Source organism: Nerophis lumbriciformis, linkage group LG25, assembly GCF_033978685.3.
Source record: "Nerophis lumbriciformis linkage group LG25, RoL_Nlum_v2.1, whole genome shotgun sequence".
In the NCBI taxonomy this organism is placed as follows: Eukaryota; Metazoa; Chordata; class Actinopteri; order Syngnathiformes; family Syngnathidae; genus Nerophis; species Nerophis lumbriciformis.
This window is the reverse complement of record NC_084572.2, coordinates 23,554,303-23,674,302: the sequence shown is the minus strand read 5'-3', so window position 1 is coordinate 23,674,302 and position 120,000 is coordinate 23,554,303. Positions and strand designations below refer to the sequence as shown.

The 120,000-nt window shown below is 39.2% G+C and overlaps 4 protein-coding genes and 1 non-coding gene across 7 annotated transcripts in view; 1 reads left to right on the top strand and 4 right to left on the bottom strand.

The window, feature by feature from the left end:
* Window positions 1-5,032: 5,032 nt before the first annotated feature.
* ubn2a (ubinuclein 2a) lies at window positions 5,033-42,399 on the bottom strand. The gene is made up of 17 exons (XM_061983970.1): window positions 40,762-42,399; window positions 39,874-39,984; window positions 34,518-34,616; window positions 32,546-32,656; window positions 32,377-32,456; window positions 29,506-30,070; window positions 28,241-28,311; window positions 27,887-28,073; window positions 24,977-25,083; window positions 24,771-24,881; window positions 22,408-22,551; window positions 20,317-20,367; window positions 20,200-20,242; window positions 16,977-18,377; window positions 14,384-14,582; window positions 6,836-6,904; window positions 5,033-6,767 (listed from the first exon to the last, which is right to left on the bottom strand). Exons 1-17 carry the CDS (start codon window positions 41,074-41,076, stop codon window positions 6,724-6,726), a joined length of 3,708 nt encoding a protein of 1,235 aa, XP_061839954.1. The 5' UTR covers window positions 41,077-42,399; the 3' UTR covers window positions 5,033-6,723.
* Window positions 42,400-44,076: 1,677 nt separating this feature from the next.
* ift56 (intraflagellar transport 56) lies at window positions 44,077-74,967 on the bottom strand. 2 transcript variants are annotated; one of them, XM_061983968.1, is made up of 19 exons: window positions 74,806-74,967; window positions 74,407-74,454; window positions 74,184-74,324; window positions 74,004-74,096; window positions 73,800-73,914; window positions 69,612-69,661; window positions 68,509-68,654; window positions 65,535-65,706; window positions 63,190-63,264; window positions 63,009-63,111; window positions 59,273-59,328; window positions 57,417-57,470; window positions 57,278-57,341; window positions 57,099-57,187; window positions 54,520-54,603; window positions 54,373-54,442; window positions 50,115-50,221; window positions 46,830-46,963; window positions 44,077-45,174 (listed from the first exon to the last, which is right to left on the bottom strand). In XM_061983968.1, exons 2-19 carry the CDS (start codon window positions 74,407-74,409, stop codon window positions 45,060-45,062), a joined length of 1,671 nt encoding a protein of 556 aa, XP_061839952.1. In that variant the 5' UTR covers window positions 74,410-74,454; window positions 74,806-74,967; the 3' UTR covers window positions 44,077-45,059. The 2 variants fall into 2 exon arrangements, with proteins under 2 accessions (XP_061839952.1, XP_061839953.1); XM_061983969.1 differs by having other exon boundaries at window positions 74,407-74,433; window positions 74,806-74,960.
* A 322-nt stretch (window positions 74,968-75,289) lies between these two features.
* On the top strand, window positions 75,290-75,362 carry trnar-ccu (transfer RNA arginine (anticodon CCU)). The gene has a single exon. It is a non-coding gene; the product is annotated as a tRNA-Arg (tRNA).
* A 1,515-nt stretch (window positions 75,363-76,877) lies between these two features.
* LOC133621696 (mitochondrial glycine transporter B-like) lies at window positions 76,878-98,551 on the bottom strand. 2 transcript variants are annotated; one of them, XM_061983967.1, is made up of 8 exons: window positions 98,325-98,551; window positions 97,955-98,044; window positions 89,684-89,808; window positions 89,389-89,473; window positions 84,903-85,082; window positions 83,501-83,669; window positions 83,260-83,423; window positions 76,878-77,103 (listed from the first exon to the last, which is right to left on the bottom strand). In XM_061983967.1, exons 2-8 carry the CDS (start codon window positions 97,970-97,972, stop codon window positions 76,981-76,983), a joined length of 864 nt encoding a protein of 287 aa, XP_061839951.1. In that variant the 5' UTR covers window positions 97,973-98,044; window positions 98,325-98,551; the 3' UTR covers window positions 76,878-76,980. The 2 variants fall into 2 exon arrangements, with proteins under 2 accessions (XP_061839951.1, XP_061839950.1); XM_061983966.2 differs by lacking the exons at window positions 97,955-98,044; window positions 98,325-98,551 and adding an exon at window positions 90,181-90,604.
* Window positions 98,552-107,952: 9,401 nt separating this feature from the next.
* Window positions 107,953-120,000, bottom strand: part of LOC133622015 (uncharacterized) — a 13,075-nt gene continuing 1,027 nt past the window's right edge. Inside the window, exons 3-6 of the mRNA XM_061984533.1 lie at window positions 117,987-118,048; window positions 117,760-117,873; window positions 112,416-112,514; window positions 107,953-108,167 (exon numbers count right to left, since the gene is read on the bottom strand). Of these exons, the coding sequence (XP_061840517.1) occupies window positions 108,088-108,167; window positions 112,416-112,514; window positions 117,760-117,873; window positions 117,987-118,048 (355 nt within the window). The 3' untranslated portion in view covers window positions 107,953-108,087. The remainder of the gene's footprint in view (window positions 108,168-112,415; window positions 112,515-117,759; window positions 117,874-117,986; window positions 118,049-120,000) is intronic.

Here is a 120,000-nt window from a genome sequence, read left to right as displayed (position 1 = left end):
ACATACACATATATTCATACATATATATATATATACATACATATATATATATATATATATATATATACACATACATATATTTATATATATATACATACATATATAAATATACATGCATATACTGTCCACAGCCTCAAACAGTCAGACTCCAAACTCCACTATGGCAAGACCAAAGAGCTGTCGAAGGACACCAGGAAAAGAATTGTAGACCTGCACCAGACTGTGAAGAGTGAATCTACAATAGGCTTAGTGTAATAGCTTGGTGTGAAAAAATCAACTGTGGGAGCAATTATCAGAAAATGGAAGACATACAAGACCACTGATAATCTCCCTCGATCTGGGGCTCCACGCAAGATCTCATCCCGTGGGGTCACAGTGTTTCCCACAGGACAGGCATCTATTTGTGGTGGTGTGGTCGGGGGGCGGGGGGGTGGCGTCAGCGGCGATGACCAAGAAGAACGCGGAGTTGGAATATAATTACAACATTTTATGTACATATTTATATACAGATTTGAACAATTAGTGATTCGCTGAAATATATTTATTAATTGTGGTTCTTACAAAAAATATATCTTATAAAATATAAAAGCTAAAATGTCTCTTAAAGCTCTGCTCCTTTAATTAGTGAATACTAAATAATTTAACTTTAGCCTACTACTACAACCATATTAGTTACCAGCAACATGAAGTGAAACAGAGGCAGAGGTGTCCTGCCACAGTCAGTCAACCTCCTCCTCCTCCTCCTCCTGCTGCTGAACAGGTCGCACCTGTGGTCCGTCCGGAATGTAGGCCTATCTCCTCTCCAAGTCGAGCCCTTTTCGGCCGTTGAAAATATTTTTCTATACTCATCTGTGTTACGGAGTGAACATCCAACATTAGAATTTATAACTAACGAGCAGAACCGCTCTATGTACAGTGCCGTCTAACCTTAAGCGGCAGCAGCTCAACACATGCAGGGTTCAACGTTAAGGTTTTTTCTACTTGCCCGACTTCTCAAATGTACTTGCCCCAATATTTTTACTTGTCCTGCCTAGGTTTTTTTCTGGCTGTGTAGTGCTCATGGCTTATATCTTACTAAAATCATTCCCGTTTACTATTTACAACACTACACAGTATTTATTATTATTATTATCTATAATTACATTTAAATGGCATTGCAGTGGTTAGAGTGTCCGTCCTGAGATCGGTAGGTTGGGAGTTCAAATCCCGGCCGAGTCATACCAAAGACTATAAAAATGGGACCCATTACCTCCCTGCTTGGCACTCAGCATCAAGGGTTGGAATTGGGGGTTAAATCACCAAAATGATTCCCGGGCGCAGCCACCACTGCTGCCCACTGCTCCCCTCACCTCCCAGGGGGTGATCAAGGGTGATGGGTCAAATGCAGAGAATAATTTCGCCACACCTAGTGTGTGTGTGACAATCATTGGTACTTTAACTTTAACTTTAACAGGTCAGCCACCTGTTTAAAGCCCGATCACAGTTGAAATCTTGAAATGAAGGGCCTTTAATGGCCAAAACATTAACCCGGACAACATTTTAACAGCTGGTTGGCTCAGATTGTATTCTTTTCATTGCATTCACATGCTGCAGTGGACAGTGGACAATTTAGCTTCAGTCCATGTGTGTTTATTGACAACAGGGTTATAACCTGGACACGTTAGCTCGTCGGTATTGTAACACGTGACTGTTACTACGAGCGTCTGCCCCGGGCCACGAGTCAAACAGCGGCGGTGTTAATGAAGCAGCGTCAGGCTGCTCACCGTCAGTGAAACGCTCGGTGAAATCACGGATTAACGTTAAATATATAACCTATCTACTAGTGATGGGTTGATGTAGCGTCATGAAGCGTTTCGACACATTGCAAAACTGTATTGATACTGTGTCGATACTGTGTCACTAAATACTGACATCTGCTGGACATTAAAAATCCCTACAGGCAACCTATGGACCGACTCAACTGACACTGATTTTATGACCTAGTACAGTGGTTCTCAAATGGGGGTACGCGAACCCCTGGGGGTACTTGAAGGTATGCCAAGGAGTACGTGAGATTTTTTTTAAATATTCTAAAAATAGCAACAATTCAAAAATCCTTTATAAATATATTTATTGAATAATACTTCAACAAAATATGAATGTAAGTTCATAAACTCAGTGAAGCACAAGCTCAGGTTTGTCACTAAAATGTCTGTCAAAAAGAACTGTGAAAAGAAATGTAACAATGCAATATTCAGTGTTCACAGCTAGATTTTTTGTGGACATGTTCCATAAATATTGATGTTAAAGATTTTTTTTTTTTGTGAAGAAATGTTTAGAATTAAGTTCATGAATCCAGATGGATCTCTAATACAATCCCCAAAGAGGGCACTTTAAGTTGATGATTACTTCTATGTGTAGAAATCTTTATTTATAATTGAATCACTTGTTTATTTTTCAACAAGTTTTTAGTTATTTTTATATCTTTTTTTCCAAGTAGTTCAAGAAAGACCACTACAAATGAGCAATATTTTGCACTGTTATACAATTTAATAAATCAGAAACTGATGACATAGTGCTATATTTTACTTCATCTTTTTTTTTTTCAACCAAAAATGCTTTGCTCTGATTAGGGGGTACTTGAATTTAAAAAAAACTCACAGGGGGTACATTGCTGAAAAAAGGTTGAGAACCACTGACCTAGTATATACAATAATATAAACCAAGTCACTGTATTTCATTTAGGATTATTTCATAACTTCATTTAAATAAAAATATATTTTTTGTCTTTTTAAGATACAGTCAATAAATAATGTGAACATGTATCATAACATGGAAATCTAAGAGAACGTGTTGTGAATGAGGATGCTTGTGGACCTGGAAATTATTATTTATTTATTTTTACTAAAAAAAAAACAGTTTTTCCAACTTATTCAATTTTAGACGCTTTCTCTTCTTAGTTATTATTTCTCCGACTGTAGAAAAGAGCCGCTCACAGGGCACAGAGGAGGCGTCAGTGCGACAGTTCGCGTATTAGTCACGTGACCAAAACAGCTCATGATCGGTCACGTGACTTTCTAAAAGCGGTACGCGCACCGACACAGGGTTTCGCTTTTTGAGCTCGACGCATGCATCGGTGTTGCCGGACCCATCACTACTATCTACCTATAACACCTGTAAAAATGAAGCAATGCTACCACTCTAGCAAGCGTTAGCTAGCCGGCTATGAGCCACCAAGCTGCTAACTGTCGCCAAAAGGCACCATTTAAGTTTTTTTCCCCATGGCATCCTGGATCAAGGCTTTCAGCAGCTTTTGGACGTTTGAGGTAGAAACGTAGGAAGCGCCATCATTATGAAAAGTAGCCGGCGAGTATTTTGATTCCGTCCGTCCGTCCGTCCCTCTTCTTCTTCTTCTTCTGGCCCACCAGGTGAATTAAGCGCTATTGGCGGAGTTACAATGCATAGTAGGCTACCGCCACCTACTGCACCGGAGGTGTAACTACAAGCAACATTCACAGACAGTCCCATTGCTTTTATGAGCGGTCGAGCGAGTCAAAAGCCGAAAAATCCATTTGTGGCGGACGTAATTCTTTCGTGGCGGGCCGCCACAAATAAATGAATGTGTGGGAAACACTGGGTCAAAATGATCATGAGAACGGTGAGCAAAAATCCCAGAACCACACGGGGGGACCTGGTGAATGACCTGCAGAGAGCTGGGACCAAAGTAACAAAGGTTACCATCAGTAACACACTACGCCGACAGGGAATCAAATCCTGCAGTGCCAGACGTGTCCCCCTGCTTAAGCCAGTGCATGTCCAGGCCCGTCTGAAGTTTGCCAGAGAGCACATGGATGATACAGCAGAGGATTGGGAGAATGTCATGTGGTCAGATGAAACCAAAATAGAACTTTTTGGTATAAACTCAACTCGTCGCGTTTGGAGGAAGAAGAATACTGAGTTGCATCCCAAGAACACCATACATACTATGAAGCATGGGGGTGGAAACATCATGCTTTGGGGCTGTTTTTCTGCTAAGGGGACAGGCCGATTGATCCGTGTTAAGGAAAGAATGAATGGGGCCATGTATCGTGACATTTTGAGCCAAAACCTCCTTCCATCAGTGAGAGCTTTGAAGATGAAACGTGGCTGGGTCTTCCAGCATGACAATGATCCCAAACACACCGCCCGGGTAACGAAGGAGTGGCTCCGTAAGAAGCATTTGAAAGTCCTGGAGTGGCCTAGCCAGTCTCCAGACCTCAACCCCATAGAAAATCTGTGGAGGGAGTTGAAAGTCTGTGTTGCTCGGCGACAGCCCCAAAACATCACTGCTCTCGAGAAGATCTGCATGGAGGAATGGGCCAAAATACCAGCTACTGTGTGTGCAAACCTGGTAAAGACCTATAGTAATCGTTTGACCTCTGTAATATAACCTTTGTTGGCAATAACAAAGTATTGAGTTGAATTTTTGTTATTGACCAAATACTTATTTTCCACAATAATTTACAAATAAATTCTTTAAAAATCCTACAATGTGAATTTCTGGATTTTTTTTCACATTCTGTCTCTCACAGTTGAAGTGTACCTATGATGAAAATTACAGACCTCTGTCATCATTTTAAGTGGGAGAACTTTCACAATTGGTGGCTATATATATATGTATATATACATATATATGTATGTATATAAATACATACATATATATATATACAGTATATATATGTATGTATGTAAACATATACATACATACATACATGTATATATATATATATATATGTATGTATGTATATATATATGTATATATATATGCATATGTGTATATATATATATATGTATATATATATATATATGTGTATATATATATATATGTATATGTATATATATATATATATGTATACATATATATATATATGTATACATATATATATATATGTGTATATATATATATATATACGGTATGTGTATATATATAATGTATATATACACGTGTATAGCAAGAAAGCACTATATAGCCTCTATTAGACAGATCGTACTTCATAAGAAGAGACATCACAGGAACCATCTGCTTAGTTTTAATTCCATTTTTGACACAACCAAAAAAAATAAATAACATGAAGCCAAGGGCTGTGGTCGCAAACCTATGTTTTAAAAAAGAAAGAAAATATTTCCATAAAAATGTAAAACAAAAAAAAAGTTGCGATTTTGTCACAGGTTTGACCTTAAATCTACCATGAACTTCTACACCTCAAGTCGACAGACCGCAATCAGCCTTACGAGTTGTCATGGGAACCATCTGTTTTTTCTTTAATTCCATATTAGACACACAGGAGGAGAAAGAAAGCCACCAGTTCACATCCTAATGTCTTATTATTTATACTCTCCGTTCCCCCTCACACATCCAGTCACATGATTTCACACACACAATCAGGAGAGCTACAAAACAATCTTTGGCGTCATTCTCGGTCAGTCTTGCAAACACTAAGAGGAAGGCGGAGAAGGAGTTACTGAGACGGTAAATTATGTTCTAACGGAGGTAATCGTTAAGTAGAGCAGCAGGGTGCCCAAGCCTTTGCCACCGGGGGGGGGGGAGGGCAGCGTACACAAAAGTTGAAGAATGCGACAAGACCACTGAGCTAAGCTAATACATACAGTGGTCGCTCTACTTAGGCTAAATAGTGACCTATAGTACAATAGTCATTTGTGTATTTGAGCTGACAAGCAAATACTTGTGTACTAGTGTCTTTTTGTTCACTTTCAACTGTTTCACCACAGAAATGAATGGTTGTTGATAAGTTTTTACGCCCTTTTTCACACAACCCTGTATTCTTTAAGGACGATGTCACAAGTTTATAAGATATCGTGCTGCAAACGGCCCCCGGCCTGCACGTTGGTCACCCCTGCAGCAGAGGGAGGGAAAGGAGGAATTTTTTTTTTTTTTAAAGCGACAACTTACCCTTTTTCTTCCTGCATAGATCTTTTTTTTCCCCCGCTTTTTTTTGCGCTCACACACAAACTAAGGCGTCATGTTACGTCATGTCGGTACAAAAACAATTCAAGTAGGCTACAAACTTTTCTCACAAATGTTTTTTTTCTTTTTCCATCTCCCCCTGCCTGCCCCGTCTCAATAAAAAGGTCCAGTGTGATGAAAGAGCACCAAAAAATACAAATAATAAAAGCTTGTGCAACATTTACTCCTCCTTGTGGGGAGAATGTGGAAAGTTTTTTTAACAGTATATTGTTTTGCTTTTATTCTACACGCACGCACAAACACACACGCATCTTTTTGTCCCTGTGTAAATGACAAATAACTTATCAATATTCCTTTAAGCTACTACTTAACAGTCATTAGTGGGAGCAGGAAAGAATAGGTGACCGTAAAAAGTCTAAAAAGCACATGACAGAAAAATAACTTATTTCTCTTGTCGTACACAGAGAACTGGGCTCCGGCTTAAATAGAAATTATTATTATTATCACTATCATATATACGCACTCTCTCACTCATTCCACAGTGATCAAGGTCGGTTTTATGTAAACATGTCGACAAAGAAAGCAAAAGAAAAATGAAAAGACTTCTTTCTCTTCACTCGCCGCGCCTTGTTCTGTATTCATTAAAAAATATACAACACCTGTGTGTCGCTGCAGGTCCGTTTAAAAAAAACAAAGGGGGGAGGCGGTCAAGCCCCGCCCACTCATGCCCCTTGTCAGTCAATCAAATGTATAAGAAGTCCAAGGAGGTGGTCAGCGGGTCAGTGCGGCTTCCTCTTGTCTCCGCTCTGGCTTTGGTTGGTGTCTTGACAGGAGAGGACAAGCACACTTGAACACCTGCCGTAACGCTGTTGCATCATCGCGGGCGCTTACCTGAGAACGCGAGCTGCAAGTGAGGAGGTAGAACGGCCTGCGACCCGGACTGGAGACTCTTGTACAGCTCTGAGGAGGACAATTGCCCATCAGCGGCTTGTTAGTGCACAGATTAGTGAGGAGACTGACGGCTGCTAAATTGCCCTTCAAAATTAACCTTTTAGATAAAACTGTTTGCATGTTTGGAGCAAATAAATTACATTTAAGTAAAACATTTTAAAACTGTTACTACCGTATTTTTCGGAGTATAAGTCGCACCGGCCGAAAATGCATAATAAAGAAGGAAAAAAACATATATAAGTCTCATTTTTTGGGGAAATTTATTTGATAAAACCCAACACCAAGAATAGACATTTGAAAGGCAATTTTAAATAAATAAAGAATAGTGAACAACAGGCTGAATAAGTGTACGTTATATGAGGCATAAATAACCAACTGAGAACGTGCCTGGTATGTTAACGTAACATATTATGGTAAGAGTCATTCAAATAACTATAACATATAGAACATGCTATACGTTTACCAAACAATCTGTCACTCCTAATCGCTAAATCCCATGAATGAGATAAATACCGTATATTACCAAATAAACGCCCTTGTGCAAATAACCGCCCATGTCCTAATAGCCGCCCGGGGTCTGACCCCATTTTGTGAATTAACCACCTCTTCTTAATAACCGCCCATGTCCAAATAGCCGCCCGTGGGCTGTTTTTTGCATAATTTAGATTAAAGGCCTACTGAAACCCACTCCTACCGACCACGCAGTCTGATAGTTTATATATCAATGATGAAATCTTAACATTGCAATTACTAAAGTGCAGTTTTAAATTTTACGCAAAATATCCTGCTGAAAACGTCTCGGTATGATGACGTCAGCGCGTGACGTCACGGATTATAGAGGACATTTTGGGACAGTATGGTGGCCAGCTATTAAGTCGTCTGTTTTCATCGCAAAATTCCACAGTATTCTGGACATCTGTGTTGGTGAATCTTTTGCAGTTTGTTCAATGAACAATGGAGACAGCAAAGAAGAAAGCTGTAGGTGGGAAACGGTGTATTGTGGCAGGTGTTGTGCCGGATAACGCACCCCCGCCGTAGAATGCACCTTCTGATTGTTGTGCCGGATAACACAGCCGGTGTTTCATTGTTTACATTCCCGAAAGATGACAGTCAAGCTTTACCATTGGCCTGTGGAGAACTGGGACAACAGAGACTCTTACCAGGAGGACTTTGAGTTGGATACGCAGACGCGGTACCGTGAGTACGCATGCAGCTGCGGCTTCCAAACATTTGATCGAATGCCGGTACGTGCGTGCCGCTATGTGCATGTCACGTACGTAACTTTGGGGAAATATATGTACTTTATTTAACTTTGGGGTGGTGAACGGTACTTTGGGCTGTGGGATTGAGTGTGTTGTGCAGGTGTTTGAGTTGTATTGACGGGTTATATGGACGGGAGGGGGGAGGTGTTTATTATGCGGGATTCATTTGTGGCATATTAATAAATACAAGCCTGGTTGTGTTGTGGCTAATAGAGTATATATATGTCTTGTGTTTATTTACTGTTTTAGTCATTCCCAGCTGAATATCAGGTCCCACCCGCCTCTCACAGCATCTTCCCTATCTGAATCGCTTCCACTGCCCTCTAGTCCTTCACTCTCACTTTCCTCATCCACAAATCTTTCATCCTCGCTCAAATTAATGGGGAAATCGTCGCTTTCTCGGTCCGAATCGCTCTCGCTGCTGGTGGCCATGATTGTAAACAATGTGCGGATGTGAGGAGCTCCACAACCTGTGACGTCACGCTACTCGTCTGCTACTTCCGGTACAGGCAAGGCTTTTTTATCAGCGACCAAAAGTTGCAAACTTTATCGTCGATGTTCTCTACTAAATCCTTTCAGCAAAAATATGGCAATATCGCGAAATGATCAAGTATGACACATAGAATGGACCTGCTATCCCCGTTTAAATAAGAAAATCGCATTTCAGTAGGCCTTTAAAATCAAATTGATTTCATTAAGCCCAATTTATAAGCTAAAAGGAAAAGCAAAGGTGCAGTAATTCTGGTAATTACGGTAACAGCAGACGGACGTTACATGGGGATTCTGGGTAATCAACATATTGCAATGGGTCACCGCATATAGCGTAACACACACTCAACGACAACAACAAACCCACGAGTAAAAGTTTCAGCATGGCAAGCAACAGTAGCAGTGAGTTGAATGAACAGGATACCGGTACACCACAACTGATGGACGGCAATACTTTAAGGGGGAAGAAGAACAGAAAGTTTGACTTAAAGTTCAAGCTAGCGGTTGTGAAGTATGCGGAGCAGAACTCTGGTTTGGCAGCGGCCAGGCAGTTTAACGTTGACCCAAAACGTGTACGAGAATGGATACAAAAAAAGGGAGAACTACTATCTCAAGTCAGCAATCCATGGAAAACAGGCTCGCTTATCTGGTGGAGGTAGGAAGAAAGTGAGCGACAAGCTTGATGCTAATTTGTGTCAGTGGGTACATCACGTATGCTGCTTTATTTAAAACTCGGAGTACTGTAGCCTTTATTTTATTTAAGTGACAGTATTATTGTTCTGTTTTGATGGTGGGTTTTATACTTGAGCACTTGGTACCATAATTGTATTTTTCCCGGTAGGCTGCTTTATTTAAAAAGTTTATTTATTTTTAGTATTGGTATTCTATTTGACAATTGTTGCACTACTGCCATGTTGAGGCCTTGTTGATCTCTTGTCTTTTGATAGCCTACCTCATGTTGATCTCTTGTTTTTTTGTTTGTATGTTTACAATAGCTTTTACATTTAAAGTTTTTTGTACGAAAAAAAAATACTGGACAGTAACCATTGGAACCAAATAATGGTCTGGTGCAGGCTGGTGCAAAAATAAATAAAAGCCTTGTGCAAATAACCGGCCATGTTCTAATAGCGGCCCGGGGTCGAAACCCTTTTTGTGAAATAAACGCCCGGGCTACTATTTGGTAATATACGGTAATATTATTTGATATTTTACGGTAATGTGTTAATAATTTCACACATAAGTCGCTCCTGAGTATAAGTCGCACCCCCGGCCAAACTATGAAAAAAACTGCGACTTATAGTCGGAAAAATACGGTATATGACATTCTGACAAATTGCATTTGCTCTAAATTATTGGTCTTGTTTTCATTATTTAAATTATGCAAGCATGTTTTTTACTGTGCGTAGTCAAAATATTCCTTTTAAAAATGAATAGTTTGACAGTAGTTCAGTGGAACCTCTATTTACAAACCCCTGATTGTTTACCAACTTTTCAATTGAAAAATATGCTTCGGTGTACAAACCTTGTGTTGCTGTACAAATGTTTTATCCACCCATTGTGGGCCTGGCAGCACATCCATTGTTGGAGGACTCATTGACCTGCAGTGCGGCTATTCGCTGCTGTGCTACTTTGAAGTGTTTTAGGGCCCGAGTGAAGTGAAGTGAGTTATATTTATATATTCTCAAGTGACTCAAAGCGCTTTACATTGTGAAACCCAATATCTAAGTTACATTTTTAAACCAGTGTGGGTGACACTGGGAGCAGGTGGGTAAAGTGTCTTGCCCAAGGACACAATGGCAGTGACTAGGATGGCGGAAGCGGGGCTCGAACCTGCAACCCTGAAGTTGCTGGCACGGCTGCTCTACCAACTGAGCTATACCGCCCAAGCGACCCACTGTGTTTTTTTTCTTCTGTACGTTTAGACGCATTTTTTAGGCCCCTAACATGCACAAAAAGTCCCCATATTTTGCAGGCGCGTCAGATATGGCGAAAAATGTTGTATTCTGGTCCTGAAAATGTCATTTTAAAATGTGCTCCCTCGCACCACCTTTAAAAATAAAAATAAATTAAAATAGCCCCTCCTACCAGTTTCACGCATATATTATATATACATATATTTACGTTTACACGAAAATTCCAGAAGACATCTATCCTGACGGGAGGCACATTTATGTCTCAGAAACCCATACCCTAAAACAGGCCTGGGCAATTATTTTGACTCAGGGGGCCACATTTAGAGAAAAACATGTGTCTGAGGGCCGGTATATCTATTTTTAGGAGCACTAATACAAACCTCACGATAATGTCTGATTGAATGCTAAAAACGTTATGATAGACCGCCTTAAAAAACATAATGGAATTTTACATTTTTTTTATGAACAATAAAACACTGAATATTGACAAAATATGAATGTCACACCACCTTTCGATCGACATATTTTACAATCAAGTGAAACGCAACAAAAATGCAACAAACAGTGAAATATGAACGCGAAGGGTACAAAATAAACCCACCTACAATCTGATACATCTGATATATCACTAAGTTTTAGAACTTTGTTGTGAAAATCTCCTTCCGCGTCTGTGGAAACGCTTCCCGCCCACACTGCTTGGTGCCTCGTCTGAGCTGCTGTGACGTAGATGACCATAGTAACTAATTAGATGACCATAGTAACTGGTATATCAGCCATAAGCGCAGATTCCAACCATTGAAATACTTTGTATAGTTGAAGACTTACGGTCATTATAAAACATGACTGCACATCATAATGGCAGCTACACTTTACATCTTAAAGATCTAAAAAAATTATTTGGGAATGTCCGGCGGGCCAGATTGAAAAGCTTAACGGGCCGCACGTGGCCCCCGGGCCTTAATTTGCCTAGGTCTGCCCTAAAAAAACACTTTAACAAACTCTTCCTAGGGACTTTGACCAAATGAGTCACGGTTGGAATGACAGATACTTCACATATAAGGGATGGTAAATTGCAAAGATGCCAAACTTTGCACCAATGATTCGCCACGCAACAATAAGTCGGCTCCACAAATTCAGATCTTGATCCTATTTAGTAGAAATGATGATGACAACCCGAAGTACCCGATGGGTAGGAATGATGTTCGTTAAGAAATTATCGATGTCGATGCCATTATCGAATCCAGATAGGTTGTTGTGTGTGCACTGAGTTCGAAAAGCCGTAGATGTTATGTGACTGGGCCGGCACGCTGTTTATATGAAGGAAAAGCGGACGTGACTGAGGACAGCATGCGGGTGAAGGTTTCAGGTGAGAGAGGACGCTAAAAGCACGCCCCCAGTGAGCATATAGGGCTGCTATGTGCGTTGTAAATTTTAAAAAAAAGCAGACAAACACATCACCAACATGGACGAGGTACCGCTCACTTTCGAGATCTCGGTGAAGCACACTGTGGAGAAGAAGGGGACCGATCCATACGCACAACGGGGCAAGACAAGTCCGATTTTACTTTTTCCGAGGAGCCCCACGACAACGAGACTGACTTCGAAAATGAGGAGAGAGAATCTGGCGTGTTTGATGGAGAATTGCCCAGCTGTTCATTTCAGACACAGAAGATGAGGAATTTGCTGGATTTGTGGATGAGGATTGATCAAAAAATAATGTGAGTACATTGATAAATACTTCAATAAAGTACAACCCAACTCAGCTTTGCTCCTGCTGCCTTTTTAAAACAGCGTCCATGCATGCTAGCGTATGTTTTAAGCTAGTGTATGTGTTTAACCATGCCTGCGCCCAAAAATACGCTGTGCCTTATTTATGCGTTAAATACAGAAATAGCACCCGTAACTGACACGGCGCCTTTTACGGTAATATGCTGCGCCCTATGGTCGCGAAAATACAGTATAGTGGCTTTGATAACGGGAACCGGTTCTCAAGAAGGGATTCGAATCCATGGAATCGGTTCTTTTCTTATCAAAGCATCGGGAGAACCGGTTTTCGAACATTATCCCTACCTGTTCCCTCTAATTTTTCATGTGTGTGAGCAAACGCACAAACACCCTGAGCATTCAGTGGAATACAGACGTGCAAACTGTGGTCATACCAGCAGCACATTTGTCTCAAACCTGACATAACAATTTAAATGTCTTATTATTATAATCAAGTGACTAGTCAATTTCAAGAGATTATTTTCTAATATATGTGATTTGGCCCACTTAGATATTGATTTTTTTTTAATCACCTATGCACTATAGTATTTTATGGCTGGGTGCGGGTCCTGCTTTGGAAAGATTGTGTACCCCTTTCAGAGATCACATTTAGTTCCCCTTAAAACATTCACGTTGCATGAGATGAAGTGTTTTTTAACTTTCTGGCCGTAAAATAAATATTTTTATTAGCAATTATGTAGTCCTGTAACATCATTTCATGATTAATATCCAAAAAATAACATTCTTAACAAATGACAGTAGAATAAACACACTGATTGAGGAGTCATAGTAAAACCACCTGAAATTTACACTTTACGTGTAGTGTTGGAGTTGTCCAACTTTTTGTGTGGCCATAAACGCACCAGTGGCTAACTGCCATAGTGTATGTGTTGGTGCAGTTGAGAGAGAGAGCAAGCGGCTGCTGTTGATATAACAGATGACAAAGAGTTGCTTTTGGCTTGGTTTGTACGGTAGACAATGACCAGTTTTGCTAGATAAAAGTGTTTTACACTTTGTTTTGGTGTGGTTATGGCCGACAAACAATTTCGGTAAATAAAGGGACCGATGGAATTCCTGTCCTCCTTTAAGTGTCTCCACAGACGTTACAATAATTTAAGTGTTGACAAACATTGTTTTATCTGTTGTGGCCGCCTTCCGTCACCTGTTACTCACAGTTGCATTGCAAAATCATACAAAACGATTTGTTTATTTTGTTTAGAGTGGGATTTGATTTTGTGCGCGGCATAGATTTGCTGTGCGCAGAGGACGCGTGAGCAGTGCGCAATTGCGCAGGTGCGCACCTTAGAGGGAACGTTGGTCACTACCTGTTCCCACCTACTCGTAGTGGGTGAAACCTAGCGGCGAAAACTGCCCTACGTCGTCACCAATCTTATTGTAAAAAAATATGTTGCAAATGACAGGATGTGGGCGTGGCATGGTGCCAAACTTTGATCTGATGGGTCGTCACAAAGCACAAAAACGTTAACTCGGTTTCACAAGTTTAGATCTTGATCCTAATTGCTACAAATGATGACAGTCTGAAGTGGCTTTATTTCTTCTTGTATTTTATTTTTTTAGTAAATGAGGGCCCAAGCAGCAAAGTAAGTCCTGGAGGGACGATGCAGAGCACCACAAGGGCCCTTTTGAAATTGCTGTGTTTTTTTCTTCTATGCGTTTAGACCAGTGGTTCTTAACATGGTTGGAGGTATCGAACCCCGCCAGTTTCATATGCGCATTCACCAAACCCTTCTTTAGTGAAAAAAAAAAAATACAAATTTACAGTGAATGCGAAATGTGCTTTAATATACAAGCTATTATATTCACAAGAACTGTTGAAGAACCAATGAAGTTGGCCTCCACCCACAGAGACAAAGGTTGTGGATGACTAACAAGAGCACTCTCAGGTGCTGCACAGGCCCACGCCAAAGCATACGTTACCATAAGCGCGATACAAAATCTAATCCATTATTATTATTATTATTATTATTATTATTATTATTAGTGGTTAGAAAGGAAAGATTAGTTTTATTTCTGACAATAAAAAAGTGATTGGCACTCACCCAACAGGTCGCTCTGTGCGAGGGAGTATCCTGAGTTGGAGCTTGGGGCCGAGCCCATGCCAGAGGCTCCGGGAGGACTAAAATTGAGCAGCGGGGGGAACTGGAAGGGCAGCGAGACAGGCACCAGGCCCCCCAGCATGCCGAAGCCCAGGGGCAGCGTGGAAGGGCTGCCTAGGAGGGAGCCGCCCGTGGCCGATACCTGTAGAATGAAAAACACCATTATATATTTATAGATCAGGTCTTCAACCTTTTCCAAGCCGAGGACCCCCTACTTTTATATACTGTAGAAAATGTTGCATTAAACTGGTCTAAATGTAACTTGTTACTATGAAACACTAAAATATTTAAACAATACAGTATAAAGCTGCTATTATTTATATATACACACACACACACACACACATACCCTGTATATATACATACATGCAAATATTTATCTATACATATATATCTATATATATATATCTATATATATATATATATATATATATACAGTATATATACACACTTGCATATATATATATATATATGTATATATACATGCCTATAAATCTACATTTATACATATATTCACATATACAGTATATACACACATGCATATATATATATATATATATATATATATATATATATATATATACATGCCTATAAATATACATGTATACATATATACATATATATATATATATGTATATATATACACACACACACATGTATATGCGTATATACATGTATATATGCATATAAAGATATATACACACACACACACACATGTATATGCGTATATACATGTATATATGCTATATAAATGCAAATATATATGCATGGTGGGGGGGATTTTTCTGGCTGGTAGAAATATTGTATAAATTGTTTTATAACATGTTCTGGTCGAGTCCCCAATTGCAGAATTATTACATTTTATTAATTAATAGAATGTTAAAACATTGTCATGCAGCAATATGAAGACCATTAACTTGTATAACATGTCATGCACAGAATATCAGAAGCTTTTATTCAGGTAGAAATATCACAGATTACAGCTGGGATAGGCTACAGACCCCCGCAACCCCAAAAGGGACAAGTGGTAGAAAATGGATGGATGGGTATTACCAAACATCTTTGACAATCAAAAAATTATCATAACAATTCACATGTTGTTATTAATGTGTGAAACTGTTATTTAAACATGGAAGTGTATCTCCACCTCTGAATCCAAGTGCTCAGTGGCCTAGTGGTTAGAGTGTCCGCCCTGAGATCGGTAGGTTGTGAGTTCAAACCCCGGCCGAGTCATACCAAAGACTATAAAAATGGGACCCATTACTTCCCTGCTTGGCACTCAGCATCAAGGGTTGGAATTGGGGGTTAAATCACCAAAATGATTCCCGGGCGCGGCCACCGCTGCTGCCCACTGCTCCCCTCACCTCCCAGGGGGTGATCAAGGGTGATGGGTCAAATGAAGAGAATAATCTCGCCACACCTAGTGTGTGTGTGACAATCATTGGTACTTTAACTTAACTTTTAACTCTTAAAGCAGGAATACAAATTCTGTATTTCTACAAAATACAAAATCTGGCAAGACACCAACACACTGCAATAATTTTATATATATATATATATATATATATATATATATATATATATATATATATATATATATATATATATATATATATATATATATATAAATATATGTATGTGCGTGTGTATGTATGAATATATGTATGTATATGTACATATGTATACATATACATATACGTATGCATATATATGTATGTATATATGTATATAAACATATATATATATATATACACACATATATATATTTATCTATCCATCCATCCATCAAAATATGGATGGATGGATAAATATATATTTATATATATGTATATATATATAAATGTATTGGATGTTAAATATATATTTATATATATGTATACACACATATATACAGTATATATATATATATATATACATACATACATACATACATACATACATACATACATACATATATATATATATATATATATATATATATATATATATATATATATATATATATAAATACATACATACATACCCGGTACATATATATTTATTGTCTTTAAATGGTGTTTTTCCTTTTCGTGATGAACTGTTTAAAAAAGCATAAGGGTTAAAACACATTTCATTAAAGCAAATTAATTGTCCGTTCATTGGTGTAAACTTGAAAATTATCTGTCTTTGGTATACTTATTAATGATGAAAAATTATATCTATCTGGTATTATCGCGATTAATTTCGAATTAATTAATTCGATGCGATTAAAAAATGTAATCATTTGACAGCCCTAATATAAATATATGCATATATATATATATATATATATATATATATATATATATATATATATATATATATATATATATATATATATATAGAGAGAGACAGTATATGCATGTATATATGTGTATCTACGCATATATATACATATATACACATGTATATTTGTACTGTATGTGTGTGACTTCAACCAACCAACCAATTTAGGGGAAACCCTCATAGCAGCAGTAGTAGTAGTACTATTAGTAGTAGTGAGTGAGGATTAACTAACCTGTGAGAGGTGTGATGTTGTGGAAGGTGTCATGGTCAAACTTCCTGACCCCGCCCAGCCGTTTCCTGCCTTGGAGTTTTGGCCGGCCACACCCAGCCTTTGCCTCTGGCTGTGATTGGCCGAGGATGACTGCGTTTTCTCTGTGACGCTGACAGCCGAGGTGCCCTTATTGTTAGAGTTGTGGGTGCCACCGGCGCCGGTGGTGGGCAGCACTTTGGTAGCGCCCGTGAAGGCAACCTGCGTCTGCTTCGCCTGCCCGGCTTGCCCACTGCCACTTGCCATGCTGAAGGGCGGTCGAAACGTTTTGGGTGTTTTTGGGGAGTACTGGTGTTGCTGGGTGGGGATGCCCTGATGAGCGTGTGAAGGCGATGAAGAAGGCGAGGGGGAGGATGAGGAGGAGGGGGGCGGGGTGGGCACAGGCGGCCGTGGGGTCAGTTTGATGATGGGGGAGGAGTTACTGCTGTGGGATGACTTGGTGAGTGTGGCCTGCATAGGTGTGATGAAGTTGGCTTGGGGCGGGGCTTTACCTTGATGGGAGGGGGTGGTCTTGCAGGTGGCAAACGGCGTGGACACGGCTGGGGACGGGAGGCAGAAGGACTGCAGGGTATGGTGGTGCGTGGAATTGGGGCGGCACTGGGGGGAGGGGGAGGACGACGGCGTGATGCTGCCGTTGCTGCTGATGACGCTAGATTTGGCTCCACCCTTGACTGCGCCCAAAGCTGCCATAATTCCTGCAGGACTGGCAAAGCCCTTCTGATGGGGAGGCATCAAAGGGGACGCAGTGGGTGGGGGCCGTTGCTTTGGGGGCGAAGGGGCGGGGTGCGGGTGCATTTTGCTGCTCATTATAGCACTTGGCCTGTTGTTGGCTGTTGCCATGGTAACGTGTCTCTGGTTGTGGGTGCCCGGTCCTTTAATCAAGGTGAAGGTGGGTTCGGGGAGCTTAGAGGTCACGGCTGGGCCGGACGTCTGCATGCGGACCAAGGCGGCGGAGGAGGAGGTAGAGGTCGGTAGTGCGGCCGACGTGGTCACTTTCCACGCGGTGGTCACCTTCCCTGCGGTGGTCACCCCCTTGGAGAGGGCCGTGCACGTGACCTGCGAGGCTGACGGGTACTGCAAGGTGACAGGGGGAGGGGAGGAGGTGGGGATCTGCAGCGGTGGGGGCGACAGCGGGCTGTCGGAGGAGCCCAGGCCCTTGGCAGCGTTGCTGAGGAGGGCGAGCGCGTGCGAAATGGAGTCCAGCGAGGGGGCGCTCAGGTCCTCATCCAGAGAGTCTGACAGACAGATGGGCTCAGAGTGAGACGACAAGAGGGAGGGCAGGCGGCTCGATGTCGAGGAGGATGTGGCGGGGAGAGACGGAGTGGGGGTCATGGCGAGGGGCGGTTTGCGGACCCACACGCCCTCCTGAAGAAGACACAAACATGTTGAAATGTTTGACATAAACACAGTGGAACTTCGACTTACAAACTTAATTGGTTCTTGAACAAGATCTTAAATAAAAAATGTTTGTAAAGCGAAGAAACTTTCTCCATAAGAAACAATGTAAATATAAATAACGGCTTCCAGCCTTGACAAAAGTCCATATTTACAATATAAATGCTATACAGTATATCAAACAAACATAACAAGGGGTGATGAAGCAACTACCTACTTATTAACAAGCCAAAACAACAAGCTCAACTGTCCTGTGTCCTCTGCCAGTACGCACACATACACATTAGTCCCTTAAGTGCCCTCAAAAACGATCAGAAATAACAAAAATCCTTCCCTTAAGCAACCATATTGCTACACTAATAAAAATGAAAAAAAGTAAAATCCTCTTTAAATGTCATCGGCAAATGAGCAGTTAACGAGAGGAGAGAGAAAGGCGTGTGTGTCCTTTTCCTCCAGCTTTGACATACAGCAAGTCAGCTTTGGCACCTTTTTCCAGAAAAGTCTGGCCTCAACACAGTTAAAAATGTGCTGTGGTAGGAAGCCGGCTTCCTCAACCTCTTCAATCGGTTGTAGAGTATTTGGACACGCAACTTTTGAATGGAAGTGAACAAAGGGGTGGGCCACCAAACCAACATGACTACTGTGCAGCAAACAAGAGTGTAAACTATATGAGTATGCAAGGAGCCTGAATCTTACCACTAAAAGCAGATACGAGCAAAAAATGCAAACTATGCAATAGAATCTATCCCTATACTTTTAAAAATAATATTTGTCGAGTAATCTCTCAAGAATTATCCGTCGGCTACGTTCCCAGACACGTAGACCTATCTGGTGCTCCAGACGCCATTCTACTTGACTAAACAGATGAAAACTTGGAAAAGCATGGAATTCTACAACTTCTTAATGTGTGGCTGAGTCAAGGAAATTGGTCTCAAGATTCGTACATCATTTTTGCTCGGGTAAGGTTGCATTTAATGATTTAACTTCACGTCTACAGCCATGTTTGTTGCTTTGTTTTTGTTATATGCACTGCTTAAATATAACACTCAATCCCAACGTAGTGTGTGCTGAAAACTTTATTTATGATTGCTACCTTTTGAAAAATCTTAACTCCTTTAGGTTTTGCACACATTTGATTTATACTTGCCGAGTTGGTGCTTTACAAAACACTCATAGCAAGAATGTGTTTTAAGAAATACAAATAATATCAAGATAATACTTCAATGGGAAATACTAAACGTTAAAAGTATAGCAAACAAACAAAGTGATCATTGTAAACTTGTGCGGTTTTTGACTCTGCCTTCTTCGACTGGAGTGTGTGTGCCTCTTTTCTCGTCTTTTTTTGGTTACCTCTTGAGAAACTTATCCTTTTCGCGATTTGAATGGTCCCAACAGCCTAAAACCACGGAGAAAGGCAAAATGCCGCCCAGGCTGCTATGACAACAGACGCTCGCTGGCCCACCATTTCGAGCCCCACATAATCAACGAGCCGGACTTGACGTCAAGTGAATACAACCTATACGCGCAAGCACAAAATGGCTGCCAGCAGCACACAAAATGAACTGTTCGTTCACAAAGACATTTATCGCACACAGAAACCTACTTGGCTCGATCTAATAGTTTGTAAATCTAAAAGTTTGTAAATCAATGTCATGTGAGCCAATACCACAAGCCTATTAAAATTATCTTTACAAAGATAATGGTGGTCAATTTGCATTCACTATAATTCATGATTATAATTTTAATTGGATTGTGTATGCTGACCAAAATTGTGTGCAAAGTTGTCACAGACCTTAGTTTTAGCCTTGGGCCCAGGCACTACTCTCCTCTTGGCTCTGCATGAAAGAATAATAACGTAAATATTCATTAGATATCATTACTATGTGCACTGTTTGACAGGAATACTCACAGGCTTCCAGTGAGGTGACAGTGAACCGCTAGACTCTCCTTGAACAGGATTCTGAACAGACAAAACGTATAAATAAATAAAAAACAAGTTCATGTTGCAGTAAACACACCAGAGTTAAAAATCAAGTAAGGAGAATTGATGAGCTATCTATTAATTTATTGGTTAATTCACGTCACCATCATCATCAACAACCAATAGATATTGGTTGCAATATTTACCCGGTACATATATATGTATATATATGTGTGTGTGTGTATATGTGTATATACCGGTATATATATATATATATATATATATATATATATATATATATATATATATACACATACATAAATATATAAACATATGAATATATATACACATATGAATATACTGTATATACTTATACATATAAGTGTACAAACAGTCATGGGCAAAAATATTGGCACCCCTGCATTTCTGTCAGATAATGTACCACTTCTCCCGGAAAATTGTTGAAATTACAAATGCGGAACAACCTCCAAAAAAATCTGATATTATTTTACACAGAACTCCGAAAATGGACTGAACAAAATTATTGGCACCCTCAACTTAATATTTGGTAGTACACCCTTTGAAAAAAAAAACTGAAATCAATCACTTCCTGTGACCATCAATGAGTTTCTTACACCTTGCTACTGGAATTTTGGAAAGCTCTTCTTTTGCAAACTGCTTCAGGTCTGCGGTAATGGCAGATAGTTTCGATGTTGAAGGTCTGAAAACATTTTTTGTAAACGTCCGGCGGGCCGGATTGAAAACCCTAACCCTAACCCATAATTTCGCCAAAGTATCACTTGATTAAATATTATAATGACGTTTATCAGCCTTCAATGGAAGTCGTTACAATCAGACTCCTGAAGGCAGTAGTTGACACCAAAATAATCAATTAAGACACAAGCAGAATTGTCTTACTTTGTCATATCTGTCACTCAACACACTCATGGGAACTGAATGTTCCTCACATTCTTCGCTTATGTCTGTCTTTTCCCAGCCTCACAGCCAATCAACATGCAGAACACATGTAAACAAAGACAAACATTAACAGATAAATCTGCAAGTAACAATGAGAAAAAAATATTTTGATATTTATTTTAGTACAATGATTATTTAACACTTATGTGCAATTAATTGTATTTGATTCATTATTTAAGTATAATGTCTTATTTTCCTCTATTCAAATACAGTGTTACTGTTCATCCATCCATCCATCCATTTCTACCGCTTGTCCCATTTGGGGTCGCGGGGGGGCTGGAGCCTATCTCAGCGGCATTCGGGCGGAAGGCGGGGTACACCCTGGACAAGTCGCCACATCATCGCAGGGCCTGTTACTGTTCAAACTGTGTAAAATGTTACTGTGGCCAAAAATATTAAATATACTTTGAAAAAAACCTGTGTCTTATTTTCAATTAATACTTAGGCCTATTACGCAACTATATTTTAATGTTGGTCATTATGGTGGTACTGGGAGAGACCAGTTTTTTCTGGGGTGGTGCTTTGTAAATAATAGTCTGAGAACCATTGGATGATGTATTTTGGAACAAAATAAAGTGTATTCTGCACAATAACTAAACAGAAGCAAAAACTGCTATTGGCTGCCATTTAAATCATTTTTGGGGTTTGCTCTGCAAGCCTTTGTACCTGACTTTATAAACAATAACAAAAACCACCCAAATATTATTATGTAATAATAGGAGCAATACAATGATAAATATTGATCTAATCACTTTAGTTTGTTTAGTGATACCCCACTAGGTAGCATGCAAAATGTCTTCCAACAAAACAGTGAAGAGGTCCCACACGACAAGATCAACGCCATCTGTGTTTACATTGAGCTCAAGGGAAGTTTGAGGTTTGAGAAAAGGGTTGCTTGATTTGCTCACCCTAACCCACCTACAGCACAGTACTCTTGCCTCATTGGAACACTTTTTAATTGTCGATATTTTGTAATGTTATCTGTATGACTTCACAATTCCTCATATAAGCCCAATAATTATATGTGCAATATTTATCAAGCATCCCTAATAAAAATGTGGACATATTCTAATGAAAAAAGATAAAAGAGAAAGCACACACCTGGCCTGCATCCAGCCTTTGGGCCACAGTGGTTTGACTTCATTCTCCAGAAAGGCCTTGAGGTAGTCCTCCGCAGACAGGGAACATTGGTTCTCTACGTTCAGGCAGCTCAGTTTCACTCGCACCAACGTACACAGCAGGCTTCTACATACACATTGCATAGCAAATATTAGTAGTCGTTTTACACAAATCCATGTCAAATATTACTAGTAGTCATACACACATCCATGTCAAATATTACTAGTAGTTATACACACATCCATGTCAAATATTACTAGTCGTTTTACACAAATCCATGTCAAATATTACTAGTAGTCAATGTCATACACACATCCATGTCAAATATTACTAGTAGTTATACACACATCCGTGTCAAATATTACTTGCAGTTATACACACATGCATGTCAAATATTACTTGCAGTTATACACACATGCATGTCAAATATTACTAGTAGTTAGAGACATCCATGTCAAATAGTCAAATATTACTGTTAGTTATAGACATCCATGTCAAATAGGTAAATATTACTGGTAGTTAGAGACATCCATGTCAAATATTACTAGCAGTTAAAGAAACATCCATATCAAATAGTCAAATATTATAAGTAGTTAGAGACATCTATGTCAAATAGTCAAATATTATAAGTAGTTAGAGACATCTATGTCAAATAGTCAAATATTACTGTTGTTATAGACATCCATGTCAAATAGGTAAATATTACTAGTAGTTACAGACATCCATGTCAAATATTACAAGTAGTGACATCCATGTCAAATAGTCAGATATTACAAGTATTTAGACATTAGGTACTAATCCTCGCCTCCATGGCGACAAATAAAATGAGTTTCTTACAAGTATCATCCCTGCAGGACGAGGAATAGCTTAACATACTTCGCTACACACCGTAGCTTACCGGCATTAAAAAGTGTAAATAAACACCATTGGTGGATCTACACCTAACATCCACTGTAATGATATCAAGTAGAGGCACGTATCTAGTCGATACTACTATGATTACGTCGATATTTTTAGGCATCACAACATACTAAAATGTATATTATGTTTATATACTCAGGAAGTATGTCCCTGGACACATGAGGACTTTGAATATGACCAATGTATGATCCTGTAACTACTTGGTATCGGATTGATACCCAAATTTGTGGTATCATCCAAAACTAATGCAAAGTATCAAACAACAGAAGAATAAGTGATTATTATATTTTAACAGAAGCGTAGACAGAAAATGTTAAAAGAGAAAGTAAGCAGATATTAACAGTAGTGAAGTGAAGTGAATTATATTTATATAGCACTTTTCTCTAGTGACTCAAAGTGCTTTTACATAGTGAAACCCTATATCTAAGTTACATTTAAACCAGTGTGGGTGGCACTGGGAGCAGGTGGGTAAAGTGTCTTGCCAAAGGACAAAACGGCAGTAACTAGAATGGCGGAAGCGGGGATCGAACCTGGAACCCTCAAGTTGCTGGCACGACCACTCTACCAACCGAGCTATACCGCCCCCACACAGTAAATGAACAAGTAGATTAATAATTAATTTTCTACCACTTGTCCTTAATAATGTTGACAAAATAATAGAATGATAAATGATACAATATCTTACTGCATACGTCAGCAACTAAATTAGGAGCCTGTGTTTGTTTACTTACCGTACTACGAAAAGACAAGTTGTCTAGTATGTTTTATTTAAGGACTTAACTGCAATAAGAAACATATGTTTAATGTACCCTAACATTTTTTGTTAAAATAAAGCCAATAATGCAATTTTTTTGTGGTCCCCTATATTTAGAAAAGTACCGAAAAGTATCGAAATAATTTTAGTACAGGTACCAAAATATTGGTATTGTTACAACACTAGTAAATATTTATTTCAAATAGTCAGATATTACTAGTAATTTTAGACATCTGTGTCAAATAGTCAAGTATTACTAGAAGTTATAGAGATATATGGGACGGTGTGGCGCAACCTGAGGTTTCCTGGTTTGATCCCCAACTTCTACCAACCTCGTCACGTCCGTTGTGTCCTTGAGCAAGACACTTCAACTCAGCTCCTGATGGGTCGTAGTTAGCGCCTTGCATGGCAGCTCCCGCCATCAGTGTGTGAATGTGTGTGTGAATGTGGAAATAGTGTCAAAGCGCTTTGAGTACTTTGAAGGTAGAAAAGCGCTATACAAGTATAACCCATTAACCATTTACATATATGTCAAATAGTCAAATATTACCAGTATTCATATAGACATATATGTCAAATAATACTAGTAGTTAAAGGCATCCATTTCAAATAGCAAAGTCTATACCTGAGTTTGTCATCCCACACCCATTTCAAATAGCAAAGTCTATACCTGAGTTTGTCATCCCACACAAACTTCTTCCGCGGACCCATCACTCTTTTCCCAGGTTTCTCCTCATCCTCCTCCTCTGAACCGTTCTTCTCCCCCTCTTCTGACTGTTGCCTGCACATGCACATAGTGATGTGTGATTGATGCACAACAACATAAATAACAGATAAAAACAGCTAGTAGTAGTGAAAAAAGCACTCTCCACTTACTTTGCAACCTTGGCCATACAGTCCATGTTGTATTTGGCGATCTGCTCCGGCATCACGCTGCATACAGCCAGCTTTAGCTCCAACAGCGGCGTCCTCAGCCTGTCGTCCTGTGGGAGGAGAAGGACAAGATGGCCGCAGAGCGAGAGAGAAGGGGAGGAAGGCAAAGGGTTATAGTTAGAAAGTGTGGACGGGAATAGCAATATGTTTGTTTTGGCTTCAAAGCTTGACAGGTGGCGGGCTTAATTGAATACAGACATTCACGCTGAGGACAGATGGAATTGAAATATTTCTGACAAGGCAGAAATAATATTAGGAAACCAAATACAATCTTCAAATACAGTGACCATCAAAGGTGTCAAAACATGACAGCCGCGAACTTGTCTGAAATAAATGCAAAAGTACCGAGTGGGACTAGTAAGGACCCATAGTCAAAACTTAAAGAAAAATATACTTAATAAAGAACTAAAATATATGTGAACATCAATGAAAAACCACATCAAATTTTAGCTGCTAAAGAAAAAAATACACCAGCATGTGAAAAGACAGATTAGTTGTACAATATATTTTGTTTTACTTTTACTTTATATGATATTGAAGCCTTGGGTATTGGCTGATACGGATGTTATTTCCATTTGATATTAGCAAGAATCATACATACTTTTATTATTTTGTAGTGTGGAATGTTAGAAAACCCTTGATTAAGAGAAATGGAACAACGGCAGGGATGGAAAAAACATTACACTTATGACGGACTTAAACTGACCTTAAATTTGGAAGTGGAGTGGTAATTTGTTTTTGCCGACAGCGAGTGGTCACAATAATTTATTAAAAATAATCCTATGACGCAGTAAGTTGAATGATGCGAACATGTTTGTTACTGGATACTTGCTAAAACAAGACCTTGTGTGTGTAAGTAATCTGGAACAATAATTATTCAAAACATGTTTATATTGATAAATGTCATGTTTTAGACTAAAATACACACTTAAAACCAATGCCTAGCATTTGTGCTTAGCTGTTGTGTAGCTGCTGGCTCCAGGTAGCTCACGGTCTACCATGTTTACTTTTTGTAAATGACTTGATTAAAATACAAGAAAAGATTGACATTTTGTACTTATTGGAGGACATTTAGGTGTTAACTGAATGTCCAATTTTGCACAAGTAAAACAACTGCAGGACTGTTTGTATTGGAGCTTTTAAATGCAGGCCAATATCATTCGATACGTTTTTTTTTTTGCTGGCATCGGACTGGGATACCCCTAATATATACATATATAGTATATCTACAACGTGAACACACCAAAATACCAACTGTTTATGTAAGATTACAGTAAAAATCGATCAAATAAACAATAATGTGACCCACTAACCTCTATAATTTAATTGAAATGGGTCCGAGGGCACAATATTGAAATAAATGCAATGTAAAAGATTTTTTAAGTTATGCTGACATTGTTTGTGCAAAGCCCCCACACTGATCTTTTTCAATTATCACATTTTAATACATTTTCATGAAATGTTCCGTATTTTCCGCACTATAAGGCGCACCTAAAAACCACAAATTTTCTCAAAAGCTGACAGTGCGCCTTATAATCCGGTGCGCCTTATATATGGGTTAATATTAATATTAATTTTCATAAAGTTTCGGTCTCGCAACTACGGTAAACAGCCGCCATCTTTTTTCCCCGTAGAAGAAGAAGAAGCGCGCGGTGCATGCTGGGATATGTAACGTTTCATTTCCATTTGTGTGTTTATGTAAAGACCCCAAAATGGCTCCTATTAAGTGTGTTGTCTGTCTAATTATAAATAATGCAGACGAGGCGTGTTAACTGAGTTCTCAACGTTTACTCACAGCGTGCTCATAACCACATTCTAACTGCCAGCATACAACAACGCTTCTCAGGGCTACCGCGCATGCTCGTCACTATCGTTGCATGCTGGGTAGTGTAGTTGTTATATTTGCTAGCTCATAACATCACATTAAGAGACACGCTTACGCGCTTAATTCAATACTCGCCGTCATTCCGGGTGGATTGACAAAAGACCTCCAGCCGCTAGATATTGGTGTCAACAGGGCATTCGAAGCTAGACTGCTAACTGCGTGGGAACAGTGGATGACAGAAGGCGAACACACGTGACGTTCACCAAGACAGGGAGACAGCGCCAGACGACATACGCCACTATCTGCCAGTGGATCGTAAATGCCTGGGCTGATTCAGTCTCATCTGTGGTCCGAGCTTTCAGGAAGGCAGGAATTGTCACTGAACTAATAAACGGCAACGACACTGACTCCATTAATGACGACTTCGACGAGACGGAGCCGGCCATTTTGGATCCCATATTCGCCCAACTTTTCAATTCGGACACCGAAGGAGAAGAATTCGAGGGATTTATGAATGAAGAATAACTTCAGAAAGTGAGCGTTATGTTTATTTTGTGTGTTGTGACATTAACATTCGAGCAACATTATGTTGCTATTGCTCTGCACTATTTTGAATTTTACTATGTTTGTGATTGCACATTTGCGTACATTTTGGGAGTGAACAGAGTTGTTAGAACGCTGGTTTTTAATATATTATTAAAGTTTGACTGACCTATCTGACTGTTTTTTTGACATTCCTTTAGCGCAGTTACCGGTAGATGCGGCTTACAACACGGGGCGGCTTATAGGTGGACAAACTTTTGAAATATGCCGTTCATTGAAGGCGCGGCTTATAACCCAGGGCGCTTTATGGTGCGGAAAATACGGTAATGTTTTTACTATTACGGTACAAAAAAGCTGATACATATTTAAGATTGATGTTTTGACTTTCTTTATCAGATCATTATAGATATTTGACACACAAAAGCCAACTAAAACACCTGCAAGGCAAGAAGGTGGGAATAAAACATTGTGCGTGTCGTGTGCACCTTGGTGTTGAGAGGCGGAGGGGGCTGCAGTCCGTTGTCACACTGAGCCGCCCTCACCTGGATGTTGAGGCGGAGCTTCCTGAGCCGCTTGAGGAGCGTCTCCTTGTTGCACGGCACAAAGGCCTCTATGTGCGAGTAGATGCCCGATCGCACATCGGGAGGCTGCTCCAGGACTTGCAGCTCAATGCTGATGGAGGACAGACGACAAAGTCAGCCTTGAGGCACACATGACAGCTTTAAAGAGAGGTGGATGAAGGGACTGTTCCGGTAATGAGGGGCAGAGAGACGGCAGGGAGGGTGACACCAAACAAAAGTGATGCAGCTCAGCAGAGGAGCTGAGCTTGTCATACTCACTCCAGCAGAATGTTATTCATGTCCAAGGTGAAAAACTTCTTCCTGCCCTCCTGATCAAACTGCCGTGAAGCCTGCAGGGGGAAAAACAGCTGAGTCAGCGAACAGCATCTAAGAGCATGCAGAAATCCAAAATGATGTGCCACGCCCTCTTGAATGTAACTATATGGATATTTTTGCTGAAATGACGGCTTATCTTTGATATCGATCAATATAAAAAACATTTTGTGATATAGTTTTTGGCCATATCGCCCAACCCTAACACAACACAGCCCCAAATCTGAGGACGATTGACACAGGCCATTGACAAAGGAAACTGAACGAAAATCCACCACCATTAATGGGCCTCGAAAGGTCAAACGGAGGAGAAAGATGAAGACCAAATGACTTCTCAGGTAGGCTATTTTATGCCTGCCAGATGGAGATGACTTGGCTGAGCTTGGAAAGATCCCCCTATGACTATGTTGGCTTCCCGATGGACTGGACTCCCACATTATCTATTAATTTAACACAATTGAAAAATGGTACCAACTCAACATCCATTGAAGCTGATCACCCTGGATAGGGGGTCCCTTCATCTGCAGTCCCTTCACAAGGTTTCTGCTTTATCCCCATTTGGGGACTTTTGAGTTTGAGGATGTGGGTTTAGATCAGGCGATGTCATTATGAGTTTGTGAAGCTCTTTGAGGACCTTGTGATTAACGGCTATATAAATCAATTTTGATTGACTTGATGCCGTGTTACAGGCACTATCTTTTGTTTGATTTGTGAATGAACACCATCGCCTGTGTAAATAATTCATGTTTCAATGTGTTCACCCGCGGCTTATAAACCTGTGCGGCCAGTATGTGTACAATATTTAATATGTAAAAAAATTAGGTGGGTGGGAATTATGAAAAGCCTACATATTTCGATATTTGGACCAAACTACTTGAGAACATGTTTAGGTCCAACTAAAGACTGTAAAAGAAACTGACTAAGGAAGTAAAGGTAAGATTTTCTGTAGTACATGCAATATTTTATCAATACTTGAAACTGCAAGGGTAATAACATTAAAGCTGATGCATAAAAGGGTACACATTGCAGGTGACGAAGATAAACAACATTTCTGCTAATATGCTTTAGCAATGCTTGACTGTACTTCCACTAACGCACGGAGCACCAAACAGCTTTTAGAAAAAGGCAGTAAACATCAGTATGGTTCATTACTTTGTGTGACTAACCCTTCCTGGTCAGCTTCAGCAGCCCTTATGTTGCATGTGACTCACCGCTCGCAGGTCCTCGATGCGTTTTATGAGAGGAGGTGGCAACCCGCTAGGCAGCGGCGCAGGGGAATATAGTCCACTGGAAGACCCCAGGCTTCGCCCTTGGCTGCCCCCACCCGCTCCTACTTTTTGGCCTGGAGCGCCGACACCCAGAATGCCGTTCTCCCTGGCCGACGTCACGGCGTGCTGTTGGTCCGTTTCCAACAAGCCAAAGTCTAGGTCGCCTAGGAGGTCCTGAAGTTCCTTCTCGTTCGCTGAGCCCAGCAGTGACATCACGGCAGGGTCGGAAGTCAGGTCTGCCAGCGAGAGGTCGTTGTTTGTGGCAGAGGCGGTATTGCCCTGCAAGTGGGTGGAGTCAGAGGCCAGCAGGTGCTTCGCTGCGTCAGCAGCACACGGCTTGTTGGCCACGCCTACGGCCAGGCCAACAGGAGTCATGCTGGGGTTGTTTTTCCTACTCTGCTCCTTTTCCATGTTGAAGCGGCGGAGCATGGCCGCCAAATACAGCGAATCCTTCATCAGCTTCTTCCTCTTCTTCTTCTCGGGTCGATGGAGGTTGAGAGCTGCCACTCTGTCGGGACATCCGGAAAAAATGGGAAAAATTCAAACACCACTAATGCTCACTCTGCCTGACATGGTTTGTTATTGTTCACTTGTCAGTAGCATCTGACAAGAAAGCTGCCTTTCTTGCATCCAACATTTTGGCAGTATTGTAATTTTTTTCTTTACAGTACGTGTGTGAACGACTCATTTTATTCCAAAAAAACAAAACACCACAAGGACACCAACAAACCTCCACTAAATCTTTAACAGACACTTTAAATAAACACTGGATACAAGACACCAAAATGTCATGTGGGGAGATTTGACCAACAAGCACTAGGTGATTTTTAGGGTAAATATTTGTTTTCCTTTTCAGAGTTTTTTATAACCTATTTTGAACAATAGTTGTGAGTATCAAAGGTAACTGACAAATATATATGACATGAGACATTATGAAATATATACCGTAAATATGGGACAGTAAACCGCTGCTTTTTTCCTTACGCTTTTGAAACCTGCTGCTTGTAAAGCGAGGCAGCTAATTTATGGATATTTCTTCGTTAACGGCCATATTGCAAAACATTTTCATAAAACACAAGCAAATACACTGATCTTGTGTGTAATTGTTTGTGTTATGGCGCCATCTTTTGTACGAGTTCGCTCACTGCAGGTGCTGCAGCGGGAACGTCTACAGTATTTCCTTCTGTTTAATGCTTTGAACCGGAAATACAAATGCCGTTCCGTCTTCGAGTCAATCATAGCGTTTTTGCTCGTATGGATTCTTCAGTTACCACTCCAAGCAATCTTTGTAAGTTTTCCAATATCACTAAAACTATTCATACTTACTAAACCGTCCTATGTGTGATGTCTATAGGAGTGTTGTCATGCATATTTGTACGTGCTATCGTAATGTAATCAAGTGACCATTGTTAGCATTAGTTAATATACTAACACATTTACAAGTGTCTGTGTTAGTATTAATAACTTCCAATGGCATTCTTGTCGTATTGTTTCAGTTTCACAAATTCCTCAGTACATTCACCAAAACATCACCATGGAGTTATTGAGTCTGTTTAGCTGATTGGAGAGAAAGCTTACGCAGCTAGTTGGTCCATGCAGATGACTTCTGTTTTGTTTGATCAGCCATTTTACTGCCGTGTTACAGGCATTGTTTGGAAACAATTAAGGTATTTAAATAAACATTTACAAAATGTTTGTGTAAATACCTAATTTCACTGCATATATATCTGCGGCTTATATACACTTATATACGGTGCAGTTAATATATGGAAAATATATTTTTCTTAAAATTTAGAAGATGCGACTTATATGCCGAAGCGCTCATGTGTCTGGAAAATGTGATTAACCACAAAAATTGTTTGCATTAATCATGTATCAACACAGATCATTTTATTTTGACCCGACATGCTGCTTTACTTTAACTGCGAATAGTTACCTGAAAGGCAGCTTGTGTTGGTCAGTGCATACGCCTGTGCGCATACACCCTCATGGGACTTTAGATAATACTGTTACCAGGTTTTGAACAAATAAATCACATTTATTTAGTAAAACATAAAAAAAAGGTTGTGTATGACATTCTGACTATAAAATTGCATTTGTGTCAAAACACTGCTGTGTTTTTTAAGTTAATTGAAATTTTGCAAGTAATTTACTGAAAACTGCTTTAAAAATGTATATTTGACAGTCCAAATTTCTACGACAAAATTTTTTAGCAAATTATTTCCTAATACTCTGATAAGTGTTCTTTAGACGCAAACTAGGTCTAACTGAATAAAGAGTACCTCCTGTGGTTTCAATCAGGTACTGCACTCAGTTTTGCAAATGCTCCAAAACAATCAAATACAATCAAAAATCTATTTCACACAACCAACGGAATTCTTCCCGAGTCAAGTGACATTTTGCCTCCTCTACCCACCGAAAAACATGGTGTGTGTGGATGGATTAACCTGTTCTGAACGAGCTGTCACAAACATCCCGCATCCTCCGCTTTGAAGACACAATGGCAGGAGCTGCTGCTATTTTTAGCCCTAGTTTTCATGTTTGACTATCTAGCCTATGTGAGCTTGGATAACGGAGTGCTTTTATTCCGAGGCGGTTGCATGCAAAGAGCGAGTCAGCATCCCTGCTGCCATCAAGAAGATGCATGAGATGGCGTTTTACTAGCATGCTGAAAGAGCCGACAGACGTTTGGTGACATTTGGTTCGAATATTCAAAAGGGTGTGATTCATTTTCAAAGGATTGTTATCAAATGAGACGTTAAGAAGAATTCCACTCACCAAAATCCTCTAAATATTTATCCTTCAAGTACTTACCCTGGTTTAGGTTCTCTGCTTTTCTCATCTTCTTCTTCGTTCCTTTTCCTCTTCACCTGTTCAATGTCATTGTTTGCTTTCTGAAATAACAGCGCACACACAACTTGACTTTGTAAATCGTGCAAGGACCCCAGGGTGCTTAAGATGTCCAAATGGGCACAAAGCTCACCTTGTCCTCCTCTCCTTCGGAGTCGGAGGCCGCTCTGAACTGCAGCGTGCCAGTGTTGATGTAAAAGCCCCCGAGCTTTGTAGTCAAAGACGCAGGCACCAGCTCATCATACTGCCAGACAAACAGTATGAAGGAACACAATGAACCAAAAAACAACATTAGAATGACACTCCCAACGGTCCAAATATTTAAAAAAAAAAATCCCCAATGTACCAGGCAATGCGAGTCCTCTCCTAAGGGCCCAGTAGTGATTGGGTGCCAAATACAGATAGGCATATTAATCAATCAGTCCATTACTGATCAAAAATGTTTCTGTACATGGTGTCTACTATTATTTGTAGCCTGCAGCCATACTAAAGTAGTTTAATTATTTAGTTTGTGCATAAACATCCTAACAAACTACCTGATCAAAACAACTTCTTGAATTGACAAAACAACTAGCTTTTAATTAGGGCTGTGTCGATTGAGCGAATACCGATCATTATCGTACGATTTTCTTGAAAAAGTATGTGATCGCATTGCTGATTAATGCCTTTCAAAGCTGATCCATTTGGCTGATACTGTATTTATTTTAGTCCCCCAGCTGAGAAGCTAGCAGCTAATTAATTGTATACATCCATACAGAGTGTGGAGCCACTCGACTAAGTTAATATTAATCACCTCCATTACGGTAAATAAACTGCATTTCTTACTATCTTTCACTGGTGGACGAAGCTAAACATGTTACACAAAGAGAGCAAGCAGGCTAATAGTTAAGCAAGCTAAAAACAACACAAATACATAAGTGCTTAGTAAAGTTTAAGAAGTATAGATGGAAGCGTGTTACAGCAGAAAGTAAGCAGATATTACCAGGAAATTAACAAGTAGTTTATTAAGAGTCTAGCGAACAGCTGTTGGTGTCAGCATTGTCACAGTCAATGCACAACATGTAAGAGGAGGACAAATTGATCAATAAAGTGGTGGTGTCAATACCAAGGGTCATATCAAAACATGATAAATACTATAGTGATTATGTCAATATTTATTTTTTTCTCAAAATGTTTTTGTTTTGTTTAGAAATTCAGAGAATAATTACCTGGACATAGAAGGACTTTGACAGTCAAATGGCTGTAATTTAAGTTTTTGCATTTGTTTAGTAATTTTGTAAAATTTACTTTGTTTGCTCTAACAATTGTATGTAATAAAAGACAATTAGAAACTAATTTAAATATTGTACTGATACTGTTAAATTGTCAATAGCACTCACAATAAATATATTGAAAAATTTACAATTAATACATGTGATTGATATCGGCCGTTTTCACTAATGGATGGTCAATATCGAAATCGACAACATAATTCACCGATTCAAACACTCCTACTTTTTACCAAAACTCTCTTAAAATACTTAGAAAAAATAAATTACTATGGTCAGATTACATTTTTGTTAATGAGTCATTTTGTTTAATTTGGAAAGTCTGGTTGTTTGCAAGGAGGCGCATATTCACTAACATAGGGGGTCTAAAATGCTATGTTATGTAAATCACCAGGAATAATATGTTAAAAAAGGTAAGTTTCAATAAAAAAGTATTCAGTACCTTAAGTAATGTATGTGTGTATGGTTGAAGGTAGGGATGCAACTAACAACTAATTTGATAATCGATTAATCTGTCGATTATTACTTTGATTAATCGATTAATAATCGGATAAAAGAGACACACTACATTTCTATCCTTTCCAGTATTTTATTGAAAAAAAACAGCATACTGGCACCATACTTATTTTGATTATTGTTTCTCAGCTGTTTGTAAATGTTGCAGTTTATAAATAAAAGTTTTTTAAAAAATAATAAAAAAATGTAAATTAAAAAAAAGTAGCCTCTGCGCATGCGCATAGCATAGATCCAACGAATTGATGACTAAATTAATCACAAACTATTTTTATTATCCATTTAATCGATTAGTTGTTGCAGCCCTAGTTGAAGGGTACTCACGGCCTCAGAGTTGTCTATGAAGGGGTCCGTCTCATCGTAGCCAAAGCCAATATCAATCAAATCCTGCATTCTGTCCTTCCTTTTCTTTGTCGTGTTGCCCTATGACACAAAATGCACAAACCACTCATTAATGTTGACCTTTAGATGTGGAGTTTTCTCTGTAAAGCACATGCACATAAATGTTCAGCGTACAAACAATAAATGTTGTTAAATGACCCTGATCATTGTATAACGCTCAATTAAATAAATAGATTTAGAACTAAAGACATGCATCTGGGGATAGGTTGATTGGCAACACTAAATTGGCCCTAGTGTGTGAATGTGAATGTTGTCTATTTGTGTTGGCCCTGTGATTTGATTTTTATTAAGGATCCCCATTAGCTGGTTGCCTCAACAACCCACTAGTCTTCCTGGGGTCCACAATTCAATACAATTACAAGTAAAAGCATATAATTATAACTACACAATACAGAAAAAAATAAAAGCATCAATAAGAAAACAAGCAAACAATTTACAGTCACAGAATAATAATTACCATATAAATATAACTACACAATATAAAACCAAACAAATCATCAACGAGCAAACTAATTTAAAGACTCAGATAAAATATTACTCTCTATTTAAAAACCTGTTTACTTTCAATGCCGGTGAGAATTTGAGGCAGGTTATTCCAGAGCGATAAAGATCTATAAATAAAAGATTTCCGCAAAGAAGTGATGAGGTGGCGACTTGTCGAGGGTGTACCCCGCCTTCCGCCCGATTGCAGCTGAGATTGGCTCCAGCACCACCCGCGACCCGAAAGGGATAAGCGGTAGAAAATAGATGGATGGATTTAGAACTGTGTTGTTAAAACACGCAACTCACAAAAAGTTAGGGCTTTTTTTTCAGGAACTGTACTTTCTCCAAAGTTAAAGTACCAATAGGATGGAAAAAACAAGTTCACTTTATATGATTAATTGTGTTTCACTGAGTCCATTAAATCATATTCAATTGTATTTACAATCCGCAAAGTATGAGAAAATACTGTCTGATCATCAAAAAATGCCCCAATTTCAGACGGCCATAATGAATATTCCGCTCCGAATGTCTCCGACAATTTCCGTAGATTCGGAGTGGGACGACGTCACGATGGGAAGGAACCCTTCTGCGCTCTAGACCAGGGGCGCCGCTAGGGATTTTGGGCCCCATGAAAAGAATCTTTCCAGGGCCCCCAACACAGTGTCATTATTTTTTCTGTATTATAATTTCATCATCATTAGGGGCCTCTCTGGGCCCCCCTCCATCATGGGCCCCTAGAATCCGTCTCCTTTACCCCCCCTTTTCGGCGCCCCTGCTCTAGACCATAGTATCAGATCAGTCATACTGGAAATACGCAAAAATTAGAAAGAGAAGTGCTGTCTATCATTCACAATCCTTATACAAGACATGAACACATATGTTTATATTGTTATTATAAGCGCTAACGCAGTCGCAGACAAACCATTTTTAGCGCAGCATAACAGAGAGGTAACTCGCTTATGCTGCAGCCTACCACTGCTGCTGCCTCGCGTCTTGGCTCATCAAAGTTATTCTGGATTATAAATCATGCCTCTCATCTAGATAATAGGAGGATTTAGCCATGAATCTAGACTGTGACATTCAATTTATACCCAGAGATGGACACAAAGACACTGCAACCAAAGAGTGTCTGCAGGCAGCAACTTTTTCCTTTAACCTTTCGTGTGGATTATGATTAATTCTTCATCTAAAAAGAAAGATATGAACATCCTATCAGTCGTCATTACAGTGAGAGCAGATATTGTACAGTAAAAGAGTTGCATTATGTTCATAGTTTGTGTTTTTTGTTTAGCACTTAGCAATACTGCTACATGATGCTGTAGTGTTTTACTAAAGCTGGATATGTTTAGCACACAGCCTCTAAAACTTTTAGAGCACATCTTCCTTATATTCAGGCTCAAAAATATAAAGTTCTGCACCATTATATTTCCCAAAGTAATCGTTGTTGGCTCTCACAAAGTCAGCATGATTAGCATTGTTGTTCATGGGGAAAGGATCTGTGGTTCCTAACTCTACATCGCATCATGTGACTGGCTAGCTCATTATCTCTCATAATGGCTCGGAAATCTATGTGAGATTGATACTATTTTGATCACATCTATTTTTTTGCATACTTTGTCTTTTGGTGTTATAAATCAGATATATATGATAATAGCTTCAATTATATAGCTTCTGTTTTTCCATTCTACAACCCCCAAAACCAGTGAAGTTGGCACGTTGTGTGAATCATAAATAAAAACAGAATACAATGATTTGCAAATCCTTTTCAACCTATATTCAATTGAATAGACTGCAAAGACTTAACGTTTGAACTGGAAAACTTTTGTTATTTTTTGCACATATTAGCTCATTTGGAATTTGATACCTGCAACATGTTTCAAAAAAGCTGGCACAAGTGGTAAAAAAGACTGAGAAAGTTGAGGAATGCTCATCAAACACTTATTTGGAAAATCCCACAGGTGAACAGGCTAATTGGGAACAGGGGGTATAAAAGCAGCTTCCATGAAATGCACAGTCATTCACAAATAAGGATGGGCGAGGGTCACCACTTTGTGAACAAATGTGTGAGCAAATTGTCAAACAGTTTAAGAACAACATTTCTCAATGAGCTATTGCAAGGAATTCAGGGATTTCACCATCTATGGTTCACAATATCATCAAAAGGTTCAGAGAATCTGGAGAAATCACTGCACGTAACATTGAATGCCCGTGACCTTGGATCCCTCAGGCGGTACTGCATCAACAAGCGACATCAGTGTGTAAAAGATATCACCACATGGGCTCAGGAACACTTCAGAAAACCACTGTCAGTAACTACAGTTTGTCGCTTCATCTGTAAGTGCAAGTTAAAACTCTACTATGCAAAGCGAAAGCCAATTATCAACAACACCTAGAAACGCCGCCGGCTTTACTAGGCCCGAGCTCATCTAAGACGGACTGATGCAAAGTGAAAAAGTGTTCTGTGGTCTGATGAGTCCACATTTCAAATTGTTTTTGGAAACTGTGGACGTCGTGTCCTCCGGAACAAAGAGGAAAAGAACCACCCGGATTGTTACAGGCGCAAATTTCAAAAGCCAGCATCTGTGATGATATGGGGGTGTATTAGTGCCTAAGGCACGGGTAACTGACGCATCTGTGAAGGCACCACTAATGCTGAAAGATACATACAGGTTTTGGAGAAACATATGTTGCCATCCAAGCAACGTTATCATGGACGCCCCTGCTTATTTCAGCAAGACAATGCCAAGCCACGTGTTACAACAGCGTGACTTCATAGTGAAAGAGTGCGAGTACTAGACTGGCCTGCCTGTAGTCCAGACCTGTCTCCCATTGAAAATGTGTGGCGCATTATGAAGCGTAAAATACGACAACGAGGCCTCGGACTGTTGAACACCTTATGCTATACATTAAGCAAAAATGGAAAATAATTCCATCTGAAAAGCTTCAAAAATGTGTCTCCTCAGTTCCCAAACGTTTACTGAGTGTTGTTAAAAGGAAAGGCCATGTAACACAGTGGTAAAAATGCCCCTGTTCCAACTTTTTTGCAATGTGTTCCTGCCAGTAAATTCTAAGTTAATGATTATTTGCACAAAAAAATAAGTTTCTCAGTCTTGTCTTTGCAGTGTATTCAATTGAACATAAATTGAAAAGGATTTGCAAATCATTGTATTCTGTTTTTATTTACGAATTACACAAAATGCCAACTTCACTGGTTTTGGGGTTTGTATTAGTACTTTAAATGTTTAAACTGTTCAATGAGTCAATACTTTTTGCACAACTTGCTGTTCTCCATATTTGATTTTATATAGTTTTAACATAAATAGTTTTAATAAAAATAATTAACAGTTCGCAGAGAAAATCCTGCCATTCTACACTGTTTTTTTTCATTTCCAACAGTTTTTTTTCTACTTGAATTAACTGAGGACAGATGAAGAAAAAAAGAATTTGGTGAATATAAATGAAATCACCTTCGCTATGTTACTAATCGGACAAAGTGCTTCTAATTTACGGTATTAGTTGGAGATAGCATTATTACTACCGTAAATCATGTATTAGGGTTCTGCGATAAAACGACATACAATATATATATCACGATAGACATGTACTAGCTATAAAAAATGTGTTCAATAAAATTTTCCAATTTTTGTTTTCTTCATAAAAAAAAAACGTAAGTTGCGAAGCGAAGTTGGTTGCATGAACAAAGACACTCGCTCTCTGGTAACCAGGCAATGCAGAAAATGATCACTAATCAGTGGGAGTAACACGCTAACAGCCAATCAGGTAACAGTGTCAACTATCAGGTTTGGTTGCATCATCTTGTTGTTGGTTGATTCTTTGCATGAAGTGAGAAGAGAAACTAAAAATGAGTCGTGCAGAGAAAAAATACATTTTTGATAAAACAACAAGTCAACTCGACATCATGCCAGTTTTGGGGATTTTTTAAATACGGACGGTAGTCAGACCAATGAAGTCTATAAATTATGCAAGGCGCTCGTCCCCCCTACCAAGACCGGTTATATCACACCACCTTCGAGCAAACTTCTGGCACTAAACCTACCAAAAATAGTTATTATCAGGGTTCTCTCTGTTATTTTCACACTTTGCACTAATTTGTTACACTTTATTAAACAATTCTTAAATATTCTTTATTTTGCACCTGCATTTTAAGAGGTTATTGTTAAGTGTTCAATATGATTTTAAAATGTTGTTTACATTGATTGTTTAACTGTTTTCTATGGTTGTGTTGACATTTCTTTTCCTTTCTGCTTTGATAGCTGAGAGAATTATAATCAGAAGAAGGTTACATTTTAAATAAAAATGTTTACATTTAATTAATTTTTCTCCTGGTCCTTATTTTCGATAGGTCATAAAAAAGAATACCAATAATTATCCGTATTGTCCAGCCCTATCATGTATACATGACAGTTGGCCAGTGAAAAAAAAAAATTACATTCTAGTAAAAACTAATACAAAAGTACATTCATATAAAATAGCAACATATAGTGCTAGAATCTTCCGTGTTAATGTCAACTGTTCCTGTGTGTATCTTTACATCTTATCTTATTAATAAATGTAATAACTACTGTCTTGTCTTTGAATGCTTACAGCCAATCAAAGTGATCATGATCATAATCAGTCCGACTTTCGTTAATTTGACAGAAAAATATAAACTTTATTGGACATTGGCGGGTTGTTTTTTGTGTTTAATTAACAACATACAATCACACAGATGTCTTTGAGTCTACATCCAGTAGTATTGAAAAAACAGGTGCACATTATGTGAGGAATAACTTACATATTTATTCTCAAACTTCTTAGCCATGGCCTCAACTTGGAGCCGCTCTCTCTCGTCATCGTTGAAAGGGTCATTGGGGGCACGAGTCACAACTGGAGGTTTGTTCTTTGTCTGAAAGATATTTTTAAAAAAAAGATTATTAATGCATCATTACAAATTATAGCAGTCCTCAGACAGTACTAATATGCCCCCTAGTGGCTTTGAGCAGGTTTGATTGGCTTTAGTAAGTCCTCTGATCTTACAACATTGCTCTAATTTGCTTCTATGTGGAGCCACCTTTGATATTGTGACATTCTTTAGTAAAAGGTGCCACATTGAAAAAAAAACAATAGCTAACATTGTGTGCTTTGATCTTAGATTGACCTAAAAGTGATAAACATTTTGCAAAACACCACAAATTGGTAAACATTTAAAAAACGTGTGCTCCTTTTTGTCCTGCAAACTTTTCTACTAAATAAAATCTAAGCATGAAATAAACAAATGGTGTGTGACATGTTACATCCTGGTACTTGAGTAACAGAGGGCCAGGAGGAGGCTGCATGTGGCATGTGGAGGGCTCTAATGGCCGTGTGACTGTTGCTGGGCAAGAGACAGCAGCACACAGGTACATGATAAGAAGCCTCATTACTATCTTGTGTCTGACACAGCGTCCTCTCATTTACTGTTAAACAGAAGTTGGAAAGCAAGAGTGGAGTTGAACAAGAACACCCCCTTTCAAAACAAACTGCAGCTGTCTTTTTGGTGTTGGTCATCCACGAAAGACAAGGTGCACTTCCCCCCAACCCTCAGCATATCTAGCCGTGACAAGTCCAATCAAACATGGCAAAGTGGAACAAAATGACGTCCAGCTCCAGTCCCGCTCCACTTCCGAAGTGAGGGGGACCCTACCTGGAGGTTGTGGATGAGTTCGCCGTAATTAAACTCGGCAGAGGCGCGGTCGTCCGGCTCGCTGAGGGGCAGGTTGAGCCGCACCGTCGCCCTCTTCTCGGCTCCAGCCTTGTCCCTCTCGCCGGCTTTGCCGAGGCGGTTGGCGGCACCTCCTGCCCCGGGCTCCGCTAACGCCGCCGCCGCTGCTTCGACCTCGTCGTCACCGCTGAAGTTAAAGTCGGCCTCGTCCTCCAGTCGGCGTTTTCTCGACTCCGAGGTGGCTCCGGTCGCGAAGGCCGACAGGGTGACAAACTGCACTTTTCTCGGTTCGGCCATTTGGATGAGCTGCCTGCCCGCACGTCTCTCCGGACACACGGCGACAAGGAGACGAGATACTTCGCCAAACTAGTCCGAATTAGTGCCTGAAGGAAGGTTCCGCGAAGCCCCTAGGGCTGCTCAGCGGCTACGCGGAGGTGGAGGCCTCCTCCGAACCATACGAAATGGATTCCAGGGGATGCGACGGTCGGGGGAAAGTTGTTTTTCCGGTAGCTGCTCGCATCCTCGATTTGCTATGGGACCGACACAGTTACGGGAGCCATCTTGGTTTTGGGAGTAAATAAAATATCAGTCGAGGGAGAGGGGTCACTGCGCATGCGTGTACGTTCAGACCGGAAACGCCGTGACACACAGGGGCGTTATCGCGTCCAATCAGCGCGCGCCCCGACCTTAGACCCGCCCCTGTCACAACAGGCGATAATAACACCAGCACTATTTTAATGACCTTTTCAAAGAGGCTGACTGAAGGGCAGAGGGTGGAAAAGTGGAGTTGTGATAGCTTCATCTGAATCATTGACTTTAATGTTTTTTTTTATGAAAACAATGACAACAAACAGCAGCCAAATGACCGGTTGCACATCACAGGACAGCTTTGTTTGATTGTGCATAAAGGCAGTCACCTGTTGACTCTTTGAAGTGTTTAAAAATTTTTTCAACCTTTATTTATCCAAGAAAGTCCCATTTTTTACAAGTATAATAAACATGATATACTAGGGCAGGGGTCAGTAACCCGTATGCGGCTCTTTAGCACCGCCCCAGTGGCTCCCTCAAGCTTTTTCAAAAATGGAAAAAGATATTTGTTGTTTTGATAATGTTTCTGTAGGAGAACAAACATGACGCAAATCTTCCTAATTGTTAGAAATCCCACTGTTTATATTAAACATGCTTTGCTCGATGACAGTATTTGGCCAGCACCGTTTTGTGCTAATTTTGTTGGCCCTTGAACGCACCATAGTTTGTTTACTTACAACTTTCTCCGATGCTGCTACAGAAAGACGTGTTTTATGCCACTCCCTCTTTGTCTCATTTTGTCCACCAAACTTTTTATGTTGTGCGTGGATGCACAAAGGTGAGCTTTGTTGATGTTACTGACTTGTGTGGAGTGCTAATAATCCATGCTAACATGCTATTTAGGCTAGCTGTGTGTACATATTGCATCATTATGCCTCAATTGTAGGTATAGTTGAGCTCATTTAATTTCCTTTACTTACTGTATGTCCTCTGTGTATTTAATTTATATTTGCATGTCTCATGACACATTTTCTGTATGTAATATTGGCTGCATTTCTGATTGTCTGTCATGTTGTTTTAGACCACAGCAAAGTTTTTCATGTTGTTCCAGACCACAGCAAACGTTACCCAGCTTGCAAAGATTGCAATAAATCTATTAGAAGAAGACAACCTGTCCTTTCCTATACATTTGGCAGTTTTAAACCAGTAATTTCCAGGAGTTATCTCACCCTCTGAGACACTTACTTAATGTGTTGCCTTCATTATAACACTTACATAAGGCGTTTTACTTTTTGCGGCTCCAGACAGATTTGTTTTTTGTATTTTTGGTCCAATATGGCTCTTTCAACATGTTGAATTATGTTGTCTGTCTATCTGTGTTGGCCCTGCGATGAGGTGACTACTTGTCCAGGGTGTACCCCACCTTCCGCCCGATTGCAGCTGAGATAGGCTCCAGCAGAGAGGGACATGCGGTAGAAAATGAATGAATGGATGGATGGAGAGAGATATAGATATATACAGGGTGCCCCTAAAAAAGTATACACCTTTTAGCAGTGATAACTCAATTGTTTGTTTTTTCTTCGCAGATTGAACCATTTGAACTGAATGATGGCAGCCAGACTAAACTTTGAAGAGAGGAAATTCATTCTTTAAAATGCTACTGGAAGTATAAAAACGCAGTTGAAGTGCAAAGACAATTTAGGAGGGAGTTTCAAAAAGAACCACCAACACAAGTTACCATCACTCGAATTAGAGATAAGTTTGAAGCTGTTCAGGACGTCCGCAAGAAGCGTTCCGGAAGACCAAGTACATAAAAAAGCCCCACAAAGAAAGTTCCAAGTACCACTCGCAATACTGTACTCTGCGGTCTGGATCATCGTCATTAAGAGCATGGACTAATCTTGGAATGTGACTTTTCCATTGACAACATTTCATGATGCGATGGACAGATGATTTTGAAATGCCTACCTCACGACTATCTTGCCGCACAGACTTTCTTGGACTTCGCTGAAACAATTCCAGTACTCTTTCTTCCTTTGTGGGGCTTGTCGATGTACGTGGTCTTCCGGAACGCTTCTTGTGGACGTCCTGAACAGTTCCATCAGCTTCAAACGTATCCCTAATTCGAGTGATGGTAACTCATGTTGGTGGTTCTTTTTGAAACTCCCTCCTAAATTGTCTTTGCACTTCAACTGCGTTTTTATACTTCCAGTAGCATTTTAGAATGAATTTCCTTTCTTCAAAGTTTAGTCTGGCTGCCATCATTCAGTTCAAAGGGTTCAATCTGCAAAGAAAAAACAAAACAGTTGAGTTATCAGCTGCTAAAAGGTGTATACATTTTTTTGGGACACCCTGTATATGTATATATATATATATATATATCAGCTATATATATATATAGCTATATATATATATATATATATATATATATATATATATATATATATATATATATATATATATATATATATATATATATATATATATACAGTAAACAACATATTAGCTGCGAAATATGTTGTTTACTGTTGATGTTCAAGATATATTTTCATCTTTACTTACATGTAACATGTTTTGAAAGGCTACACTATTTTCTCTGACTATTGTCCTTTTCATCTTAGGTGTAAATCCCTTTAAAATCTTAAAAAATATGTACATTAATGTACAGAACATTCACTATGTCAGTGATTCTCAAACTGTGGTGCACGTACCGCCCATCTACTGGTATGCCAAATAATCACTTACATATTGTAATGACGGGACTCAAACCGTTATAAAAGGTTTATTAGCATCCAATGGAAGTTGTTACAATCAGACTACTGTAGGCCGTAGTCGACGCCAAAATAAACAATTGAGACACAAACAGAACTGCCCTACGTAATTTATACCACTCAACACACGTGGGATTCGCCTGTTCTCCACATTCTCTGCTTAGGTCCACCCTTTCCTAGCCTCCCAGCCAATCAACACGCAGAACACATGTAAAAAAAGAACATCATCAGGGAAAGCTGCACATAATGATGCCTTCGTGGCCATGGGAACTCACAATATCTGTTCAACATTGAATAAACTACATGTGGAACATAACATAACATAGGACCCAGCCAGTTACAATATAAATAAAATGAAAAAGTAGTAAAAACATGAAATACTATACAGTTTTATTTATTTTTGAGTATATTTTTATTTAATCTTTAAAAACTGTATTTTTATATTTATTTTTGGTACAATGCTTATTTAACTTTTATGTGCAATTAGTTGTATTTGATTCATTATTTAAGTACAGTGTTTTATTTTTCTATATTCAAACACAGTGTTACTGTTCAAACTGTGTGGCCAAAAAAAATGTATATACTTGTTCAATAAAAAACCCTGCCTTGTTTTTATTGAATACTTGGGCCTACTACACTAATGTATTTTAATGTTGGTCAATATGGTGGTACTTGGAGAGCCAAGTGTTTTCTGAGGTGCCACTTAGCGGAAAAAAGTTTGAGAACCACTGCTCTATGTTATACAAGAGCTGTTTGAACCATCGCAATAATTTGTTTCAACCTTTGTCATTGTAATAAAATTGTACAAAGCAAGGAAGAGACTACATTGAAAAGTCAGTTATAGTAATTAAATGCATTTGAATATATTTGCAAGAACATAAACACAGTATTTCTAGTACAGAAGTAAATATAATAAAGTTTTTGCAAATATATAATGTGTGTCATGCAATGACCACAGGGTTCACACATGACGTGAGTTGGTCATGAAATAAAGACTCTGTTGTCTTTGGCCCATTTCCTCATGACTCGGAGGATAAATTCCACCTGCGGGTTGCCAGAATTTCGCAGCAGGAGCACCACCTCCTTAAGTATCTCCCTGGTACGCAAAACAGGAAGTAAAGTAAGAGGAAAACATATTAGATCAACGCAATGTGCCATCAATCACTCAAATGTATTCAGTCCTGTCCAATCAGTGTAGTTTTTAAAATAGAATACCGTATTTTCCGGACCATTGTGTGCACCAGATTATAAAGCGCACTGCCGATGAGCAGGTTTATTTAGGTCCATTTTTATACAAAAGGCGCATCGGATTATAAGGCGCATTAAAGGAGTCATATTATGATTTTTTCCTAAATTTAAAACACTTCTTTGTGGTCTACATAACATGTAATGATGGTTATTTGGTCAAAATGTTGCATAAATTATGTTTTACAGACCATCTTCAAGTCGCTTTCTGACAGTCGCTTCAGGATGCGCCGTTTTGTGGGCGGTCTTATTTACGTGGCTCACCTTCGACAGCGTCTTCTCCCCGTCATCTTTGTTGTAGCGGTGTAGCGTGCAAGGACGGGAGTCAAAGAAGTGTCAAAAGATGGAGCTTACCGTTTTAATGACATTCAGACTTTACTTAAATTAAACAACGGAGGAGCATCTCCTCATTTGTGGCTCACTTGTGCAACAACAACGCCGCAAATGTGTCCCATGAAAAACCGTCCGACCGGAACTCTCTAATAACTATAGTTCCGTGGGTGAATTATGTAAACCCATTCCACCGGTAGTTTTTAGCGCTTTTATAGCGAGTCTACTGACAGATATAAGTTAGAATTTTACGCTACTTTATTTTTTGAAATGGCAACAACGGAGGATGAATACCCCATAACAAGAAGATAGCGAAAAAGAAGAAACTTATCGATTACAGTGTCGGCATGGACTACAATGGCGGAAGCGCACACATCTTCAGGACTTATGCAGATCCCAAATACATATTAGCAGGTACCAGAAGGTAAGAAAAGTTGATTTTGCGAAACAAAACGCCAGATAATATGTCTGCTAATGGGTGCCACTTTGCAGTCCTTATACACACACCATAATAATACTTGTATGTCTGACTATGGTAGCCGCAATGTGCCAAAAATCCATCAAGGTGTGTGGCTTCATAGCTTACCAAAGTCGTAATAAAACATTTTGACACATTTTTGAGCGCCGTGTGTAATGTGTAATTCTCAATGGAACATTTCAAGTTTTGGTGTTGGTTACTGGCGTCATATTGTAGTCTACACGTATCTCTTATGTGTGACTACCATCTACAGGTCACACTTATCATTACACCATGTACCAAATAAAACTGCTTTGAGGTTGGTAAGCACAACCAGAATTAATCTGTACATTCGGCGCACCAGGTTATAAGGCGCACTGTCGATTTTTGAGAAAATGAAAGGATTTTTAAGTGCGCCTTATAGTCCGAAAAATACGGTACTAATAATGGAATGGAGGAAACTCTGAATGTTCTGAACTCCTGTTTTCATGCCAATGTCCTATGCTAGATATTGTGGATGTACAGTAGTATCTCATGCACTTTAAGCAGCATACGGGTGAATACTGTTCAAAGAGCGCCTCTGCTTGTGGCAGCCAAGCAGTGCACACAATTGACAGATACATTTTTTCCGATAAATTAGTAGATTATTACCTCCATTTCTACTACAGTGCCTTTTTAGTTGTTTTAAATATGCATTATAAAGAAAGAAGTAAACATACTTGGACTCTTTCTTGGCTAAAATGAGCTGAAAGATGCCAACACATGCCCCTCTCTTCCCCTCCCAGTAGTCGGAATCTGGGTCTAGCTTCTCCAGAGCATCAAATGCCTTAGCTGCAAAGTAGAACTGTCCCATCTGAAACACACATCATGCAAAAAAGCACAGTTATTACACATATTTAACAAACATGTATTAGATACACAGGGCTATATTTTGGCAAGGCAGAGTAGGATAGAGAAAAACGAGTATATTTTAAATTACCAGAGGTGGGTAGTGTGGCTAAATATTGTCCTCAAGCAATATGACTCACGGTTAATATGATAAGACTCAAGTAAAAGTAAAGTGCAGTCATCCAAATACTTACCTCAGTATTCAGTGAAAAAAAATACTCAAGTACTGAGTAACTGGTGGGGTAACTTCGGATTTATTTGGGAGCTATTTCTAACGGTACTTGCACTAAAACCGTAGTTAGTGTGTGAGAGACAGAGAGGCACGCTTTATAATCAGTTATGACTTTATAAGCTAAAACATAAAAAACATCGACAACTTCCCGCAACATGTTTTCTCTAGTTGGAAATGAAAATACTGTAGGGTGAAAAGTGAGCATTTTCTACTGACACAGATGACAGCGCATGATATCAATGTTCTTTTTCCTAGTTTGTCTGACATCATGTTACATTATACAGTGTGGTGTTTGAGTGCGGTCATGTGACTGTCAGGCCCTGTTTCATTGGTGAAAAGGAATCAAACGGCAGTAGTGCTTATATTGGATTGAGGAAAGAGTCATTTAACCGTGCCAGCTGAAAGAAGTCTCTTTGCAAGCAGTAATCAATGGGTTCTAAATAATTATAATGATCCATCCATCCATCCATCCATTTTCTACCGCTTATTCCCTATGGGGTCGCGGGGGGCGCTGGAGCCTATCTCAGCTACAATCGGGCGGAAGGCGGGGTACACCCTGGACAAGTCGCCACCTCATCGCAGGGCCAACACAGATAGACAGACAACATTCACGCTCACACACTAGGGCCAATTTAGTGTTGCCAATCAACTTATCCCCAGGTGCATGTCTTTGGAGGTGGGAGGAAGCCGGAGTACCCGGAGGGAACCCACGCAGTCACGGGGAGAACATGCAAACTCCACACAGAAAGATCCCGAGCCCGGGATTGAACCCAAGACTACTCAGGACCTTCGTATTGTGAGGCAGATGCACTAACCCCTCTCCCACCGTGAAGCCCAATTATAATGATAATGTATATAAATATAGCAATCGGAATGAAACTCGGTGTACTGAAGTAAGAGTAGCATTTCTTCTTAACAAAAATACTAAAGTAAAAGTAAAAAATATGTGGCATGAAAACTACTTTGTTTACAATTTATCCAAAAAGTTACTTCAATGGGAACTGCACTTTTTTTTTGGAATTTTGCCTATAATTCACAATCCCTCTTTGAGACAAGAACACATTTTTCTTTTTTCTATGCATTCTAGTTTTGTTACGGCAAACACAACAAGGTGGCTAACAATGCATAAATCTAGAGATGTCCGATAATATCGGCCTGTCAATATTATCGGCCGGTAAATGCGTTGAAATGTAATATCGGAAATTATCGGTATCGTTTTTTATTATCGGTATCATTTTTTATTTTATTTTTTATTTTTTATTAAATCAACATAAAAAACACACACACTTACAATTAGTGCACCAACCCAAAAAACCTTCCTCCCCCATTTACACTCATTCACACAAAAGGGTTGTTTCTTTCTGTTATTAATATTCTGGTTCCTACATTTTATATCAATATATATCAATACAGTCTGCAAGGGATACAGTCCGTAAGCACACATGATTGTGCGTGCTGCTGGTCCACTAATAGTACTAACCTTTAACAGTTAATTTGACTAATTTTCATTAATTACTAGTTTCTATGTAACTGTTTTTATATTGTTTTACTTTCTTTTTTATTCAAGAAAATGTTTTTAATTTATGTATCTTATTTTATTCTATACATTTTTTTTAAAAGTACCTTATCTTCACCATACCTGGTTGTCCAAATTAGGCATAATAATGTGTTAATTCCACGACTGTATATATCGGTTGATATCGGTTGATATCGGTATCGGTTGATATCGGTATCGGTAATTAAAGAGTTGGACAATATCGGAATATCGGATATCGGCAAAAAGCCATTATCGGACATCCCTACATAAATCTATATACAAAACATTGGAAACCCGGCAACAATAATCCGTTCACATGTTAAAATATTAGCGATATTGTTATTATTAGCGCTAACCCCAAGGAACTACTTTTAGCACTGCCGTGATCGCGGAGAGGTAACTAGCTTATGCAGCTAACGACACACTGTACTGAGCTGCTACATCGCCTCTGAGTTGATAAAAGTTAATTCAGGTGTGGCCGTAAACCGAGGAGTATGTCAACTCTGACATTCAACTTAGACACAGACATTGCGAGAAAGGCACGAAAAAAATGCTTGTTTCCGAATTTGTTCTTGTTCTTTTTACCTGCGTGAAGATAATGACTAATTCTTCATCTAAAGAAGATATGAACATCCCATCAGTCGGTATCCCAGTGAGAGCAGACATTGTACAGTAAGTGATTATATTATCATGTTATTTGTTTGTATTTCTTGTTTAGAACTTAGCAAAAGTGCTATTGCTGTATCTGCTTATCAATCATCTTCTAAAACTTACAGCTCACCGTCCTTATTTTCAGGCTCAAAAATATATGGTTCTGTATCAAATATTTCCCAAGTAGTCGTCATCTCTCATAAAGTCTGTCATGATTGGTAGATAGTGTTGAAGGAAATATAGCGAACGTTGTGATGGGTCTAAAATAACGTGCCGCCTAATGCTCAAATTGAGCAATAATACGTAAATATTACATGTTATTATGACTGTGCCTGTTAGTACATTACATATATATTTACAGCATGTATATAAACCGTTGATGGAGGTTTTTGATTGTTTTTTAGAGCGCTCTATAGGCGGAATAAAGCAAATCTTATAACCCCCATTGTTGGCTGACTTTCGCTAGCGTTTGTTTAAAAAAAACAAAAAACATATGTGTTCTTTTCCCACATAAGGATTGTGAATGATCGACAAAAAAAAAAGTGCGGTTCCCCTTGAAGTAAATGAAGCGCATTACTACCCAGCTCTGTAAATGGCTGTACTGCAAATAACCCAAGGAAGAAGGTAGTGGGAATATGGCATAAAATCATAAATACCATTAAAACAATGTAAAAATACACTTCTTTATATTCCTACCTTGTAGCAGTCGTTGGCGATGAGCTGAAGCAAACTGAAGGAGTCAGAAGAAGTGCCCATCTTCAGATAAAGCTCCCAGGCAAGACGACCCTTCTGGTTCATGATGTCTGAAAAAGCCCAAGAAGATCAGATTATCTATGGACATAGCTATCCATCACATTAGTGTGCATGTGAATAGACACACATGGTCGAAGCAGTCCAAAACATACCGTCAGTTACTTCAACGTGTGTGTCGACGTGAACACTTGGGTGCTCTGACATTACTCATGACCTGCTTTAAGCCTTGCCCAACACAACCAAGAAGTACGGTGGCTTCAAAGGGCCAAAAAGCCAGCCTTTCGTGGACTAGTATAGAAATGGAAGCTGTAGTGAGAGGTATTGCGCTCTCAATAAAAAAAAACCCGCTAATATGGTAAGCACAGCCACTAATAATAATGTACCGTAAATTCCGAACTATAAGCCACTACTTTTTTCCTAGTCTTTGCACCCTGCGGTTTATAAAACGGTGCGGCTTGTATATGGATTTTTCTTTGCTGACGACCATAATGTAAATAGATTGAAAAAAAACAAGCAAACACACTGAATAGATGTGTTATTTTAAACGAGTTCGTTCACTGCAGGTGCTGCATTGCCCTACTGTTTATACCGAGCCATTACCCGGAAGTGCAGTTGCCGTTTGGTCTTTTAGCCGTCCATAGCTGCTCAGTGGCCTAGTGGTTAGAGTGTTCGCCCTGAGATCGGTAGGTCGTGAGTTCAAACCCCGGCCGAGTCATACCAAAGACTATAAAAATGGGACCCATACAGCATCAAGGGTTGGAATTGGGGATTAAATAACCAAAAAATGATTCCCGGGCGCGGCCACCGCTGCTGCTCACTGCTCCCCTCACCTCCCAGGGGGTGATCAAGGGTGATGGGTCAAATGCAGAGAATAATTCTGCCACACCTAGTGTGTGTGTGACAATCATTGGTACTTTAACTTTAAACTTTTATAGTGTTACTACTCGTATGGATTCTTCATTTATCACTCCAAGCAACGTTTGTAAGTTTTACACCAGGGGTCCCCAAACTATGGCCCGTGGGCCGGATCCGGCCCCCCCAGCATCCAAAACCCGGACGGGAAGTTCCAAGAATTTTAAATTTTTTATTTTTATTTTATTTTTTAATTTGTATTTTTTTTTTTTTTTTTTTTAATCTTTCCTTTCTAATCCATTTTCTACCGCTTGTTACTCTCAGTGTCTCCTAGCCGCTTAGGCAAATCATATTGTCTAAAAATTAATTTTCCCATCGATAACGTGACAATGTTAAATGTTGATGAAAATCAATGTTAATTGATGTTAAATGACAAAATGGATTAACTCGTTGGAATATAAAGACAATGTGTATGTATATACATATATACAGGTAAAAGCCAGTAAATTAGAATATTTTGAAAAACTTGATTTATTTCAGTAATTGCATTCAAAAGGTGTAACTTGTACATTATATTTATTCATTGCACACAGACTGATGCATTCAAATGTTTATTTCATTTAATTTTGATGATTTGAAGTGGCAACAAATTAAAATCCAAAATTCCATGTGTCACAAAATTAGAATATTACTTAAGGCTAATACAAAAAAGGGATTTTTAGAAATGTTGGCCAACTGAAAAGTATGAAAATGAAAAATATGAGCATGTACAATACTCAATACTTGGTTGGAGCTCCTTTTGCCTCAATTACTGCGTTAATGCGGCGTGGCATGGAGTCGATGAGTTTCTGGCACTGCTCAGGTGTTATGAGAGCCCAGGTTGCTCTGATAGTGGCCTTCAACTCTTCTGCGTTTTTGGGTCTGGCATTCTGCATCTTCCTTTTCACAATACCCCACAGATTTTCTATGGGGCTAAGGTCAGGGGAGTTGGCGGGCCAATTTAGAACAGAAATACCATGGTCCGTAAACCAGGCACGGGTAGATTTTGCGCTGTGTGCAGGCGCCAAGTCCTGTTGGAACTTGAAATCTCCATCTCCATAGAGCAGGTCAGCAGCAGGAAGCATGAAGTGCTCTAAAACTTGCTGGTAGACGGCTGCGTTGACCCTGGATCTCAGGAAACAGAGTGGACCGACACCAGCAGATGACATGGCACCCCAAACCATCACTGATGGTTTGGGTTGGTTTGGTTTGCATTTCCTTTGGAAATCGAGGTCCCAGAGTCTGGAGGACGACAGGAGAGGCACAGGATCCACGTTGCCTGAAGTCTAGTGTAAAGTTTCCACCATCAGTGATGGTTTGGGGTGCCATGTCATCTGCTGGTGTCGGTCCACTCTGTTTCCTGAGATCCAGGGTCAACGCAGCCGTCTACCAGCAAGTTTTAGAGCACTTCATGCTTCCTGCTGCTGACCTGCTCTATGGAGATGGAGATTTCAAGTTCCAACAGGACTTGGCGCCTGCACACAGCGCAAAATCTACCCGTGCCTGGTTTACGGACCATGGTATTTCTGTTCTAAATTGGCCCGCCAACTCCCCTGACCTTAGCCCCATAGAAAATCTGTGGGGTATTGTGAAAAGGAAGATGCAGAATGCCAGACCCAAAAACGCAGAAGAGTTGAAGGCCACTATCAGAGCAACCTGGGCTCTCATAACACCTGAGCAGTGCCAGAAACTCATCGACTCCATGCCACGCCGCATTAACGCAGTAATTGAGGCAAAAGGAGCTCCAACCAAGTATTGAGTATTGTACATGCTCATATTTTTCATTTTCATACTTTTCAGTTGGCCAACATTTCTAAAAATCCCTTTTTTGTATTAGCCTTAAGTAATATTCTAATTTTGTGACACACGGAATTTTGGATTTTCATTTGTTGCCACTTCAAATCATCAAAATTAAATGAAATAAACATTTGAATGCATCAGTCTGTGTGCAATGAATAAATATAATGTACAAGTTACACCTTTTGAATGCAATTACTGAAATAAATCAAGTTTTTCAAAATATTCTAATTTACTGGCTTTTACCTGTATATATATATATATATATATATATATATATATATATATATATATATATATATATATATATATATACATATAAGTTGATTGGCAACACTAAATTGGCCCTAGTGTGTGAATGTGAGTGTGAATGTTGTCTGTCTATTTGAAGTGGCGACTTGTCCAGGGTGTTAACCGCCTTCCGCCCGATTGTAGCTGAGATAGGCTCCAGCGCCCCCCGCGACCCCGAAGGGAATAAGCGGTAGAAAATGGATGGATGGATGGATATATATATACAGCCGGGCAGCACGGTGGAAGAGGGGTTAGTGCGTCTGCCTCACAATACGAAGGTCCTGAGTAGTCTTGGGTTCAATCCCGGGCTCGGGATCTTTCTGTGTGGAGTTTGCATGTTCTCCCCGCGTTACAGGCACCGTTTGGAAACAGTTAAGGTATATAAATAAACATTTACAAAATATTTCTGTGTAAACAACTTATTTCTGAGTTCAAACCCCGGCCGAGTCATACCAAAGACTATAAAAATGGGACCCATTACCTCCCCACTTGGCACTCAGCGACAAGGGTTGGAATTGGGGGTTAAATCACCAAAAATGATTCCCGGGCGCGGCCACCGCTGCTGCCCACTACTCCCCTCACCTCCCAGGGGGTGATGAAGGGTGATGGGTCAAATGCAGAGAATAATTTCGGCACACCTAATGTGTGTGTGACAATCATTGGTACTTTAACTTTTAACTTAACAACGTGCGCTTATTTACAATGTATAAGTAAAGTAAACTGGCAGTTGAGCGATACAAACGCAAAGTAGATTAGTTGTTTGAAAATGATTTACTAATAAAAATAATTGTGAGCAAATCAACATTTTGTTTCCTGTTAGTTTGCAGGAGTATACAAAATGTGCTGCAATTACTTGTAAAAGTGTGTGCCAAGTAAAAAAAACATTTAGAAGCACAGCCTCAATGTTTTACTACTACTGTACTAGCCGTTTAACTAATAATAACTATATGATGTATTTCAAACATATTCATTTTTGTCTCATCACATTATCATTTTCACTTTGAATATATTCTTAAATTACTACGTGATGACAAAATAAATAGCTCACAGGCTAAGAAGCTAGTAAAAAATGTGTGCAATACTGTACAGGCCCTGATTTATTTAGTAACATCGCTACACACTGAGTGAACATCTATCTTTAACTAATCTTCTCTCCTACGGGATGCAATAAACCCTTGTTTATTTCTCTTTCCCTCATGACCTGTGTGACCGCAGTACATACAGCAGCGTGCCAGCCAGCTGAGGTACACGTAGTCGCTTTTGATCTTGTCACTCCGAATATTCAGAAAAGTCTGAAAGGGAAAAAGAAAACAGGATCAAGCAAATTGCAGGAGTCAAGTAAAGAAAACACAAAGCAGCACTGAGATACCTCTTCTGCCTCTTTGTAGTTGCCAAGGGCTGCCTTTGCCTGAGCGTAGTTGAAATTAAACGTGTCGTCGTTATAGAAGTAAGTCTAAGAAAAACAAAAAAAGAGAATTAAGCAAAATAATGAATCACACGTGTGGATTTTTGACTTAGCATACTGTATTTCCTCATAGAGTGGTCCATATTTGCCAACCTTGAGACCTTCGAATTCGAGAGATGTGGAGGGGTTTGAGGTGTGGGGTTGTTGGGTTGTTGGGGGGATCGGGGTTTGGTGGTAGCGGGGGTGTATATTGTAGCCCGGAAGAGTTAGGGCTGCAAGGGATTCTGGGTATTTGTTCTGTTGTGTTTATGTTGTGTTACAGTGCGGATGTTCTCCCGAAATGTGTTTGTCATTCGTGTTTGCTGTGGGTTCAGAGTTCAGAATCAGAATCAGAATCGTTTTATTGCCATTGTTTGAGAACGGGTTCACAAACTAGGAATTTTTCTTGGCCACCCTCAGTGTGACCTGTATGGCTGTTGACCAAGTACGTCTTGCAGTCACTTACCTGTGTCTGTGTAAGCCGCATACAACATGTAAATGGGCTGGCACGCTGTTTGTATGGAGAAAAAACGGACGCTAAAGGCAGTGCCATCACGGCGCGCCCTCAATATTATTGTCCGGGTGAAAATTGGGAGAAATTCAGGAGAATGGTTGCCCCGGGAGATTTTCGGGAGGGGCACTGAAATTCGTGAGTTTCCCGGAAAAATCGGGAGGGTTGGCAAGTATGACAGGGCACATCATATGAAATTTCACCAAACATATCTTTCTAGCTCCTTTCTGCTCAGCCACTGATAATAATATGATGGCATATGTCCCCATTGCCAAAGTCTCTGGTGTCACATTGCGCTACCTCTGGGCTTGCAAGTGTACTAGGTTCAAATCCCGGTCAGTGAAGTACCAGTAAAAATGCAAAAGTATGTTTTAATTAACCACTAATGATTTTAATCTACATCTAAAATGCAATCTTGTGGTCTAGAAAATATTTATTGGATATGCCTTGTTGTAAATTGTGTTCCACGGTCACTTTTATATCCTACTTTTTGGGTATGTTCCCAGACTGCAAATGAAACCACGCCCCCACCCTCTCCAAAAGTATCAATTTATCTTTTGAAAATGTACACTGTTAAAAATACATTTTAAAATCGAAAGTCACCGCTATTTTTCTCCCACACATGGCCGAAAATGAACTTCATAAAATGTATATAGATTCACCTGGTCACAACATTATGTACACCTGCCAAATCTCCAATTGATACAGACAGAGTGAAGTGAAGGGACGGCGTGGCGCAGTGGGGGAGTGGCCGTGCGCAACCCAAGGGTCCCTGGTTCAATCCCCACCTAGTACCAACCTCGTCATGTCCGTTGTGTCCTGAGCAAGACACTTCACCCTTGCTCCTGATGGGTGCTGGTTAGCGCCTTGCATGGCAGCTCCCTCCATCAGTGTGTGAATGTGTGTGTGAATGGGTAAATGTGGAAGTAGTGTCAAAGCGCTTTGAGTACCTTGAAGGTAGAAAAGCGCTATACAAGTACAACCCATTTATCATTTAAGTGAATTATATTTATATAGCGCTTTTCTCTAGTGACTCAAAGCGCTTTATATAGTGAAACCCAATATCTAAGTTACATTTAAACCAGTGTGGGTGGCACTGGGAGCAGGTGGGTAAAGTGTCTTGCCCAAGGACACAACAGCAGTGACTAGGGTGGCGGAAGCGGGGATCGAACTTGCAACCCTCAAGTTGCTGGCATGGCCGCTCCACCAACCGAGCTATACCGCCCCAGAGCTGCATTAAAAAAAATTGCTTTTAGCAGCATTTATGTCACTGCATGTCGGTGTTATTATACACATGCCACAATTACAGGAAAACAATACTTCTTTCCCATTCATTTGTTTTAGTACAAAACATGCAACAAATTTAATTCAAGCTTGTGTGAAAAAGTATAAAAATAGTTTCACAGGAATAAAAAAGTGTGAAAAAAACGTAATGGGGAGAGGTCTCCAATTAAAATTCTGCTTGGGGCCCTGCATTTAACTCCACAATCCACACGTACGCACACAAACACATTTAAACATGTCCTCTTAAAGTGGACCTACTATGCAAAACCAACCTTTCTTACCTATTCGTGCCTCTTTTTGTGTATTTGGAATCGGAAATTAGAAAATCAAACCATGGCGGCATGGCGGACATATTTATAAAACAATATTGCCTTCCTTCATACTTCTTCCAAACAAGTTGAGGTGGGGATTAGGGGACAGCGGGGGGTGTATATTGTAGCGTCCCTAAAGAGTTAGTGCTGCAAGGGGTTCTGGGTATTTGTTTTGTTGTGTTTACATAATGTGTGTGTTGTGGTAAAGCGGTCATGTGGGTGTCAGTCAAAGTGAAAGTAAATCACAGCAACCTCGTAGCGCCACCTGTTATTTTGTTCTGATGGGAGAAAAGGACGCACGTAATATAGGTGTGGCGTTTATTTGTCCAAGCCGAGGACACTATTTGAGGAAATATGGTACATCCAGCATGATGTCTCATAAGGTGAGCTATACGAACCTTGACTGAGTTGAGATATACGAGGACGTCTTCAAACTCTCTCAAGAGGAAGAAGCAGGAAGCCATGCACTGTCTGCCGGGAATAGTGTCTATAAAGGCAAACAAAAATAAACATGCACTCTCCCACACAACGCTACATAAAAAAAGCACAGAAATGATCAACTTTCATCTCGGCGTACCACATTCGCTGGCCGAGCCTCCGACCAACTGGAAGAACTGCTGAGCAACTTTCAAGTAATCCCTCTGGAAAAACAAACATCAAAAACAGTCAACATCCATTCATGTACTTCACTTTACATTTGAAAAACAAACACTCACTGTTCCAAGTTGCTGTCCGAGTGCAGCATTTACCACCCCTTTCAAAATGTACTCCTGGGGGGAAAATCATGAAGATACATATTATAGATATGATCATGTGACTGACACATACCTTCATTTAGTGAACAGTGGTAAGAAGTTAGCACAGCAGCCGTTATATTCTGTAAACTTTTTCATTGATGCCTATTATAAATACAATATGGATTATGTACATATAATATTATGTAGTATAACAATAAAGTTTCCGCAATCAATAATTACATTTTGATGTATATTTAATATAACTACTGATGTAAATAAAGAGTTCATTTGTTTACAAAAAGAATACAATACAATTGACCCCAAAGGGAATAAGCGGTAGAAAAATGGATGGATGACTCATTTTTAATTTTTTGTCCTGTCCAGCCATCAGACAAATAATATTGTTGATGTAGATGCCGATATTTGCTGTACTAATTTACTTTAGAAAAGAGAAGTGTGGGATACCTCTCTTTTTGCCTTATTTGTATTTGACTTTATTATATGGATTTATATTAATGTAACCAATTTATTAAAAGAATTACATATTTAGTATAGGGGTGCTGAAAAAACTTGATTCCCATCGGAATTGTAATTTTTATTTATTTTGATTCTAAATCGATTAACAATTAAAAAAAAAAAAGTTTACCTTTTTTTGAAAAAAATATTAAAAAGAAACATTTTTCATTAAAGTTTTTAAAAAAGAGGTTTATTTAGGCCATCTCTGTGCTTACCGGTACTTGTTGTATGTACACGTCATATATCAGCAGCCAAGAGGAGTTTTTGTAACCTCTAACCTGTTTTGGAAAGGTTTATATATCATATATACATTATGATTTTTATGACAAACAATATATTGGGAGAATCGGTTTAAATTAAGAATCGTGTTGAGTTGAGAATCGATTCTGAATCAATTAGTCACTCCTAGAATCAAATCGTGAGTTAGTATATCAATACGTGTTCTTTTCTTTATATAATTTTAATGGAGGCGGCAAGGCTCAGATGGTAAAGCAGCCGTAACAGCAACTTGAGGGTTCCAGGTTTGATTCCAGGTTCCGCCATCCTAGTCACTGTCGTTGTGTCCTTGCTCCCAGTGCCACCCACACTGGTTTAAACGTAGGTTAAAGATGTAAATCACCAAAATGATTCCCGGGCGCAGCCACCGCTGCTGCCCACTGCTCCCCTCACCTCCCAGGGGGTGATCAAGGGTGATGGGTCAAATGCAGAGAATAATTTCGCCACACCTAGTGTGTGTGTGACAATCATTGGTACTTTAACTTTAACTTTTTAAATAATGGGTTTCCAATGTAAAGCGCTATAAGTCGGGAGAGAAAAAACGCTTTATAAATATGATTCACTTCACTTGTGTGGCGTTATCAAAATATATATACATATATATAATTGAATGTAATAGATGCACTGCTAAAAAACTAAATGTTAACTACTGTAGGTTGAACAAAATCTTTAATTGTTGGCTTATTGTCATTATCGTAAAGTTGAATTGAGTGACATTTTGTTTACTTTAGCGCACAAAATTGTTTTTTTAATACTGTTTTCAGAATAAAAAAATACATACCTACAAAAGAAAATACTATCATTGTCATATTTAAAAAAATATTTGGTTACAAATGTATTATTGTTCACTGGTAAACAGCAAAATTAAATTGACCCTTAAATACTAGTCTTCCATGGATACATTTCTGACCTAGGTAGTATTACAAATAAATACAGTAGAACATAATTCTTTTGCCATTACGATTTAAATTAAATCCAATCCCTTGACGGCGCTCTGCAAGGGATTGTACAAATACAAAGTGTCTTATTAGAAGTACGTTTACCTGAGCTGTCGCAGGTACTAAATATTGGATGAGGTTGTAAGCTTCCTGGACGTCATCTGGAGGAGTCACATGTAACATAATGGCATGAGTGGACAATACATATATATATATATATATATATATATATATAAAGGTAATAAATATACACATATTGGCCAATAATATTGGATACAGTCGAAAGCGCCTGTTTTATTGGCTTTCGTGGCTTATTCCAGAGGAACACTACACGAAAGTAAAAATGACGTCTGAGAGGATAAGATCTTTGATGATTTTTTTGTGTTGGCTTTTGTTGGATTCCTTACTACAAATTAAAACAATTTTGGGGCTAGAACAAAATATGTATTTCAGTGGAAAGCCAGTGTATAATTAAGTCATGTTCTGAGAAACCTCATCTAGTAGTGCAAAGATAGTACGGGGGTGTGAAGGGAATTGTTTTTTACATAAACTGTCAATCAAAACATCAACTTTTTTGTTTATACAGCCACAAAAAATGCTGCTTAAAGTTCACATGTAAAGCATCGTGTGGGACCTCACTGTAACTCTCTAGTGCTGAGTTAGGCAGACATCAAAAGATGAACTTTGGATCTTTTTTTGTTGCTTTTCTGCAACATGTATTGTTATGAAGGACCAACATCAGCAAAGGTAGACATTCATAGATGACTTGCATTTTGATTACCGGTACATATTTTTGCATGTTTTAAATTTTTTTAAAAGGGGATTTAATTGTCAAACTTGTGATAAAAAGTGCCCTCCACATCCGTTAAAAGGCTCAAATTGTAATTTATTTCTACATTTAAAACGCTTCCTTGTTGTCTACATAACATGTAATGGTGGTTCTTTGGTCAAAATCTTGCTTGGTTATGCTTTACAGACCTCTTTCAAGCCGCTTTTTCCCCGTCTCTTCAGGTCGTTTTGTGGGCGGTCTTATTTACGTGCCTCCACTTCGACAGCGTCTTTTCCCTGCTATCTTTGTTGTAGTTTTTAGCGCTTCAATATCGAGTCTAATGACAGATTAGGTTCGAACTATAAGCTGTTTTGTATTAAAAATGGCAATCGCGGAGGATGTACGAGCCAGTCGGCCCCACAAATAGAGGATAGAGAAAAAGAAGGAGCGTATTGACTTCAACGTCGGACAACAATGGCAGACATGCGCAAAGCACTTTGGGTAAATTTACTCCATATATATATATATATATATATATATAACACGCTGATAAAAACGTCAAAGGACAGAGCAAGTTCCGAACAGCTGGTTTGGAGGAAATATTAATGAAGGCAAGATTAGTTTATACCGGTAAATATCTCATCAATGCCTCCACCGTTTAATTTCAATTATTTGGGACTTATGCAGATCCCAAATAGACAACAGCTAATACCAATAGGCAAGAAAAGTTTGTTTGGCATAATCGGTCCCCTCTGACTTTATGCAGCCTTCAGTAAAAAATGTGGTCACCCCTGACCTATAAGGTCTAATGAGATCCGGTACAAGTACAAGAACTGGTTATATATACGCAGATAACAGGCATGAAGAAGAGCATGTAAAATGTATATTAATAAATGACAGCAAACATGTCTATGGATGTTCTCATTCATCCAGAAATTTGACAGAAATTCAGCCATTACTAAAATATTTTGCAATTTAGCCTCCAACAAATAACAGGAGTTAGAAACTTTCTGGTCACAGATGCTCCTTTTGTGCCATTTGTTGAAACTGAATAGAATGCTAACGTGGGTGATTCCGACTATTTTGGACTGAATAGTGGTCGATTCGCAGCGATCGCTCTGTTTTTTTTGATTGATTGAAACTTTTATTAGTAGATTGCACAGTACAGTACATATTCCATACAATTGACCACTAAATGGTAACACCCGAATAAGTTTTTCAACTTGTTTATGTCGGGGTCCACGTTAATCAATTCACACAATACCTCAATGCTATTGATTCCACTTCAACAACAACTGTCATTAGCGTTGACAGGAGGATCAATGTTGCATCTAAATTTTAATTTTTCTGAGCAAACGCAAAACCTCCCTGCGCGTTCAGTGGAGCACATGTGTACAACATCAGTCGGGCACACTGTGGCCATACGAGCATCACACCTGTCCCAAGCCTCACTTAATAACAACTTAAATGTTTTATTCTAATAATCAAATGTCATTTCCATGAGATTATTTTCTAATACAAGTGATTTGGCCCACTTACAATGAAAATAACAAAAAAATCTTGTTTTTCATGGGCTATGTACTATTATTTTATGCCTGGCTGGGGTCCAAATTGAAAATAATTTGTACTCCTTTCAGAGATCACATTTAGTTCCCTTTAAAACATTCTCATGTTGTACAATGAAATGTAAGCATGGGAGAAAAAGTGTACATTCCTGTAACCTTCTGCCTGTAAAATATATCTTATTAGCATTTCTGTAATCTAGTAACAGCATTTCATAGTTAATATCCACAAATGAACATTCTTAATAAATGGCAGTAGAATAAGCACACATATGATTGGGAAGTCATAGTGTAATGACCTGGCATTTACACTTTGTGTGGTGTTGGAGTTGTGACTTTTTTTGAGGCCTGAAATGCATCACTGGCTAAGTGCCGTGAGTGCGTGTGTTGGCGCAGGTGAGAGCGATCGTGCGGCTGCTGTTGATATGATAGATAACAAAGCGTTGGTTTTGGACTGGTTTGTACGGCAGAAAATGACCGGTTTTTCTAGAAAAACGTTTTTTAATCATGTTTTTGGAAGGCTTTCCGCCAGATATAAACAGTTTTGCTACATAAAGTGATGGATGGCCTTCCTGTCCTCTTTAAAGCGTTTCGACAGACGTTACAATAATTGAACAGTGTTGACGAACGTTGTTTTATCTGTTAGGCACCCGTCACTCAGGGTTGCATTGCAAAATCCTGCAGAACAAATAGTTACGTGTTGATTATGTTTAGAGTTCAGAACGGATTTTATTTTGCGCGCAGCAAAGTTGCTTGGCGCAGAGGCGCGCGCACATTAGAGGGAACGTTGAGAAAGATTGCTTTTTTGCATCTCAACAGTTGTTTTTCTCACTACAATAAGGCGGAACCATCCGTGTCTAGGCACACCTTCTGGTGATGGAGTATCTGATTTGATTAATCTAAGTCTATGAGCATGAACTAATGAAGCCGACTTATTTTTTTCTTTCTTGTTTTATCCTTTTTTTATTTATTCATTACATTTTAGTATTTTAGGTGATATATTCTGCACTTCTTTTAAGTTATATTTTACTACTGTATTTTATTCATCCTTCCGTGTTACAATGTAAATGTGACACTATGTTCCCCTTTTCTTATGTCTGTACAGTACACTTTGGCCAACTGGGGTTGTTTTCAAATGTGCTATATAAATAAATAAACTGCACTGAACTGAACTGGCTTGGATAAGAGGCGAAACGTCTTCTAACAGTCCAGTTGCGAACAATTGAATTCCCTGAGAATGACAGCAAACGTATTCCAAGCACCTTCCTGCTCCGTCACTGATAAAAATATATAATGGCAATTTTCCCCATACTGTTCCACTGGCTCTCATGTGCTCTCAAAATGTTGTAATCTACTTAAATCCCAAATTTAGCCGGTGGCAGCCCTGAATAGGTGTCAATCAAAAGTGAGCATTATTATTTTTGCAAAATGCAGGATTGCTTACATTGCTCTTCTATTATTGGCTGTCTAAATTAGAGTGGGAACGATAATAATGAAGGCAGTCGGCCACCTTGTCTCAGGTAGTAGATGACCAGGTTGAGTCTTGCCTCGGGGATAACGTCAATCAGAGGAGGTAGCACCTGTAACGCCCCCTCGCCGCCACGAAACACCACCTGGGGAAGAACGATGGTTGCATGTAAAGTCTCTGGTCTTCGGAGGGGGATACTCGTTAGCGATAGAGAGTAGCTTACCAGGTTGTGTCTTATAAGCTCCTTAGCAAACTCAAAAGAGCAGGAGGAGATGTCGATTAGGAACTTCAGCTCAGCCTGAGAAGAAGGGCAGGAGAATCAAACAATGTCAAGCAGCCAATTTCACAGCTGTATGCAGTAGGAACATGTACACCAGAGACATCCATCTCAATTGTTTTGGGGGCCACATTTCCAGAATGCTAAGGACTCGAGAGCCGGACTTTTCCCTTCTCTATCAGTCTGCTGTTGCATACTGCGGAGACCCAGCGTCCTCTACAGTAGACATTTGATTGTGGTCTATTGACTTTGTCAGAGTTACAGGAGCGATCTGCTGTTTTTAAGGACCTTCTGCAAAAAACCTAGTCAAAGGTCATCTCTATGACAGCAATTTAAAAATCTGCTGCAAAAATGTGAGTCGCTCACAATTTTTTGTTCGCTGAACACGGGGGCCACCTGTTCAGTCGCCCACATGATTAAAAAGAGAGGACCTAAACTGAAGCCATTGATGAACACCACTAGTATAACCAAAGAAGTTGGAAAAAAATACTACTGACTGCATCTGAAGTAAACAAACAACAGCAATCGTATGTCCAAATTATGAATTATTTATTACTCATTTTTAGTTTTTCATTGCGTTTTACTTTTGTTGCAAATGTTGTTGCTGAATTGGCAGCTGGTTGCAGCAGCTATGTCTTCCTTTGTGTTTTTAAATGTTCCCCTCTTGTTTTCGAGTGTTTTTACTTGGGCACTCAAAAGGTAACACAATAACGCGTTAACGACAATTTCCTTTGACAGCGCTAATTTATTGACTCGCGATTAATGCGCACACGTCCTGTTTGACCATCGGGCCATTTTGTAACGCGGGAAAACGTTGCTGCGTTCAGTTCCTGTTGAGCTACTACTGTTGGGCGGTGGGAAAATAGCGAGCACTATTGGACAAAGAAAATGGTGCCTTTTGGAAAGCCCAAGTACAAAACGATGGCAAGTCGATCTTTACCCACGATCACCGTGAGCCGTCATCATTGGAGCAAATGTCTGCTAAAGTGCTTGCATTCAGAGAGATAGAGCTTCACTTCCATGTTTAGATTACAGTTTAGTGCATTGATAACATAAAATGTAGATTGTTACTGTAACTGTTTTGTCTGTCTGCAAAACATGCTGAGACACCTCTTCTCAAACCAATCGCACACTTCTTGCTTCAAAATAAAAGCGCCATGCGTCACATCCGGTCCAACGACACTAACAAAAAGGAAAAATGTCTAACATTATGATCATGATTTGATTGTCAGAATGTTTTGTCATGTGATCTGTAATATTTGTACCTGAATAAATGCTAGTACATCAATTGATGAATATAGGATAAATGTTCTGGCAGGCTGAAATACTGTGTATATTCTTATATAACATGTTCTGGTTACTAGTCCTCAATTACATAAAGTTTCGCAGGCTGAATTTTACACGTTATGAATAAATAGAGAAGGTTAAGACATTGTCATGCAGGAATACGAATGCCATGAACTTGTACAACATGTAACGTATAGAATATCAGAAATATTTATTCAGGTAGAAATATCACAGATTACATAACCAAACATCTTTGACAATCAAACCGTGACCGTAACAATCTGCAATTTGTGTTAATAATGCGTGAAACTAGTATCTAAACACGGAAGTGTAGCTCCTCTCCTCTGAGTGCTGCTCCTACAGCTGGAATTGAATTTCTGTTGGGGTTAACCATCACACTGCAGGTCATTTTTTATTATCATTAAAAGCATGTTGTCAATTTGGTGTTAAGCTGTTTTGAAAAGCATTATGTTTAATAAACATTTTAATGAAACCAACAAATTGTCCGGTCATAGTTTAAAAAACCTGAAAATTATCTGTCTATTGTACACTGACTTATTAATGATGAAAATGTTTTAATTTCAAGTTAACTATGAACAAAATGCGATCGCAATTAAATATTTTAATGTTTTGACAGACCTCATATTTACCTATTTATGTTGACTTTTTGTGGGATAAATTAAATCTATCCTATCCTATGCTATCTTAGTTACAGTACATACATCACAAAAAAAATTTGTCAGGAGGACTTAACGGGATGCCTTGAGGAATGCCTTAGTTATGTAAATCCCAAGTTTGGACCCCAGTGTTCTATGTTTGCTAGTAAGGTTAAAATGTAAATGCAATGATCCGCCAATGTGTTTACAGAGGTCTAAGTTCCTCTATACAACAGGAGCACACTAACCTTTTTAGAATTGTGCTGCAAAAATGTTTGACTCCCAAGTTTTGAACTGAACTCCAGTTGAATAGCCCTGATGTATAGACTATTCAAAGAGCGCGTGTACCTCTGCTGCTTTGCCGTTATAGAGATTGAAGTGGTTGCAGGCTTTGAGATTGAGGGCGATGGTGGAGTCAGGGATGTTGTGGAGGTAGGCGGCCAGCACTTCCTGGGAGACGTCATAGTAGCCCAGCTTGTAGTAACACAGAGCCACGTACACCTTCATTGCCAAGAAGTCTCTGGAAATCATTATGAAGAAAATTATGCTTATTGCTTGACTGATAAAATACTAGAAACAGATCTTCGTATGATGCTGAAGACGACAACCACCACAATAATAAACACATTGATAAATTAATACCAAGAAGAACTAGGATGGAGCTTTAGCAGAGGGAAAAAAAGACAAGGGACACCTTACAAAGAAATTATGTAATTTAAGGACGCTTTTGAACGATAGGAAAACCATGATTATTCTTATTATTTGAATATATAGTAGTAACATCCTCAACTTACAAACGATTGGTTCTGTGATGGAGTTCCTAACTCATGTGTCTATATATACACATATATATATATATACACATACATATATATATGTATATATACATACATACACACATATATATATATATATATACATACAGTACATATATATATATATATATATATATATATATATATATATATATATATATATATATATATATATATATTATATAATACATATACGTAGAAAATGGATGGATGGATTATATATATATATATATATATATATATATATAAATATATAAAAAACATCCCAATGTTTGTTTCATCTGACATCACATGGACAAAGATAAGACATTCTGGAGGAAAGCATGTGCAGCACGGTGGAAAAGAGGGGTTAGTGCGTCTGCCTCACAATACGAAGGTCCTGAGTAGTCGTGAGTTCAATCCCGGCCTCGGGATCTTTCTGTGTGGAGTTTGCATGTTCTCCCCGTGACTGCGTGGGTTCCCTCCGGGTACTCCGGCTTCCTCCCACCTCCAAAGACATGCACCTGGGGATAGGTTGATTGGCAACACTAAATTGGCCCTAGTGTGTGAATGTGAGTGTGAATGTTGTCTGTCTATCTGTGTTGGCCCTGCGATGAGGTGGCGACTTGTCCAGGGTGTACCCCGCCTTCCGCCCGATTGTAGCTGAGATAGGCTCCAGCACCCCCCGCGACCCCGAAGGGAATAAGCGGTAGAAAATGGATGGATGGATGGATATATATATATATATATATATATATATAAAACAGCTCAATGTTTGTTTCATCTGACATCACATGGACAAAGATAAGACATTCTAGAGGAAAGTTCTATGGTCAGATGAAACAAAACTTGAGCTGTTTGGCCACAATACCCAGCAATATGTTTGGAGGACAAAAGGTGAGGCCGTTAATCCCAGGCACACCATTTATTTTGAAAATATAATTTTGTTTATAGATTATATGCAATCTATAGTTGTGTTTTCTAATTTGAGTGTACATAAATTAAATTGTGTGTTGCTGAGTCCGACCTGGACATAATCTGGACTGTACATAAATGCTTATTTTGAAAATTTAATTTTGTTTATAGATTATATGCAATCTGTTGTTGTGTTCCCTAGTTTGAGCGTGCATGGGTGAGGGTGTGTGTTGCTGAGCCCAACCTGGACATAATCTGGACTGTACATAAATGCTTATTTTGACAATGTAATTTTGTTTATAGATTATATGCAATCTGTTGTTGTGTTCCCTAATTTTCAGTGTACATAAATGAAGGTGTGTGTTGCTGAGACCGACTTGGACATAATCTGGACTGGACCTAATTTTAAGAACCCTTTAAACAATATAATTTCATGGACAACCTGGTCTGGTGAAGATAAGGTCTTTTAAGTCAAACAATATAAAAACAGTTACATAAAAAATAGTAATTAATGAAAATGAGTAAAATTAACTGTTAAAGGTTAGTACTATTAGTGGACCAGCAGCACACACAATCATGTGTGCTTCACGGACTGTATCCCTTGCAGACTGTATTGTTCTATATTGTAAGAACCAGAATATTATTAACAGAAAGAAACAACTCCTTTTGTGTGAATGAGTGTAAATGAGTGTAAATGGGGGAGGGAGTTTTTTTGGGGTTGGTGCACTAATTGTAAGTGTATCTTGTGTTTTTAATGTTGATTTAATAAAAATAAAAAAAATGAAATAAAAAATAAAAAATCCCAAGCACTCCAATCCTACTGTCAAGCATGGTATTAGTGGTAGTCTTATGCTCTGGGCATGTTTTGCTGCCAATGGAATTGGTGCTTTACAGAGAGTAAATGGGACAATGAAAAAGCGGATTACCTCCAAATTCTTCAGGATAACCTAAAATTATCAGCCCGGAGGTTGGGTCTTGGGCGCAGTTGGGTTTTCCAACAGGACAATGACCCCAAACACACGTCAAAAGTGGTAAAGGAATGGCTAAATCAGGCTAGAATTAAGGTTTTAGAATGGCCTTCCCAAAGTCCTGACTTAAACGTGTGGACAATGCTGAAGAAACAAGTTCATGTCAGAAAACCAACAAATTTAGCTGAACTACACCAATTTTGTCAAGAGGAGTGGTCAAAAATTCAACCAGAAGCTTGCCAGAAGCTTGTGGATGGCTACCAAAAGCGCCTTATTGCAGGGAAACTTGCCAAGGGTCATGTAACCAAATATTAACATTGCTCTATGTATACTTTTGACCCAGCAGATTTGGTCACATTTTCAGTAGACCCATAATAAATTCATAAAAGAACCAAACTTCATGAATGTTTTTTGTGACCAACAAGTATGTGCTCCAATCACTCTATCACAAAAAAATAAGAGTTGTAGAAAGTATTGGAAACTCAAGACAGCCATGACATTATGTTCTTTACAAGTGTATGTAAACTTTTGACCACGACTGTATATACATACATATACTGTACATATATATATTTGCGTGTGTTAGCTCAGCATGTATAATCCCCATGGAGTACACAGGGAGGGTACATATTGTGTTAAACGTACATGTTCTGTAGGAGGAGGCGCTTGTAGATATCAATGGCCTCCTGGTAGTGCGAGCGCATATAGTGGATAGAGGCCAAGCTCAGCTGGTCTTCTGTTACATCCTCCAGGTTCTGGTGGAAGTCCATCAGTTTCTCCTCATCGTTAAACTAAATTGTGTTGGGACAGCAACAGACTTCATTGAAACAGTGTGTGCATATGCTGTACAACACCTTTTACGGCGGTAAGTTCAAGTGGCTTTCCTTTCAAACTCTTCCTTCATCTCACTCCTCAAAATGTTTACTTTACAAATCTAATTATCGTGTGTGTAATAGCAGAGAAGAGCTACTGATGCAAAGGTCTATCTTGACGAGGCAGAAAAAAGTTATATGTAAGTGGGTTATACTTGTATAGCGCTTTTCTACCTTCAAGGTATTCAAAGCACTTTGAGACTATTTCCACATTCACACACTGATGGCGGGAGCTGCCATGCAAGGCCCTAACCACGACCCATCAGGAGCAAGGGTGACTATCTTGCTCAAGGACACAACGGACATGACGAGGTTGGTAGAAGGTAGGAATTGAACCAGGAACCCTTAGGTTGCTGACACGGCCACTCTCCCAACTGCGCCACGCCGTCACCAAGTTGATATTGTACATCAGGGGTCGGGAACCTTTTTGGCTGAGAGAGCCATGAAAGCCAAATATTTCAAAATGCATTTCCGTGAGAGCCATATAATATTTTTTAACACTGAATACAACTAAATGCGTGCATTTTCAAGTAAGACCAACATTTTTAGAGTATAATAAGTCTCTTATTCTTTTTAAGAACATTGTTATTCTAAAGCTAACCAATAATAAATAAAATACTTCTTACCATTAATTCGTCTTCTTGAACAGGTGCGATAGAAAACGGATGGATGGATTAAAATGCATGAGAATGTTTTATAATTTGAACGTTATTTTTAACATTGTGATTACCAGCGGAATTATTCACTGCTCATCGTGTTAAGCAATGTCAGCTAAGATTTATCTGAGAGCCAGATGCAGTCATCAAAAGAGCCGCATCTGGCTCTAGAGCCATAGGTTCCCTACCTCTGATGTAGATAATGGGTTTTTTTTAATACCTTGTAAGCCAGATGGAAGAGGAGTCGATTTTTCAGGGCGGATTGTGGGCCTGCAGAGAATAAAAAATGCTCAATAAACAGATTTACGTCTTGAAAGTATTGATGCTTCTTTGCTACTTTTAAGATAAGCAAGTATTCTAAATATATATCACTAAAATAAAGAACAGTATTTTTGTTGCTAATCATGGCTTAGTTTATATTATTGAGCGCTATATTCTTTTTCTAACCAAAATAAGTGTTAGTGAGATGTTCACAAAACCTTAAAATGAAAGATATAAAACATTATGTTGTGTTTGTGAGTGGTTTGTGTCTGTTACCTAAAACCTTTATTTATTGTGTGTTTTTAAACATTAAAACACAACAGTCTCTTTTGATGTTTTGTGTTTTTCTGATCTTTTTTCTCATCTTGTTTTTTTCCATTATTTCATCTGCAAAACAAAATAATGCATTTTGGGATTTTTTTTTTTTTACTTAAAAACTAAATTATTGTTTTGTGTTTGTGAGTTGACTATATTTTTGACATAAAAATACTTTTTTATGTTAAGTTTTTTGTTTGAACAGTCTTAATAAACTGATGAAGAGAGCTAAAAAATGTCACCTCTGATATTTTTCTAATATTTTCTCTCTATTGTATCCCTTTTTTTAAATCTGTTCAGTGTTCATGTTTTTTAACCTACAACATTGTTTTTTTTTTGTTAATGTTTATGAGTTGTTGTTTTGCAAAAAGAGAAATGGAATTTGCTATGTTTTTGCTTTCCATCATTTTTTCCTCAATGTTTTTGCACGTTTTCCATTCTGCTGGATCTACTCTCTATTTTATGCTGCAGCTGTTACATATACTGTAATGTTGTATATGGTAATTGTTTTATATAGTATATATGATATAAACATATAATATATCAGTATATATCTTATACTGTACATATATTTTGTAAATATTAGATATACGTATGTTATATTTTATATTGCTACTACGGTACATTTTTGTCTATTTTATACCTGCATTGTCCTTTCCATCCTTTCTAACTGAGCTACTGTGTGGAACAATTTCCCTTGTGGATCATTAAAGTTTGTCTAAATCTAAGTCTAAGTCTAAACAACGAGTGATTTTTTTGTGTGACTTAAAAGCAAAATCCTAATGTTGTGTTCAGGAGTCTTTTTTGTTTTAAACCTAAAAAAAATGTGTTTGGTTTGTTTTCAACATAAAACAAAGAAACTTCCCTTTTAATGGTTTTGTTGTCCGGATTTTTTTCTTAATATTTTTCATTTTTTTCATTTATACAACAAAGTGATTTTTTTATCTTTATCTTTTGAATCTTAAACACAAAAAAATGTAAGTTTTATAGTTTTACAAATTCAAAAAAGTTTTCCCCCACCCAACCTAAACATTTCTCCTACTTCTTTTACTATTATTTATTTGATTAACTCGTACACATTGAACCCCCACACGCTCCTTTCTGAGCTGCCACCTTATCGTGGTAGAGGAGTTTGCGTGTCCCAATGATCGTAGGAGCTATGTTGTCCAGGGGCTTCTATGCCTCCTGGTAGGGTCTCCCAAGACAAACAGGTCCTAAGTGAGGGACCAGACAAAGACCAGCTCAAAGATCTTTATGAAGAAGAAAAAACGAGGACTCAGATACCCAGATAAAGGGTAGCTTCCCTCTGCCTTCGGGTGGGGGGATGGTTCCTGACTGTTGTTTGTGCATACGCACTAAACAGCAGCTCAGAGTACACACCCTTTTTGGATTCCCTCGAGGGAGTACTGAAGAGTGTTCCCTCGGGTAATTCCCTTCTTTTCCTGGGTGACTTCAACGCTCACGTTGGCAACGACAGTGAGAGGCGTGATTGGGAGGAATGGCCGCTCGGAAGTACACCCAAGTGGTTTTGTTATTGGACTTTTGTGCTCGTCCAAGACTGTCCATAACAAACACCATGTTCAAACATAAGTGTCCATATGTGCACTTGGCACCAGGACACCATAGGCTGTAGTTCGATGGTTGACTTTTTTGTTGCGTCATCAGAGTTGCGGTATTATCTTTTGGACATTTGGGGGAAGAGAGGGGCGGAGTATTCTACCAATTACCACCTGGTGGTGAGTTGGCTACGATGGTGGGGGAGGATGCCGGACAGACCTGGCAGGCCCAAATGCATTGGTGCGTGTCTGCTGGGAACGTATGGCAGAGTCTCTCGTCAGAGAGAGTTTTCATTCCTAACTCCGGAAGATATTTGAACATGTCACGAGGGAGGCGCTGGACATAGAGTCCAAGTGGACCATGTTTTGTACCCCTATGGTCGAGACGGCCGATCGGAGCTGTTGCCGCAAAGTGGTTGGTGCCTGTTGTGGCAGTAATCCCAGAACCCGCTGGTGGACACCAGCGATTAGGGAAGAAAGAGTCCTACCATACACTGTGTATGGTGGGAATGGTGTGCTGCTGACCTCAGTGGAGAGAATACTTATAAGACCTCCTCATTCCCACCTACGCATCTTCCTTTGAGGAAGCAGTGCCGAGGGAATCTGTGGTTGGCTCTCCTATTTCTGGGGCTGAGGTTGACAAGGTAGTTTAAAAGGTCCTCGGTGGCAGGGCCCCGGGGGTGGATGAGATCCGCGCCAATTTCCTTAAGGCTCTGAAGGATGTGGGGCTGTCTTGGTTGACAAGACTCTGCAGCATTGCGTGGATATCGGGGGCAATACCTCTGGATTGGCAGACCGGCGTGGTGGTTCCTCTCCTTAAGAAGGGGAACTGGAGGGTGTGTTCCAACTATGGTGGGATCAAACTCCTCAGCCTTCCCGGTAAGGTTTATTCAGGTGTACTGCAGAGGAGGTTAGCCGGATAGTCAAACCTCGGATTCAGGAGGAACAGTGTGGTTTTCGTTCTGGTCTTGGAACTGTGGACCAGCTCTATACTCTTGGCAGGGTCCTTGAGGGTGCATGGGAGTTTGCCCAACCAGTCTACATGTGCTCTGTAGACTTGGAGAAGGCATTCGATCGTGTCCCTCGGAAAGTCCTGTGGGGAGTGCTCAGAGAGTATGGGGTATCGGACTGTCTGATTGTGGTGGTTCGCTCCCTGTACGATCGGTGTCAGCGCTTGGTCCATATTGCCAGTGAGGGTTGGACTCCGCCAGGGCTGCCCTTTGTCACTGATTTTGTTTATAACTTTTATGGATAGAATTTGTAGGCGCAGTCAGGGCGTTGAGGGGATCCGGTTTGGTGGCTGCAGGATTAGGTCTCTGCTTTTTGCAGGCTTCATCTGGCAAGGATCTTCAGCTCTCACTGGATCGCTTTGCAGCCGAGTGTGAAGCGACTGGAATGAGAATCAGCACCTCTAAGTCCGAGTCCATGGTTCTTGCCCAGAAAAGGGTGGAGGGCCATCTCCGGGTTGGGGAAGAGCTCTTGCCCCAAGTGGAGGAGTTCAAGTACCGCTGAGTCTTGTTCACGAGTGAGAGAAGAGTGGATCGTGAGATCGACAAGCGAATCGGTGCAGCGTCTTCAGTAATGCAGACACTGTATCGATCCAATGTGGCAAATAAAGAGCTGACCCGGAAGGCAAAGCTCTCAATTTACCGGTCAATCTACGTTCCCATCCTCACCTATGGTCATGAGTTTTGGATTATGACCAAAAGGACAAGATCACGGGTACTAGCGGCCAAAATGAGTTTCCTCTGTTAGGTGGTGGGGCTCTGCCTTAGAGATAGGGTAAGAAGCTCTGTCATTCGGGAGAATCACAAAGTAAAGTCGCTGCTACTCCACTTCAAGAGGAGCCAGATTTGGTCAGGATGCCTCCAGGACGCCCCACTGGGGAGGTGTTTAGGGCTCGTCCAAACGATAGGAGGCCACGGGTAAGACCCAGGACACGCTGGGAAAACCTACAGATCCCCGGGAGAAGCTGGACAAAGTGGCTCGGGAGAGGGAAGTTTTGGCTTTTCTGCTTAGGCTGCTGCCCCCGCGACCCAACCTCGGATAAGTGGAAGAGAATGGATTGATGGACGTTGAACGACATTTCTACTTATACCTTTGACATAAGTGAAGTTTAAATATTATATTTAAACTTTTATAGAATATAAAATATTAATATTAAATATTGTCTTTCTTTATTTTCCTCTACCTGCTCCGCCTCACAAATAAACAGGAGAGCCTGTGAAATAACTTTGTACAAAATCCACATGGTTAGATGTTCTCTGATGATTTACCCTTCAAGGCAGCCTCCTCAGCCTCCTTATAGAGCCCCAGAAAAAACATGACGCAGGCCAGATAGACCCAAACGTCTGGATTGCAGTCAGGCTTCGCAGTCATGGTTTTGTACTCCTGTCACAACAGCGACATGACAACATTGAATAATGTATTAATCAATGTGGAGCCCATTCTGCTCAAACACACGTATGCAACAAAAGTACCTCCATAGCTCTCTTGTAGTCACCCAGATGAAAGGCACAGAATCCGATCCATAGGTCAGTTTTCACCTCTTGCTCGCCAATACTTCTCTGGAACTGGAAATGACGGTAAAACTCATCCTCAACAACTAATGCACGATGTAACCGACATTTTGGGATGTGGTGGATGAAGATGGAAGATACCTCTAGGAGGGTTAACGCCCCCAGGTAGTCTCTCTGTTGCAGATATTCCTCCAAGCTGGGAACTTTGTTTTTCTTCTTCTTCTTCTTGCCACTGATGCTTGCCGCCTTCCCTCCCACGGCTGGCTTCAAACGAGAGAGGATCTGCACCAAAAGTTGACATATTATGCTTATATCTATCCTATGTAGATGCTAGTTGGAAGAGAGATTACAAATGCCCACTTACCATGTTGACGACTTTAGGAGAAGATAGCTAAAAAAGAACAATACGCTCCTATTAAAAAAGGAAAGATGTATATATTGCATTAGTTTTTTGTGATTACAACAGCAATGTTACACGATGATGTCGCTACAAATCTCTTTCATAAATGTGATGAAGCGTCTTTTTACTGTAACCTAGCAACAAGCATTCCACCGATAAATATATGCAACTCTGTTTAAATGACAATAATGTGTCCAATACCATTTAAAGGGAAGCACTGGAGTTCTTTAAGTGTTGGTAAAAAAAGAAAAACTAACCGATATAAGTCAAGCTTGCATTCCCCAGCATAGTCAACACGTTGTTGTTTGGGAGTGGTTGACGAAAATATTAACCCATTTGAAAATTATATCGCATAAAACGTACCTTGAATTTTATTTTTCTTCCTCCGAAAGGCCTTTAAGGGTAATTTTCATTTGTATTTCAGTTTATTTCCCCCAAGAACGAGAGCACAACAAATGCTCACCAGAAGCCGCCATCTTGGATTTCTGCCTGACGTCATAAAACATTGACATAATTGTGTAGCGTTGAAAGGAATTTGCACGGTTTTTATCGTACACGAATACAACTTTTTCTAAATCGATTTTCAAGCCAAGCTATTGTAGGCAGGCTACAAGATATAACTTGCGAGTTCAGGGCCAAACTTTCGCGCTTTAGTGTTTTCCCTTGTTGCCTAGCAACATTAAATATGCTGCTTCCAGCCCCTTACGGTTAACGTAAAGGAAACACCATTTTTTCTTGTCAGAAAGTACTACACGAATACATGTGCAAACATTCTTAGAAATATACCAACATGCGAGTTGGTGTTATAGTTAGTATTATATATAACATGACTCCTCTCACTCTGCATGCCCCAGTGGCCTAATGGATAAGGCACTGGCCTCCTAAGCCAGGGATTGTGGGTTCGAGTCCCATCTGGGGTGAAATCTTTTTATTTTGCAATCGTGTTAGAAAACAATTTTTGCTACTCATTCTGATTAATTTAGTTGTATTAGTTCTCTCTTTAATATATTTGATTGCAGTTGTATATGTTCCGAGCGCCATTGCAAAATGGGTATGAGAACACACATACAAAAAAAACAATTATAAAAAAAAATAATAAATAAAAAAAATTAAAAAAAGTACTACATCTACATTTTGCTTAAAAAATATGGTAAAGTTAAAACTGGCCTGTGAGCAGTATCAGGAACTAGTAAATGTCAGAGTCCTTAGACATCCTAACAATGGGCTCACCCTGCACACAAGCCTAATCCTGCTGCGACACATTCTGCTGAATCAGCCACGGTCAGGAGCAGGCCAGCATTGTACAAGTAACCATATGGAATGTAGGTGATCTTTCAGCTGAAGATATAATACAAGTGATCCAAAAAACTTTGGAAAATTAGTTAAGACTTATTGTTTTATTTTTTTTTAAACCATTTTTATAGTAACAAAAAGTACACTGTATTTTTTTTTTTTTTAAGAAAGTACATTTATTACCATAAAAAGTGACAGGCACAACGTCGGAGCCAACACTGCACAGACCAAATACTGACGATTAGAATGACCATAAGCCATATAGTCCCCAAAAAAGACCAAATGAGACAAAAGTGCATGTACTCAAGCTACTGCGAGATAAACACAAACACACAGAATGGAACATTAAGACACTTCTCCATGTTGCTATGACATCATAACTGTCTCATAAGAGGTTGTCACGTTTGCAATAAACAAAACAGATTACAGATAATCTATTTGGCAGTGTTTGCACAGACACTTGAAAATGGTAATAATATATTTCTCTCTTATCGTCAACAATAATACATATGTACAGCAAAGTGCCTTCAGATGCTTGAACTAGCAAGTGTGCGCACAAGACCGGAGAACATGTTAAGCAAATTCTTCTCTTGCCAGTTTATTGTCCTGCAAATAGAATAACAGGTTCATTAAGTCAACTCTGAGGCCTTACACCCTGTTTAGAAAATACCTGCTACAAGTCCCTAAAAAGATAGGCTTTATTTAAATATCAAAATAATCAAGAGATGCCACGGCATGCTTTAATTTGTTCCTAGTTAATCAGAGCATGGGGTTTACTATTGTAAACGGTCATATTGGAACATTTTAAAGTGTAGCATAGGGCAATAAAGGCTATATTGGGATCTTTGAGCAAAGGTATTTCCCCCATAATGCATCAATGTGTGTTTTTGATTGTCTGAGGCTAAAACTGAATAACCTGTATATTTGTGAAGGTTTACTGGGAAGTACAAACTACTGCTAAGTCTTGTGCAAGTTTAAGATATATGGCATAATGCAGTGTAATGTTTTGGTTTTTGGAGGGGGCGGGGGTCATGTGCATGTCAAATTCTGACCTTCAATAAAATTCAGTCAGGAGTCAAGAATAGCAAGAAGTTCACAGCATGACAGTCTTTTGTTGCCTCAATATCCTGAAAGAACACATCTACAAATTTACATTTTTACCAACAAATAAATTAGCATTTATACACTTACACACTCATACACACACTCCTTCCATTAGAAAATTGTCAAAATATATCAGAATCTTTAGGATTTGAGGCCCATTCGAGCCATCAGCTGCTCGTAGACAGTCCAGGCCATGGCGGCCATCAGAGTACGCCGCAGAGACCGAGGTACAGCGCCGCGAAAAAACCCGGCCAAGCCGTGCTCCTGGGAGGGGGAAAAACAAAACAGATGATAACAAATGTGTTGCTTAAACGTACACTAACACATGGTCCACTTGAGAAACCTGGGAAATAACAAATAAAACACTATTTGTCAGTATACACTACAAACCCCGTTTCGATATGAGTTGGGAAATTGTGTTAGATGTAAATATAAACTGAATACAATGATTTGCAAATCCTTTTCAACCCATATTCAATTGAATGCACTACAAAGACAAGATATTTGATGTTCAAACTCATAAACTTTATTTTATTTTTGCAAATAATAATTAACTTAGAATTTCATGGCTGTAACACGTGCCAAAGTAGTTGGGAAAGGGCATGTTCACCACTGTGTTATATGGCCTTTCCAGTTTAACAACACTCAGTAAACGTTTGGGAACTGAGGAGACACATTTTTTAAGCTTCTCAGGTGGAATTATTTCCTATTCTTGCTTGATGTACAGCTTAAGTTGTTCAACAGTCCGGGGGTCTCCGTTGTGGTATTTTAGGCTTCATAATGCGCCACACATTTTCAATGGGAGACAGGACTGGACTACAGGCAGGCCAGTCTAGTACCCGCACTCTTTTACTATGAAGCCACGTTGAGTAACACGTGGCTTGGCATTGTCTTGCTGAAATAAGCAGGGGCATCCATGGTAACATTGCTTGGATGGCAACATATGTTGCTCCAAAACCTGTATGTACCTTTTAGCATTAATGGCGCCTTCACAGATGTGTAAGTTACCCATGTCTTGGGCACTAATACACCCCCATACCATCACAGACGCTGGCTTTTCAACTTTGCGCCTATAACAATCCGGATGGTTCTTTTCCTCTTTGGTCCGGAGGACACGACGTCAACAGTTTCCAAAAACAATTTGAAATGTGGACTCGTCAGACCATAGAACACTTTTCCACTTTATATCAGTCCATCTTAGATGAGCTCAGGCCCAGCGAAGCAGACGGCGTTTCTGGGTGTTGTTGATCAACGGTTTTCGCCTTGCATAGGAGAGTTTTAACTTGCACTTACAGATGTAGCGACCAACTGTAGTTACTGACAGTGGGTTTCTGAAGTGTTCCTGAGCCCATGTGGTGATATCCTTTACACACTGATGTCGCTTGTTGATGCAGTACAGCCTGAGGGATCGAAGGTCACGGGCTTAGCTGCTTACGTGCAGTGATTTCTCCAGATTCTCTGAACCCTTTGATGATATTACGGACCGTAGATGGTGAAATCCCTAAATTGCTTGCAATAGCTGGTTGAGAAAGGTTTTTCTTAAAAACTGTTCAACAATTTGCTCACGCATTTGTTGACAAAGTGATGAACCTCGCCCGGTCCTTGTTTGTGAATGACTGAGCATTTCATGGAATCTACTTTTATACACAATCATGGCACCCACCTGTTCCCAATTTGCCTGTTCACCTGTGGGATGTTCCAAATAAGTGTTTGATGAGCATTCCTCAACTTTATCAGTATTTATTGCCACCTTTCCCAACTTCTTTGTCATGTGTTGCTGGCATCAAATTCTAAAGTTAATGATTATTTGCCAAAAAAAATGTTTATCAGTTGTTGAGTTGAGTTTGAGTTTATTTCGAACATGCAAGCATACAACATGATACAGCACAATCTCCAGTTTCTCTTTTCAACATGTTCGAAAAGGAGTAGGAAGAAGCAGAGCTTATTTAATCCTACCCCTTTTCTTTTACATAACAGTTGCTAAAACCTTTGTTCACTTCCTGTTCTCAATTTATTCACAATATACTCCATAAGTAATCACAATAAAAATAAATAAATAAATAATAATTGGTGAAGTAAGTTACATTTCATATGATGAGATAAGTAAGATTATTTTGAGAGTGAAAGAATGGATGAAATAAATAAATTCAGAATGTTTATCATGGTTCTTCTTCTTTGTACTTTGTAAACACTTTAAGTTTGAAGAGTTTCTTGAAGTGGATCATATTAGTACATTGTTTGATTGCTTTGCTTAATCCATTCCATAATTTAATTCCACATACTGATATACTGAAGGTCTTAAGTGTTGTACGTGCGTACAAATGTTTTAAATTACATTTCTCTCTAAGATTATATTTCTCCTTTTTTTTTGAGAATAATTGTTGTATATTCTTGGGTAGCAGGTTATAGTTTGCTTTGTGTATAATTTTAGCTGTTTGCAAATTCACTATGTCGTGAAATTTCAGTATCTTTGATTCAATAAATAAAGGATTTGTATGTTCTCTATATCTAACATTATGTATTATTCTAACTGATCTTTTTTGTAACACCGTTAATGAATGAAGTGTACTTTTGTAATTATTTCCCCATATTTCTACACAGTAACTCAGATATGGTAACACTAGTGAGCAGTAGAGAATATGAAGTGATTTTTTGTCTAGAACATGTTTTGCTTTATTCATTATTGACGTGTTTCTTGCTACTTTATGTTGTATATTTTTTACGTGAGATTTCCAGTTCAATTTATCATCAATCATTATACCTAGAAATTTGGTTTCATTTACTCTTTCAATTTCTATTCCGTCTATTTGTATTTGTGTTTGACTTTCTCTTCTACTGTTACCAAATAGCATTATTTTAGTTTTACTGAGATTCAACGATAGTCTGTTTTTGTCAAACCATCTTTTTGATTTGTTAATTTCTTCTGTTATTATTTGTAGTATCTTCTGTGTGTTCTCTCCTGAACAAAATGCTGTTGTATCATCTGCAAATAATACTAACTTTAAATCTTTTGTAACTTTACAAATGTCATTTATATATAGATTGAATAATTTAGGTCCTAGTATTGATCCCTGAGGTACACCACAGGATATATTTAGCGTTGTAGACGTGTGTTCGCCTAGCTTCACGTATTGTTTCCTGTTCATTAGATAACTTCTTATCCAGTTTAAGACTATCCCTCTGATGCCATATCATTCTAGTTTTTTGATTAAAATATTGTGATTAATTGTGTCAAATGCTTTAGTTAGATCCATAAAAACTGCTGCCGCACATTTTTTACTATCTATTGCATTGGTAATTTCTTATGTAATTTCAATTAAAGCCATCGAAGTTGAAACATTAGCTCTATATCCATATTGGTTCTCTTCAAGTATTCTAATTTTATTTATGAAACTCTCTAATCTGTTATTGAGCAGTTTTTCAATGATTTTAGAAAATTGTGGAAGTAAAGAAACAGGTCTATAGTTTGTAAATTGATGTTTGTCGCCAGTCTTGTAAATTGGTGCAACTTTAGCTATTTTCATTTTGTTTGGAAATGTACCTGTTTGAAATGATAGGTTACTAATATACATTAATGGTCCTGAGATCTCTTCAATAACCTTTTTTATCGTTTCCATATCAATTCCGTTACAATCAGTTGAAGTCTTAGATTTACATTTTTTCACGATTGTAACTATTTCCTCCTGTGTCACATTACTGAGGAACATGGAGTTGGGATTTCGCTCTATGGTATCATTATAGTCCTCAATTGAAACTGGGTCTGGAATCCTTTCTTCCAATTTTGGTCCAATATTTACAAAATAATTATTGAAGCTTTCAACTACTTCCTTTATGTTGTCATTTTTTTTTATTTCCGTCTAAGAAGTATTGAGGGTAGTCCCTCTTAGTGCCATTTTTAATAATGCTATTGAGGATGCCCCATGTTGCGCTCATATTATTTTTGTTCCTGTCCAATAATTCACTGTAATATTATTTTCTACATGATCGTAGTATGTATGTTAACTTGTTTCTATACTTTTTGTACTTAATTTCTGCCTCTGTAGTTCTTTGTGCTATAAATTTCCTATATAGTGTATTTTTCTTCTTACAAGCATTTTTTAATCCTTTTGTCATCCATGTTGATTATTCTTTCTCTGCTTATAACTGAGTTGTATCCATGGACAATGTCAATTTTTGAAGATTTTCAGGTGGAATTCCTTCCCATTCTTGCTTGATGTACAGCTTAAGTTGTTCAACAGTCCGGGGGTCTCTTTTGTGGTATTTTAGGCTTCATAATGCGCCACACATTTTCAATAGTAGACAGGTCTGGACTACAGGCAGGCAAGTCTAGTACCTGCACTCTTTTACCACGAAGCCATGCTGTTGTAACACGTGCAGAATGTGGCTTGGCATTGTCTTGCTGAAATAAGCAGGGGCGTCCATGAAAAAGACGTTGCTTGGATGGCAACATATGTTGCTCCAAAACCTGTATGTACCTTTCAGCATTAATGGTGCCTTCACAGATGTGTACGTTACCCATGCCTTGAGCACTAATACATCCCCATACCATAACAGATGCAGGCTTTTGAAATTTGCGCCTATAGCAGTTCGGGTGGTTTTCCTCTTTGTTCCGGAGGACACGACGTCCATAGTTTCCAAAAACAATTTGAAATGTGGACTCGTCAGACCACAGAACACCTTTCCATTTTGCATCAGTCCATCTTAGATGAGCACGGGCCCAGTGAAGCCGGGGACGTTTCTGGGTGTTGTTGATAAATGGCTTTCGCTTTGCATAGTAGAGATTTAACTTGCACTTACAGATGTAGCGACGAACTGTAGTTACTGACAGTGGTTTTCGGAAGTGTTCCTGAGCCCGTGTGGTGATATCCTTTACACACTGATGTCGGTTTTTAATGCAGTACCGCCTCAGAGATTGAAGGTCACGGCCTTGCCGCTTGCGTGAAGTGAATTCTCCATATTCTCTGACCCTTTTGATGATATTACGGACCGTAGATGGTGAAATCCCTAAATTCCTTGCAAGAGCTCGTTGACAAATGTTGTTCTTAAACTGTTTGACAATTTGCTCACGCATTTCTTCACAATGTGGTGACCCTCACCCCATCCTTATTTGTGAATGACTGAGCATTTCATGGAAGCTGCTTTTATACCCAATCATGGTACCCACCTGTTCCCAATTAGCCGGTTCACCTGTGGGATGGTCTAAGTAAGTGTTTGATGAGCATTCCTCAACTTTCTCAGTCTTTTTTGACACGTGTGCCAGCTTTTTTGTAACATGTTGCAGGCATCAAATTCCAAATAAGCTAATATTTTCAAAAAATAAATATAAATATAATAAATATATCGGACATCGGCAAAAAGCCATTATCGGACATCCCTATATTCTGTTTTTATTTACGATTTACACAACGTGCCAACTTCACTGGTTTTGGGTTTTTGAGGTTTAGGTCTTTTCTCTTTCCTTTTATCACCAATTTCAATAAATATGTTTGCCAAAGCTGAAGAAGATACCCCTTTTGTTGCATTACAGTCTGCACTAAAGTGTCACAACAGATTTTAAGTTATAATTAAAACGGTACATTTATCCCTTGATTATCGTTTTTATTCTGGGTTTTTTAATGTAGCAAGTGTCCTTTTATCGGCATTCAAGCCTGGTTTAAATGTTTGTAATCTCATTCTTGTAGTGTCTTTTATTGTATTGTAGTCTATTTATTACATTATTGTAGGTTTTCACTCAAAATCTCACGATACATGGCCCCATTCATTCTTTCCTTTTCACAGATCAGTCGTCCTGGTCCCTTTGCAGAAAAACATGATGTTTCCACCACCCCCATGCTTCACAGTAGGTATGGTGTTCTTTGGATGCAACGCAGCATTCCTTCTCCTCCAAACACGACAAGTTGAGTTTTTACTAAAAAGTTCTATTTTGGTTTCATCTGACCATATGACATTCTCCTATTACTCTTCTGGATCATCCAAATGCTCTCTAGCAAACTTCAGTCAGGCCTGGACATGTCTGGTACTGCAGGATTTGAGGCCCTGGCGGCGTAGTGTGCTACTGATGGGAGCCTTTGCTACTTTGGTCCTAGCTCTCTGCAGGTCATTCACTAGGTCCCCCTGTGTGACCCTGGACAAGTCGCCACCTCATCGCAGGGCCGTGGGAGTGTACATATGATGAAAATTACAGGCCTCTCTCATTTTTTTAAGTCGGAGAACTTGCACAATTGGTGGCTGACTAAATACTTTTTTGCCCCACTGTATCACTGTATAAACACACACACACACACACACACACACACACACACACACACACACACACACACAATAAGGAATAAGAATTTTTGCACCCCTACTAGTCAGAGATCCAGAATGTCCGACATGCCGGTTTCCTTAATGCTACTGCGGTGAAGAGATGGCACTCACCTTGTACACGTAATTAATTGCATCCAGCGTGCTCCAGTGTGATGGGCTGACTTGAATGTGGGTCTTCACCACATCTGCAGGCTGCGTGACCAGTGACGCCATGACGCCTGCCACCACACCACAGCTGAAGTTCACCAGGGGGACGTAGAATGACGACGTCACCTCTGATTTAAAAACACAGAAAACGTTAAGAGGATTAGCTTTTACTTTATTAAGATGATAAAATAGCAGTGGTTTGGACCTGGAGGCAGCGTTTTCTTGGCCTGGCTGTAGAACATGACATAGATCCCAGAGAAGGGGGCGTCTCGGAGCAGAGTAGCGGTGAGGCCAGAGAACAGCGCTCTCAATCCCTCCGTCTCGTACACGCTCTTCAGAGCTCCAGCCACGCTCACGTAGTTGTAATAGCCACTCTGGAACAGCAATAGCATTATTAACCATTTCACTTTATTCAATATGTATCAGAGTCGTGTATAGACAGAGTATGGACAACCCGGTTAATCGGTCAATTAAGGCACTCACATGTCTACAGGGCGCCATGTTATGTACCAGTTTTAAGCCGCAGCTAAGCAACACTGCACTTCCTCATTGTACATTTCTTTTAATTGAAGAGTGTTTGCCATGTAAACATGCCTTGTTGTGCAGCATGGAGATGTGCAACTTGCAAAAAAAGCAAGAAGCAATTGCATACGTTTCCCCGCACCCAAGAAAGGAGGAAAATATGGGAAGTGAAGGTTCGCCGGGAAGGCTGGAGAGCCAGTAACAACAGTTTCTTGTGCGAGGTAAGCAAGCATACATGCACATGGGAAATGTGGTATATCGCACTCTCAGTCACAGTGAATTAATACCCTTTGCCTGACAAAACTTTGATTCAAAATTGCACCTTTTCTGCAAGTGTCACTAATAATCCAAACTAAACTAATAAATATTGCAGTATTAGTTCAGTATTCAAGTTAACATGGTGATTATGAAATCAGAAGGCCATGACTCGCCACAGCAAAACCTATGAAAAATATTCAAAAGAGCAAAAGTAAAAGCACAGGCATATATAGCACAGTGATTACAAACACTACATTGGAGGTAGACGCCAGTTGACAAAGTCACAGAAAAGTCATAATCTCTCTGTAATTGTTCGTCCAAAACTAATGAAGATTTTCGCAAAATGAGGGTAGTACGTTTATTTTTGCTTGTTGTGTTTTTTCTGACGTACATTTTGCCGGCGGGGGCGTGTTAGAGAGCCGCCGGTCACTAAACACTGCATGAATATGGAAAAGAAATGCATCAAAAACGACTGCAAAATTGCCCCAAAATATTATACAATATGTGCTGCTTTGACAAAATAAAAGCATGTTTTTTTGTAAGTTTATGAGCTGGAGTATATTTAGAATTATATTTACACGTACTATTTTGGTTTATTTCGTCAGGAAAACTAACGCCAGAACAACTCGATTACATGCTTCCAGACACAGCTGCACACGTCCTTGCTACCAAACATGGTGCCTCTCATATAGTTGTCCTCTACATGAATCTGATACGTATATAAGCACAGCGGCATCTACTAAATCATGTCAGTGAATGCCCAGTGAACAAGTCAACACGAACTGAGAGCTTCCTGATCAAATTGCACAGCACAGTTTGAGCTTTACCTCAAAACGCGTTTTGATGACGGTGAATGGCAGCATGGAGACGCCGGCCACAGATCGGGCGCTGGCACCCAGTAACACGGCCTCCCAGGCGTTGGGCGCCCGATCCAGGAAGAAGTGCTGCTTGAGGGAGTAGAAGGTGCTGAAGTAGATGCCCACCCCGGGGATGCAGCGAACAAATGACTGCCAGAGACGACATAACCACAATCATCATCATCATCATCATCATGGGGATGCCATCAAGGCTCATGCTGTCATTTGTGCTTGTTTGACTTGGCTGATTAGAATTATGCATGGATGCTAATGGCTGCATTCTGAAATGTGGAAACATTGCCAAAGACAAAGAGAGCTAATTAAAGAAATGCAGTTACAACAATAATGTATGCCACAAGGCATCTGCTGGATGTTCTTACATTACAATAGTCATGTGGATGGAATTACATTTCAGATGTACCGGTAGGTGCTTTTCTTTTTGGGGTGAATTACACATTCGTCAACTATTTGAATAAACATGTTTGCCAAAATTGAAGAAGAAGATATCATCTTGATGAATCTTTTCTAATAATTAGAAATATCTGTTTTAAAGTAAAACAGATATTAGGTGGAGTAGCCAAAATTTTTACTGACATAAGAGTAGAGTTACTATAAAACAGTGCTTCTCAATGATTTTCTATTACATTTTGCGCCCCACCCCCACTCCTATCCTATCAGTAACAGAAAACATTTAAAGTGCAAATATCTGCCTGAAATTTAAAAAAAAAATGTATCTTTTGAACTACAAATATTTTTACTGACTTTAACTATTTGATACTAAAAAATAAAATTAAATAGACTCAATAAATTATAATATAATCAAATTGATCAGCAATTTTAACTCAGGGGCAGAATATATTAAAGACTTCAAACTACAAAACAAAAAATAATGCTACATTTTGTGCTGTTTTTTTTTTAATAAATAAAAATGAGGAAATCAGGATTAATGACTATAATGAGTATGTTTTGTAGTGCACAGCATTTCAAAGCCGGGTTTAAAGCGTGGCGCCCCTGGCAACGCAACACGCCCCCCCATGTACAGAGACATCCTGGATGAAAACCAAGGCTTCCTATCCAATCTGATGGAGTTTCATAGGTGCTGTAAAAACGAATGGACGAAACTTCTCAAAGACAGGTATGCCAATTGTGGCATCGTATTCAAAAAAGCTTAAGGCTGTAATTGTTGCCAAAAGTGCAACAAAGGATTGAGGAAAAGCTGTGACTACTTATGGACATGTGATTTTTTTTTAAATAAATTTTCCAATTAAAAAAAAAACTTCACGTTGTTATTATTTGGTACTGAATGTATAATTTTTTAAGACAAAACTGAATTTGTTTTATTTTGAAATAAAGTTGTAACAAAACAAAATGTTGAAAAATGTAAGCGCTGTGAACACTTTCCAGATGCACTGTAAAATGTGTCACTTTTTACATGTGACTGCCAGGCTTTGTTTGATAGTAACGTAATACCGTAGCAATCGAATGAAACTGAATTTAACGCAGTAAAAGTAGCATTTCTCCTTCACAAAAATACCCAAGTAAAAGTAAAACTACTCTGACAAGTACCATTTATCCAAAAAGTTACTGAGATAAATGTAAAGGAGTAAATTAAGTCATGGATGGCAGTGAATTTCCTACAGCTCAACCAGGACAAAACATAGGTTTTAGTTGTAGGGCCTGAAGACCAGAGGGAGAAACTTTTACCAAAATTACACAATTTTAAACCAATACAGTCTATAAAAAATCATGAATGTGTGTGTATGTTTTCTTCTTTTCTTCTATCATTTTTTTTTTACAGCACTATGTGTTTGCCACTTGCCTGTGTATGTAAAGTGCTTTTCCGTTGTGTCCTTGGGCAAGACACTTTACCCACCTGCTCCCAGTGTCACCCACACTGGTTTAAATGTAACTTAGATATTGGGTTTCACAATGTAAAGCGCTTTGAGTCACTTGAGAAAAAGCGCTATATAAATGTAATTCACTTCACACTTCACTTTATAAACAAGGTTTGATTTGATTTGAAATTAAGCGCGTTACTATCCACTTTTGGTCATAATTAAAGTACATTATTTTGACAGTTAGCTCTGAGTAAGTGCTTTTATTCCCATTTGGTGTCTATTTTTAAATCTATGCGGTACAAAACAAGTAAATCATAAATAACAGTACAGTGGAACTTTGATTTACGAATGGTGGTTCTTGAACAGGGTTTGTAAAGCGAAAAGTTTGTATAGTGAATCACATTTCTGTATAAGGTAATATGAATAATGTGTTCCAGCCTCAACAAAAGTCCATATTTTAGTGAAGGTTTGTACACTTTCAACACAATATATAGTTTTATACAGTACTGTATATCAAACATACATAAGGGGGTGATAGATCAACCCCTTTGGTTAAGGGGTTAGTAGTGTACTGTAGGGTTGTCTAAATACAATATTTTGGTACCGGTACCAAAATGTATTTCGATACTTTTCAAAATAAAGGGCACCACATACATATGTCATTTTTGGCTTAATTTTAACGAAAAATCTTACAATACATTAAACATGTTTCTTATTGCACTCAAAGAATAATTTTAGAAGATTAAAATAAAAATTAAAAAAACACTTGTCTTTTCTTATTGCACTCATAAAATAATTTACAGTTGTCTAGTGGTAGAAAATGGATGGATGGATATATTACATATACCTTGCCATAATCTAGGGTTAGGTTAGCATAGAATAGAAAGCTTTATTGACATCGTATTAAATGCTTCATAATTTATGGTTGCCACTGTTGGTCTGTGCAAGACAAATACAATCATTAGTAAATACTAAAAACAATACTATGGCTAAAAATACACAGATAATACATGTAGCAGGTAAAACACATTGTTAACAAAATTCAGTCATTTCACTTGCTTTAGTTTACGCTACGTGGGTGGTTTGGACTGCGCTATATAATTGGCAACAAGCCAGCTGTGTGAGCGTCTACGTATCTGTATGTGCACAGCAGGGCAGCTAGTTAACTACATTACCTTTAAACTCCTTGTGCAGGTCTGGATGATTGTTATTTAAATGTTTACCTACGTTTGAACTAAGATTTTACTACTTCATTGCCATCCTTGGTGAGGCATACTTTAAAGCAGCGCGGCGCTTCCGTGTTTAAAGCATCACCTTTATCCGGAGTTATGAAGCCGAAATACCTCCATATTGCGCTTCACACACGCTCTTTATTAAACAGTAGAAATTAAGTTTTTTTTGCCATTTCTCTTCTCCACGCTGTTTTTGCTTATATGAGCTTTGTGTGTGTGTGTGTGTGTGTTTTGACACTCACATGCACCACAGCTCTATACATCACCGCCACAAGGCAGCATGCAAATGAAAAAAAGTACAGGTATTTTTCAAAGGCAGTATAGTATCGTTTTAAATTCATTGGTACCGCGGTACTTTATTAGTACCGGTAAACCGTACAACCCTAGTGTACTGTATGTATTGCGCAGCAAGTGACGTGGAGGGCTCAGCCTTTCCAAAAATGCGGCGCACTGCAGCAAAAAATGGCTGCAGGCGGGACACAAAATTAACAATGCATTTGTACAAAGACACATGGTTTGCACACGGAGGCATATTTGGATTGATCTAAAACTTCGTAATCCAAATGCTAGCCAACAGTCGGGCTCATAAATCGAGGTTCCACAGAACTGTATTTTCCGGAATATAAGCCGCTACTTTTTTTAAATGGATTTGTCTTTGGTAACGGCCATAATGTTTTGTATTCAACAAAGTACTTTGACGCCAACAGACACTGAAAAGTAGTGTTATTGTTTGCTTTATGGCGCAATCTTTTGGATTAGTTTGCTCAATGCAGGTGCTGCGGGTTGACAATATACTTCCTGTTGTGTGCCTTGAACAGAAAGTATATTTGTCCATAGCGTTTCTGCTCGAAAGGATTCTTCATTCATCGCTCCAATCAACGTTTGTAAGTTTTACAATATAACTAAAATAATTTATACTTACTTATAGTCTGGTGTGGCTAATATACCGTATTTTTCGGACTATAAGTGGCAGTTTTTTTCATAGTTTGGCCGAGCTCCAGTGCGATTTATAAATGTTTTTTTCCTTCTTTATTATGCATTTTCGGCAGGTGCAACTTATACTCCGGTGAGACTTATACTCCGAAAAATACGGTATGTACATATATTATTTTCTTCCAAAATTTGGTGGGTGCGGCTTAAATATCGGTGTGCTTTATAGACCGGAAAATACGGTATTTGTTGTCCAATTTTTGTTGACACCCTGTGCTTTTTGAGGTTATGTAAAGAACAACATTGACAAAATTCTTTACAAAAATACAGTCAATTCAAAAGAATCACAACTTTTGCCACAACTTACTGTAAAAGCTGCCGTGAATTCAGTGGTTTTCGTCAACAAAATATATTCAAGACTTGCTTAGAAGTAGATTTGTTTGGTGGGTTACTCACCGGTGAAACTCCTTTCCACAGGCTGAAAACGTTCTCTGTCCTTATCACGTTGACGAAAACACTAAGCATCCCCACTTTTGGTGACCTGCAAATAGGAAGGTAAGGATGACATCAGATGGTGCAAACATGGCGAAACAGCTAAGAGACATGTTTAAAATGTGGCCATGCGTCCTTAAGCTACTGATGCTTTATGGCTCACGAGACTGCCTGCAAACACGTGTGCCCTTTTGTCAGCTCGCGCCAGGAGGACATGGCGAGCATCTGTGTGCCAAAGAGATGACGTCTATTCACAAACCCTGGCTTGGCGTTGTTCTGCAGGGTCTGCAGTCGCGTCTTAACCAGGTCCAGCGGCTGGAAGAGCAGCGTGGAGCAGGTGCCGCTGAGGGAGCCGCACATAAAGGCTTTGAGAGCTGGATGAGCCTGAGGACAGAAAGCCAACACAAAAGGACGGGTGAAAAGATGAAAGAGGGGCATTGAGGGAAAGGAAGATATGGAGATAAAATAAACAGCATATTAAAACAACATTTGGACTCCTTGTAAATAAAGCATGCCGACACAGCAGAGGTCATGATGATGGAGATCTGCACAGACAGTTCTCTCTCTCTTTCACACACACACACACGCACACGCACACGCACGCACGCACGCACGCACGCACGCACGCACGCACGCACGCACGCACGCACACAACATGAAATTCCTAAAACAGGCTATCTAAAAAGAAAAATACAGTACTGTCAAATACACGGTAATGACGACACTAATCATATTTAGTATGCACACAGTTCCTACCTTCCCCAAGATGCTTGGCCCTCGTCTGGAAGGATCTTGTGTTTCCTGCATGTTGCCCCGCTTTTAAATCATGCTAACAAGTAATGCTAGTGATTTAAAGTGCACGTGATAAAAATAAAGCAAAAAATAAAATAAAGCATCCCTCGCTTTTGGTGTCTGGCTCCCATAGACCCAAAAATGCTCCTCTCTGGTTGGCTTGACATCCTGTCTCCCCCCACCACACAGTTTCACAGCCAAAGCAGAGGATTATAATCCAGGTTTTTCTACAAGCTTCTATCTTTATCTTGCGGAGACACACTCACACATCCGCTTTTTTCACTCTCCCACCCCTAACTGCTGCACCGCATCTTTGTCAAATGGCATGAGTCATGGACTGGGTGTGTGCGTGTTAGTTTGCATCTGTGTGTGTGTGGTGGTCTTTAAATATATGTATGTAGTAGAGATGCGCGGATAGGCAATTATTTCATCCGCAACCGCATCAGAAAGTCGTCAACCATCCGCAATCCACCCGATCTAACATTTGATCAGAACCGCATCCGCCCGCACCCGCCCGTTGTTATATATCTAATATAGACGATGCAAGGCATTAGTGAGGTTATAAAGCTTTTGCCTGTTAAAGAAAGGAGACTGATCCAATGCAGCACAGACATTCGCGTGCCACGCTGTCACGACCCAGACGCACACCAGTGCGCAATCATATGGGAGCCGCGCTGAGCGCACCTCCAAGCGCGTCTCGCTGCCGGCGACGGCCGGGTATATGGGCCCGACGCTCCAGCGCCATCCATTTTCAGGGCTAGTTGATTCGGCAGGTGGGTTGTTACACACTCCTTAGCGGGTTCCAACTTCCATGGCCACCGTCCTAGCTGCTGTCTATATCAACCAGGGTGAGCCCCACCCCTTTCGTGAGCGCACTGCGCGAGGAGTGACCCCTGTTACGCGCCCCCGGCAACAGGGGTGGCGGGCAGGTAAGCTGCGCGGGCGGAGCGCGCGGAGTGACCCCTGTTACGAGCCCCCGGCCACGGGGGTGGCGGGCAGGTAAGCTGCTTATCTGCTGCGCGTGACACCGGCCGCGGCGAAGGCGGACGAGGCGGGGTGTCGGTGCGGTGGGCGCGGTGGTGACCCTGGACGTGCGTCGGGCCCTTCTCGCGGATCGCCTCAGCTACGGCTCCCGGTGGGGCCCTCTCGGGGGAAGGGGCCTCGGTCCCGGACCCCGGCGAGGCGTCCCTTCTCCGCTCCGTAAAAGTATCCATCTCTTTTCTTTTTTTTCTTCTGTTGTGGCATATGCTGCAGGTGCCTGCTCGTTTTTCGTATATGGGTAACAACATTTAACTATGTATATATATTTCCGAATTGGTTTAACTGCCACGCGCCTGAATCTATTTAAAATCTAATTTTTTTTTATTTCAACCACCCGACCCGACCCGCGGATAAAATCTAATTTTCTTTAATTTCATCCGCCCGATCCGCGGATAATCCGCGGACTCCGCGGTTGTGCCCGCAAACCGCGCATCTCTAGTATGTAGTAATTCAGGGGCCACCTTAATGTATCTTTGTCTAGCAACAGATGAGAAAAATTACAATGGAATGTCAGTTTTTGCGATATGGAATTAAAAAATATAATCTGCTCCAGGGTCAAAATGTTGCTTTGTTAATAAAATGTAAAACAAATTGTACTATCACAAATTAATGAGCTACTCATATGTAAAGCAGTAGTACAAACAGAGGGCTCAGTAGCAGTTCTTAATTACTTTTTACTGCAAACAAATGTATTAATAGAGGGACATTAGCTAATATTCGGTACGTAAAACAGTTGCTCTATAATATTGCAAAATATTTCGGTCAAGTGTAGAGCTGGAACGATTCCTCGAGTAACTCGAGTACTTCGATTACAAAATATATTCGAGGAATTGTTGCTGCCTCGAGGCGTCGTTAAGTATTTTGCCTCGTTTAGTAAACAGTAGTCAAAGCTCACGTTTCGCACGGACTGTTTAGGTATTGCACAACGTGTTTACGTCACAGGTCATACTCCCCCTGCACTGCACAACACTGGTCTTTTAAATACGCTTGAGTTTAGAAAACTTTCTCGCCAACATAACTCAAAATGGCAGACGCCGCAGAAAGCAGTGGACAAGAGCCATATCAAAACGAGGAAATTAAGAAATGACAGAAGTTGTCTAAGGTGTTGGAACACTTCACACTAAAATCGAAGGAAAACACAGTATTATGCAAACATTGCAAAGTGGAGCTCGCATACCACAATAGCACAAGTTCGATGCTGTAGCACCTGTCGAGAAAGCATCCGATTTGAGGGACGTCCGGAGGCAAGGTATAAGTATGAGTATGTATTATCAAATGTAAATGCAAAAGTTGTGTTAGTAAAATAATTGGTATTCATTATGATAACTAGGATGTGTACTCGCACTCCCGCGAAGTCATCAAATGCCACCAAAAGGTGTTGAAAACTAACAAGGCTATCTGAGCTGTCGTGTTCAATTAGCCTTTCATTAGTAACCACGCGAAAGTAGTCGTGCAAAGTTATTCAAGTCATGCAACCACATGCTACTTTGATAGCTTGCACACACTATAGTCTCTGTAGAATGTAAGAGTTCCAAGTCCTTGTTCACAGTGGTAGCACTTGTGTGCCAAGTTCCTGTCAGCCATATTGGTTCTGAATATGAAGTTGCACATTTCAAATGCAGTATTAAAGGCACTACCTAATCCACTTTTTATGTTTGAGATAATGAAAACTGTTCTTGTTTTATTTTTGATACTAAGAATATAGTTTTATTTTTCCTCTTTCAGGGAATATTAATTTTGAACAAATTTTATATATGTGTGTTTTCATCTCAAACATGTTATGATGGCAAAATTAACATTGATTGCTATTTTGCATGCAATGAATGCAATTAACTGTATTGAATTCTTAAAATGTAAAACTGTTGTTGTCATTATTAAGTTGTTTGTCTTTTTATATCGTTTATGTATTGTTGGCAGGTTGAAAACAGCTCAGAGGATTTGCGTGGAGAAACCACCATTTAAACGGCACCGTATAATAATCATCAAAAAACGCACGAGAGACAAGAACTTAGTTTATGCGGTCACACCACACAGCAAATTGGGCTGTGAGCGCACACAAATTGGCACAATCAACCACGGATGCATTTCAGCTGTGCGTGTCAGCCTTCAATAATGAAAACAGGCATTTAGGAAATAAAAGACAATTAGGCCAAACACAATACTTGAGGGGACATCTTAAAATGTATAATTAAACCTTAAATATTATTTATTCGATTACTCGATCAGGATATTCGATAGAATACTCTAAAATATTCGATAGCTGCAGCCCTAGTCAAGTGTACAACAATGTCGACAATGGTGCGTGTGTCTTTTGGAAGCATAATTTATTCATGAGAACTTTATTATTTACTTAATTCAATTGTGTTACAAATTGAGCACAGGAAGTGAACAAACACGTGTAAGAAATTGATATGAAATGGAAAAGGGGTAGGATAAATTAAACCAGTTCTTTTTAAGTAATGGGGCGGAGGACAATGTGATTCCTTGGGGGCACACATGTTTTATCAGTATCATGCAGTATCACGCTTCAAACCCCGCTTCGAAAAGCTGTGCACTACGAAACGTGCTCATTGTAGCTTTTAATCCTGACTTCCTCATTTTGATTAAAAAAAAATCAACACAAATTGTTTTATTCATATTTGTTTTGTAGGTTAAATAAAGTGTTTGATATATTGTACCCTGAGTTAATTAATGTTGCTAATCAATTCGAACAGGGGTGTCCAAATTTTTTGACTTGGGAGCTGCATAATTCGATTCAATATCAATTCTTGGGGTCACGATTCGATTCTAAATCGATTTTTTTTTCCCGATTCAACGAGATTCTCGATTCAAAAACGATATTTTCCCGATTCAAAACGATTCTCTATTCATTCAATACATAGGATTTCAGCAGGATCTACCCCAGTCTGCTGACATGCAAGCAGAGTAGTAGATTTTTGTAAAAAGCTTTTATAATTGTAAAGGACAATGTTTTATCAACTGATTGCAATAATGTAAATTTGTTTTAACTATTAAATGAACCAAAAATATTACCGGTACTTATTTTATCTTTGTGAAAATATTGGACACAGTGTGTTGTCAAGCTTATGAGATGCGATGCAAGTGTAAGCCACTGTGACACTATTGTTCTTTTTTTCTTTTCTTTTTTAATAAATGTCTAATGATAATGTCAATGAGGGATTTTTAATCACTGCTATGTTGAAATTGTTACTAATATTGATACGGTTGTTGATAATATTCATTTTTGTTTCACTACTTTTGGTTTGTTCTGTGTCGTGTTTGTGTCTCCTCTCAATTGCTGTTTGGTATTGCTGTGTATTGTTTTGTTGGATTGATTAATTAAAAAAATACATAAATACAAAAAAAAAAATTGATTTAAAAAAAATGAAAATCGATTCTGAATCGCACAACGTGAGAATCGTGATTCGAATTGATTTTTTCCCACACCCCTGATATATATATATATATATATATACACATATATATATATATTTTTATATATATATATATATATATATATATATATATATATATATATATATATACTGTATATCTTTTTTTTTTTTTTAAATATGATTAATATAATTGGATATTGAGACAACGTAAAAGTTCGACTCCTACCTTATATACTTCTGTGACGACCTCTTTAATTTTTTGTAAGCAATCAGAGTGTTATGCATTTTTCCCATCAAGCATTGTAAGGGATTTGAATGGATGTAATTTTTATTTTTTATGGTGAGTTCAGTAAGCGGGTTGTGACCATGTGTGTTGACTTTTTGTGTTGGTTGCATTTTTTTGCGGCATGAAATTGTCTGGATTGGGTCATATAGGTCAAGGCTGTGCTGTGTTCACTTTAAACACAATTAATGGTCATCGACCTGAAATACTCATTATGTCGACAAGACTGCAGCAAAATTGCAGCAATAAGATCGTCAGATAATTAGAATTAATTGGATAACACCCGCCAGCCAGATTCCTTATTAAACTCAGGACATCTCACGGGCCAAATCGAAGACACTTCTGGTTTGGACACCTCTACATTACAATGTATTATCATTTTTACAATTGTTATTTTATTTTATTTTTCAATATCAAGTTGTTAAAGTCGATCAACATTTTTTTTTTAAATGTAAATAAGTATAATTTTCATTTTGAATTTCAGGTAAATTGACGCAATTTAAATATGTTCTGTTCAGACTTAAAAAATGCTAATACTGTTACTTTTTGCTGTAAGTTGATCTATAGGTCTTTCCTTGTTTTCTTTCATGTTAATATGGATACAATGGTATGCAGAGGGGTACTTATAACCATTTTATAGACAAATTATACTAATTATTGTTGTGGCGAAGATAAATGTTTTCTTTAGGGACGGCGTGGCGAAGTTGGTAGAGTGGCCGTGCCAGCAATCGTCCGTTGTGTCCTTGGGCAAGACACTTCACCCTTGCTCCTGATGGCTGCTGGTTAGCGCCTTGCATGGCAGCTCCCGCCATCAGTGTGTGAATGTGTGTGTGAATGGGTGAATGTGGAAATACTGTCAAAGCGCTTTGAGTACCTTGAAGGTAGAAAAGCGCTATACAAGTATAACCCATTTATCATTTATCTTCTTCCTGGGGGGGGGTCGTAACAGAAAATAATTGAAAAGCAATGAATGAGTTGGCCCTGCGATGAGGTGGCGACTTGTCCAGGGTGTACCCTGCCTTCTGCCCGAATGCAGCTGAGATAGGCTCCAGCACCCCCCGCGACCCCGAAAAGGACAAGCGGTAGAAAATGGATGGATGGATGGATGACTTCTTCCTACTCCTTCTCGGACATCTTGCCTATTGTACAGCACTTTGGCTACCCCTGTGGTAAATTTTAAATGTGCTTTATAAATAAAGTTGATTTGATTTGATTTGATGTCGTGATGACAAATTGGAAATATGTGGTATGTGTACCATAATGCAACTCAGTGACATTGCGCGAGGGGTGCTGGAGCCTATCTCAGCTGCATTCGGGCAGAAGGCATGGTAGACCCTGGACAAGTCGCCACCTCATCACAGGGCCAACTCATTCATTGCTTTTCAATTATTTTCTGTTACGACCCCCGCAGGAAGAAGAAAACATTCTATCTTTGTCCTGGCGCCACAGTCCGAGACAAAAATCGAATGCAGCGCATCGTACATGCTGCTGAGAAAGTTATTGGCTGCAAACTCCCATCCCTCCAGGACCTGTTCTCCTCCAGGACCAGGAGGCGTGTGGTTCGGATCAAAGCTGACTCTTCTCACAGTTTTTTTCCCCTTGGCCATCAGGCACATGAACAATAACAAGATCTGATAGCTCAGTTACAGCTCATGCTATTCTATTCTGTGGTATATGTGTTTTATGTTGCACGATTGCACCAAGTAAAATTCCGAGTGTGTGAACCCGTTCTCCAACAACATACTTACCAACCCTCCCGATTTTCCCGGGAGACTCCCGAATTTCAGTGCCCCTCCCGAAAATCTCCCGGGGCAACCATTCTCCCGATTTCCACCCGGACAACAATATTGGGGGCGTGCCTTAAAGACACTGCCTTTAGCGTCGTCTACAACATGTCGTCACGTCCACTTTTCCTCAATACAAACAGGGTGCCGGGCCAGTCACATAATATATGCGACTTGTACACACACACACAAGTGAATGCAATGCATACTTGATCAACAGCCATACAGGTCACACTGAGGGTGGCCGTATAAACAACTTTAACACTGTTACAAATATGCGCCACACTGTGAACCCACACCAAACTAGAATGACAAACACATTTCGGGAGAACATCCGCACCGTAACACAACATAAACACAACAGAACAAATACCCAGAACCCCTTGCAGCACTAACTCTTCCGGGAGCTGCTGTTTTCAGTCATGTTAAAAAAAATTATGCACTTTGTGACTTCAATACTAAATATGGCAGTGCAATCTATAACTTGAGTTGATCTATTTTTGGAAAACCTTGTTACCTTGTTTAATGCAGTGGTCCCCAACCTTTTTGTAGCTGCGGACCGGTCAACGCTTGAAAATTTGTCCCACGGACCGGGGGGGGGGTATTTTTTTGTTTTTGTCATAAAGAAATACAATCATGCGTGCTTACGGACTGTATCCCTGCAGACTGTATTGATCTATATTGATATATAACGTAGGAACCAGAAATATTAACAACAGAAAGAAACAACCCTTTTGTGCGAATGAGTGTAAATAGGGGAGGGAGGTTTTTTGGGTTGGTGCACTAATTGTAAGTGTATTTTGTGTTTTTAATGTTGATTTCATATAAAATATATACATATATATATATATATATATATTTTTTTATTTTTTTTTTTATTTTTTATTTCTTGTGTGGACCGGTACCGGGCCGCGGTCCGGTGGTTAGGGATCACCGGTTTAATGCATCCAGCGGGGCATCACAAGAAAATTAGGCATAATAATGTGTTAATTCCACGACTGTACATATCGGTAACGGTTGATATCGGTATAGGTAATTAAGAGTTGGACAATATCGGAATATCGGCAAAAAAAAGCCATTATCGGACATCTCTTATCTAACACCATCGTAAATTGCAACATCTGAGTAGCATGCATTGCATTTTGCTCCAACTCCTATGACGTCACATTGAGTTGTACTGTATGATATATAGTATATAGTATCCCTAATGTTGTGGCCAAGGAAGGTTTACTCACCGCGGCTAACTCCATCATCGCTGCTGAGCCGGAAGGATCCTTCTTGCCTACCGTTGCCGTTTTGGAGCTACTTAATTCCAGGGAATGTTACTAAAAATGGGGAGAAAGCGACCATGAATACGGTGGCAAGTTCTCATATGGGCCGATATCAAAAAGCTAGCTAGTGCTAATGCTAGCTTGTTGTGTGATAAGGTGAAGGGCGGTAGAGCGGTGTCAAACATATGATTGTTAGCCACATTTACATCAAACAGCTAGTTATAGTAGTTATTGGCTAGCTAGTGTCAATACATTTACATCAAACAGCTAGTTATAGTAGCTATTAGCTAGCTAGCGTCAATACATTAACACTAGTTACAGAACAACAACTTACCCGAATGAGAAGTTAAGGGGTAGCAAAAGTGGTGTTCACACCTAACGTCTTCCAAAACGCCATTGTAGTTTGATTAATTAGCGCTAAAAAATAGATATATAAATAAATATAGCTATCTATCTAATGTGTCTATCCCCGTCTTCGTCTTCCAAAAGTAGTTTATTGTCACTTAAGGGTGGTCAGTCAGTCACACAGGCCCGCACTACTTCCGCAGCACTGTGAGGTAGGTCGAGATATGTGACGTTCGCGAATGAATCGAGTCTTCTGAACGGCTTCTTTAAGTGACCGGTGAGAACCGATTTGCAGTTGCAAGTCATTCATTTGAAAGCCATTTTTTTTGTTGCACACAACAAGAATCAATGAAACACAGCAGCATTTGGATTTACTTTAAAAAATTTAAAAAAAAAATTCTATAGATGTCCGATAATATCGGCCGATAAATGCTTGAAAATGTAATATCGGAAATTATCAGTATCGTTGTTTTTTTTTTTTTTTTTTTTTTATTAAATCAACATAAAAACCACAAGATATACTTACAATTAGTGCACTAACCCAAAAAACCTCCCTCCCCCATTTACACTCATTCACACAAAAGGGTTGTTTATGTTTATTTATGTTATTAATATTCTGGTTCCTACATTATATATCAATATATATCGATACAGTCTGCAAGGGATACAGTCCGTAAGCACACATGGTTGTGCGTGCTGCTGGTCCACTAATAGGACTAACCTTTAACAGTTAATTTGACTCATTTTCATTAATTACTAGTTTCTATGTAACTGTTTTTATATTGTTTTACTTTCTTTTTTATTCAAGAAAATGTTGTTCATTTATTTATTTTATTTTATTTTATCATTATTTTTAAAAAGGACCTTATCTTCACCATACCTGGTTGTCCAAATTAGGCATAATAATGTGTTAATTCCACGACTGTATATATCGGTATCGGTTGATATCGGTATCGGTAATTAAAGAGTCGGACAATATCGGAATATCGGATATCGGCAAAAAGCTATTATCGGACATCCCTAATTTTTTCCTTTAAATGTTTTTATTCATGTTCATCCACTTTTCTGCTTCATTGTTCTGATATGTACATTCATTTCATTTAAACGTACACACACCAGGTAGGTTGTTAGGTTTGGTTGGTATCAACACTTCAGTCATCAACAATTGCATCATCAGAGAAATGGATATCGAGACAGTGTAGGACTGATTTGGTAGGATATGTACAGCAAGTAGTGGACATAGAGAGTGAGATCAGAAAGAATAAGAAAAAGTGTCTACATTTGATTGTTTGATTGTTTACATTAGATTATTTATAATCCGAAGAGGTATGTGGAAGGGAGGGTGTTAGTTTAGGGTTGTAGTTGCCTGGAGGTGTTCTTTTAGTGCGGTTTTGAAGGAGGATAGAGATGCCCTTTCTTTTACACCTGTTGGGAGTGCATTCCATATTGATGTGGCATAGAAGGAGAATGAGTTAAGACCTTTGTTAGATCGGAATCTGGGTTTAACGTGGTTAGTGGAGCTCCCCCTGGTGTTGTGGTTATGGCGGTCATTTACGTTAAGGAAGTAGTTTGACATGTACTTCGGTATCAGGGAGGTGTAGCGGATTTTATAGACTAGGCCAGTGGTTCTTAACCTGGGTTCGATCGAACCCTAGGGGTTCGGTGAGTCGGGCTCAGGGGTTCGGCGGAGGTCAAGACACACCCGACTCATCGTGTAAATAAAAACTTTCCCCTATCAGCGTATTACGGATACGGCAACAGCAGAAGTCACACTGATTTGCAAGTGTGTAATTTGTTGTGAGTTTATGCACTGTGTTGGTTTTGTTCTTTGAACAAGGTGATGTTCATGCACGGTTCACTTTGTGCACCAGTAAAAAACATGGTAACACTTCAGTATGGGGAACATATTCACAATTAATTAGTTGCTTATTAACATGCAAATTAGTAACATATTGGCTCTTAACTAGTCATTATTAAGTACTTATTAATGCCTTATTCGGCATGGCCTTATTATAACAAAACGACCCTAAATTTTTGTTTAGTACAGTAGCATCGCTAACCCAACAAGGGACTCCTCCCAATAGCTCCACCCACTCGGCAGATGACTTTATGAATTTCTTTAATAAGAAAATTGAACTCATTAGAAAGGAGATTAAAGACAACGCATCCCAGCTACAACTGGGTTCTATGAACACAGATACAACTGTATCTACGACGGATACTGCAATACAAAATAGTCTCTCTCTTTTTGATGAAATAACATTAGAGGAACTATTACAGCGTGTAAGTGGGATAAAACAAACAACATGTTTACTTGACCCACTTCCTGGGAAACTTATCAAGGAGCTTTTTGTATTATTAGGTCCATCAGTGCTAAATATTATAAACTTATCATTTTCCTCTGGCACTGTTCCCCTAGCATTCAAGAAAGCGGTTATTCATCCTCTGCTCAAAAGACCTAACCTTGATCCTGACCTCATGGTAAACTACCGACCGGTGTCCCACCTTCCCTTTATTTCGAAAATCCTCGAAAAAATTGTCGCACAGCAGCTAAATGAACACTTAGTGTCTAACAATCTCTGTGAACCTTTTCAATCCGGTTTCAGGGCAATTAATCACTCTACGGAGACAGCCCTCGCAAAAATGACTAATGATCTACTGCTAACGATGGATTCTGATGCGTCATCTATGTTGCTGCTTCTTGATCTTAGCGCTGCTTTCGATACCGTCGATCATAATATTTTATTAGAGCGTATCAAAACACGTATTGGTATGTCAGACTTAGCTTTGTCGTGGTTTAACTCTTATCTTACTGACAGGATGCAATGCGTCTCCCATAATAATGTGACCTCGGACTATGTTAAGGTAACGTGCGGAGTTCCTCAGGGTTCGGTTCTTGGCCCTGCACTCTTTAGTATTTACATGCTGCCGCTAGGCGACATCATACGCAAATACGGTGTTAGCTTTCATTGTTATGCTGATGACACCCAACTCTACATGCCCCTAAAGCTGACCAACACGCCCGATTGTAGTCAGCTGGAGGCGTGTCTTAATGAAATTAAACAATGGATGTCCGCTAACTTCTTGCAACTCAACGCCAAGAAAACGGAAATGCTGATTATCGGTCCTGCTAAACACCGACATTTATTTAATAATACCACCTTAACATTTGACAACCAAACAATTACACAAGGCGAATCAGTAAAGAATCTGGGTATTATCTTCGACCCAACTCTCTCGTTTGAATCACACATTAAGAGTGTTACTAAAACGGCCTTCTTTCATCTCCGTAATATCGCTAAAATTCGTTCTATTTTATCCACTAGCAACGCTGAGATCATTATTCATGCGTTCGTTACGTCTCGTCTCGACTACTGTAACGTATTATTTTCGGGCCTCCCTATGTCTAGCATTAAAAAATTACAGTTGGTACAAAATGCGGCTGCTAGACTTTTGACAAGAACAAGAAAGTTTGATCATATTACGCCTATACTGGCTCACCTGCACTGGCTTCCTGTGCACTTAAGATGTGACTTTAAGGTTTTACTACTTACGTATAAAATACTACACGGTCTAGCTCCGTCCTATCTTGTCGATTGCATTGTACCATATGTCCCGGCAAGAAATCTGCGTTCAAAGAACTCCGGCTTATTAGTGATTCCCAGAGCCCAAGGACCAAGTCATTGTTTTGCAAGTCACAAGTAAGTCTCAAGTCTTTGCCCTCAAGTCCGAGTCAAGTCCCGAGTCAAGACAGGCAAGCCCCGAGTCAAGTCCAAAGTCAAGACTGGAAAGTCTCAAGTCAAGTCCTAAGTCCTGCATTTTGAGTTTCGAGTCCTTTCAAGTCCTTTTAACCACAGACTAATATATTAACACAGATTGTGTATGCTTTTCAAACGCTGTATTTATATATTAAAACAAGTGCATTTTAAATTGCAGGAAAGAAAATTGTGCTGACATTGCACTTTATAATAGCACTATTAACCAGTCATTTTAAACATTAACTCATTCCTTTACAGAACAAACACATTGAAAAATAAAGTGCAAATGTACTTATTTGTACAAAAGTGTTAACATTGAAAAAACATGACATATACGTGAACATAACAAAAAAGTTGTACTTTTTATATGTCAGGGCCCTATGCTGCATTGCATTTGCAAAAGACCAAATTAGCCAAGAGTCTGTCAGTCATTTGTGCACGATGGGGGCGTAGTATGATGCCACCATGGCTGAAAACTCGCTCCACTGGAGCACTGGAGGCAGGCACTGCCAAGACTCTCATGGCCACTCGGAACAGTGAAGGAAGAGTCTTCATGTTCAATGCCCAGAACAAAAGGGGGGGGAGAGTTTTTTTGGGTTGGTGCACTACTTGTAAGTGTATCTTGTGTTTTTTATGTTGATTTAATTAAAAAAAGAAAAAAAAAAGAAAAAATTCTTGTGCGGCCCGATACCAATCGATCCACGGACCAGTACCGGGCCGCGGCCCGGTGGTTGGGGACCACTGAGGTAAACAACCAACAGTATGTCAGAAAGCTAGCTAAAACGGTACACATATTCATAATATAGTATACATTTTAACTGACCTTTATTTTACTATTTTTGTCTTTTTTTAGGTGGCTAAAATACGCGGTGCTGCTGACCGCCGTCTAACGTTACGTGTGATATATTGACTAACGTAACCCTGCTTAAAAAAAAATCACTGAACAAAAAGTATGAATAAGGTAGTGAACTGCAACAGATTCCCGTGTTTGCAATAACGTTATAACGTTAGCAGTGAGTTTACAGCCTCACTGATTTAACTACACAGCAAATAAAAGTCACGTTACTTAGCCAATAAACGTTATCTTACATTCAAAACTTACCGTTCTTTGTGCAACTTCAAATGCCGGACGAAGTTGGAAGTTGTTGCCTCTCCATCAGTAATTTTCGAACCGCATGTGTTGCATACTGCAAACCGTTTTGTGTTGACCACCTCGTAATTTTTATACCCAAACGAAATTATTTTAGGTATCATTTTTTGTTCACTGGCGTGTGGTTTGGACATGTCTTCTTCCTGCAATTTGATTGGATGAATGCTGTGTGATGAAAACAAAGTAGATCTAATTTGATTGGCTGTTGTACTGAGACCACACCAGCTGACACACGCAACGCTGATAGACAAGTACACAATGAAAAATACAGAGCGCTCCCGAATAACTTTTTCATCTTTGGGTTTTGGGGAAAGTAGCAAGTCATGTCAAGTCATGTCAATTCAAAAGGCTCAAGTCCAAGTGAAGTCACAAGTCATTGATGTTAAAGTCTAAGTCGAGTTGCAAGTCTTTTTACATTTTGTCAAGTCGAGTCTAAAGTCATCAAATTCATGACTCGAGTCTGACTCGAGTCCAAGTCATGTGACTCGAGTCCACACCTCTGGAAACTGGTGGGGTTCGGTACTTCCAACAAGGTTAAGAACCACTGGACTAGGCTCAGTGCAAGTTGTTTTATTCTGTCCTCCACCCTGAGCCAGCCCAGTTTGGAGAAGTGGGTTGGAGTGAGGTGTGATCTGGGGTGGAGGTTTAGAAGTAACCTGACTAGCTTGTTCTGGGATGTTTGGAGTCTAGATTTCAGGGTTTTGGAGGTGCTGGGGTACCAGGAGGTGCAAAACATAACCAGAAATCATGATCATAATTAAAGATAAAAGTAAGTTTTTAATTTACTTTCCCTAAATATCTAAAAGTATTCATATTCTCTTCATGTCATATTATGCTCCTTCCAGCGCTGTTGTTTTTAGGTTATAGAGTTTTTATCCAATCAGAATTAAAGATAAAAGTAAGTTTTTAATTTACTTTCCCTAAATATCTAAAAGTATTCATATTCTCTTCATGTCATAGTATGCTCCTTCCAGCACTGTTGTTTTTAGGTTATTGAGTTTTTATCCAATCAGAATTCAGCTAGCTTATGTTGCCATGCTGTACCAAATCTGCCGGAGCCTTAAGAATCAGCAATGCGGGCGTTACTGAATGGACACAAACATTTGACAGACAGTTGCGATAGCCAATCAGATCACGAGTTGTTTTCAGTAAGGCCTTCGCTCTGGCCTAAGGCAGATATATATTGTAATGTTATGAGCTAGGTCAGTGTTTTTCAACCACTGTGTGCCGTGAGATACAGTCTGGTGTGCCTTGGGAGATTAAGTAATTTCACCTATTTGGGTTAAAAATATTTTTTGCAAACTAGTAATTATAGTCTGCAAATGATGTGTTGTTGTTGAGTGTCGGTGCTGTCTAAAGCTCGGCAGAGTAACTGTGTAATACTCTTCCATATCAGTAGGTGGCAGCTGGTAACTAATTGCTTTGTAGATGTCGGAAACAGCGGGAGGCAGCGTGCAAGTAAAAAGGTGTCTAAGGCTTAAACCAAAAATAAACAAAAGGTGAGTAAGAAAAGACATTGAAGCTTAGGGAAGGCTATGCAGAACGAAACTAAAACTGAACTGGCTACAAAGTAAACAACAACAGAATGCTGGACGACAGCAAATACTTACTGTGGAGCAAAGACGGCGTCCACAATGTACATCGGTACATGACATGACAATCAACAATGTCCTCACAAAGAAGGATAAAAACAACTGAAATATTCCATCCATCCATCCATTTTCTACCACTTGTCCCATTCGGGGTCCCATTCAATGCCCAGTAGTGCGTAAATGTGTTCCTGTATAGTATTTGTCCAGCAATGCACGTGGTGACATCAATGATGGTATTTTGAGAGGTAATCACTGAAGTCGGACATCACTGAAGGCCTAGGTGGGAAGCGCACGGCCCGCCACTGCATTTGTATTATGTCAAATTTTTATTTTAGTTTTATTTATACTTTTTATATTCATTTATACGTTTTATTCTAACTCAATATTTGCTCTCGTGCAGCGGAAAAATTCTAAATGTCATTGTCAAAGCATGTGGATATGGCACCACCTTGAGGAATGATTATATAGTTAAATATTATATGACTCTCACTATTATGTTAGATCCACTATGGACTGGACTTTCACAATATTATGCTGACCCACTTGATGACCATTGCATCTGGTCTACCCTAGAGGAGGGGGGGGGGGGGGCACCCACATCTGCGGTCCTCTCCAAGGTTCCTCATAGTCATTCACATTGACATCCCACTGGGTTGTAAGTTTTTCCTTGCCTTTTTGTGGGCTCTGAACCGAGGATGTCGTCGTGGCTTGTGCAGCCCTTTGAGACAGTTATGATTTAGGGCTATATAAATAAACATTGATTGATTGATTGATTGATTGATTGATTATGATGAATTGAGGTTTACCTTTTCACTCTAGAGCTCCCACCGACTGCAGGTCGAGTCTGCACACCTTCACTACTGTATCATTGTATCTCTTTACACGGGGATAATCCCTTAAGACACTTAAAAATAGCTTTTGAAAATGAGACATTTGTAAAATTATCAAATCTCATTATGTTATATTTTTGGGTATTATGGCAGTGAGGATGCTTCATTGGTTGTTGGTCAAATATCTTAATTTTTTTATTTTTACTTTATTAGATGGATTTATATTATTATTTGGCGCAGCCGGGTCTGAGCAGGAGGGGATAGAAAGAGAAAAAAAGGAAGATAGAAAGGAAATTGCGGGGACAAGAGTGGGATAAAACAGGGAGATAACAACAACAACAAACACAACAATAACAATAACAATAACAACAACAGTACAGCATCAGCAAATAGGATATGTACAAATATGATACAAAAAGTGATAGCAAAGAAGTAGTTAGTGATGTAAATATTAATAACACAGAAATGACAATGAACATTATTACACTACAAATGGGGCAATACAAATACCAATAGAAATAGCACTATTGATAATGAATACTAACAATAATTACCTCTATTATGAACAATACAGTTGTTCAAATGCAACAATACATATATGTAATGATAACTTCCATCCATCCATTTTAAATGGAGGGGAAGAAAGAGAAGCGAACTGTATTAACCTTGTAGATTGTTATAGTAACAATAAGTTCAGCTTTGTTAGTGTGCCGTGTGTTACACAGTTTCCCCTAGGGGAACAACGTTAATATATGTTTGATGAAACGTGATTATATGCGTGACTGTATTTATGCATACATCTGCTTGTATATGTACAGTATGTGTATTTGTATATTTGTACAGTGAATGTGCGTGTGGATGTATGAACTTTGAGTGTGTAGGTATGTACTGTATTTGTGTATGTATGTTGTAGCGTAGGTACCTGTGTGTGCGTGTATGTATGAATAATTGTGTGTATGTGAGTATATATGTGTATTTGTATGTACAATATATTTGTCTCCCAGTATGTGCTAGAGCCAGAGTACGGCCCCAGCCACCCAGAGAGCCCAACCCAAAACAGCAGGTGTGGCGCCCAGAGAACAAGGGACCACTGGCCCCACGCAGCCAGGCCGGCCAGCGACAGGAACCCCGCCCGGGAGGGCCAGCAGCAGATGCGCCCGGCAGAGGACAAGGTACAGGAGAAGCCAGGGACAGCCAGTCCCCTGCTTAAACAAACACTAAATATCTTTAGTGTTTGTTTATATAATGACAACAGAGGCCTCACTAAACATTTATTGGCCGGTCCCCAGACGATGGCACAATAAACTTGTGCAGCTTGAACAGATAAACAAGGTCTAATAAACCTGAAACAGTTTATATTTATTTTTATGGTCTTCGTCAGTTTTTTAATATGGCCATCACATTTTAGCTTAGGGTCCAAAATAACACCCAAATATTTAAATTCCTTTACCTTCTCCATTTCATTTTGATTAATGTTGACCTGAATTTTATTTAATGATTGAAAGGGACAAGCGGTAGAAGATGGATGGATGGATGTTTCTTCAAAGAGAAACACATTGAGGCTGTTTTGTTATAGGGTTAAACAGTTATTTTGAAGCCATGTTAATACTTCAGTAAGCTGTCTGTTTTATATACAGTATCTGAAGCCTGTTGAGGGGTGTCGGCTGCCAAATAAATGATTGTATCATTTGCATACATTTGGTAGATGGTATTTGTGCAATTATTGGGGAGGTCATTTATATATACTGAAAATCAGCAGGCCCAAAATAGATCTTTGTGGCACACCCAAATCACAATTTATTACATCTGATTTTACACCATTTATTTGAACACATTGTTGTCGCACTTCAAGATATGATTTAAACCAATTTATGGATTCTTTTGATACATTAAATTGTTTTCATTTTGTCATCAAAACTAGGTGATTTACAGTGTTGAAAGCTTTTTTTAAATCTAAAAATACTGCTCAAAGTATTTACCCTTGTCCAAATTACATTTGATCATTTCAGTGAAGTGGCACACAGCCATTTCAGTGGAATGTTTGGGCCGGAATCCAAATTGTTTAGGATTTAGTCAATTATTTTCCTCTAAGTGGGTCATCAATTTTCAGACCAATTAGGTCAAATTGGCACTTACAACACACGAATGTGCTGCAACGCAGCGGTCGAAGAATCACTGCATTAGCTACATTACTGCAAAACCAAAACAATCACAAGGTATTAAATAATGTTATGTCACTGAGCTGCTGATCATTTAATAAAAACAATAAGACGTTTATTGATCAATATTTTTTTAGCTGTTGTCAATTTTATTGCAATCTTCATGTGATATCAACCATGTTTATGCGGGTTACCGAAGGTTGCTCATGAAATCAAAAAGCCCATTTAGTCCAAATTCGCTGTTGACAAACTGGTGGAATTGTTTAAACTCTTCTGCGTTCAAACCACCTAGAGACTGGGTCAGTCAGATCTGCGGTGTTTTTTAAGTCATCTGGACAAAAGCCTGCAGGATTTAAAGAAAGGTAATAAGTGATTTGTTCCAGGTGTAACAGGGTGAATTATGTCTAATAAATAACGTATATAGTGTATTATATCTTGTTTTATTGATGTTACACAAAATGTTTATGTTACATAAAAATACTTGATGTTTGTTTTAGGTTTTCTGAATATGTGAAAACCTTTGTCTCACCGCGTCCCCTTACAACCATAATTGTTGTGACACCTACCTCTTTATATGTGTTGGACATGCCTTTCTACTTCCCTTTTTGTCCATGATCTCTACGTGAGAGAGATAGGAATCCGGGTCACGGCACCAAATCTAACTGTTGGTATTTTCCTCTGCGTCGTGTGAAGAGTTTTGAAAACCACGACCGATGCTGCTTAGCTGCAGTTTACCAGTGTTCATTTTTTTGACTATTTTCACCTGACTAAAATAGGACGATAACGAATCAAAACAAATGCACGTTGTCTAAAACATGACAACATTAATTGACAGTTTAGTCAACAAATAAGACGAAAATGTTGGCAAAGACGAAAACCAATTATGTTTAATTTTGTCTATAGGCGGGTGGGACGCGTTATCCAATCACATATATATATATATATATATATATACATTTATACATACATGTGTATATACAAACCCCGTTTCCATATGAGTTGGGAAATTGTGTTAGATGTAAATATAAACGGAATACAATGATTTGCAAATCATTTTCAACCCATATTCAGTTGAATATGCTACAAAGACAACATATTTGATGTTCAAACTGATAAACTTTTTTTTTTTTTTTTGCAACTTAACTTTAGAATTTGATGCCAGCAACACGTGACAAAGAAGTTGGGAAAGGTGGCAATAAATACTGATAAAGTTGAGGAATGCTCATCAAACACTTATTTGGAACATCCCACAGGTGAACAGGCAAATTGGGAACAGGTGGGTGCCATGATTGGGTATAAAAGTAGATTCCATGAAATGCTCAGTCATTCACAAACAAGGATGGGGCGAGGGTCACCACTTTGTCAACAAATGCGTGAGCAAATTGTTGAACAGTTTAAGAAAAACCTTTCTCAACCAGCTATTGCAAGGAATTTAGGGATTTCACCATCTACGGTCCGTAATATCATCAAAGGGTTCGGAGAATCTGGAGAAATCACTGCACGTAAGCAGCTAAGCCCGTGACCTTTGATCCCTCAGGTGGTACTGCATCAACAAGCGACATCAGTGTGTAAAGGATATCACCACATGGGCTCAGGAACACTTCAGAAACCCACTGTCAGTAACTACAGTTGGTCGCTACATCTGTAAGTGCAAGTTAAAATTCTCCTATGCAAGGCGAAAACCGTTTATCAACAACACCCAGAAACGCAGTCTGCTTCGCTGGGCCTGAGCTCATCTAAGATGGACTGATACAAAGTGGAAAAGTGTTCTGTGGTCTGACGAGTCCACATTTGAAATTGTTTTTGGAAACTGTGGACGTCGTGTCCTACGGACCAAAACGGAAAAGAACCATCCGGATTGTTATAGGCGCAAAGTGTAAAAGCCAGCATCTGTGATGGTATGGGGGTGTATTAGTGCCCAAGACATGGGTAACTTACACATCTGTGAAGGCGCCATTAATGCTGAAAGGTATATACAGGTTTTGGAGCAACATATGTTGCCATCCAAGCAACGTTACCATGGACGCCCCTTCTTATTTCAGCAAGACAATGCCAAGCCACGTGTTACATCAACGTGGCTTCATAGTAAAAGAGTGTGGGTACTAGACTGGCCTGCCTGTAGTCCAGACCAGTCTCCCATTGAAAATGTGTGGCGCATTATGAAGCCTAAAATACCACAACGGAGACCCCGGACTGTTGAACAACTTAAGCTGTACATCAAGCAAGAATGGGAAATAATTCCACCTGAGAAGCTTAAAAAATGCGTCTCCTCAGTTCCCAAACATTTACTGAGTGTTGTTAAAAGGAAAGGCAGTGTAACACAGTGGTGAACATGCCCTTTCCCAACTACTTTGGCACGTGTTGCAGCCATGAAATTCTAAGTTAATTATTTGCAAAAAAAAAATAAAGTTTATGAGTTTGAACATCAAATATCTTGTCTTTGTAGTGCATTCAATTGAATATAGGTTGAAAAGGATTTGCAAATCATTGTATTCCGTTTATATTTACATCTAACACAATTTCCCAACTCATATGGAAACGGGGTTTGTATAGACCAGGGGTGCTCACACTTTTTCTGCAGGCGAGCTACTTTTCAATTGATCAAGTCGTGGGGATCTACCTCATTCATATATATAATTTATATTTACTTATTTATGAAATATATGTTTTTGTTAATAAGTTAAAGGTGTTTAATGATAATGCAAGCATGTTTAACACATATAGTTAATATTGTAAATAAATTAAAGGTGTTTAATGATAATGCAATCATGTTTAACACATAGTTAATATTGTTAATAAATTAAAGGGGTTTAATGATAATACAAGAATGTTTAATACATATAGTTAATATTGTTAATAAATTAAAGGTGTTTAATGATAATGCAAGCATGTTTAATACATATAGTTAATATTGTTAACAAGTTAAAGGTGTTTAATGATAATACAAGCATGTTTAATACATATAGTTAATATTATTAATAAGTTAAAGGTGTTTAAAGATAATACAAGCATGTTTAACACATATAGTTAATATTGTTAACAAGTTAAAGGTGTTTAATGATAATACAAGCATGTTTAACACATATAGTTAATATTGTTAATAAGTTAAAGGTGTTTAAAGATAGTACAAGCATGTTTAACACATAGTTAATATTGTTAACAAGTTAAAGGTGTTTAATGATAATACAAGCATGTTTAACACATATAGTTAATATTGTTAATAAGTTAAAGGTGTTTAAAGATAATACAGGCATGTTTAACACATATAGATTCCTTTCTTTCATGAAGACAAGAATATAAGTTGGTGTATTACCTGATTCTGATGACTTGCATTGATAGGAATTAGACAGTGGTGCTAAAAACGTCCGCATTTTCGAATGGAGGAGAAAAAAGTCCTCCTTTATGTCCAATACCACATGAAAGTGGTTGGTTTTTGGCATCTTAATTTGTCCAGCTTCCGTACTCCTTTGTATACACTTTACAAGAAATACATTGTCGGCAAACTCCGTAGCTTGCTAGCTTGTGCACGCCAGCTTTCTGAGACTCGTTTTGTTAGCGCAACTGTGCAACTGTGCAGTCGGTCTTTGGAGTTTTGACGACAGGTACAGCGCCAGAGTCTGTTGAAATAAAGTGTTTCTCGCCTTCCAGTCGGTAATTTTAATGAGCTGGCAGCAGCCAGCGTCATCTCAGAAGACCATCGGGTGCCGTGAATGTCAATCAAGTGACGAAAGTGACGTCATAGTGAAGATTTATGATCGCTCATTTTTAGGACTATTTTTTTAATGCCTGGCTGGTGATCGACTGACACACCCTCCGAGATCGACCGGTAGCTCGCGATCGACGTAATGAGCACCCCTGGTATAGACATTTATATAAACATAATAAAACCTGTTTGTTTTTTCATGACCATTCTAGTCATACATTATTCCACATTCGAAAACAATGCTTAATTTCAGCTAAAATAGTAACATACAATACATTTAGTGTGCAATGTACTTATTGATATATTCATGGAGTAATAAAAGTGGTTTCAAGACAACTTCAAAGATGTGTTATCTTTAATAATTTCTATTTTACTTGACCAAATTTACTGTAATTTCTGTCGACAAAAACGTTGAGAAATTTAGTTGACTGAAACTAAATCAATTGTGATGACCAAAATATGAGTTCAACTAAAATACATTGTCATCAGAAGACTCTGACTAAAATCTGCTGTCAAAACTAAAACGGCACTTCACTTGCATCTGTCGATGTTAACAGGAAATAAAAATAGTTGTCAATGTTTTTGTATATGCATGTGTATGTATGTACATATATACACGTATGTCTATATGTTAACAGGAAATACAAATATTTGCCAATGTTTTCATATAAGTATGTGTATATATGTGCATATATACACGTATGTTTATACAAACATCAGATATTTTTATGTAACAAACACATTTTGTGTAACAATAATAAAACACGATATAATACAAATGATTTATCAGGCATAATGGATCCTGTCACACTGGGAAAAGGACAGCATCTTTGTTAGCATGCAGAGTCTCAGAGTAAAACAAATGTTACCAAAGTTGAATATTCTGACCTTTGTCGGAGTCCATGACGATGGCAGGGAGTAAGTTGAGACAGGCCACTTGTCTCTTAAACTCCTCCATCTCAGCAGTTGACACTTTGGCTCTTCTAGCTGTTAAACACAAGAAAATAATTTTTTACTCACCTTGTGTAATAAAACACTTCAATAACAGTTTCTCAGTATCAAGAAGGGGTATCCAAACAGCCTCAATTTGGCCCAAAAGGTGTCACCACTTCAATAAAGCATTGCACTTAATAAAGTATTCGAATTAGTCTTAAATACCAGGTACCGGTAGTCTCTGATTGCTAACATCTTACAATGTGAGTAAATCAGATCAATGACCCTAAAATGTACAATGAACAACAAGCAAAACATTTACTTATAGGACACAATCCAAACAACCTTCCCTAGTCATGGTGCAAAAAAAATGCAACTAACATAAAGGTCAACACACTTGGTCGCACATAACACAACCTACTCACTGAACTTTGTGGCTATTATAAAAAAACAACAACCTACAGACTAAATTCTAAATTACACCCATTAAAATCCATTAGAGTGCATGATGGAAAAAATATTAAAGACTCTCTCCACACTTATCCATGTTTGGCGCATTTTAGCTGCTTGAAATTTCTGATTGACTACAAAACTTTAAGGAGGTTTTAACGGAAGTAAACAACGTAGGAGTCGAACTTTCACATAATCTAATATCAATTATATAAGTTAAAGTTCTAGGTGTGGTGAAATTTGTCCTCTGCATTTGACCCATTCCCTTGTTCACCCCCTGGGAAGTGAGGGGAGCAGTGGGCAGCAGCGGTGTTTGATGAGCATTCCTCAACTTTATCAGTATTTATTGCCACCTTTCCCAACTTCTTTGTCACGTGTTGCTGGCATCAAATTCTAAAGTTAATGATTATTTGCAAAAAAAAAAAATGTTTATCAGTTTGAACATCAAATATGTTGTCTTTGTAGCATATTAAACTGAATATGGGTTGAAAATGATTTGCAAATCATTGTATTCCGTTTATATTTACATCTAACACAATTTCCCAACTCATATGGAAACGGGGTTTATAAAAAAATTTAAAAAATAAAAATACATTTTTGAAAAATGAGAATCGAATCATACAACGTGAGAATGGCGATTTGAATTCCAATCGATTTTTTCCCACACCCCTAATATATACATACAAATCAGTGACGTGCGGCGAGGTTGATGGCTGGTGAGGCACTGACTTCATCACAGTCAGATTTACAAACATATGAACCCTAAAGAGTATCTTATTCACCATTTGATTGGCAGCAGTTAACGAGTTATGTTTAAAAGCTCATACCAGCATTCTTCCCTGCTTGGCACTCAGCATCAAGGGTTGGAATTGGGGGTTTAATCACCAAAAATGATTCCCGGGCGCGGTGCCGCTGCTGCCCACTGCTCCCCTCACCTCCCAGGGGGTGATCAAGGGGATGGGTCAAATGCAGAGGACACATTTCACCACACTTAGTGTGTGTGACAATCATTGCTACTTTAACTTAACTTTAACTTTACACATACAAACTGTAGCTCACAAAAAAGCACATTTATTGAAAAAAAAGAACGTTATTATGGTCTTATCTTTACTTATAATTGAAGTCCATGCGCCGCTCCTTTTGAACAAAAGCATCAATAACTTGTTTATAGAAGTCTTCCTTATCTTTCTTCAGTTTTAAAAGTCTCTGTCTCAATGGAGATCTTCCTTTAAGTATTACCTCCTGCTTCGATTGAAAGTCCAGTTTAGAAAACTGTTTTATTTTAGATATGTAATCCTCCATGTTAATAGTCCAGGCGAGAGGAAAAAATAAACGATCGCTGCTAAATGTTGCTGCTTGTTGTCACTTCTTCTGCAGCCAAGTAGTCGCAAGAATGATCTCTGGGATCACTAGCGCCCTCTACCACTATGAGGAGGGATTACTGCGAGCCTCACACAGTGCGTCTTCGCAGCAGTTTTATGATTGCTCAGCACAATAAATACGTTACACACATACAGTTGTTGACAAAATACACTGTACATTATATACCTCAGCTAACTAAACTATGGAAATGTATAATATAATTCATATAGCAATACGGTCTCACTGCACAGCAGGCCAGCAGTTAGCCAAGTCATTGCGCAATCCATGGTGAGTCTCAACTGGCTGCTGACTCACCGCAAGTCTCTTCTCAGTATTTGAACGGCAGATGTGAAAATTCAGCGATTTTGAATAAAAATAATCTAAAACTGGTGAAGTTAAATGGAAAATAACTTTATAGTATAATCACTGGATACATATAACAATTTTTTTTTTTCTTTTAAAATTTTTTTTCTTTCCATGACGGCACGTGAGGCCCTGCCTCACCTGCCTCCCCTGACTGCACGTCACTGATATACAGGTAAAAGCCAGTAAATTAGAATATTTTGAAAAACTTGATTTATTTCAGTAATTGCATTCAAAAGGTGTAACTTGTACATTATATTTATTCATTGCACACAGACTGATGCATTCAAATGTTTATTTCATTTAATTTTGATGATTTGAAGTGGCAACAAATGAAAATCCAAAATTCCGTGTGTCACAAAATTAGAATATTACTTAAGGCTAATACAAAAAAGGGATTTTTAGAAATGTTGGCCAACTGAAAAGTATGAAAATGAAAAATATGAGCATGTACAATACTCAATACTTGGTTGGAGCTCCTTTTGCCTCAATTACTGCGTTAATGCGGCGTGGCATGGAGTCGATGAGTTTCTGGCACTGCTCAGGTGTTATGAGAGCCCAGGTTGCTCTGATAGTGGCCTTCAACTCTTCTGCGTTTTTGGGTCTGGCATTCTGCATCTTCCTTTTCACAATACCCCACAGATTTTCTATGGGGCTAAGGTCAGGGGAGTTGGCGGGCCAATTTAGAACAGAAATACCATGGTCCGTAAACCAGGCACGGGTAGATTTTGCGCTGTGTGCAGGCGCCAAGTCCTGTTGGAACTTGAAATCTCCATCTCCATAGAGCAGGTCAGCAGCAGGAAGCATGAAGTGCTCTAAAACTTGCTGGTAGACGGCTGCGTTGACCCTGGATCTCAGGAAACAGAGTGGACCGACACCAGCAGATGACATGGCACCCCAAACCATCACTGATGGTGGAAACTTTACACTAGACTTCAGGCAACGTGGATCCTGTGCCTCTCCTGTCTTCCTCCAGACTCTGGGACCTCGATTTCCAAAGGAAATGCAAAATTTGCATGGTTGGGTGATGGTTTGGGGTGCCATGTCATCTGCTGGTGTCGGTCCACTCTGTTTCCTGAGATCCAGGGTCAACGCAGCCGTCTACCAGCAAGTTTTAGAGCACTTCATGCTTCCTGCTGCTGACCTGCTCTATGGAGATGGAGATTTCAAGTTCCAACAGGACTTGGCGCCTGCACACAGCGCAAAATCTACCCGTGCCTGGTTTACGGACCATGGTATTTCTGTTCTAAATTGGCCCGCCAACTCCCCTGACCTTAGCCCCATAGAAAATCTGTGGGGTATTGTGAAAAGGAAGATGCAGAATGCCAGACCCAAAAACGCAGAAGAGTTGAAGGCCACTATCAGAGCAACCTGGGCTCTCATAACACCTGAGCAGTGCCAGAAACTCATCGACTCCATGCCACGCCGCATTAATGCAGTAATTGAGGCAAAAGGAGCTCCAACCAAGTATTGAGTATTGTACATGCTCATATTTTTCATTTTCATACTTTTCAGTTGGCCAACATTTCTAAAAATCCCTTTTTTGTATTAGCCTTAAGTAATATTCTAATTTTGTGACACACGGAATTTTGGATTTTCATTTGTTGCCACTTCAAATCATCAAAATTAAATGAAATAAACATTTGAATGCATCAGTCTGTGTGCAATGAATAAATATAATGTACAAGTTACACCTTTTGAATGCAATTACTGAAATAAATCAAGTTTTTCAAAATATTCTAATTTACTGGCTTTTACCTGTATATAGTTACTTTACAAGCAGTATGCGTTCGGCTCTCGGCCAAATTTTTCAGCCCAATGCGGCCCCCCCAAGTCAAAAGGTTTGGACAGCCCTGATCTAGAGACAATCACTCCCATTTTTTTTTTCAGTATCGGTAACATTTGACCTCATAACTGCTGTACAGTATTAGTATTTTTGAAGTCTATCTTTAAAAACTACTTCAGCCTCAGCTATACAAGTCGAGTTCATAGGTCGGACTCATAGAGATCGAACGATATGTTTTTTTTCTCTGGCCGATATCGATTATTAGTAGTCAAGGAGGTTGATAATCGATATTTGAAGGTGATATTCATTTGCAATAAAATTTATTTAAAGATGAATATTATATGTCAGTAAACATATAACAGCACTATTTGATTGAATCCCGGTGACATAAAAACTCGCCGCGCTCCTTTAATGAGCCCACTCTCCGACCTTGTCGAGCGACTCCCTCTCTGCAGTAGCGGGCGGAAGATGCCAGGAAAGAAGGACAAAAACTGGAATTCCTGGCAAAAATTGGAGGCTTTGACAAGTAAGCAGAGGAGACAAACTGTAGGATTTCTCACAAGATGACGATTGTGTTGTAACTAGGGATGTCCGATAATGGCTTTTTGCCGATATTCCAATACTGTCCAACTCTTTAATTACCAATACCGATATCAACCGATATATACAGTCGTGGAATTAACACATTATTATGCCTAATTTGGACAACCAGGTATGGTTGAAGATAAGGTACATAAACAAAAAAAAGGAATACAATAAAATAAGATACATTTAAAAAAAAAATCTTGAATAAAAAAGAAAGTAAAACAATATAAAAACAGTTACATAGAAACTAGTAATTAATGAAAATGAGTCAAATTAACTGTTAAAGGTTAGTACTATTAGTGGACCAGCAGCACGCACAATCATGTGTGCTTACGGACTGTATCCCTTGCAGACTGTATTGATATATAATGTAGGAACCAGAATATTAATAACAGAAAGAAACAACCCTTTTGTGTGAATGAGTGTAAATGGGGGAAGGAGGTTTTTTGGGTTGGTGAACTAATTGTAAGTGTATCTTGTGTTTTTTATGTTGATTTAATAAAAAAAATAAAAAAACATACCGATACCGATAATAAAAACAACAATACCGATCATTTCCGATATTACATTTTAATTTCCGATATTATCGGACATCTGTAGTTGTAACTGTAATTTGGAGCTGGTGAGATAAGGAACTAAGTTATTTAGATAGAAAGGAAAAGATTGATAAATAATACCAAGGAAATATAGTATGCATGCTCTCAAAATGCAATGTGAGGAAGAAATTGTTGACTTGTGTGAGTGTTTCTTTACTCAGAAGCAGCACTTCGCTGTACGGGCTTCCCCCGATGGTATAATTGGACTGCATAACCATGCAGTCGGCGCAGCTGGTCATCAGAAGAGCCCCAGAGGCAGGAAGAGGTTGCACTGGGCATCAAACGCAAACACAGAGAAGTTTATTTGCGGACATTTTGTAGCCCAAAGTCCAAATAAAAGGAGCAGCGAGGGGATCGATGGGGATGTTTACTCGTCCAACTCACCCGTGGCGAGAGCGTTGTTGGCCAAAGTCATCTTGTAAGTCGTGCTGTAGCAGCTGCCAAGCCTTTTTGCGAGAAAACAAGCAATTGGACATTCTGAATGTTTTTTTGTGAGCAACAAGTATGTGCTGCAATCACTCTATCACAAAACAATAAGAGTTGTAGAAATGATTGGAAACTCAAGACAGCCATGACATTATGTTCTTTACAAGTGTATGTAAACTTTTGACCACGACTGTACGTCCATCTCTAGCTACAAGCTAATACTAGATGTTTGCAATTCAAATATAAAACATAGCAACTAGCTGAGGGACTGCTCTTATCTCAAATCACTCTTAAATTGGGGCCCTCTTAAAGAGTACACTCAGAATTTGACCAAAGTATGAATTAGTTAAGTTCAAGTTCAAGTACCAATGATTGTCACACACACACACACACACACACACACACACACACACACACACACACACACACACACACACACACACACACACACACACACACACACACTAGGTGTGGTGAAATTTGTCCTCTGCATTTGACCCATCCCCTTGTTCACCCTCTGGGAGGTGAGGGGAGCAGTGAGCAGCAGCGGTGGCTGCGCTTAGGGATGATGTTTGATAAGAAATTATCGAGTTCAAGCCCATTATCGAATCCCCTTATCAAACCGATTCCTTATCGATTCTCTTATCGAATCCAGATAGGTTGTTGTGTATGGAAAAAAAACACAATATTTTGTTTAACAAAAGCTCACTTTTATTTTATAAGAAAAAAATTAAAATAAATAAATATTGACTGTTACCCCACTAAAAAAAAAAAAAAAAATAAAATATTGACTGTACCACCGCATCCTTCTTAGGAAGTGTTCCGTCTTTTCTATGAGCCTTAGCTTGTAGTCATTCTGCGCGGGTATGGGAATGTTCTTCGTGGAGTAGTCGATGTTGAATTTTTCCATTTCTGATCGTCGTACAGTGCTCAACAAATGTCAATTTGGAGCGGAGTATATGTCTTAATAAGGTTATCCAAAAAATAGTGCTCGATACCGTAGTAGAGCGCAATATATGTATGTGTGGGAAAAAAATCACAAGACTATTTCATCTCTACAGGCCTGTTTCATGAGGGGGGGTACCCTCAATCATCAGGAGATTTTAATGGGAGCATTTGCATACCATGGTTTATATAGGGCACAGAGTGGGTGGGTACAGGCTGGCGTAGGGGCGTGGTGATTGGCTCATGTGTTACCTAGGAGGTGTTTCCGTCTATGGCGGCATGCTGTTACAATTTCGCTGCGCTTGTTGAGGGATGACAGGTCTGGACGGTAAATAATAAACAGTTTCTCTTTCAAGCATAGGTTGCATCTTTTATTACCACTATTGTAAGGTGTGCTGGATGCAAGAATTTGCCATGTTATTGAATATTCAACATTATTGTCTTTGAGGTCCCAAATGTGTTTGCTGAGTTCTGTGGTATTTCGCAGGTTTTGGTTCCTGAAAGAAGCCTTGTGATTGTTCCATCTGGTTTTGAATTCTCCCTCGGTTAATCCTACATATGTGTCGGATGTGTTAATGTCCTTGCGTATTACCTTAGATTGGTAGACAACTGATGTTTGTAAGCACCCCCCGTTGAGAGGGCAATCAGGTTTCTTTCGACAGTTACAGCCTTTGTTGGTTTTGGAGTCGCTCTGTCCGGGGGCCGACGGCTCATTTGCAATTGTTTTGTTGTGGTTTGAGATGATTTGTCGTATATTGTTCATGCAGCTGTAGCTCAATTTAATGTTGAATATTCAATAACATGGCAAATTCTTGCATCCAGCACACCTTACAATAGTGGTAATAAAAGATGCAACCTATGCTTGAAAGAGAAACTGTTTATTATTTACCGTCCAGACCTGTCATCCCTCAACAAGCGCAGCGAAATTGTAACAGCATGCCGCCATAGACGGAAACACCTCCTAGGTAACACATGAGCCAATCACCACGCCCCTACGCCAGCCTGTACCCACCCACTCTGTGCCCTA

Bases quoted from the DNA above. Each gene is read 5' to 3' on its own strand.
- ubn2a (XM_061983970.1), bottom strand. From the start codon at position 41,076: ATGGCCGAACCGAGAAAAGTGCAGTTTGTCACCCTGTCGGCCTTCGCG. The intron at 32,657-34,517 runs GTGAGTACCCTT...TTTGTCTGGCAG, and splicing joins TCATAGACAACTCTGAGGCC to TATGATGAGCTGGTGCCTGC. The intron at 24,882-24,976 runs GTAAGTGGAGAG...GTGCATGTGCAG, and splicing joins TGTATGGCCAAGGTTGCAAA to GCAACAGTCAGAAGAGGGGG.
- LOC133621696 (XM_061983966.2), bottom strand. From the start codon at position 90,231: ATGCAGGAAACACAAGATCCTTCCAGACGAGGGCCAAGCATCTTGGGG. The intron at 89,809-90,180 runs GTAGGAACTGTG...TTCTGTCCTCAG, and splicing joins GGCCAAGCATCTTGGGGAAG to GCTCATCCAGCTCTCAAAGC. The intron at 83,424-83,500 runs GTCCAAACCACT...TTTTTAAATCAG, and splicing joins CAAGAAAACGCTGCCTCCAG to AGGTGACGTCGTCATTCTAC.
- ift56 (XM_061983968.1), bottom strand. The intron at 63,265-65,534 runs GTACACGCGCTC...CCTTCTTCTCAG, and splicing joins ATAACGGCAAAGCAGCAGAG to GCTGAGCTGAAGTTCCTAAT. The intron at 54,443-54,519 runs GTATCTCAGTGC...TTTCCCTTTCAG, and splicing joins ACTACAAAGAGGCAGAAGAG to ACTTTTCTGAATATTCGGAG.